The sequence below is a fragment of the Onychomys torridus genome, chromosome 19 (genome assembly GCF_903995425.1).
Source record: "Onychomys torridus chromosome 19, mOncTor1.1, whole genome shotgun sequence".
NCBI lineage: Eukaryota > Metazoa > Chordata > Mammalia > Rodentia > Cricetidae > Onychomys > Onychomys torridus.
This window is the reverse complement of record NC_050461.1, coordinates 16,876,970-17,021,148: the sequence shown is the minus strand read 5'-3', so window position 1 is coordinate 17,021,148 and position 144,179 is coordinate 16,876,970. Positions and strand designations below refer to the sequence as shown.

The 144,179-nt window shown below is 41.9% G+C and overlaps 1 protein-coding gene and 1 pseudogene across 3 annotated transcripts; both read left to right on the top strand.

The window, feature by feature from the left end:
* Positions 1-22,858: 22,858 nt before the first annotated feature.
* Ros1 (ROS proto-oncogene 1, receptor tyrosine kinase) lies at positions 22,859-142,070 on the top strand. Of its 3 annotated transcripts, none has more exons than XM_036169097.1 (45): positions 22,859-22,981; positions 33,101-33,145; positions 39,265-39,324; positions 45,091-45,151; positions 47,065-47,213; positions 48,600-48,738; positions 54,112-54,313; positions 54,946-55,022; positions 56,596-56,718; positions 58,013-58,197; positions 59,534-59,631; positions 63,467-63,963; positions 64,971-65,005; positions 65,578-65,797; positions 66,891-67,001; positions 68,430-68,608; positions 69,419-69,610; positions 72,012-72,112; positions 73,268-73,485; positions 74,176-74,336; positions 74,697-74,841; positions 77,787-78,049; positions 80,660-80,723; positions 80,992-81,194; positions 81,856-82,061; positions 83,425-83,708; positions 84,065-84,067; positions 90,110-90,286; positions 95,460-95,659; positions 96,980-97,124; positions 97,856-98,088; positions 98,182-98,358; positions 103,415-103,583; positions 104,938-105,055; positions 108,615-108,805; positions 112,468-112,551; positions 116,556-116,691; positions 118,035-118,197; positions 121,887-121,951; positions 122,834-122,963; positions 128,379-128,476; positions 129,028-129,228; positions 130,215-130,349; positions 136,620-136,783; positions 141,757-142,070. In XM_036169097.1, the coding sequence occupies exons 1-45, from the start codon at positions 22,859-22,861 to the stop codon at positions 142,068-142,070; spliced, it is 7,044 nt and encodes a 2,347-aa protein (XP_036024990.1). The 3 variants fall into 3 exon arrangements, with proteins under 3 accessions (XP_036024990.1, XP_036024991.1, XP_036024992.1); XM_036169098.1 differs by lacking the exon at positions 64,971-65,005 and adding an exon at positions 40,549-40,575 and having other exon boundaries at positions 65,585-65,797; XM_036169099.1 differs by lacking the exons at positions 64,971-65,005; positions 84,065-84,067 and adding an exon at positions 40,549-40,575 and having other exon boundaries at positions 65,585-65,797.
* Positions 123,041-124,052, top strand: LOC118570638 (annotated as a pseudogene).
* Positions 142,071-144,179: the final 2,109 nt, after the last annotated feature.

Genomic DNA, 144,179 nt, shown 5'->3' with positions numbered 1-144,179 from the left:
AACTTTGGCCAGGTGAACAGAAGGGTTGTTTCAAGGTCAGTTTCTGTTTAACATATCTCCTAAAGTAGGTCCCTGTTTCCTAGGGATCACCCTTAATCCTACAAGAACCTCCCCTAACCTTCTTCCAAAGGTCAACTCCCTCCACAAGGGTGTCTAGTTTCCAGTCAGTCTGTAAGAGCAGCCTAAGGGAACTTTGTATCGAGGTGTTCTGTCTTGAGTGCTACAACGTCAGTATCTTGACTGTGATTGTATTGTTCAATGTATTATTTCACTGTGTGAGAACTCTAGAATTACATTAAATTAAAATGGCCCTGAAAGGGAGTGGCACTATTAGGAGGTGTGGCCTTGTTGGAGGAAGTGTGTCACTGTGGGGGTGGACTTTGAGGTCTGTTTTGCTCAAGCTTCCCTCAGTGTGACAGTCAGTCAACTTCCTGCAAGATCTAGCGCTCTCAGCTCCAGTACCACATCCGCCTGCAGGCTGTCATGTTCTCCATCCTGATGACAATGTATTGAATCTCTGAAACGGTAGGTGAGCCACCCCAATTAAATGTTTTCTTTATAAGAGTTCCGGGGTTGGGTATTTAGCTCAGTGGTAGAGCGCTTGCCTAGCAAGCCCAAGGCCCTGGGTTCGATCCTCAGCTAAAAAAAAAAAAAAAAAAAAAGGAGTCATCTCTTATGACCGGCGGTGGTGGCACATGCCTTCTTTATGCCTTTAATCCCAGCACTTGGAGACAGAGGCAGGCGGATCTTTGTGAGTTCAAGGCCAGCCTGGTCTACAGAGCCAGATCCAGGAAAGGCGCAAAAGCCACACAGAGAAACCCTGTCTCAAAAAACAAAAACAAAACACAAACAAAAAAAACAAACAAACAAACAAAAAAGAGTTCCCATGATCATGGTGTCTCGTTAGGGTAATGAAAAGTTGTTGTGTTTGTATTTTATACCCAAAGGTCCACAACAAGATACAACTCAATGAAGACCCTGTAATGTTCATGTCAGCCTACAGAAGCTGAATTAATTTTGATGTCTGCCTTCAAGATTTGGCCTTGGCTTGAGTTGTGAGAAATATGCTCTTCCTTCTCGGTTTTTAAAGTCTATTGTCTAGAGCGATGTGGTTCATACTCACTAAAAGAGGCAAACAAACATTTCTTGTTCAAGGACCCATTATGTAGTCCATTTACTTCTATAGCCTCCAAACCAAGATAAAACAAGACTTTTCCAATAAAGGGGAACAATATTATTTTCAGATATTATTTCAGTATTTCATATGACAGGTCATATAAATTTTTTATCTTTACTGAAAAATTCATTGTACAACTTGATTGTGAAAGAAAAAAACAAATGAAGAGGCGTCTGGGAGAATCTAGAGTAAGGAGTGGAAGTAGTGGACTAGACATGGCCAACAGACTGGACCTGGCCATGAGAAGAGAGAAAGAGGAAGAGCAGAGGGAGCAAAGGAGACCGAGAGAGAGAGAGAGAGAGAGAGAGAGAGAGAGAGAGAGAGAGAGAGAGAGAGAGAGATGTGGTTGATATATTGTACACCCTAATAAACTTATCTGGGAGTCAGAGAACAGAACAGCCACTATATTAAACATAGAGGTTAGGGTTAGGCAGTGGTAGCACACACCTTTAATCCTAGCATTCTGGAGGCAGAGATCCATCCAGATCTCTGTGAGTTCAAGGCCACACGGGAAACAGTCAGTCATGGTGCCTCACACCTTTAATCCCAGGAAGTGATGGCAGGAAGCTGAAAGGTATATAAGGCATGAAGACCAAGAACTAGAGCTGGTTAAGCTTTGAGGCTTTTAACAGCAGTTCAGTTGAGATCCATTCCGATGAGGACACAGAGGCTTCCAGTCTGAGGAAACAAGATCAGCTCAAAAGTTGGCAAGGTGAGGTTGGATGTGGCTTGTTCTGCTTCTTTGATCTTTCAGCATTCACTCCAATACCTGGCTCTGTGGTGTTTTTTTTTTTTTTTTTTTTTTTTTTGTTTTTTTTATTGATAAGACCGTTTAAGATTTGTGTTACAGAGGAAAGAGAGAGGGGGGTCAAGTGGACAAAGAGGGTGCATGGCCGAAATGTAGCGTTACATAGGAATGAGAAGCTAGGGACAGGGAAGCTGGTGAGCTGGAGAAGTTTAGGGTAGGGGGTGGGGTGAGAAGAAAGGAGCTGAGAGGAGCCTCAAGTACTTAAGGAGCCTAGAGGCCAGCGTGTGCTTTGGGATGCAAACAGGCACCACAACCATTTATCCCTCAGTTCTTTAGAATCAGCAGTTCAAGGTCATCTCTGGCTGTATACCACGTTTGAGGCCAGCCTGCATCAAATGAGACCTATTTGAAAATAAAACAAAAACCAAAACACCAAAAAGGCATCATATATAAACATCCAAGGAAGCATATCAACCATGTTGCTGTTGCTGTCTCTGTGGGAAGGAGAGGGTGGAAAGGACCTGGAGAGTGAACAAGTCACTCAAGAGGGGCCTCATGTTGGATACTGATTGTATGCCGTTGAATGAGTGTGGTTAACTTAGCCTTGGCACCAAAGGTGATTAAAGGGGGAAGGGAAGTAAGCAGAAGCTGCTTACAAGGAATGGAAAGCTGGGCAGACCGTGTAAATAACAGATGAGAAGCAGTGGTGTGTGAGAAAGGCACTTGACACAGGCACAGCTTCCCACTCACCCTCGCTTGCAAACAAGCCCTCCGTGCATGGGGCTGCTTCCACCCAGAGCTGCCTAGAAATGGGAGGGCAAATCATCCTCTGTAGTTTAGCAAGTAACCCCTTTGGGTACCATGTTTCAGGCAGAGAGTCACTGTCGCCAGCAGCTTTCTGGAAGAAACACTCTGACACCATTGCCAGTGGAAGAGAGTCGATGTCACTGAGGGTTCGAAGCCAAGATAGCCCCTGAGAGGCTTCAACCCCTGGTCTGGTTTCTAGTCTCGTTTTATGTTTGAAAACCACAAGGTGGGTGGGTGGGTAAGCAAGCAAGATGGTCCAGAAGTTTACACGGCAGTCAGCAGGTTGTTAAGGGCAGTGCCACATTGTTTCAGCTGTTTCTCCAGGTCATTCTGCTTCAGGAAGCGAGAGAAGTCATGCTTGGCAAATAGGCAGGACAAGCAATGCTCTAAGTAGATCACTGAACAAATCAATACATCAGAATTTAATGATCGGTCTTTTCTACTTTTTTTCTACTTCATCACTAGGAAGAGCTTCATTCTCTGACAGGGTCTCGGGTTTCCCAGGCAGGCCTCAAACTTACTAGGTAGTAGAGAGTGACCTTGAACTTCTGACCCTCCTCACTCTGCTTCCTGAGTGTTGTGATGTCAGAGGTAAGCTATTACTCGAAGCCATTATTAGTCAAATTGCTTAGCACTGGGTGAGTAAGATAAGAACTACGTATTAGGATCGTCAAATTCATTGGTGTGCAGAGCGGAAATAACCTGAAGGGAGTTCATGTCGTCACTGACAGCGGGTTCCCCCACTGTCTTCCCTGCCTGGATCAGGGTACATCCTGGACTCAGCAGAAGGCATGACATCAGGTAAAAATCATGTTATCACTCCCCCAAAAGCAGGAAAGCAGTTGCTGCTGCCTTTCATCAGGGATGCTGATTGGGGTTTGTGGCTTATGTGTAAAACCCAGTTTGCAGATCGAACAAGCCAATTATCAGGGTTACCTAGCTGCTTTCAATTATTATGTGACTAGGGTATGTTATTCTAAACAAGTAAAAAGGGAACTGGGAGCATGTTGGGGACATGGGAACAAAGGCCAGTGGAAGAAATCAATAAAACCAGAGCTCTTAAAACCCATAGCAATTATGGAGGGTCTCCACAGCACAGGACTGATGACCCACAGGACAAAGGTGATTTCTACTCAGCATATTTAACTCATTATTTCTTCTTCTTCTTCTTCTTCTTCTTCTTCTTCTTCTTCTTCTTCTTCTTCTTCTTCTTCTTCTTCTTCTTCTTCTTCTTCTCTCCTCCTTCTCCTCCTCCTCCTCTTCCTCCTTCCCGAGACAGGGTTTCTCTGTGTACCCTTGGCTGTCATGGAACTCACTCTAGACCAGGCTGGCCTTGAACTCAGAGATCTGCATACCACTGCCTCCCAAATGTTGGGATAAAAGGTGTGTGCCACCACTGCCTGGCGACTCATTATATTCTTAATATACTGTCCCTGGCTGGTGTATTTGTTTGTTTATTGATTGACTGATTGAGACCGAGTCTCACATTTTCTACACTGGTTTCAAACTCACTCTACAGCCATGACTGACTATGAATTCTTGATTCTTATGCCTCTCCCTCTCATTGGCTGAGATTGCAGTTACACTTGATGATGCTCAGTTTCTGTGGTACTGGTCATTGAGCCCAGGGCTTCCTGCCTGCTGCTAAGAATACATCCCCAGCACTGTAGATGTAACCATCTTGTTAAATAAGAAACACAGAGCCAATTGCAGAGTTAAAAGCCAAGAGGTCAGAGCAATAGCTGAGAGCTGAAAACCTTACCCTTCACTGCTGCTGCTGTCTTGCCTCTCTGCAAGAGAGCTACTTCCTGTGTTTTTCTCCTTTTTATAGACTTTCTGTTCTGCCTTCTCATTGGTTGTAAACTCAACCACATGACCTCCTCTGTACAGACCTCCAGGTCTTCTATGGTTGGTATTGAGATTAAAGGTGTGTGTCTCCATGCTGGCTGTAGCCTTGAACACACAGAGATCCACCTAGCTCTGCCTCCCAAGTGCTGTGATTAAAGGCCTGCACCACCACCGCCCGGCTTCTGCTATGGCTTGCTCTGACCCCAAGGCAACTTTATTAACATACAAATAAAATCACATTTCAGTACAAATAAAATATCACCATACAGTACCAAAGACGATAATGAAATCAAGGTTTGCTCTTTTTGATGTTATTGTTCTCATTACTGGGTCTCAGAACTTTGAACATGCTAGGCAAGTATTCTACTACTGAGTTATATTCCAGCATATGTTCAATAACTGTTTTTTAAAATCAGATATAGGCAAACACCACCACACCCAGTTTATGCATTGCTGAAGTTGGAACGCAGGACCCTGTGCATGTTAGGGAAGCATTCTACCAACAGAGCTGCATCCCCAGGCAGATTTATTTGAAACAGGGTCTCATGTAAGCCTAACCTTGCATTTAACTTGCTATGTAGGTAAGGATTGTCTTGAATTCCTGATTCCCTTTCCTCCACCTCTCAAGTGCTGGGATTATAGACATAAGCCACGGTGCCAGCCTTAGGTCATCATCAAATGTTTTTTTTTTTTTTTTTTTTTTTTTTAATTTAAACTAAAATGACATTTGAAATCATTAACTTCAGGTATTTGAGAATTCACACATAATTCTTATCATGTTTAATAAGTGAGGTGTGACTTAATTTTATTTAAGATGTATCTCAACAATAAACCCAAGTTCATTTATTATGGTGGTGTTCTAGTTTGCTTTCTGTTTCTGAAGGAAAAACACTGACCAAAGTTAACTTGGGGAGGTGTCTTTGTCACTGTTCTATCGTTGTGAAGAGACACCATGACCACATCAACTCTCATAAAGGAAGGTATTTGTGGTGATAGTGTGTCCCCCAATATATTGTGCACCCTAATAAACTTATCTGGGGTCAGAGAACAGAACAGCCGCTAGATAGACATAGAGGCCAGAAAAGATAAAGGTGGTACACACACCTTTAATCCTAGCATTATGGAGGCAGAGATCCATTCAGATCTCTGTGAGTTCAAAGCCACACCAGAAACAGCCATGCATGGTGACACATGCCTTTAATCCCAGGGAGAGATGGCAGGAAGCAGAAAGGTATATAAGGTGTGAAGACCAGGAACTAGAGGCTTGTTAAGGTATTAGGCTTTTAGCAGCAGTTCAGCTGAGATCAATTCAGACTCAGAGTCTTCCAGTTTGAGGAAACAAATTCGGCTGAGGAACAAGATCAGCTGAGGAATTGGCAAGACCCTTTAAGATTCATGTTACAGGTGTTTAATTGGGGCTGGCTTCCAGATCCAGAGGTTTAATCCATTATTAGTATCAGGGCATGCATGGAGACAAGGTGCTACAGAAGAAGCTAAGAATTCTACATTTAGATACACAGGGAGCAGGAAGAAAGGGAGACACGGGGCCTGGCTGGATCATTTGGAACCCCAAAGCTGACCATTTGGAACTCCAAACCCTCAGTGACACACTTCCTACTCTAACAAGGCCACACCTCCCAATCCCTGTCAGGTGGCACCACTCCATAGTTACCAAACATTCACATCTCTGAGCCTATGGAGACCATCTGTATTCAAACCGCCACAGGGGTAAAGGGTTTATTTGGCTTACACTCCCATGGCACTGTTCATCAGTGAAGGATGTTAGGGCAGGGTAAACTCAAGCATGAAGTGAAGTAGAGATCCTGTGGAATGGAGAAATGCTGCCTCCTGGCTTGTTCCCTGTGGTTTGCTCAGCTTGCTTTCTTATACTGTCCAGGAGTGGTACTGCTCACAATGCGTTGGGCTCTTCCTCATCAATCATTAGTCAAGAAAATAGCCCACAGGCATTCCAGCAAGCTAGTCTGATGGAGGCAATTCATTAATTGAGGCTCTTTCTTTAAGTTATTCCAGTTTGTGTCAACCTGACAAAAAAAACTTAGCAGCTCAGGAATCTATTTTCAAGTTCACTATGCAGCCCAGACTGGCTTCAAACTTTCTGTCTTCTTGTGAGCACCCTAAGTGCAGGATATAGACATGCACCACCACACCTGGCTTCCAAAAAAAAAAAATTTTTTTTTTGAGACATGGTTTCTCTGTGTAACAGCCTTGGCTGTCCTGGAACTCGCTCTGTAGCCTAGGCTGGTCTCAAACTCACAGAGATCCACCTGCCTCTGCCTCCCAAGTGCTGGGATTAAAGGCCTACGCCACTGCTGCCTGGCCCAAGTTGCTTCTAAAATCACTTACTCACGTAGTTGATTCAAATAAAGACTTGCCTTGTTAAGCCAGGTAGCGGCACACCCTGTAATCATGCACTCTGCAGACTGAGGCAGGAGGATTGCATTGAGTTTGAGGCCCACCTGGGGCTACTTGGTGAGAGCCTGACTCAAACAACAAAGGAATGGCGGCTGCAGAGATGGCTCACAGTTAAGCACTTGTTGCTCTGAGAGAAGAAGACTTTAGCTGGTTCCCAGCGGTGTGTGAGGGCGTGCAGTGGAAAAGCTGCCCACGTGACTGCTCTGTTAGCTGGTAGGTTTTCACTGGGAACAGGAGAGAAAATATCCAGAGGCATCTGCAAGAGTCCAGAGCACAGGAAAAAGAAAGCAAACTGGACGTGGTCAAGGCCATCTCAGTAAGACTCAATAAGAGAAGGCAAAGAGCAGAGAATAGGGAATAGTGAGAGTACCTATATAGTGCGTGCGTGTACGTGTGTGTGTGTGTGTGTGTGTGTGTGTGTGTGTGTGTGTGTGTGAATGTGTCCTTGCCATTGTATAGAGAATCTAGTAGGAGCGAAGCCTGGGCAGCTGAGAAGAGGAGAAGAGCCAGGATACTAGCATGGGGGCTTTGAAATGAACTAGTGAGTAGGGACTGAGGGGGCCTGGGGGCTAGCACAGACTTCAGTACACAACCACATCAATGGAGGGATATATCTCTTCTGTCAGAGGCAGAAGCCTGTTACGCAAGTTCCTGAGGAATACTGGCTTTTACTTAGGTCCAGTTTGATCTCATTTCTGCTTATATGAACTGCCTAAGACCTGACACCAACCTCTAGTTTCAGGGGATCTGATGCCCTCTTCTGATCTCCAGGGGCACCAGATATGCACATTATATATATACATATATATGCAGACACAAAACTCACACATGTAAAATAAGATAAATAAATCTTAAAAATTAAAAAGAAATCTTCAGTGAAACCATTGCACTGAAGCTCTTATTGAACATGCAGAATGCTGTGAACTTGTGACTTATGTATTTTATTATTTTGTTTTGTTTTTCTGGGTCTCTCTTTTCTCTTTTTCCACTTGAGACAGGGGCATGCTATGTAGCCCTTGCTAGCTTGGAACTCTCTATGTAGACCAATCTGGCCTCAACCTTGTAGAGATCCGCCTGCCTCTGCCTCCAGAGTGCTGGGATGAAAAGTGTGTGCCACCACACCTGGCTTATACTAATGCTTTTGTTTTGTTTTGATTTTGACACAGGGTCTCTCACTATGTAGCTCAGGCTGATCTCAAGCTCATATGCTTGATTACATTATGTGAACGGTCACAGCACATTGCACACAGACAGGAATGAGAGGGCTCAGCTGGAAAAGGTGCTTCTTACCAAACCTGAGGATCTGCGCTTGATCCTGGGAACCTTCATGGAAGGAGAAAATGAACTCCTGTTCACCTGAAATTCGCATGGAGAAAGACCAGTTCCACAATTACCCAACTAAAGCAAGTTTTATTTTAGAGCTGCACCTGGTACTAACCAGCCAACTGTCTCCCTCTGAATCAGGATTTTAGAGAGCAGCTCCTGTAGGCCTTGTGGGGTCCCTTTTATGGGGGATAGGTAAAAGATTAACAGCTTTAGGAGTGTGTACAAGGTTGAGAGATTTGGCTGTTAGAGATTGTTAGAAAAATACAATGAAAGAAGATAAGGATGTACATTGTATAAATGGAGTCACATGTTTTGCAGAGTACATCAGATTCATGAAATAGAAACTTATTCTTAAATAGGAACCTATTTTTTTGGGCCAGGCAGCGGTGGTGCACACCTTGATCCCAGCACCCGGGAGACAGAGATGGGGGTGGGGTGGGGGTGGGGAGATGGGAGGGGATATCTCTTTGAGTTCCAGAACTGTCTTGAAAAAATAAATGAAAGAAAGAAAGAAAAAGAGAAAAGAAAAAGAGCCATTTTGTAAAGTATGGGGGCTTAACATAATGGGCTTCTTAATTTGCAAGTGTTAATCCCACTGCTCGAGAATAAGACCACCCACTTCAGGCTACTCCGTCTAGCTGCAGGAAATCCCATACACACACACACACACACACACACACACAACACACACACACACACCACACACACACACACACACACACACACAGAGAGACATGACATAGATCCACAAGACAAATACACACAAATATAAAAACAATGAAAACAAATCTTACAAAACAAAACAAAAATCATCTATACATAGACACACAATGACACACACAAAGAATGAAGAACTTCTTTCTACCCACCTCCCCTTTTTGAGACAGGGTAGCTCAAACTGGGATCACAGTGTGACCTATCACACCCAGACATATCTTTCTACTTCCTTTCCCTCAGATAACCATTTGGAGTGAGCTCTTCTAGTGATTCCAAAGCATAGCTTTGATTTTTGCTTTAGGAACATTGCTAGCTATGTGTAATTACTATATCATGAATGTGCTGACCATCACACAAATGAAAATTTAAATACAGATACAATTTAGTTTAAAATCTGTGATGAGCATGTACTTTGAGGAACTGTGTGATTAGACGCCTTGATTCCAGTCTTTTGCCCAGGAGAAGCTGGTTGGGCCAGTTTTTCTTGGTTTACAGAGCATTCCTGGCACAGTTCATCTTTCCCAAAATTCTTTCTTTCTGTTTTCAGTTTATTTATTTTGATTTTATATGCGTTGGTGTTTTGCCTGCAGGTACTTCTGTGTGAGTGCGTCAGCTCTTGGAGTTACAGACAGTGTTGAGCTGCCTGTGGTTGCTGGATTTGAACCCAGGTGGGATTCATATGAACCTAGGTGGAAGAACAGCCAGTGCCCTTAACTGCTGAACCATCTCTCCAGCCCTCCCACCACCAAATTCTTATCTACCTATCGAAAACCTTCTTTGTACTAGCTGTATATTTTTGCCCAGCAATGCTAGGGCAAATGACTTTCTTATATTTTTTTTTTCTTTGTAGGAAAAAAAGTCAACCCACGTTGGCCTCGAGTAGTTCTGATGGGGTGGAAACAAAGGTTGCCTCCTCCAGATCAAGAAATGCTTGTCATTTAAAAAAGAATTTTAGCCAGGTGTGATGTCGCACACCTTTAATCCCAGCACTTGGGAGGCAGAGGCAGGTAGATCTCTGAGTCTGAGGATTGCCTGGTCTAGGAGCTAGTTCTGGGACAGCCAGGACTACCCAGAGAAACCCTGTAACAAAACAAAAAAGTAATTTTCCTTTTTCCCCGAGATAAGGTCTCTCTGTGTAGCTTTGCGCCTTTCCTGGAATTCGCTTTGGAGACCAGGCTGGCCTCAAACTCAGAGATCCGCCTGACTCTGCCTCCTGAGTTCTGGGATTAAAGGCCTGTGCCACCACCGCCTGGCACAAAAACGGTAATTTAATGTGGCATACAAATGATGTTTTGATGTGTATACATCATTACATTTTGCACATCCTTCTTTACCCATTGCCCTCTCCCATCCCTCCTTGCCCCTCCTGGTACCCTTTCTTAACGGTCCTCCTCCTGTTCTCACACTGTGTGTACATACACATACTCCTATCTTCAGGTCTAGAGCTGCATGTGAGATAAAATATACATCAATCATCTTCTTTCTTACCCCCATGTCTGCTCATTTCCTCTGGCCCCCTTCTTCTCTCCACATGGCCCCCTTTGGTCTGCACGCCATGTTCGTTGGAATGCAGGAAATTTTACAAGTGGATATTTAGAATATCAAAACAAGTTTGGTGTGGTGGTTCACACATATAATCCCAGTACTCTGGAGGCTACGGCAGGAGCATTGCTGTGAGGTTGAGGCCATCCTGGAGATTTTAACCTGGCTCTGCTTCCTGAGTGAAAAGTGAACAGCTGGTTGGTTGTCTGTTTCTGTTGATGCCTCCAATGCCAGGGCCATATACGTCAGTGGTTCTCAATCTTCCCAATGCTTTGGCCCTTTAGTACAGTTCTTCTTGCTGTGGTGACCTCCCGCATCATAAAATTATTTTTGTTCCCACTTCATAACTGTAATTTTGTTACTGTTATGAATGGTATTGGGGGTTGTGACCCACAGGTTGAGAACTATTGGTATATATGTGGGGTTCACAGCTGAAGATGTTACCTGGGGTCTCAGAAGAAACTTGGGAATTTTGAAAAACTGTGTTTGGGAAGGTTGTGAAAGCCGGAGGAAGTGGATGGGCGGAGGCCTCGAGGTCTCATAGCCTAGCCTTGCTTCTTGGTCACGCTGCTCTCTGACTTCGGATGCAGTGTGACCAGTTGGCCTCTGGATTCTTTAGCTGTGTCTTTCCCCGCCATGCTGAGATGCAGCCGCATTCCCTCCCCACACACAGATGTAAGCCAGCAGAAGCCCCTCCTCGCTTACATTGCCTTTTATCAGATGTTTAGGTACCGCATCCGGAAAGGGATGTAATGAAGTGCCTTCAGAGAAGATGCAAGCTGTCCTGGCAAATAAAAAACTCCGAGTTGCCAGGCGGTGGTGGCGCATGCCTGTAATCTCAGCACTCGGGAGGCAGAGGCAGGCAGATCTCTATGAGTTCGAGGCTAGCCTGGTCTACAGAGCTAGTCCAGGACAGCCTCCAAAGCTACAGAGAAACCCTGTCTTGAAAAAACAAACAAACAAACAAACCCCAAAACTCCGAGCATATTTCTTCACAACAATAAAATAAAAGAACTTGAACCTGTAAGCCAAATGGGGTGATACAAATCTGTAATCCCAGTCCCCGAGAGGTCGGCGTGAAAAGATCACAAGTTCAAGGCCTGCATCGAGCACAGAGTGAGTTCTAGGTTGGTCTGAGAAAAAGTGAGTCTTGTCTCAAAAAAGCCAAACCAAACCAATCAGAAGAACAAACCCAACAAACAGAAAGTGTGTATTTGCTCCTGGTTTCCTAGATTAGCCCGACACCGTCTCTGGGCTCGGATTTCAGCAATGCTGTGAGAGATGTCTGAGCCTGTGTAGGCAAACACGAAGTGCTCAGAGGAAAACAGGTGCATCATAGGGAACCCTCAGAGGAGAGGCCAGCTGTCTTCTATTCCACAGCCATTGTGGTCCACAGGGAACAGAAAACAGCACAAGCCTTTGCTACTAGCAAACTGGGTCTGTGAGGAAGGCGAGGCTGACCTTAAGTTCTGTGCAGAAACTATGGCAGAGCGTTGGCCCTCAAAGGCCGCACTTGTCTCTTCAATCAGGAAAGGAAAGAAGCTTCTGAGCTCCTCACCCCTCTCTTTTAGCAACATAGACAAACCAAAATCGTTTTAACTCCTAACTCCAAAGCCCGGTGAGATGCCACAAGCCGATAATCCCAGCACTTGGGTGCCAGAGGCTGGCAGATCTCTGAGTTTGAGGGCAGCCTGATCTACACAGTGAGTTCCAGGACAGCCAGAGCAAAAAACAAAATGAATTCCAAAATGAATTCCAGCTCCAACTGTTGGCAGGAAAAAAAAAATCATACATTGTTTCTAGACTTTTTTTCTTTCTTTTTTTGAGAGAATAAAGTCTCTTTCTCTCTCTCTCTCTCTCTCTCTCTCTCTCTCTCTCTCTCTCTCTCTCTCATACACTCATGCACACACATACAAATAAATGTAAAGAAGTTCCTTTTTCATAGGAGCCTGTGGGGGGGGCTAAAAAGACATCTCATCTTCCCTGGAACTAGAGTTACAAAGGGTTGTAGGCCATGGTGTCAATGCTGGGAACTGAACCCTGGTCCTCTGACAGAGTACTAGTCACTCTTAATCACGGAGCCATTTCTCCAGCCCCAAATAAACATAATTAAAAAAAATGTTTTTCTATTTTTTTGAGATAGGGTCTTATGTAGCCCAAATTGGTCTCAAACTTAGTATGTAGCCAGGAGTGCCCTTCAATTTCCCAGCCTCCTGCCTCTACCTCCCCAGTGCTACCGTTATAGGCACGTGGCATTATACCCAGTTTATATGGTGCTGGGAATGGAACCCAGGATTTCCTGCATCCTGGACAAACTACCAACTGGCTAGGTCCCCAGGCCTTTTATTCTTTTGAAGTCAGGATCACATGCTGGGATGTATAGGTATTCAGCACCTACATTTCCTACTTTGGGATGTATAGGTATGCACAACTTAAATATCCTGTCTGGGGATGTACACACATGCACTTCCATGCCTGTCTTCAATGAAAGGAGAAGCAAGGGCCATTCCATTCCATAAAATATCACATGTATGTGCAATACCAAACACGTGAATATTTTTGTGACAAAAGGCTGAAAACTTTTAATTTTGTGATTCTTTTTTTTTGAGCTGAGGATCAAACCCAGGGCCTTGTGCTTGCTAGGCAAGCGCTTTCTCTGAGCAAAATCTCCAACCCCTAATTTTGTGATTTTTAAGGCTTCCAAGATTCTATAATTTTGTCAGAAAAAATTTTAATATGTTTTGTGAAGGGCCTGAACCAATTGGACGGTTTGGTCAAACTTCCCTGTCGTGTCTTGAGCAGGTTGGAGATATGGCAGTAGTTCTGGGTGGCTGTTACTGGAGTAGGAAGAGTCCCTGCTCTCATTGATGATAAGAATCACTGCTCTCATTGATGAGAGTCACTGCTCTCATTGATAAGAGTCCCTGCTGTCATTGATGAGAGTCACTGCTCTCATTGATGAGAGTCACTGCTCTCATTGACAGCTGGCTAGTGTGGTCATCTCCTCTAAGCACACAGCTGAGCAGATGGATTTTCTTTCCTCCCCCCTCATTTATTTAACATCCCAACCACAGTTCCCCTTCCTCCTCTCCTCCTGTTCCCTCCCCCACTCCTTTCTTTCTACCCCTCCCCTGCCCACAGACCGTTTTTATTAGTTGTGTTTCTCCTGTTCCTGGGTCTGTGGGATGCTACACTGCCACCCTGTGGAGCCTCGGCCTTCAGTGTTAGCAAGGCCCGCTCCTGCACAGCTAGTACCCCTGGAAATCACACACTCAAACATACTCTAAAGCGAGTATGTACGGAAATCCCACATACTGCTGATTATGTAAGAATTAAGATAACGATTGCTTTCTGTGAAATGAGGGTATTATAAAATGATAGTTACCATGGGAGCCAGTTTCTTAGAGCATTTGTTTGAACAGAGACCACAGAACTCATGGAAGAAAAAAGTGGGTTTTCTATTTCCTTCTGAGGTAAGTCCCAATACAGGATGACCCCATGTCTCATTATGTCTGGAATTAGTGTTTTCCCAGGACTCCACATGTGCAAACCAGGAGAACTCCCAGCAATCTGAGTCCTGTCAATCTGGAGAAAAAAAAAAAAAAAAAAAAAGAAAAAGAAAAGAAAAGAAAAAAATACTTCAACAATAAAATGGAATGAGGGACAGTTATGGGCACTCTGTGAAAGAACCTTACAGGCTTTATACTCGTGGCTGGAGACAGCTCAGTGGCTATGAGCACCCACTGGCTGCTCTTCCAGAAGACTTGGGTTTGATTTCCAGCATCCTCATGGTGGCTCACAAACATCCACACCTCCAGTTCCAGGGAATCTGACACCGTCTTCCAGCCTCCTTGGGCATAGGTATGCAAATGGTACACAAATGCATATGTGGTCAAAATACCCAAACACACAGAATAAATTAAAATAAGAATTTAAAAAGACACGACACTCAGTCAAAGAAGCCCGGCACACAAAAGCACATGTTATATAGTTTATTTGTATGGCGTGTCTACAGTAGATGCATCCATACTGTTTACTGAGGACTGGCAGGATGGGGAAATGAAATGTGATGTGAATGGGAATCCATTTCTGTTTGGATGATAGAAATATTCCAGAATTTGGTGGTAGTGCTTGTTGAACAACTCTGAATATACTAAAAGCCACGAGACAGCACACATTCAATAGAAGTGTATGGCATGTGAATTCTATCACCACGTAACTTTCCGGAAGTGAATAAATCTAGGGCATCATGCTCTCCCTGCAGCCAGCTGCGAGCGAGCGAGAAGGATGCTGAGGAGGAGGCAGAATATAAGAATGCAATTTATGGGGCTGGGAATTTAGCTCAGTGGTAGAGCGCTTGCCTAGCAAGCGCAAGGCCCTGGGTTTGGTCCTCAGCTCTGGAAGAAAAAAAAAAAAAAGACAAAAGAATGCAACTTACATGTCAAAGTTTCCATGACTGACTTTCAGTTCCGAAAACTGTAGAACTCATTAACGTGGAGACAACTGGAGAGAGAAGAGAAGCCTGCACTTTCAGACGCAACCTTGGTTTGCATAGAACTGGAGATTTATGGTAGGGTCTCAGTTTGACTTCTGGCTTGGTCACTTTGCTGCCCAAGGCCCCATTTCCTCCCTTGTAGTGGCTTTGAGACTGGTGTTCACTGAGTTGAGCTGGATGGAGTGATAAAGGAAGCGTGGACTCGTAGGGTAATGGTGGACGTTCACACTTATTTCTCCCATTGCCAGGCACTGACCGAGCTCTGAGTCCAAGTGAAGGAGGGAGAGATGCTCTTCTCAAGCTACTCAGAGATACTGTGCTGGTAGGCTGTTACTGGGAGAGTTCGAGTCCTCAGACTCTCCAGAAGAGGTCTGGGTTTTGTGAGCCCAGACCGTCAGTGTTTCTAAGGTCAGACTATAGACATGCTGTGACGGCCTCAATAAGTTGTTTTTGTCTTGTTCCTTCTCTCTCTTTCTTTTTTAATTTAAAAAACTCCATTTATTGAGTCTAGAACAGTGTCTCAGTGGTTAGGACCACAGGCTGGTCTTCCGGGGGGACCTGGGTTCATATCCCAGCACCCACACGATGGCTCACAACCGTCTGTTACTTCAGGCCCTGCGTGCATGGTGGTGCACAGAGCATGAGTCGATTCAGGCAAACACTCATACACATAAGACAAAAATAAGTAAAAATCTCAAAAATTAATAAAAAAATTATTTATTAATTTATCCATGTGTGTTCACATGGCATGTGTATGGAGGCCAAGGAGAACAACTTCTGAGTGATTCTTTGCCCACCACGTTCTGGGTATAGAACTCAGGCTGATGTGCTTGGCAACAGGGTTTCTCTGTGTAGTTTTGGAGCCTGTCCTGGATCACACTCTGTAGCCCAGGCTGGCCTCGAACTCACAGAGATCCGCCTGGCTCTGCCTCCCGAGTGCTGAGATTAAAGGCGTGCGCCACCACCGCCCGGCTCTCTGAGCCATCTTGATGTACTGTTTCATTTTTCTTATGCTATTTGTTCTGCAGTTATCTTTGTTTGTTCTCTTCTGACCACCCCTCTGGGCATGATTATTATGGTTTTTTATTCATAGCACTAGATTATGCCCTCTATTTAAAACATGATTATTTTTCTAATCCTCCACAGAGTGTGCAATTAGCAGAAGCTTTACATCTCAGTGCTGGTTTCTACCTCCTACTTCTCTTCTTTATCAAGTCGCCCTTTGCTTTCCTGAGCTTCATAGAGCAGGTGCTCATCACTCTTAGGTCCCGGTTATCACAGGGTGGTGCATGGGGCTTGCGCACAGAACACTGGCTTCAAGTGAGCAAACTAATTCATAGCAAGGGACCTTTCTACTTAGTATTTATCATGTTCCCTGACTTTGCCTTTCCTCACTCTTTCTCAGTGTTCCCCCCACCTAAAGTGTCCACAGCAGAGAATCTATAAGAACATTAGGGAGTCCAGCATTGCCTGGACCCAGACCCCTGGACTTGGTGTCCCTGTACCTCTGCTTGCTACTGTACTTGAATCTGAGGGGTGCTGAGGGGATGCTAGGGGAGTTTGCTCATTTCTGGGTAGGTGCTCTTGCCGGAGAGAACCAGCCACAGTCCTAAGTGGTTGAGTCAGTTTCAGGAGGGGAAAATGAAGAGTGTCTGCTGCCACCACAGAATCTAGACCCGGTCAGGGAAATCATGCAGAACCCACCCACAAGGCATTCTGAGACCTCAGGAGGCGGCTGAACTCCCTAACAGGAGAATGAGGAAGGAAGAGAGAGGCCGAGAGAACCTGGTGGGCTTGAATTTCCCTTTAGATCCACTTTGGGAATTTGCTATTGTACGCAGCCTGGAAAATGTCTATTGAACCCCCTGAGTCAGAAGTAGAATGAACATACCTCAGGTGTGGTGGTGCATGCCTGTAACTCTGGCACTTGGGAGGTACAGACAGGGGGTTTGGGAGTTCAAGGTTATCCTCAACTATACAATGAGTTCAAGATTTACCTCTACTACATGGGTCATGAGACCTTGTCTCAAAACGAACCAAACAATATAATATAAAGAGTGTAAAGAGGTTGTCTTTTTTTTTTTTTTCCCCAGAGACAGGGTTTCTCCATGCAGCTCTGGCTGTTTTGGAACTTGCTCTATAGACCAGGCTAGCCTTTGAAATCAGAGAGCCACATGCCTCTGCCTCTCAAGTGCAGGGATTATAGGCGTGTGTCACCATAGCCTGGTGTAAAGAGATTCTATAACTAGCCATGCCTCTATTGCCTAAAATTATAATGATTTATTTATCTATTTACTTAAAACATATGTCTGAGTTTAGGAGAGAAATCCCTCAAAGAACCAAAGAAAGGAAAAAGAGAAAGCAGAAAAGAAGAAAGGGAAGAAGAAAGAAAAAAGGAAGTTCAAATAAAAATGAACCGATCAGACAAGCAAATAATGGAACAAGGCTTCTGAGTGAATGTTTCTGTGAATGCAGATATAAAACCAACTGAAAAGATATATCAGTGACTAGGGCCGCTGGTGTGCTATGTGTTATATCACACTATACATATGAAGCACAAAATCATAGTGAGGTCAGGGCACAGTGGTTAAGTTAGAGTATTTAATATGTGGGCTAACGCTCACCAGAAAATAAGGGTTCTGTGCACGTATCCCTGGCTGACCTGGCACTTGCTATGTAGGTAGACCAGGCTGGCCTGGGAGTCACAGAGATTCACCTGCCTCTGCCTTAAGTGCTGAGATGAAAGGCTGGGACTACCACACCAGCCGTGTGTGTATTCATTCGTATGTATGTGTGCGAAGGTCTCATGGAGCCCAGGCTGGAAGCTGGTCTTAAATTTGATCTGTAGCCGAGGATGACCTTTAACTCTTGATCCTTTTGCTTGCTTCCCAAAGGCTGGGATTATACTCAAATACCTCCACATCTGGCTTATTTGTTTATTTGATATTTTAAGAGACTTATGAAAATGAGATTTTATTACATTGTGGAATATCTGAAGAATACGTAGTAAAGCACAGAAGCTTCGGTTTAATCCCTGATTCAAAGACTGACACTTGTAGGTTTATAAAATGTGCTCATTGGATGAGCCACATTTCTTTCCACTTTGATTCCAGAGATTAACAAATTGCCACATCAAACTCCATGGTCCTCTGTGATCCTAGGATTATAAACTCCACTCAACCAACCTCCTCCACTCTCATTTCTCACCAGTTCTGCCTAGGAAACTGTTCTGTTCAGGAGAGGACAGAGTTTCAAAAATTATCTCTCAAAAGAATAAAGTATGTACAATAGAAAAAAAAAATCTCCTTTGGGTTGGCAGATATGGCTCAGCAGGTAGTGTGCCTGCCTGATACGCACAAAGCCCTTGGTTCAACCTGCAGCACCATGTGAACTGGGTATGATGGAGCACATCCCTAATCCCAGAACTAGGAGGTAGGGACAGGAGGGTCAGAGGTTCAAGGTCATCTTAGCTACAAAAAGAATCAGCATGGGCTATGTGAGGTCTTGAGAGAGAGAGAGAAACTCTTTGCTGAATGGAAACTAAGTACTGAACGTAAGCTCTAAGCAATAAGTCCAAGTATCTTAAATATATATATATATATTATATATTAAATATATATACATATATGTGTGTGTGTATTTATATATTAAATATATATACATATATACACAGAACTTTTAAGTAGTGTGTGTGTGTGTGTGTGTGTACACATATCACATCCAGTCTATATGATCCTGTGTACATAGAACCCAGGGCCCCATGTATATCAGACATTCTACCATAACCTATATCCCTCATACGTCCAAAATTAACTTTTCACTTACACCATTTACACTAAAAGTCAGGCTGTGGTAGCCTTGGCTGGCTTGGAACTTGTTGTGTAAACCTCCATCTAAACTTGTGGCCCGGGTTACCTGAGACCCTGGCTCGAAACAGCCAACCAAAAGCTCTTCATCAACCCAGAAGTCACAGAAGCCCTTAGAGCCACCCTGAGCTGTATGTGGATTTCAAAAGAAGGGAATTCAACTTTGAAATATAAAAGTGAAGAAGTCGGATCTTTGCGAAAGCTCCATGGCAGACCCCCCCCCTCCCCATAACTGTAAAAACAGGAACCTTGATAGAGGCCCCAGGCAGTTCACTTCCAGCCCCAGCCCCAGGTAGGCTAGCCAGCTTTCTTTCTTTTCTGTTTTGTTTTGTTTTGCAGAAGCGGAGGACCGAACCCAGGGCCTTGTGCTTGCTAAGCGCGCGCTCTACCACTGAGCTAAATCCCCAGCCCCCTAGCCAGCTTTTTTAACCTTGGTGTGACCCGAGCCCAGCTCCCCTTGCTTTGCTCTCTCCTGTCCTTTCTGTAGCCTGTGACCTAATCCACAAGAAGAGTCTTTGGATGGGAAAGTAAACAACACATTGTTCTAAGGTGGAAGGGTTTTGAAACCATTTTGTGTTGTGAAATTTCCTCGTTCCTACAAAGACTGACGTCTTGTCTCAAATACTCATGGCAATGGTCACAAATTCAGATAAAGGGACTGAAGAGAGACATGGAGTATTTTCTAAATCTGGTCAGTTTCCTCGCTCTTCCGTGAGCAAACTGGACTTCTGGCAATGGCATTAAGACTCTAAGATACAGCGCTGTGTTTTAGAGGCATTTGCTGGCTCAGTTTATATCCATGTGGTCCAAGGGCTCTCATGAAAGTATGTGAGTATTGAGATCCCTTCACTAAATATAAATGGCTAAAGAAAGCAGCTTCAAGTCTTTATTCAGGCAGTAGAAAAGGCGAAGGACTGGCAACAGAGGACAAGAGGAATAAAGTACACGATACCACCTGATCTAATCTTCTGTCACCCTTATTTGGAGGTCAAGAACCATCTCTGGATTCATCAAGAATCGAATATTACTACTACAGCATTTTATTTTTTTTTAGAAAGAAGAACTATAATAGGGGTACTTCTTCCTCAATTTTAACAGATATGTTAACACATATATAAACGTCACGTGGGTGGGCCTCACAAAAAGATGAATAGATGAATTAAGAATATTCATGGCCAAGCTTGGTGGCATGTTCCTTTAATCCCAGCACTCAGGAAATAGGGGCAGGTGCAACCCCTACCTAAAATTGAAGAATATTCTCTGCAACAGCCAAAACTAGGGTAGGTTGACGTACTTACAAGGAATCATGTATTATGGGTTTTATAGGAATGTATGTCCAAAGCATGTTAGAAAAATAAGTAAATAAATAAATAAATATTTACACAGACTGTGAACATACAGGTTCAATAATTTTTTTGTTTCTTTGTTTTCTTAGAGACAGGGTTTCTCTATGTAACAGCTCTAGTTGTCCTGGAACATGCTTTATAGAACAGGCTGGCCTGGAACTCACAGAGATCTGCCTGCCTCTGCCTCCTGAGTGCTGGAGTTAAAGGTGTGTACCATCACCACCACCAGGCTGTCAGATGCAATCATTGTTAAGAACAGAAATCTGAAATATTCTTATTTTTCTTATTTCTAGATAAAATTTAGTGTACACTTGGAAGGAATTTGTTGTTTTGAGACAAGATTTTACATAGCTCAGGGTAGCCTCAAAGTCACTATGGAGCTGAGAATATCCTTGACCTTCTGATTGTCCTGTCTCTACCTCCCAAGTACTGGCAATGGAGGCATGCACTAACACACCTGTATTGCAAATCATTACTTTTTAGTTTAGTTTTTGAGTCTGTAATAAATGTTCATGGTATAAAATTCAACAATTATGAATGACTAGGGAGTGAAGAATAAATATTTCTCTCCTTCACAGAGAGAGTCTAAACTCCCTGTAAACCAAGACCCTCCACTTCTGTTTGGATTATGATACAGACAATCTTTGCTTTGTATCAACAGGTCATAAATCAACTGGTAGGCTGGACATGGTGGTTTAGGCTGTAATCACAGCACTCTGGAAGGTGAGGCTGGAGGATTGTTTTGAGTTTGAGGCCAGCCTGAGTTACATAGTTCGTTCTAGGTCAGCCTGGACCACAAAGTGAGAGATGGACTTAAAAAAAAATTAGTTCCATGGCTTTCAGGAGCCCACTCCCTGTGGTGGGATGCCTTGCTCAGCCTTGATGCAGTGGGGAGGGGCTTGGTCCTGCCTCCACTTGATGTGCCAGACTTTGTTGACTCCCCATGGGAGGTCTTACTCTCTCTGAGGAGTGGATGGGGGATGGGTGGGATGGAAAGGTGTGTGTGGGGGGGAGTGGGAGGAGGGAAGGGAGGGGAACTCTGGTTGGTATGTAAAATAAGAAAATTAGAATAAAAAAAGAAAAAATAGTTCCATGTAAATACAATATGCAGAAATAATCCTGAATGGAAAAATCACAATGATTTCTGATCTTTCCACTCTACAGTCAACTCAGAGTGCCTCTTTTCCATGTTTTGGCAAATTGTCAAAATCCTTCCTAAGTTTTCATCAGAGTTCAGCATTTACCATTGCATTTTCAGTGTCTGAATATCTCCACGAAAGATGTTTCATGTCTCTCGGAGTCCAGGCTGACCTGTATGGTAAGGTGATATAGTAAGACCCTGTCTCAAAGAAACAAACAGATAAACAACAACAACAACAAAAAATAATTCAAGGTTAGGACTGAGGATATAAATTGTTAAAGTGATTGCCTAGCATGTTCCAGGCTCAGGGTTTGATCCTCAGCACACTAAGAACTGGATATGGTGATACACAACACCTGTAACCCTAGCATTCCAGGGGTAGAGGCAGAAGGATCAGAAGTTCAAAGTTATCCTCAACTGCGTAGTGAGTTGAAGGCTAACCTAGGCTACAGAAGGAAGATTCTGGAGAGAGGGAGAGAGAGAGAGAGAGAGAGAGAGAGAGAGAGAGAGAGAGAGAATGAATAATGAATATCTGGTCTAGAGAACCCTGTGGTAATCTACCCAGAATGACTGAATCCTGCAGCTTGCAGATTTCAAATTCTTTTTTGTAGCTTCACATGAACTTTGTCTGGGTGATAGTCTCACCGAGACTCTGTTCGGTATTTCCTTCCCAAGGTGCTACACTTGTAAGTATCTTAGGTCTATGGTGGTTGCTTTCTGTCTCAATAGACCTGATAAGGCAGTATTTTAGTTAATATGTAGTAAACTTGTGAGAGGTCGTTAGCAAACTTCCTTGTCTTGAACTCACCCTCAGAGAACTTGTCTATTGGTTTTCTGCTTTGCTTGCTCTTAGGAAATTAGGAAAAAAAAAATATGTGTTTGGTTTCAAAGCATTCCTATTTTCTCCTCTATCTCATTGCTTACTATTGAAGCTTCCAATTTTTAAGGTATTTGTTATAAGCTATGGTTTGGCAAGTATGCCCAGTCAAAACCCAGTTTCCTGTATAGCTCAGCCAACATCAAAGAAGTACAGTGGCTGACCAACCTGAGCCTTCTGGGTCAAGTTTGTGTGGCCGGACTCGCCTGAATGCAATCTGCAATTCCACTGTTTGCTTTGCGTGTGGAGAGCTCTCCTAAGACCTAACCTTTAGCCAGCAAATGCCTTTCATTACGGGCATTAAACTAAACTATAAAGTAGCCACGCTGTGATGTTCTGAGCTATCTAAGATCCAAAGGTCTAAACTAACTGGTCTCAATATTCTTTTAAGAGGGAAAGATATTCTAACATTGCCAAAGGAAACAGATAACCCACTAGTCACTCTTGCAACAGAAGTGATGAAGCCCAAAGAATCCCTATAGCAAGATGGAGACGTGAGGACAGCAGCCGTGTAGGAAGCCAGCCCGGATGAGGGATGAAGAGCCTCCACTGGGTCACCCCGACACCTGTCAGTGCCGTGATCCTTGGCTGCGTATGGATTTCTGTGGTGCAGTGTGCAGTCTTGAGCAGCTGCCTACTGTCCTGCGGAACTAACCTGGTAAGTTTCACCCACCCGATGTTTGTGTTTGCAGGAACTAGAATAGAATTAGGTTTTGCAAACTGTAAAATATTCAACGTAGTAATCTAGTATAAAATCATGAATATTTGTTTAAAATATCAACTATGCCTTTGGCACACTGTAAACGTTCCAGTTCCCAGTTAGCAGGGGTGGTACTGTGGATGGATTACTGACAGGGGCAGAAGCTGGGTACAAAGTTTTGTGTCAAGAGACCAGGTTATGTGAGTCTCTTTATTTCTACCTATGCATTTGTCAGGGTTGACTTATCAGTTTTGACATGAAAACCTTTTTCTTTCATATTGGTGTCCCTTTCCATGTATTATATGATATCATTTCAATAGTGGCCTTGTTGTGCTTAAAATAGCCACTAGCTTTCTTTAAAGTTAACTTTTGTATTTATAAGTTAACTGGAAAAACCAAATGCTGTAGCTGGAAAGAGATGCATTCTTCCTCTCTAAAGATTAAATAATATAGCCAGATGCTGGTGGCACACCCCTTTAATCCCAGCACTCAGGGGGCAGAAGCAGCTGGATTTCTGTGAGTTTGAGGTCAGCCTAGTCTACAAAGTGAGTTTGAGGATAGTCAGGGCTATATGGAGAAACTGTCTCAAAAAACAAAAAATGAACAAACAAAAAAAATCAAGAAACAAAAAATTAAATAAAAAATAGCATGATTGCTTAATGACAGGCTAGGTATGGCATTTTGTAGCTTCATTATAAGTAACCAAGTGTTAAACACTGAACTCATTCTTACGCTAGCACATTGGAAGTAGAGTTCTCTGGTAGATTAGAAAAGGGTGTGTTACACACTTACGTTTGAATTCACGTAGAGCAGTAAATCATTGCTTAGGCAAAGTGTAGACAGGAGCCTTTCAAAAATAGTTTACAGAAGTCTTTGCCAAGACCTTCCTGCCTCTGATGCAGAAATGTTTGTTTTAGCTTCTGTGGTTATAATACAAACTTAGAAATAGCGTGGATGTCAGGGATTGTGAGGGAGAGCAAGGTAGGAGGACCAGGAGTGAGCCAGCCTGGGAGATGTAGGAGACTGTAGTTTCCTGCCCTAAAAGAGATTTCTTTTGTTTTTTTCTGGTAAGTATATGGAGATGTTGCAGCTTATGTTTATATCTGTACAAATCACATTGTGTATATGATAAAGAGAAAAGAATGAAGATTCCACTGTTAACCATGATTATTTTTCTTTCGGTATTTTTCTCAAATAAATCTTGGTATATGTATGTGTGTGTGCGCACACACGTGTACATATATTGAGTTGATGTTGACCTCACCCTCATGGCAATCCTCCTGTCTCAGTTCCTCTAGGTTAGAATTATGGGAGAAAGCCACTATGACTGGCTTAAACATGTGTGTGTGTGTGTGTGTGTGTCTAATTTTACACACAATCGTTTCGCTTCACATTATATTATAGATTTCCCTTTATATCCTGAGATTCTTCGGCAACAAGCTTTTTACCATCTTTAAAAGTTGTTCACATCCTTCCTTTTGAACCCGATGTTTGTTGTTTTCCAAACTACAGCCTTCATTTGGTGTCCAGCTCTCCTTACTGTTCTCCGTGTGTGTGGGCTCCATGCCCTCAGGGTTTGGCAGCTCACTCAGACGACAGTCGGGTCCTTTGTTGAGCTGCCTTCCGTTCACCACCTACAGAGGAGGGTACAGCCCCAGAGGTGGCAACTGCAAGAGACACAGTCTGCTGGTTTGACCAGGAAGTGCAATAAAAGTGTTCTCAGCTGGGCCTCCCACACTGGTTTGGGAGGGGCGGCCGCAGGTGGATGGGCAACTGAATGCGGCCACTGCGATGTGGGATACCCACCTTGTCATTCCCTACTGTCCTTTTGAATGTGGACGTTTGCTAAGATGCACAGCTTTGATTTCAAGATTTGGATGGGTGGTTGATATCAAGGCATTTTCTTTTTCATTGAAGCATGAAAGACATTCTTGAATAAAAGAACGTTAGTATTAAGTCAAGCGTGGCGATTCATGCCTATAACCCCAGCAGACACAGAATCGGTACAGGTTTGAAGCCAGCCTGGGCTACAGAGTGAGCTCTGGGATATCCTGGGCCATGGAGTGAGACAGACAGGGAGGACAGCAAGTAAACCACAGAAGAGAATGTTAGAATTGCTGGGGGAAAGCACAAGCTTGGGTTCTGGCGTTTCACATCGACTGAGGGAGTCTATGTGTGAGCTCAGTATACTAATGGCCTTGTGCTTGAATCCTAGAAGCCTTGTGCTGCAGAAAACAAAACAAAACAAAACTGAATGCTCTCATATTATTAGTATTGTGAGATGGTGTGTATAACACAAACAAACAAACAAAACCCCAAGGATTCATAACGAATAATTTGTGGAAGTACATTTTGCTGTAGATCCTGAGGGTACAGCAGCAAACTAAAGACTCAGTTTCATCACAATTCCCCAGCTTCAGCAACGATGTAACAACTGAGGACTACATCCAGAAGTGCTCACTTAGCAGTGTCAGATCTGTTCAGTAGAGTCCCTGGGGATCTGTCCGTCTGCAATCCTGCAGTGGCTGGGGTTGGAAACTCCAGGAAGTCAATTATGTCACCAGTGGCCTCACAGAAGTTGCATTTTGCTGAAGCGACAAAGTTTTGATCACTAGACGTTAAAAGTTACTCAAGTATTGTATCATAGTTTCATCGTTTTGACAAATTAGAGAATAATGACAATGGAGTTTAAAATGTACTTATAAGGTTCCAAAGGAACCAACTCAAAAATGAGTAGAAAAGACAGGGCTCAGGAGGCTGTCCTGTTTAAAAAAGTCATATACAAATATCAGCACCTTTTTTTGTATGTCAACATATGATATTAACAGCAGCAGCAGCAGCAACAACAACAACAACAGATGACTGGGTCAGGTGGGTGCTAGAGGGACCCCTGAATGGTTAAGAGTGTGTACTGTTCTTGCCGAGGTCCCAAACTTGTTTCCTAGTCCCCAGATTGGGTGGCTCACAACCACATGTAACTCCAGCTCCCAAGATCCAACGCCTCTAGCCTCTGAGGCGCCTGAACTCAAGTGCACACTCCAATTCCCCCCACCTCATAATTTAAAATGATAAAGACAAATCCTAATGAGATATTGGAGTAAAACCCCAATCTGCCAATTCTATGCAAACATCTAGAAATTTGCATAGTCTATTTTCTTGTAGAAACAGACTGGTCATAAAATGGAAAATAATCCAGATCTAAAACTATGTACACAGGGAGTAAGTTAAGATTCCATTAAGATGGAAGTCCATTCTTTGTTGCTTTTGAGACAAGGTCTTTAAGCATTTTTAAAAGACAATGTATTTATCTACCTATGTATGTATGCATGTATGTATGTATGTATGTATGTATGTATGTATCTATCTATCTATCTATCTACCTACCTACCTACTTATTATCTATCTATCTACCTACCTACCTATTATCTATCTATCTGTCTGTCTATCTATCTATCTACCTATTATCTATCATCTATCTATCATCCATCCATCCATCCATCATCTATCTATCTATCTATCTATCTACCTACCTACCTACCTATCTATTATCTATCTATCTGTCTGTCTATCTATCTATCTACCTACCTATTATCTGTCTATCTATCTATCTATCTATCTATCTATCATCTATCATCTATCTATCTATCTATCTATCTATCTATCTATCTATCTATCTATGAGACATAAGGTACCATGCACTTAGAAAAATTCCTCCATTACCATCAGGTTGAAATAATTTCTAGGAGCTATGAACAAAGGGTATGTTTGAAATACAAGCAGTCAAATAACAAAAACCAAAGCACATTAAAAAAAAATCCAAACCCAAACCAAATAACCCATGACTTTGTCTCATTAAAATAGGAGCCAAATTTACAGGGGAATATGCCAAAAACCCAGGAATGGAAATGCCTTGAAAAGCCTAAACTAGGGGCTAGAGAGGCGGCTTGAGGTTAAGAGCACCTGTTTCTGCAGAGGACCCCAGTTCACAACCATCTGTAGTACTAGATCTAGGGCATGCACACGGTACACATACTCACATGCAGGCAAAACATTCATATGCACACAATAAAATAAATCTTAAAAAAGAAAAGCCTGGGTCAGGTGGTGGGGGTGCACACTTTTAATCCCTGCACTTGGGAGGCAGAGGCAGGTAGATCTCTGTGTTTGAGGTCAGCCTGGTCTACAGAGCTAGTTCTAGGACAGCCAGGGCTACACAGAGAAACCCTGTCTTGAAAAAAAAAAAAAAAAAAAGCTAAAATAAACCCAGACTCCCTAACAATTTCACTATTTAAAACTTCAATTATTCTGTTTATTAGGAAAATAAACATAAATGATACAAAGAGAGTTTCAATGTGGGAAAAAGATATTATAAGCAATACATTAAATTAATTAACTTAGACATAAATAAAAGCACTTAAAATAAGAATATGAATAACAACAAAAAAGAACATTAGGGCTAGTGTGATGGCTCAGTGGGTAAAGATACACTCAGCCAGGCCTAGTGACCTGGGTTCAGTCCCTAGGTTCAGTTCACTGGTAGGAGAGAACCTCCTCTTGTGAGTTGTTCTCTGACCTGGACATGCTCAACCCCCTCCAATAAATGTAATAAAATTAAAGAAAATTAAAGAAAAAAAATTTATAAACTGCTAAAATGCATGTGATGATAGTCGACCTCAGACCAAGCACAGAACTGGGAAGGAAAACCAATCATTTATTTCTGCTATCAGCTTGGTAAAGATATGAATATTTATGAAAAAAAAGTTCATGGTTAATAAAGGTGCGGGTAAGCTGGGGTTAGCATTCATTATAGATTACGATGTAATTGGTAACTTTCTAGAAAAAATTACTAATAAATACCATATTTGTTAGCTCTGCACATCAAGAAATTTACTTGATATTATTGCATAACTAATCATGAGTCTGTGAAAGGCTGCATATAGCAAGTTTGCACATGTCAAGGAGAGATTCCTAAGAGCTTGCATTGAATTGTAACTTTTTCTGTTTGTTTGTTTTTGTTTTTGTTTTCAAGACAGGGTTTCTCTGTGTAGTTGAGGATGTTCTGGAACTCACTTTGTAGACCAGGCTGGCTTCAAACTCACAGAGACACACCTGCCTCTCCATCCAAATGCTGGGATTAAAGACATGAACCACCACACCTGTGTGTGTGTGTGTGTGTGTGTGTGTGTGTGTGTGTGTGTGTGTGTGTGTGTGTGTGTGTATTATGTGCATGCTTGGTGCTCTGGGACAGCAGAGGAGGGTGTCAGACCCCATGAACTGGAGTTACAGATTTTTGTGACCCACCATGTGAATGCTGAGAATTGAACCCAGGTCTTCTGCAAGAGTAATAAATGCTCTAAACCACTGACCCATCTTTCCAGCCCTTTAAAATTCTTAAAAATTTAAATTTATGTGCTTTTATTTGGCAGTGCTGGGGTTGAACCTAGAACCTTGCATATGGCAGGCTAGTGCTGTACCACTGAGTCACACCCCATCCTTATTTTTTAATTAATATGTAAAAACATAAAAATTGTATTATACAAGTACATTATTTGAATCTTCTCAGAATGTTATGAGTTGAATCTTTTTTGGTTATTTCTTCCTTCCTTTTTTGTGGAAGGAGAGGGGTTGGTTTAACTTCTTTTTTTTTTTTTTTTTTTTGAGTCAGGGTCTCCTTCTCTGGCCTGGAATTTCAGGCAATCCCCCTGTCTTAGATACCTGAATGCCAGGGTTACGGGTATGAAGCAATATACTGGCTTTTGGATTAAGCGTTTTTCTTCTTTTATGTGAAATGAGAAATAGTAAGTCAAGCATTTCTCTTAAGGAGCTAATCTATGTTAGAATGAGTTAAAATGCAGACCATTCCTTGGTTCCGCTTATGAGGGAGGAAGTTAAGAATTTGATTAGTTCCAGCTCCGGTGCTGGGATAGACAAGGCTTGTGCCAAGGAGTAGGTGTTGGGTTAAGAGTGTCTGTGATGTGGGACCAGATTTGTGTGTTGGAGGTAGATGGCTCACTGGAGCTTTGCAGGGAGTGCTGAAGGTCCCAAGTGCAGAGAGCACTTTCGTGTGTTCACAAAGATCACAACTTCCTTGCTCCTTGGAACTGGAACCCAAGCAGTTTATTGAACTTCTTTGGGCCTTGGCTACAGAATTGTTAAGAGAGTTCCTTGAGGTTTAGCAGAAAACAGAGTAATGCTGGCCCTTTATCAGTCAAGGTTCTCTAGGGGAAAAAACTCAGTAGACTGTGTATGTATGTATATATGCATATATCTATGCATGTATGCATATATTATGCACTGGCTTATCTATTATAAACTGAGTAGCCCAAAGTAGCCATCTGCATGACAGAGAGCTTGAGAACCGGGTAACTGCTGAGTCTGGGAGCTGGATGCCTCAGTCATTCCAACCTAGCAACGACAGCCTGGAGGCTCTGGAACCTCTTTGTATCTGGGCCTCCACCTGAAGGCACCATGAACCCTGTGGGAAGATCACCCCAACAGATTGTCTTTCCTGGAAACGCCCACAAAGATCCACCTAGAAGCTCCAGATACAATCAAGTTGGCAAACAAGGTTAACCATGATGCCCCTATCAAAGTTAGGAGATGCCTCTCTTCCGTGTCTGGAAGCCTGTGAGGAGGGTCTGGGAAACAACTATAGAGATTTGTAGAGACTGTCAGAGACATCAGGACTGGGGGTCAATTTTCTCAAGTTCTTTGAACATTTTTATTAGTGACCCAATATTCTTCCTTGTTCTATATAGGTCCATCCAGATTTCTTTCTTCCTGTGCTTCAGTCTTGATAGTTTGTGTTTCTAGGAATGTGTCCATTTTATCAGTTATCCAGCTTGTTTATGTAGGATGGTTCACGACGCTCTCTCGGAATCACTGGTGTTTCTGTACAAGTGGCCATGGTGGATCTACATTCATTTCTGATCTCAGTACGGTGTCTTCTCTCTCTGCTTCTAGCAACACACCTAAAGGCTGTATCAGGATTCTTAAAAGTTCTTAGTAATAAAATCAAACCTGAGACCAGTTATTGGGGTGAATGCTGGAAGATCAGAGAGACAGAACAAGTCACAGCTATCTCACCTCGACAGTTCCTCAGCTGATTCTGTTTCCTCAGACTGCAAGCTTCTGAGTCCTCATCCACATGAATCTCAGCTGAACTGTTGCTCCAAAGCCTGAATGCTTAACCAGCCAAATGCTTCTAGTTTCTGGTCTTCATGCCTTATATATCTTTCTACTTTCTGCCATCACTCCCTGGGATAAAAGGCTGGATTCCTGGGATTAAAGGCGTGTGTCACCATGCCTGGCTGTTTCCAATGTGTCCTTGAACTCAGAGATCCAGAGGTATTTCTGTCTTTGGAATGCTCGGATTAAAGGCATGTGCTACCACTGCCTATCCTCATGTTTAATATTGTGGCCATCCTGTTCTCTGACCCCAGATAAGTTTATTAGTCTGTACAATATTTTGGGGAACACAATATCACCACAAAAGACTGTCAGTATTGCACCACCACCGCCCGGCTTTGTTTTGATTTTTGAGATAGGGTTTCACTATAGTCTTGGCTGGCCTGGAACCTACTATGTAGACCAGGCTGGCCTCAGACTCATAGAGATCCACCTGCCACTGCCTCCTGAGTGTTGGTATCAAGGGTATTTGTAACCATGCCCAGCTTAGAAAACTCCATATTCTTTATAAATATTTTTAAAAAATTGTTTTGAGGTTATAATATAATTACATCATTTTCCTCTTCCCTTCTCTCCTCCAAAGCTTCCCAAGTACCCTATCTTTTGTTCTCTTTCAAATATATGTTCATTTCCCCCTGTTATCATTGATGTGTATATGTATATATACATATATAAATATTATGTATATTCATAAATACTGAGATATAGTTCTAGTCAATTCATACAATGTTACTTGTATTCATATGTTCTCAAGGCTGACCATTTGGTATTGGATAACAAATGGTGTGCTCTTTCCTGGGGAAGAGACTGTTTCTTTCCACTCTCAGCATTCCTGTAGTTATTTGTTTTGGATTGAGGCCTTGTGAGCTTAATCCTTCAGCAAACTCTTAAGAAGAGGGTCTGAGCAGACAAGATGTTGCAAACCCGTATCTCCGGACTCAGGTGGTGAGGCAGTCGGATTGAAGGGTCTAGGCCAGCCTAGGGTACATGGAGAATTACTGTTTCACTAGACCAGACAAAACCAAGTCAAACCAAATCATGGAGGTTCTGATCAGGACCAACCAGTGCTAGAAATTCACATGTAGGTTGCCTCTGCCTATGGTTTTAATCAGTCAGCAGAGCAGAGCATGAATGATAGCAACTCATAACCATGTGATACTACTGACCTGAGCATCATGGGCCCAGTCCTGCCATTCTTTATTTTCTTCCTGTAGATGAAGGACTCCGTTCAAACAATGACCAGAGAAATGAGAAATGTATAGACTCTCCCTCTGATTTCTTTTATTTTTCTTAAAACAGCACCACCATCAAAACAAAGAAACAAAAAACCCAACCCCTAACTCCACCCACCCACCCACCCACCCACCCAACCAACCACAGAAAACGTTAAGTGCTTGCCTAGCATACAGGACCCTCTGGATCTGATTCTCAGTACTGGGAAAAACAAAACAGAACAAGACAAAAACAAAGACCACTAACTGAGTCACGCTCTGAGCCACTGCACTCCTGCGTCATCCTAGATTACATGGCAAGTCGGAGGGACATCCTGTGCAACATGAGACCCCATTTCCAACACCACAATGACAAAACAAAAGGAAACAAAACTATTAAAAATGTATTTGTCATTTAAAAGTATTTGCATGTGTGTGAAAGTCTCGGTGTGGGAATCTGCATGTGCGTGCAGGTATCTGTGGAGGCCAGGAGGTATTAGATATCTGAGGATGGAGTTTCAGGTGGTAGTGAGAAGCGTGATGTGGGTGCTGGGAACTAGCCGCAGGTCCTCTGCATAGGTGGCACTCCCAATCACCAAGTTGTCTCTCGAGCCACAACAAATGCTTTCTTTCCAATTTTTTAAAAAACTTTTTAATCTTATTTTTATTTTATTTTTTCTGCCTACATAGCTTTGCACCGTGTTCACACCTAGTGCCTGCAGTGGCCAGAAGTGGGTGTCAGATTCCCAGGAACTGGACTCACAGATGGCTGTGAGTTGCCACATGGATACTCAGAGTAGAACACCATGTCTTCTGGAAGAGCGCTAATGCTCTTAACTGTGGAGCCATCTCTCTAGTCCAGTGGTTCTAATCTTCCTAATGCTGAAACCCTTTAATACAGTTCCTCATGTGGTGATCCCCAACTATAAAATTATTTTTGCCAGGCGGTGGTGGCACATGCCTGTAATCCCAGCACTCGGGAGGCAGAGGCAGGTGGATTTCTGTGAGTTCAAGGCCAGCCTGGTCCACAAAGATAGTCAGGACAAGCTCCAAAGCTACAGAGAAACCCTGCCTTAAAAAACCAAAAAAAAAAAAAAAAAATTTGTTGCTATTTCATAACTGCATTTTGCTACTGTTGTGAATTGTAATGTAAGTATCTGATATGCAGGACAAGTCTTGCTCAATCCCTCCATAATTGCCATCTTAAAAAATTTCAAATATGTGAGAACTAAAGAAAGAATTTATATTTTATTAAATATAATAGTCCAAATTTGAGTGTTTCCCCTTAGTTATTACCGAGTAATTGGAAAGAAAAGGAAAAAAATTGAAAATAGTTCTTTTCTAATTCAGGAGACCATTGTGTGGATTAGTTGCCTCATGCACAGGTCCATTTAATATGCCATGAGGTGATGTGAGGTGACCCTTCTACAGTCACACTGTTACCCCACCCTTGTAGATGCTGCAGAATTCCCAGGCCCAGCATACATTATTTGCATCAGCCTTTTGTCCAGCCTCATGACAGAATAAATGACTTCCAAACACTTGGCAAGTCAGTTTACAATCAGCAAGCAACGAGGAAGAATTCAATTCCAGGAAGTTTACAAAACAAAGGTGTAATGGTCCACTACTGGGGTACTGATGGGATTGATGATGCATTATTGTTCCTTCTTCATTTCAGGGCCGACAGCTTGACACGGGCACCCCATACAATCTGAGTGAGGCGGTGAGTAATTATTTATATTGTCAAGAACTCTACAGTTTGTGTGGATTTTTTTTTTTAAAGAATATTTGTCTGTTTTATTACAATAAGAGTAATTTTTAAATAAAATCTCATCTACTCATCTTTGGTGAAAGAAGGTCTTTTGAAAATAGTGAGAAGTCTGAATAATAGAATTACTAAAAATCAAGTGTTTTAAAGTGGAAAAAGCAAAAGGACTAATATAAACCCATGATTTTGCCTACACAGCTGGGTGGCTTGGGATTATGACTTAGTATTTTATACTGTGTTGTCTGAGAAGGTTGGGCTATATAATTTTGTTGTTTCTTTCAGCAATTATGTTTTGTGGTTTTTATTGCTTTTCCACATGTATATTCAATTATTCAACAAATGTTTTACTGCCTTAACATACATGTGTGGCAGGCACTGAGCTAGGCAGCTGTCTTCGTTATGGTTTCTATCGCTGTGAAGAGACACCATGCCCACAGCAACTCTTATAAAGGAAAACATTTAATTAGGACTAGCTCACGGTTTCAGAGGTTTAGTATGCTATTGTCACGGTGGGTGGCATGCAGGCAGACAGGGTGTTGGAAAAAGGGGTGAGAGTTCTACATCTGGACCCACAGGCACCAGAAGCAACTGTGTCACATTGAGCATAGCTTGAGCAAAGGAGACCTCGAAGCCCATCCCCATCGTGACACAGCTTCCTCTTTCAGGGCCACACCCAACTCTGACAAAACCACACCTCCTAATAGTGCCACTCCCTATGGGGGCCATTTTCTTTCCAACAACTACAGCAGAAGAGGTTTGCAACCAAGGCCTGTGTTTGAAGGAACCGTATACTTTTGAGACACATACATAAAACAACGGAGAGAAAACACAATAATGTTGTTATGGGGGGACATTTAAGGGGACACACAGAGTCAAAGGTCACCTCCTTTCCCTGCAAGGCCTTCAGACTGAAAGAGGAAGAGATTTCTATGTCCACTTGAGGCCCCTTTTCCTCTGAGGAGCGTTCACACAGTCTCAGGTGTCTGTGGGACAATGATGTAAGCCTGAACTGGAGATGGCTGAGTGGGAAAAGGTGCTGGCCACTAGCCTGACCACCTGAGTTAAATTCCCAAGACTAGTATGGTGGAAGTAAAAAAAGTAACTTCTGTAAGAGGGTGCTGGGAACTAAGCCCCTGCCTTCAGCAAGAGCAGCAAATGCTCTCAAACATTGAACCATTTCTCTGGCCCTTGAGCTAAATATTTGGTACTACACCTTTAATGTTTTCCAGAGTTGACAGGTATTTTAATTTTATAATTGTTTATGCTCAAACACTTCTTTGCATAAATATGTAATATAAAACAGTAGAAATATATTTAAGGCCTTTTCAGAAATGGTTGGAAATTCTCTCTTAATCCCAAGTCAGAATTTAAAGACCAAATTTAGAAAAAATTTGTTTTTTGACAATTACATACATGTGTACAATGCATCTGCTTATTTCCTCCTTTCCTTTTTCATTCCCTCTCATCTTTATAAATCTCCACTTAGTCCTAACAATTTCTTTTTATAGATTCATGACTTTTAGTTTGGTTTTGTGACCCATTTAGTATAAATAAGACCATATATATGTGACTATTGGATTGGAACTACCCATTAAAGACTGGTGGAGTCTCAGATGGGGAAAAAAACTGAAGGCAATGATTCGCTTCTCCGTGAATCTCATTAGCAAATAATCCAGCAGTGAGAGAGCCCTCCTCTATTCACGTCTGTTAGTGTCTGTTAGTGGACCCATTCTTGTGTAAATTTAGGATTAGGATCTTTTAACCTCTGTGAGTTCATGATTCCAATGGCTTTGTGTCTTACTCAGACATAGGGTGTTTTGAAGACCTCTTTCCTGTCTTCTGGCCCTTACATTCCTTCCACAAGTGTTCTACAATGTTTCCTGGGCCTTAGAGGAGATGGTATAAAGGTCTTGTTCAGGGCTGAGCAGTCAACTGTCATGTATTCTTAGCCTATTGGTCAGTCAGGAATCCCTATATTCACTGTTCACTGGAAAAAGAATCTTCTGCAGTTAAGGCTGAGAGCCACTTTTGCCTGTGGATATAAACACAGATATTTATAAAGGCAGTTTGAAATTATGTCAATTTAGCTAAGCAACAGTATTCAGTTCCCTTATAAGGCCTGTCATCTCTCCCACCATGGGTTTTTGACCAGGTTTACAATTATAGATTCCTCTAGAGTGAACCTTAAATCCAATTAGAAAACAGTTGGTTACCTCCACAATAGCAGTACCACTACTGCACAAGTGCTCAAACATCAACTTTTAAAATCAAGAATTTTAACACAATGTCATCCAAAGATATACCAATTTGTTACTTCTATGTTGGAGTATTGTTTTAGTGATTTTCTATTGCTGTGATAAAATACCACAACCAATGCAAACTTATAGAAGGAAGAGTTTATTGGAAAATTACAAATTTAGATGGCTAGACTCCATGACCATCATGCTGGGGAGCATGGCAGCAGGCATGACCTTGGATCAATAGCTGAGAGCTCACATCTTGAAACACAAACACAAGGCAGAGAGAGCTAACCTTCTCCAGCAAGGTCACACTTCCTAGTCTTTCCCAAATAGTTCCATCAACTGGGGACCAAGTATTCAAGTATATGAACTATGATATCCCTTTTCTTTTCTCTTTTCTTTATGTCCTTCCTTCTCTTCCTTCCTTCCTTCCTTCCTTCCTTCCTTCCTTCCTTCCTTCCTTCCTTCTTTGTTTCTTTGTTTGTTTCTTTCTTCCTTCCTTCCTTCCTTCCTTCCTTCCTTCTTTCTTTCTTTCTTTCTTTCTTTCTTTCTTTCTTTCTTTCTTTCTTTCTTTCTTTCTGTTCTATTTCATGACCACAGTTTCCCCTCCCTTCTCTCCTCCCATTCCTCCCCACTACCTCCCTTCTGCCCCCCATTCCAATCCACTTCTCGGTTTCTGTTCGGAGAGGGGCAGGCCTCCCATGTGTATCAACAAAGTAGTAAGACTTGTAGTAAGACTGAACCCCTCCCCTTGTATTAAAGCAATATAGTATGAGGAATAGGTTCTCAAGAGCCAGCCAAAGCATTAGGGACAGCCTGTGCTCCCATTGTTAGGAGTCCCACAACTAGACCAAGCTACGCAACTGTCACATCAATGTAGAGGGCTTAGGTCAGTCCCATGCAGGTTCCCTGGCTGTTTGTTCATACTCTGTGAGCTCCTAGAAGCCCAGGTTAGTTGTCTCTGTGGGTTTTCTTGTGATGTCCTTGACCCCTCTGGCTCCTATAATCCTTCCCCTCTTCAGCAGGATTTCCTGAGCTCAGCCTAATGTTTGGCTGTGGGTCTCTGCTACTGTTTCCATCAGTTACCAGATGAAGGCTCTCTGATGACAGTTGGGGTAGTCACCGGTCTGATCCTAGGAGATGGTCAGTTCAGGCTGTGTATCCACTGTTGCTAGGAGTCTTAGCTGGGGTCATCTTTGTAGATTCCTGGGAGTTTTCCTTGCATCACGTTTCTACTTCACCCTGGAAAATACTCCCTACTTTCTAATCATCTTTCCCAGTATTCTCCCCCTCTATCCACCCTCTAGCCCAATTCTTCATGTTCCCATTCCCACCCACCCCCAGTCTACCTAGGAGATCTCTTTTATTTACCCTTCCTCGGGAGATTTTTTTTTTTTTTATGCCAGAGCTGAAGATCGAACCCAGGGCCTTGTGCTTGCTAGGCAAGCGCTCTACTGCTGAGCTAAGTCCCCAACCCCGAGATTTTTTTTTTTGAGACAGGGTTTCTCTGTGTAGCCCTGGCTATCCTGGAATTTACTCTATAGACCAGGCTGGCCTTGAACTCACAGAGATCTGCCTGCCTCTGCCTCCTGAGTCCTGGGATTAAAGGCATGTGCCACCACTGACTGACTAGCCCTTTTCATTCAGGCAGGAATGATAGAAAATAATAAAAGTTACTTTTTAAAAACTAAATTATTATGTTTCTATGAGAACAGAGAACTTTACATATATAACTGAAAGAACAACAGTGCTATTCATACTGTAATATCTCCAAATCTGGGCTGAGTTGTGTCAGGGAGCATTCACTGATGTTGTGTGATGTCTCCTCACACACACTGTAAAGTGTACATGTCAGGAGCTTAGAACTGAGGCTACAGTGAAATCATGAAATGCAACATAGGTAATGTTCTAGAAACATCTCAGATTTATTACACATATGTTTCTGGATTAATTTTTGAGCATTTAGAAATCTTTCACTATTACCATTTTTTCATGACCCCCACCCCAGTCAGGGGAGATTATGACCCATAGTTTAAGAAGCTGTTCAAGCTGGGAGGTGGTGGCACATCCCTTTAGTCCCAGCACTCGGGAGGGAGAGGCAGGTGGATCTCTGAGTTCGAGGCCAGTCTGGTCTACAAAGTGAGTTCCAGGACAGCCAGGGCTACACAGAGAAACCCTGCCTTGAAAAACAAAACAAAACAAAGACAATAATAACAACAACAAAACCTAAAAGAAAAAAGAAGCTATGTTCAGGCAGGAGAGATGGAGCCACAGGTAAAGCCTGATGACCTGAGTTTGATACCCAGGACCCACATGGAAGAAGCAGTCCTCTGGCCTCCACATCACAAACACACACACACACACACACACACACATACACACACACACACACACACAAATGTAATAAAAATGAAGCTGTTTTATAGAAGGACCAGAAGCTGAAAGCATAAATCAGATAGCAGTAAGCTTGTGTCAAATGTTAGAATAACTTGCCCAGGAAATGAGGTGCTGGGCGCCATGCTTGGTAACTTGGTGTTGATGCACAAGACAATGGAGAGAGGTGAGTCAGAAGGGAAAGAATGATGTGTTCAGGTGATGGTGATGTGAGCTTTTAATCCCAGAACTTGGGAGGCAGGAGGCAGGGGGATCTTTGTGAGTTTGAGACCAGCCTGGTCTACAAATTGAGTTTCTAGGATAGCCAAGGATACACAGTGAAGTTCTTCCTCCAAAAATAAAACAAAAACAAATAAACAAAAATGATGTGACCAGGTATTTTTGTTTTTAAGATAGGGTCTAACTATGTAGCCCTGGCTGGCTCGGAACTTGATATGTAGACCAGGCTGGCCTCCAAGTCATAATGATCTACTGGCCTCTGCCTCCTGAGTGCTGGGATTAAAGTCCTATGTTACCATGCCGGGCCCACATTTTAAAAAGAACTTTCCAAAGAGGTAAATGAGCATTTGGCAAGTTGTGAAGGGCATATCAGACAGCTGAGAGCATGAGCAGGGAGCCAGAGAGAACTTGGCTAATGACCAGGTGGGTCAGTAGGACTTGGGGATGCTTTGTTTATGGGATGAGGGGAAGAGTTAGAGAAAGAAAATGTTCCTGGGCTCTTGGCTTAGGCCACTCAAGTGTACAGACGGGAGAATATGCTGGTATGAGGGATTCGGTGTGTCACATGCTGAACCTGTAGTGACTCAGGTGCCCATGTCTGAGGCGGGAGTGCATGTTCATGTGGAGCTTGTTAGCAAGCTAGGCACAGTCATGGGCATTATCAGCATGTGGCCTGAGAAGGAATGGTCAAGATAGTGACAGGCACGGATGAGGCAGGAGCCACGGGCCATGGTCCAGCCGGATACCCGGACAGCTGTGGGAGGACATTTGAGGGCAGTTTTGGGGTAAATGCAGCCAGAAGTCAGCAGATTCCAGACTGGTTTACCTGCTAGTTTTGCCATTCTATCTGGTTGTAGACCCTGGTTGTGAGTCTTGCTGGTTGTATGAGGACAGCTGGAGACCCATGATACGCTTGGCGTCTTGCTGTCCTGGACTTCACTGACTGACATCTTTCCAGCAGACAGGGTATTGGGTGCTCTTGGGGAGTCATCTTTCCACTTTGCCATCCTGCCAGCATGCAGTGAGCCACACTGTGCCCTAGTCTGTCTGTAAGAGGTGCAGCTCTGATTAGAAGCCCCACTCTGATATCTCAGGGGGCTTATCTTTCTCAATAGATTCATATTTCTAACACAAGGTGCTACTTTTTGTCAGTATGCATTTTCAAGTAACAGAATCCTTCACATTTCTCCATTCACAGCTGTGTCTCATTATCTCTTGCAGTGCATGCAAGGATGTCAGTTTTGGAATTCTGTAGATCAGGAAAGCTGTGCTTTAAAGTGTGTAAGTATCAATTATTGTTACATATCTTTGAGATGGGGCCTAATGTAGCCTAGGCTGGCCTCCAACTCATATGCAGCTGAGGATGACCTTGAGTTTCTGATCTTCCTGTTCTGCCTGAAGTGCTGAGATTGCAGTCATGAACCACCTCATCAGTTTATGTGGAACTGGGGGTCGAACCTGGGCTAACAATCTATCAACTGAACCACCACCTACCTCCCTAATATCTTTTTCTGCCAACGAGCTAAATTATAACAATGACATTAATTTGAGGATGCTAAAGTTGGGCTTGGCAACCCATAATTATGATCCAGTCACTCCAGAGGCAGATGCAGGGGTGACTTAGTGTATGAACCCAGCTTGGGGTACAAACGTCATGAGTTTCTATAAAAAACAGCTAATTCTTCATATATTCACCTTCATAATTTTTCTTGCCTTGTAGACCTCAGTTGCAAAAGTTGTTTATGCTCATTCTCCCTTGTGGCTGTGTGCATTATAGAGTGGCATTCCGCAAAAGAAGGAGTGTTTGTCATCTGGACGGATTTATTCTTACATACCATTACAAGCTGAACTTAATTATTTGTCTAGTTATGGATTTATATCATTAGTGCCACTATGTAGGTTCCTACAGGGCATGAAGCGCTCCAGCTTTTCTAAACCATGTCTCCTCCACTGACCAGGGTCAGGCACAAAGCAGGTACTAATTCTTGCTGAGTGCATGAGTGGGAAGACCATTTGTTGCCAGGCCACCATACAGGAAGCGACCAACGTGGGCAGAGGAAATTGCTGGCCTTTGCTAGTTAGAGCTCCTAGTGGCTTTCATTTCAGTTTGTCTCCCTTGAGCTTTGGTGAAATTCCCTGGCCTTGTCCATTACAGGCTGCCTCCCAGTTCACTGAGGTTTTCCATAGACAACCCACTTTACTATTGTCCTCGTGATGTAAATATCATAATTTTTAAGCTATTCATACAATGGATATGTATGGATTTAACTCTTCATTTATTTAGAGGCAGAGTCTCTATATGCTCTTGAATTTGAGGCCCTCCTGCATCAGATTCTGAGTGCTGAAATTACAGGCATAAGCCGCCATGCCCACATGAGCATGTTTGTCTTATTATTGATTATCAGTAGTGGAAAAAATTCAGTTGGAGAAAATGCACAGCTGAATCACTAAAGTTATTTGCAACTCTCAAGATGTTAAGTAATTTTCCTTTTGTTTTCTGTGCAGAATGATACGTACGCCACAATTTGTGAGGTGAGTTCATAGTCACTTGCAAAAAAGATATAATCAAGCCCACGTGTGTATTCTTAGACTTCAAAAGGCTGTTAAAGGAAGATGAAGAAATTGTCAGTCATAAGTGAGGGTCTAATCTCATTTGGGGACAGATATTTGCTGTTTGATGTATCTATGTGTATATGTAAGTCTTTATTAATATGTGTGTACATACATACAAATTCACATATATACATAAACATCCCTCAGTATCCAAGGAGGATAGGTTTTAGGAACACCTACAATTCACAAACTCTTGCATATTCAAATCTTTCATTGAAAATGCAGTAGTATATGCATATGACCTAACCTATGCACAGCCTTACATCCTTCATACTTTATTTCATTAGTAGTTAATACAATGTAAGTGTTCTAGAAATTTCTCACTTCCCCTCTTCTTCTTCTCCTTCTTTTTGCGACAATATCTCGTGTAACTAGACTGGACTTGAACACTCTATAGTTAAGGATAACTTTGAACTCCTGGTCTTCCTGCCTCTACTGCCAAGTGCTGTTACAGGCCTGTGCCACAATGTTTAGTTTAAATAGCTTTAAAGGTATATTTCTTATGAAAAAAAGACAAAACAAGTGTAGATATCTATACATTTAGTTAAGATGCAATTACAAATATTCTTGCTTCTCAGTTGTCTGAATATGCAAAATCTACAGAAATGTATAACCAGAGTACAAGGTCAGTCTAGAAGATAGTAATTTCCTGTCCTGGGAGGGTGAGTCTGACAGGGAGGAAAGGAGAGAAGGGTGCATTCTGGGATATCCCTGCTGACAGCATTTTCTTTGTTCTTAAGTTCACTTATTTACTTTTCGGTTGTGTTGGGTAGGTGGAGGTGCTCACGCACATGTGTGGAAGTCAGAAACAAAAGTAATTTGGCAAAAGTAATTTCTCTCCTTCTACCAAGTGGGATCTGGGGACAGAACTCAACTTGTCAGCTTGGCCACAAGCTCCTCAAGTCAGCCATCTTGCTGGGATTGCTGTTTTCTTTCTCCAAACACAGAGTGCTCTGCCATTTACATTACATCACATGAGAGGTGTGGTGGTGAACATTCCAAACACGTAGGAGGGAGAGGCAGGGGGATCGCAAGTTTGAGGCCAGCCTGGACTACAGAGATCTAAAAATAAAACTGGACCAGAACAAAACCAACCCGCAAAGAGAACCCTTTTATCCACGAAAATCTTTTGCCAACACTCTGAATTGCATCTCTCCCTGCTTATTTGTGAAGAAATGTTATTATCTTTCAGTTTTAAAACCTGGCTATGAGATGGCAAGATGGCTCAGTAAGTAAATGAACCTGCTGCCAGACCTGATGATCCGAGTTTGATACTAGGCAGCCCTGTGGTAAAAGGACCGACGACTCCTGAAGCTGTTCTCTGATGTTCATCGTGGAGCCGTGGCATGAGCCTCCTCACCCAGTAAACAAACAAACAAAACAATAACAAGCTTGGCTATGCTCTATTTCGATGCCTTGAAACCAGAATTGGAACTATGTTATGTGGCCTGGGGCAGGATGTGCGTGATCATCCATGAACAAAGCTTAAAGATTTCCCCCTTGAACAGGAAGCAAAACTGTGCATTAGAGCATTAAATACTTGATAGTCTGCGGCTATGATGCATTGCAAGGATTTTCCCTGCTGGTGGGTAGAGGCAAGGTTTGGTTGACATGAAACAGTGAAAAATTTGCCCCAAAGGTGAACAATTGAGAATCTCCCCTGATGACATGGAAAAACTAAATCTCAGAACCCCATTATATGAGTAAAGCAAAGGTTTCTTTTAAATCACCATCCAAAAAAAGGACTGTGCCAGTCAGGAAAAACAAGGAGAGTCTTGCTTGTCAATCATCGTGCAGCCTGGTGGTCTGTGCTTACATAATGTGATTCTCTCTGTGAGAGTTTGAACTCAGTTACCCATACCTTTCAGGAATCAAGCTCCTTCACCATGGATGTTCCCACCCATGGGTACCTGGGAGCTCTGTACTCTGTAGTCTTTGGAGGAGGGGCTTAGAAATGATAGCTTGGTAAAACAGAACCTAGGAAATGATGGTGCCAAGTGAGCTGCAACATTCCTGGTCATTTAAGACACGAACTTATCTAGCATAGCATCTTAACCTTTTGATGGAGGGTAAATGCAGACTCTCCTATTTCTGGAAGCCTTTTTGTGGCTTCTTATTGCTGTTGAAGATGATGGCATTCTGTAGGAGCCTGACAGACTCACTGCTGTCTTACATGACTCCCTTTCCCCGTGTTCTCTGTGTCAGACACAGTGGCTTCAACTCTTACAACCATAGGTGGCTCTTCCTGCATCCAGGCATCTATCCTCCCTGCAAACACTCTCACAAGCCCTGCTCCTTCTAATTGCTCAAGTCCTGACTGGCGTCACCTCTGTACTGTTCCAGCTGATCACACTAAAGGAAGTCTCCTAGCCACACCTCACGACTTTGACCCTCTTGCCACAGACTGGCACCACCACACTCAGTCACACACTCCTCATTATGTGAAGTGTTTGTTTTAAACTTGTCACTAATTTATTTTACATCCCCTTCTAAGACAATTTAAATTCCACAAAGGTGAGGAACTTACCTATTGTGTTTGCTACCATGTTCCTACAGCTGAGAACAAGACTTAGGACAAAAATGAGATTTAATAAATAATTTCCTTTTTTTTTTTTTTTTCCTTCTTGAGACAGGGTTTCTCTATGTAGCTTTGGAGCCTGTCCTGGAACTCGCTCTATAGACCAGGCTGTCCTCCAACTCATAGAGATCTGCCTGCCTCTGCCTCCTGAGTGCTGGGATTAAAGGCATGCACTACCACTGCCCAGCCCAATAAATATTCTTGAATGGATGAAAGATCTTCTAGGAAAGATGTTGTGATTCATATGGAGGTTGGAGGGTGTTTCTTTCTTGTGTTAAGAAAATTAAGAAAGATACAGGCAGCCCATGAGCCAGTCTGGAAAGCCAAGAGATAATAAAGATGGTCTTAGTACTGTGGGAAAGTGGTAGTGAGGATCGATTCAAAGATGACAGATGGATAAAGGCCCTGGGCAGAGAAGTGTTGGCAGTCAGGTGTCCTGGAATAAACAATATAAATGTTTCATCTAGAAGCTTCTGGTTCAGTTTCTGCTTTGATAGACTGATAGAAAGTTTATTTTGTATTTGGGGTGGGGGCAAACCAGGAAAAACAGGGCCACAATTTTTTTTCTTCTTTTTCCAGAATGGCCTATATTTCCAAGTAATATATATTTCTAAACAAAGTCTTTGTTTCTTGGAAGAAACATCTTCATTTATGCCATGCTTTTGTTGCCTCTTCTCCTCAGGGGGTTGAGAAGCTAAATGAGCTTTACTCAAGTTTCCAAAGAGGATGTGACATGTTCCTGAACCTTTAAGTTAAACAATCCCAAGCCCAAACCATGGTACTGGAATTAATCCTTAACTAAGCATACCCAGGCTTATCAGGCTCTACTTCCTCTCAGGGCACAGCTCAAACATCTCAAAGTTAATATTTGCACGGTACAGCTCTTATTTCCCAGGCAGATGCATTGTGCCATGGTTCCTGCCATCATCCTGAGACTGACAGCAGGCTGTTCCTGGGATTGCAATCATAAACTCAAGGACATCAGGGAGAAACGAGCTCAGGCTCTCGGGAGTTTTACGATGTGTGCTCTCTCCCCAGGGTTTTCTTTTCTCTGTAGCTAAGGGTGATGCACCTGTTCAGAGCTGTGGGCAGTTTGGGTTTCCGTCCTCAAATATGTACTCTGTTTCTTGCTTTAATGAGAAAAGGTGTCTATTGTGATTAGGCTGTTGTAGATCTCAAAAGTCAGCATTGGTATGAAGATATTTATTAGAATGCTTGGCTCTTGTATAATTTGTGGTCAGTTTTTAATTCTAAGGAAAGCAGGGAAAAACACAACAAATAATCAAATGCATTTATCTTGGGCTGGAATTTTAGGTTTCCAGCTCATCAAAATTTTAACCAAGATGGTAAAAGTAAGGTGAAGTCTTTAGGTCTCCACATTTTTTCAGACTATAGTATGACAAGACCGTGGAATGAATTCAGTAAATCAAGTCACTTTAAGCAAAATGAAATGGAAGAAATTGAAATGTATAAGGACACCCTGCAGGGTTTCTTCATGGTGTGAGGAAATATTTATACTATTTCTCACTCTCCAGTTTTCTGAGACAGTTTTGTTTCTTTTGTTTGGTTTGGTTTTTCTAGACAGTTTTTCTGTGTATAACCCTGACTGGGCTGAAACTGGCTCTGTAGGCCAGGCTGGAGAGACAGGTTCTTACGTAGCTCAGGCTGCCCCCCAACTTTTAAGGATGGCCTTGAATTCCTGCTTCTACCTGGAAAGGGCTAGGATGACAGGCAGGTGCTACCGTGCCCCACTTATAAAGATAGACAAGGTATTTAGGTTCCAGATTGGAGTTCTGAAGCTTATCAGCAAAAACAGCTTCAAGGCCGCACTGACTCATGCCCCTTGTCTTCCACAGAGGGAGTCCTGTGAGGTCGGCTGCAGTACTGCAGAGGTTACCTACGAGGAGGAAGTGCTGGGTAAGAAAACACGGCTCAGTCATCAAGGAATCGCTGCCCCCCCCCCCCCCCCCCGCCGGGACTTATGAAAAGATAAGGCAGCCCCTCTCACAGCACCCACACTCCTGTATCTCATTAGCATTGAAAATATTTATGCATGACACTAGTGTGGCTCTCGCAGTGAGTTCGAGGTCAGCCTGTACTGCAGAGTGACATCCTGTCTCAAAAACCAAAAACTACTTCTGCTAACATTTGTGTCTGTCTGTCTGTCTGTCTATCTATCTATCTATCATCTATCTATCTATCTATCTATCTATCTATCTATCTATCTATCTATCATATATCTATCTACCTATCTATTTATCATCTATCTATTGCCTATCTATCTATTTATCATCATCATCATTTATCTATCATCCATCTATCAATCAATCTATCACATATCTATCTATCATCTATCACCTATCTATCTATCTATCTATCTATCATCTATCTATCTATCTATATATCTATCTATCATCTATCTATCTATCTATCATCTATCTATCTATCTATCATATATCTATCTATCACCTATCTATCTATCTATCATATATCTATCTACCTATCTATCATCTATCTATTGCCTATCTATCATCATCATCTATCTATCATCTATCTATCATCCATCTATCAATCAATCTATCACATATCTATCACCTATCATCTATCTATCTATCACCTATCTATCTATCTATCTATCTATCATCTATCTATCTATCATCTACCTATCTATCATCTATCTATCTATCTATCTATCTATCATATATCTATCTATCTATCTATCTATCTATCTATCTATCATCTATCTATCTAGCTTCAAATACTAAGGCCATGCTGATGAAGAGCCACTAGACTCTAGATAAAACACAGGAAATGTGAAGCATGATTGACATTTTGTCTTCAAGGTCAGAAGGTATATATTTTTTTTAAGACAGGCTCTTACCAGCTCAAAATCTTGAATTTGATATATAACCGGGGAAGACCTTGAACTCTTGATCCTCCTGTTTCTACTTCTATTCTCCTGGGAGTACTAGGATGAGCCATTGTGTTCAGTTTTATGTGGTTCTTGGGATCAAATCCCAGCATCTCAGCTTGCTAGGCAAACACTCTACCGATTGGCTACATGCCTGACCCAATCCCTGTTAACCCAATGACTGCGGGGGGGGGGGGGGGGGGGGGGGGGGAGCACTACATCCTGAACAGACTTGATGTCGAGAAGGGCTGCAGTTTTGGTGAGCTGAGGGTATCAGAATAATTTATTCTATGTGACGTACATTGTTCAGCGAATAGTTGTTCAGTAAAGAACTTACTGTGTACATGGCAGCTTAGAAAAGGGCGGTCAGGATTTGTGAGTGTTTAGAAGCTATGCCTCCCAGGGTTGGATTTGGAATGGGTGGGAAACGTCTGTGTGTGGCAGCTCCCTTGGCCAAACTGGAGACTAGGCTGGGTGTGTTTGAGTGGGTGGCCTTATCCTAGTGCACTGATTCTCCAGTGATGTCTGAAGGGCCAGCACTTTGACCAGCCTGGATGTTAGTGGCCGCCTCCAGCAGATTTCCCAGAATCTCCTCCCACTGGGGTTTTTTGGCAGACTGAGTTTCCAGGCGCCTCTATAAGCTGCCATTCTTCTCTCAGAGGCTGGCTCCTTACTCCCAGTGGAAATTGGGAGGAGAGTGTTGCTTGCTGTCCTAACACGCCCTTCACTTAAGTGTCTCACAAACAAGAGAAACAGAAAACAATACTCTGCATTTCAGTCTCAGAATACTGTGCTGTCCCCCTGTGATAAAAATAAATATAATTTTGCTCAGGTGTGTTATGTAGCCGGGGAGGCCTAGACAAAGCAGCCACACCCACCTGGGGAGTGAATAGTGACTGAAATGTGGTTTCCTCTCCAGAAAGAACAGAACTCCCCACAGCGCCCTTTGCATCTTCCATTGGGAGTCACAGCGTGACATTACGGTGGAAACCTGCCAACATCTCTGGAGTAAAATACATCATCCAGTGGAAATATGACCGGCTTCCAGGAAGCTGGACTTATACAGAGGTATGCTAAGCAACTTTCTTGTCTAAACAAAGATAGTTTCTCCCCAAATTATTCAAAACTCCAAGATATCCTGCTCCTCTTACCTGTGGTTTTGGTTTCCCAAGTTTCAGTCACCTGTGCTCAAATATTATTTACAATTTTCAGATGGAAAAGTCTTTAAAAAATAAAAGATTAAAGCCAGTTGTGGCAGCACAGGGCTGTGATCTCATTACTAGGTGGGCTGAGGCAGGAGGATTATGAGTTTGAGGCCAGTGTGGGCTATATAAAAAGCTCCATGCTAGCATGAACTATAAAATAAACCCTGCCTGAAAAACCAAACCAAACCAAACCAAAGGTAACCCATCAAAGCCACCGCCACCACTAAAGGAAATGGAAGTTTTAAATGACATGATTCTGAGGAACGTGATGAAGTATCAGGTCATCTTGCTCTAGCTCATTAGAAAGTCAATCATCCTTCAGTTTAGTGTATCCACACGGTATACACCAATCATCTATTAGACAGCCTCTATTAATGCTATTGAATTGACTGTCACAGGATTGGTATTGTGGTGCTTATATGCAGGGTTTGGTACTAGCTAGAGTTTCAAGCTTCCACTGGGTGTTTGGGGAATATCTCTCCTGTGGATAGAGAAAATGACTTGACATTAATGCATTCTAGCAATGCTCGAGCACAGTGGCTGGATTAAGTGAACCTTAATCTCTGCTACTCTGGAAACCCTTTATGAAGAAAAAGTATCCGTGTCACATACATAATTCTGTCAGCACAGCATCTTTGAACCATTAAGCTCTGTATCTGCACCATCCTCCAATGCGATTCTAACTAGGGTAAAGGGCAAGAAGGAGGTTTTTGAAGGAGCTTGCTCTAATTTAGAAGAGCAAGTTATAGTAGCCATTCAGGATGGTCCCTTTCAGGAAAGCATTAACAAGCTCAGAAAAAAAAAAAAAAAAAAAAGCCTAGCTGGGCGGTGGTGGCTCACGCCTTTAATCCCAGCACTCGGGAGGCAGAGGCAGGCAGATCTCTGTGAATTCGAGGCCAGCCTGGTCTCCAAAGCAAGTTCTAGGAAAGGTGCAAAGCTACACAGAGAAACCCTGTCTCGAAAAACCATATATATATGTATCTATATATATATCCTAGTGTACCAAGTGTAGTGACATGGGAAAATTCAAATAAATCCTTGAAGTAAGTGCCAAGTAATCCTTAGCTTTCCCTGAAGAAGAGAATGGTGTGACTAATGCAGCCTGGAGTCTGGAAGCTCAATTCCTGGTCTACTGCACATGCAGTGGGATCTGGGCAGCCCCATCTCCAAAGGCACACCCATATTAATCTGTGTCTCAATGGGTCATGGTAACTGGATGAATGCTGGTTTCTCTCTCTCCTGGATCTAGACTGTGTCCAAGCTCTCCTATGTGGTGGAGCCCCTGCATCCATTCACTGAGTATGTTTTTCGAGTGGTTTGGATCTTCACAGCCCAGCTGCATCTTTATTCCCCGCCAAGTTCAAGTTATAGGACGCATCCTTATGGAGGTAGGCACACATATGTCACGTGTGAAGTAAGGACGGTATTTTGAAGTTTTGGTTTCTTTTGTTTTTATTTTAAAGCAATGGAAGAAATGGATTCCTTTGGTATTCCCTTTAGTCTTTGAGCCCTTCACTGTGCCAGGTAATGTTCATAGTTCCTCAGTGGTCAAAACAGTGACCTCTGCTCTTGCCAAACCTACATTTGGTGGAGGGGAAACATGGTCGCTAGTGAACACGTAAATAAGGGGTGCTGGCTAGTTACTGTTAACTTGACATAAACTAAAGTCACTAGGAAGAGGGAACCTCAATTGAAGAATTGGTTACATTAGATTGACCCATGGAAGAATTTTCTTGATTAATGATTGATGTGGGAGGGCCCAGCCTACCGTGGGAGATGCCATCCCTGGGCAGGTTGCTCTGGGCTGTGTAAGAAAGCAGATTGAGCAAGCCAAGGGGAGCAAGTCAGTAAGCAGCATTCCTTCATGCTCCGTGCTTTAGTTCATGCCTCAGCTTTCTGCCCTGACTCTTTGCTGATGGACTGCAACTGTAAGCCAGAATAAAGCCTTTCTTCCCCCAAATGCTTTTGTTCACAGTGTTTTTTTTTTTTTTTTTTTTTTTTTTTAATCACAGCAATAGAAACCCTAACTAGGACAGAAATTGGTACTAGAGAGTGGACTATTGCTGTGACAGATCTGGCCATGCTGTTGTTTTCGGAAAGATTGTGGACAGAGTTGGAACTTTGGGCTAGAAAAGCTATTGAGTGTTCAGAGCTCAGTGGGCTGTTCCGTGGGAGCTTGGAATTCTGTGGGAGCTTGGAAGATAAGAATGTTGAGGGTGATACAGACAAAGGAGGTCTGGCTTGTGAAATTTCAGAGGGAAGCAAAGACTCTGTCAGAGCTGTTTATGTGATATTCTCAATGGAGAAATTGTGGCCCAGGTCAGCCGGAGCCCAAGAATTGGTTGTGACTAACAGGAAACTAGAGAGAAACCTTCGAATCTGGGACCATTGATTCTGGTCCCCAGGAGCTGAGATGTCAGTGGTGATTAGGAAGAGATCATCATCACTAAGGTGAAATCTTCTGGGGAGTGTTTCTCCAGGGTCAGCACAAAGAAGCTGTGGTACAGAGAGATAGCCAAGGTTGTACCTCATCCTGGCAGCCAAACTTGGAAATGTGTAAGAGTATCCCAGGTGATGACACGATGAAGGTTATGGAGGGCAACTGAGGCTTGGCGCTTTGTAAGGCCAGGAGACACCTTTAGTGAGGGTCAAACCTTAGTTGCAGTAGAAGCCCTAGGTTTGAAGGGGTCATGGAGAGAAGTTGAGGGTTGGCTTCATGTGGCATGATCAGAGTCCCTGCAGAGAGCCCAGGATATTAGTGAAAGCTCAGCCCAGTTGCAGCTGATCCCTAACATTTTGAGGATGCCAGTGCCATGGGAAGATCATTGAGGGCAGCAGCACCTGGAGAGTAGACTAGGCCTGAGACTAGAAGACCAGCTGTGTGTATCGCAGAGGGCAGAGATGGAGAAGTGATGCAGGTTCTGAGGAACCCAGCGTGTTGTGAGACCCAGACACTAAGCACACGATGTTTTAGTGTCAAAGTGTGGTTTTGCTTTGATTTGTGACTATGCCTTGATGCTTCCTTCTTGGTGTAAGAAAATATCTATCTATCTATCTATCTATCTACCTACCTACCTACCTACCTACCTATTGGTTTTCCAGGAACCCACAGTTATGAGATACTGGATATTTTAGAAAGACTTTAAACATTTAAAGATGCTCTTTTGTTTGTTTGTTGTTTTGTTGTTTTTTTTTTTTTTGAGATAAGGATCTCTCTCTATAGCACTTCCTGGACCTCTCTAAGTACATGAGGTTGGCCTTGATCTTATAGAGATCCACCTGCCTCATCCTACTATGTGCTAGAATTGAATAATTAACCCACTTAAGGGAAAGCTTGAATTTGCAGAGCAGACATGCTTCCTCTTGTTAAGTTTGTTAGCCAGGAAAACATAGGGAGACCACACTGTTTCCTTCAGGGTCAGAATTATTACCTCTGTCTGGCTGAGCACCACAGTGAAATGGCTATTACCAAGGAACGGGCCCACATCTTTTTGCAGAGGAAGGAAGGGTTTGAGATGCGGTTATTTGTTAGTGATTCCTGGGAAGTTGATATGGAAGGAGAAAACTGGGCAGTTGTACATAGGAATAAATGCAAAGAAGAAAAAGTAGCACAGGCCGAAGGAATGCCTGAGGGTAGAACCCACTTTTGGATGGCTGGGTGGTCAGGAAAGGACTCTCTGAGAAGCCTTTGAATGATGTGAGACAAAAATCTATGCAAATATTCAGGAGTGAGTTTTCCAGGTAGCAGGGAGAGTAGAGACAAAGGACCAATATCAGCAGCGAATTGGGTATGTCTGAGAAGGGGCTGACGTGGTTGGAAGGCATGGAGCTCTATGAAGAGGAGATTAGATATGGCAGGTATCCAGAGGCCGGGTCACACAGGAACGTGCAATCTAAACTTGATTAGAAACATTTTAATCAGAGGCACTGACAATACTTATGGGAGGTCTGAGCAGGGAGATATTTTTTCTAGAATGAAATTCCAAAGGCATTTCTCTGAAGGAGTTTCTTTCTTTTTGATTTGGACAAGAGGTGAGGAGAGGAATGGCCAGGGCTGGTACCTGCAGGAACAGAGTAAGAGACTAAGTCCTAAGGCAAGAAAGGGATGTGAGCATTTTGTCTGCTGGAAGCATGTGATGCAGGGAGAGAAAGAGGGAAGACAGGATGGGTCCAGAGTGCCAAGGATTTTGAATGTCAGGCTCCAGCACTCAGAATTTTTGAAAAGCAGTTAGGGTGAGGAAGCGTCTGAAGCAGAGGAGAAATTGCTTCACAATTTAAAAAAAGTGTCAGATGTGGGGCACACTCAGGGAGGGTGTCAGATGTGGGGCACACTCAGGGAGAATGTCAGATGTGGGGCACACTCAGGGAGAGTGTCAGATGTGGGGCACACTCAGGGAGAATGTCAGATGTGGGGCACACTCAGGGAGGTGTCAGATGTGGGGCACACTCAGGGAGAGTGTCAGATGTGGGGGCACACTCAGGGAGGTGTCAAATGTGGGGGCACACTCAGGGAGGTGTCAGATGTGGGGGCACAGCCAGGGAGGGTATCAGATGTTGGGCACACTCAGGGAGGGTGTCAGATGTGGGGGCACACTCAGGGAGGTGTCAGATGTGGGGGCACAGCCAGGGAGAGTATCAGATGTTGGGCACACTCAGGGAGGATGTCAGATGTTGGGGCACACTCAGGTAGGTGTCAGATGTGGGGGCACACTCAGGGAGAGTTGTCTGGAGCCATCATTCCCAGACTTAATTGAGGCAACTTGGGGAGACTTGCTCCAGGTCAGATGGATTGCATGTTGTGGTCATGTAGATTTACAGCCGTGTTCTCAGGTTGAACTTGATTTTGGGTCTAAGTGGAGCCTGCAAACTGATGAAATTTGTCGGGGGCATTTCCCCTCCTTGATGAGTGTCCTTTCTTTGATAATTAGGTCTCAGAGATTGTATGCCCACCTCTGCTGATCATTCTCTGACCATTTCCTCCTAGAACCCAAGGTCAGACACTGGCTTGGGGCACCCTTGACATGGTCCAGACTGACGTAAAACACACAGATCTCCTTTGCCCCAGCAGTGCTTCATTCACTTCCAACACGCCTGCATATTTTCTGGTACCAGAGAAATACAGTGGGCAAGACCCATGGCTAGTCAGATCAAATTAATAAAAAGAGAAATGATTTGTGTCATCTTTTGGACCTTCTGATGATGGGGAAGCTCAGTTCTTCTCCAGTCTTCCAGACCCAGTTCTGGTGTCCTTTCCATGGACAGCATCTAGTTTTTCAGATTTTTCCTCACTTCTCTGGCCACAGTGATCTTCACATACTTATGTTCATGCCCATTGCCTTACAGTTATATTCTCTTTGGCCATAAGAATGATATGATTTCAGTTGGTATTAGTGCCTTTTTCCTGGGGCTGTTCCAAAGTTAGACCTAGCCCCAACCATGAGGAGTGTTTATAAGGCAAATTATTACTTTCTAAAGAGGAAGTATGTGTGTGTGTGTGTGTGTGTGTGTGTGTGTGTGTGTGTGTGTGACATTTGGATAATCATATCTTGCTGTGCAAGTGACTTTTAAGTCTTGCTTGAAGTGGAGCAGATCATATCCAGATGTTGACCCTAATGAGTTGCTGTTGACATCCTGATTCTAATTCAGTGGGAGATTCTTTCTTTTTTCTCCACTTCGCACAGGTGACTGAGTAAGTACATAGAGGCAAGGAGACACACAAAGATGTTTGTTCTCATTAATGATTAGTCCGAGAGTTTGGGAGGGAGTGTATCTGAGGAAGGCCAGTAGACCCATGTAAAAGCCTTCAAAAGACAGCCCGGTCTGAGGGCTGAACTGCCTCACATCTGCTACCTCTTGTCCACCAGGGTGAGCAGCCTGGTCTGAGGGCTGAACTGCCTCACATCTGCTACCTCTTGTCCACCAGGGTGAGAGGAACATTTGTCAAAAGTGTTCAGAAGGAGAGAGGTCTACTCAAGAGCAGAGATGTCAAAGCACACCGCTCTGTGGGAAGAGTAGATGCAAGAGTATTTCATGGGGCTAAGGTATGATAAGTAGGTGGAGACATGTCTGGAAGCTGGGCGGGCAAATCACTTGTTGGTGTTTCTGCTAGTACCATGTAGAGGCTGTGAGTAAATAATCATTTAATCCATGCTCCCCTCATCCACAGCAAGGGTGGGGTGCTACTGAGGTTGTCAGCCTGGGCTTTCAGAGACTTTGGAGGGCTGTAAAGGAGGAATCATCTGGATTGTCAGGGCAGATAGTAGTGTAGGGGAAGTAGATCATTCTAATTCCTATTTACCAAAAGCCATGTCTTCATCTGAAACCGGTTAGGCCATCGCCCAGGGAGTAAAGAGCTCCAGGACCTGCCTTGGTCACCTTGTGTTAGTCACGGATTCTCTTGCTCATTCTCTCATCTTCTCATGTGCTTCCTCCCCACCGATCACTTAGGTCTCCAGGAGTTTTTGACAGCCCTTTGTCTAGAACATAGGTCCTGGTCACGCCTCCAGTATTCCGTTATTTCCTAAGTTCAAAAGGAGGAAGACGCAAGAGTCTTGGCAGGGTACTTTGCTGGTACGATTTGGAGATGAGGAATTGCAGGTCAAAATTTCTAACTACCGTCCCTCTGTCTCAATTTCAGTGTTAATGAAAAGATTTTTATTTATGTCAGCCGTTGAAAACATGTTTCCCTATTATCCTATTCTAAGAGCACAGAAATGTACACTTTTTACCCCCACCTCACCATGACATCTTTCTCTCTCTAGTTCCAGAAACTGCGCCTTTCATCTTGAAAATTGAAAGCTCAAGCCCAGACACTGTGGAAGTCAGTTGGGCTCCACCCCACTTCCCAGGTGGACCTATTTTGGGTTATAATTTAAGGCTGATCAGTAAAAGTCAAAAGTTAGATTCAGGGACACAGAGAACCAGTTTCCAGTTTTATTCCACTCTTCCAAACACCACGTACAGGTAAGAGCTAAATGGGACAGATAAAAATGACACCAGCATCAATGCAGGCATGGTGATTATTTCAGAAATCTGCCTAAAAATTAGTTAAGTCTATTTAGAGACGTGCCACTCACTCCATTCCATTGTGTTGAAGTTGTACTTTTTCTCGAATTTGTATGTGTATTATATATCACACCATCCTAAGCAGAAGTATTTTCAATGTATTAAAGGATCCTTATAACTATGAGGCAATAATAACATAAATAGCATGGCTATAATTTGTTTATTTAATCAAACATGCAAAAAATTAAGGAGGTAAAATTCTGTTAGTGCTATTTTTTAATTAACCACCAAGGATTATTTTATTATGGTTAGCTTCGCTGGCATTTACTAAGAGTTCTTTACATAAGGGGGGAAATGGTCATGCTGATAACAGAGTTCAGCTTTTGACCTCAGTGACCCTGAACTGTGCTGTGGGGAATGCAAACAAGGAGGTGATTGATGGTCATCTCAGTGTTGAGCAGAGACACTGAGTAACTGGATCTAAGGGCCACCACACCATCCTTTAAATAGACTCTCTGTTGCGCCTATATTTATCTCCTGTTCACAACATGCCATGGGAAACACATCTCTCCAAATTGTTTTTGGAATAGGTTTTCTATTGCAGCAGTAAACGAAGTTGGTGAGGGGCCAGAAGCAGAATCTTTAATTTCCACTCCATCTCCATCAGGTATGGTCTAGCCTTCTCCTCTTGTTACACAGTCTTAAAGGTTGACTGCAGGAAAGGTCAGAGTTCAGTGATTGTCTGGTAGACCTCAAGATCCCTCCTCTTTATGCATTTTTTTGGTACCTACTAATTTTAATTTTTAAGTTCCTCTACATATTTGACAAATATAAGGTTAGATAGACAGTTGATACTAGAATTTTGAGACTTAAAAAATAGAAAAACTTAAGCATTTTAAGAAAGCTGGCTTCAGACAAATTCTTGGTTTGAGTTCCAATCACTTAGGTATGGTAATTTGCATTTACAAATTTAGGAGTTACATATAAACTTTCCTATCCCAACATAGTTTCCCAGTCTGCCTTCATGTTTCTATATGAACACTAAGAATTTAAATATCAACTTTTTGAAAATTCAGTCTGTGTATTTATCTTATTTTTTGTAAGAACTCTTTTTTGGTTGTTTTTAAAATTATTACCTTAAGGCTCTGAAGTCTACTGGTATTTGTAGGAGCAAATGCTTTCTAAGAAGCACTAGATTTTTTTTTTTTTTTTTTTTTTTTGTGTGTGTGTGTGTGTGTGTGTGTGTGTGCATGTGTGTGTGAAATGAGTTAGAGTCTTGACTAACTCAGGGACTCAAAATTCCTTTGGTCTGTCCTCCACTTTAAGGAGAACTCCATCTCCCGATTTGACCACTATTTGCTCCAATCTTCATACAACTGTGCCTGTAGTATTGGAGGTCATCCATCTATCATCAGCCTATATTTTTTTTTGGCTCTTCCTAGACTCTAGGAAAAGAGAGGTATTATTATTATTATTATTATTATTATTATTATTATTATTATTATTTTGGTTTTTTCGAGACAGGGTTTCTCTGTGTAGCTTTGCGCCTTTCCTGGAACTCACTTGGTAGCCCAGGCTGGCCTTGAACTCACAGAGATCCGCCTGGCTCTGCCTCCCGAGTCCTGAGATTAAAGGCGTGCGCCACCACCGCCCAGCGAGAGGTATTATTATCAGGCATGTAACATACCCAAGGGGAAAGTTAAATATAGAGCAGGGTTAAGGTTGCTGTGTGATTATTGCATACCATTTATTAATTGTCCTGAAAGTGTCCATCACTCACAGACCTTGCATCTGTTTTCAGCTGAACAGGATACCAATCAGAGTTCTGTAGCCTTCAAATTTTATTTAAGAACTGTTCTCGTGCTTGAAAGGGAGAGAAGTTGGAGGCAACACCATCAACTTACCTTGTGTTATGTAACAACCCGCTTTGGTTGAGGCTGGATTACATCTATGAAGGAAAATATCCCGACTGGGGATAATGGTTTTGCTTCAATTGGAAAAGGTGTTACGACGCTGTAATACATCACATGATATGTTCATATAGTCCTACTTGATTGTCATCCTATTTCCTACCCCCAATCATAGACTTATGGAGATTATGCCACAGATTCAATACCTCTAAGTAACTCCAGAAAATTTAGTTAGTCTTTTTTTTTTTAAAGTGCCATCTCCCTTGTGTTGAAGTACTAAAACTTTTTGTGTTGCTATATCTCAGCCTGCCTATAATTTATGTTTTTCAGTTCAAGAAGAAGAACAATGGCTCTTTTTATCCAGAAAAACTTCTCTAAGAAAGAGGTCCTTAAAATATTTAGTAGATGAAGCACATTGCCTTTGGTCAGATACTATTCATCAGAATATTACAGGTCAGTCTAACAGAAGCATGTATCCTCACCATAAAAGGAAATATTTGGAATTTCTGCATGGAAACCTATAGAATAGAGGAATATTAAAAATTGCTCTTGGATGCCAGTGCTAGCTATGGGGATCCCATAGGTCCCCCAAACATTACAGGATATTGCTAATGCTCTTGGTTACCCTCCAGAGCTTGATGGAAGATGCTGTTTCTGAAGACACCCATCCTTCTAGTCATAGAACATGGAGAAATCAGACTGGACAATGACCTGGCAGCTTTATCTTTTCTTGATAGCTTTTATAGTGCTTAAATGTGCTATGCACACTACAGAGGGAATGCAGTGAAAGTATGTTCTTGATAAGACTAAGCAGTTGCACATATGAACTCATAGTGGCTGTGACCAAATGCACAAGACCTGTGCAAGATCAAGCCAGACAAATCCAGCATGAATTAGGGAGGGCACATGAACTCCTGTATCTGACTGAGGCTGGCAACTGATGGTGGCTGGGACATGGAGAGTCAGTTTACTTCAGTGACCCCGACAGGCTGCCCATATTCCTCAAGGGCACCATACCCATGCATGTACTCATACCACTATGTGGAATCAGAGGGCTTGAAAAAAGAGAATACAGTCAGGCATGGTGGCACATGCCTTTAATCCCAGCACTCGGGAGGCAGAGGCAGGTGGATCTCTGTGAGGCCAAGGCCAGCCTGGGCTACAAAGTGAGTTCCAGGACTGTTACACAGAGAAACCATGTCTCAAAAAATGAATTAAAAAAAAGAAAGAAAGAAAGAAAGAAAAAGAGATTACATGAAATTAGGAGGGAATAGTGGTTGGAGTTGAGAAGGAATTGGAAGGGAGGACATGGGGAATGGATTTGATCAAAAAATTTATGAAACTTTCAAATGATAAAAAGATATTCAAAAGTGCTTTTGTGTTTGGGGGTGTAGCTCGGTGATAGGGCACATGCTTAAACATACTCGAGGCTTTGGAATCTCTCAGCACTAAACAAACAACCCCACAACAAACCCACTTTACCCCAAATGTTTCCAATGTTTCTAGAATTTACTATCTTGAATATTTGTAGAATATATTATTCTAAAATTCTTCTAGTATTTTATGTACATTATGAAAATACCTAGCATATTTGCACATATAAGTTATATGTACTAGAAGGATTCAGAAGAATACTTTCAAAGTATGAGAACTTTTATTTGACTTTAACAAACATTAACGACAAATTCACTTCCATCTGAGTTTTTCTATCGCTGTGGACATTCAACTATTCTCTTGGCTCTTCCAGGGATAGCAGTCAACGTCCAGCAGCAAGTGGTTTATTTCTCAGAAGGAACTTTCATATGGATGAAGGAGGCAACCAACATGTCTGATACGTCTGATCTGAGAATTTTTTATAGAGGCTCAGGTGTAATCTCCTCCATCTCCATAGACTGGCTTTACCAGAGGATGTATTTCATCATGGATGAACTGGTTAGTCTGAGTGCATATAACTACTTATCAATACTAACATGCATGTTTGGTGGCAAACACAATTTTGTCTCACTGACTACTTACTTCAGATACTAGATCAGCAATAAATCATGGACCTAGTTTATAAGAAGGTCCAGCTGTGACCTAGTGCGAGCTAGTTCTGATCTACCATGAAGTCAACGTTATTTTTATATTTTCATGTTTGTAAGTTTTTGTTAATGATAATTTATCTGCTTTAAGAAAGTGGGCATCACTGTGTAAGACTGTCTATCATGAGAAAAGTCTGCTGCAAGCATCTTTAACTATATAGTAACTTGGGTTTATTTTACTTAGATCTCTGAAAATATGTTAGTACTGGAATCTTTGAGAAGATACAGTCTTTCTGTGTTTCAAGTTTTCATTTCATAAGTGCATGTTCATTACAATGGACAAAGGCTACTACCTGTTGTAGAATATTATTTTCAGGTGTATTACTTTTGCTTATGTTGTATTTGTTTAACTCTGTGAAGCTGTAATACTTTGCCTATCTAAGACACCTGATGGTCTAATAAAGAACTGAATGGCCAATAGCAAGGCAGGAGAAAGGATAGGTGGGTCTGGCAGGCAGAGAGAATACATAGAAGGAGAAATCTGGGAGGAAAGAAGAAAGAGACCGAGAAGGAGGACTCCAGGCACCAGCCACCCAGCTACACATCCAGCAACAGAGTAAGAAATAACAAAAAATGTACAGAAATGCAGAAAGGGAAAATCCCAGAGGCAAAAGGTAGATGGGATAATTCAAGTTAAGGAAAACTGGAAAGAAATATCCAAGCTAAGGCTGGGCATTTATAATTAAGAATAAGCCTCCATGTGTGATTTATTTGGGAGCTTTGTGGAAGGCCCCCCCAAAAGAGCAAAAACAAACAACAATAACCACTCTACCTGAAGCCCAGAAGCTTGAATATAACACAAGTTTTGAAAATAATTGTATACCTCCATAAACAAACAAACAAATAAAAAACAGACAAATACAAACAAGAACATGCTTACATCATAATGGTACTAATAGAATATAAACTTATTAGGACATAAAATATAAAGTTCCTTTTCTTTTCATACTGAGTATTTCTGTATAGCTCAGGCTGGCCTGTTATTCATTATCTTCCTACCTCAGACTCCTCAGATCTGGGATTATAGCTGTGCACCAGTTAAATTACCCTTTAAATGCTTTTCTTGTGTGTTTTGTAAAGTCCATAGTGATTGTCACAATTCTAAGTACCGAACTGCAGAGCAAATATTGGTGCCAAGATGAATGCAGACAGACATTAATCCTATTGGTATATTTTTTATTTTCTAGGTATATGTTTGTGACTTAGAAAACTGTTCAAATTTTGAGGAAATTACTCCACTATCTGTTATTGCACCTCAAAAAGTTGTGGTTGATTCCTATAATGGGTAAGTGTTAGCCTTGTAAATATGGGTTCTCTTCCATTGGCAAAAATCTCTGAGAAGCTTGCTTATCATTGCAACACTGTAACACTATGTAAGTTCATCTGAGCGTGTCATTTCAGGTCAATTTAATTAAAATTGCTTTCAAACTTGATTGTTTCCTCTTCTACAGCAAGCTATAGTTACATGGAAATGACCTTTTGTTAGAGACCTTGGGAACATGGTTCTAGCCCAAGACTTAACACTATTTTGTCATGGGAATCAATCTTATTGTTCTCTTCAACAGTCACTGTGAGATGCTGTTTCATCATGTGCCTCTGTGGCTGAGCCATTCAGCTCCATTTCCTCTTCTGGCCTGGCTGTTATACCTGTCAAGAGTGTAACTGAACATGCTTATTCGTGAAGTATATAGCTTATATAGCATATGCATTCATCACGCACACACACACACACACACACACACACACATGCGAAATTTCTAAATTTTTAAAGAATACAAATAGAAAATTTTGGCTTCAAATAACAATGAGTAATCTAAGAATTTCATCATGAGAAAATATATGCTCTATTTTCTTATTAGCTAAATAAGCACTTATTTAGCAAGTAGACTGCCACCATCCACCCTTATGGGATAAGATTTGGTGATTAGGAACAAGTACCCATCTCAATTGTAAGACTCCTTCTCCCTGATGGGAAAGATGAAAAACGAACAAAAAGGACCACATCTGGGCTCAGCTGGGCTGTACAGTGCCAGTGGGATCCCTGGCAAGCAAGTCTGTCTCATTGCTTTAGACAACAAGATGTAGAATGAAGTGAACTCTGAGAATGTGTAGGTCAAATGTTCATGAGTGTGTTTTGGCAAAAACATAGAAAGTTATTTGGGGGCTTATTTGGGCTTAAATATGACCAAATAACAATAAATTCTTCACGAATAAGCATGTCCAGTATGGGTAAGATTAAACATTTTTCTTTGTTGTAGGGATAAGTATGATTTCATTTTTGAAAGAAAAAATAGAGCATATATTTTCTCATGCTAACATTCTTAGAAAAAGATTACTCACTGATATTTGAAGCCAAAATTTTATATTTGTATTCTTTAAAATTTTAGAAATTTCGTGTGTGGTGTGTGGTGTGTGGTGTGTGTGTGTGTGTGTGTGTGTGTGTGTGTGTGTGTGTGTGTGTGTGTGATGAATGCATGTCACAACAAGCATGTAGAAGTTAGAGGCACATGTGTGGTCAGAGGATAACCTCCAGAGTTAGTCCTTACCCTCTACAGTATGTTTGAGACATGTATCCTTTTTACCATTCACCAGCTTAGCAGGCCTCTGAGCTTCCAGGGAGTCTCAAGGCTCTCTCTCTCTCTCTCTCTCTCTCTCATCTTGCCTGAGGAGCACTGGCGTGCTCTTGCACCCGGCTTTACGTGGGTTCTGGTCATTCAAACAAAGGTCCTTGTGCAGAAAGCATGTTTACTCACTGAACAATCTCTAGCCCCAGAAATTTATAATTCAATAGAATTTTTTTGAGCTCAGGCTGGTCTCAAACTCACTAAGTAGATGAAGATGACCTTGAACTTATTCTTCTGCCTCCATTTTCCAAGTTTTGAGATTATATAAGTGTTCCATGATGCCTAGTTTTATAAAGTCCTGGGAAACCTAGGCCTTTCTGCATGCCAGGCAAGCAATTTACAAACTGAGCCACATCTCTAACCCAAACTATAGATCTATAAAACTAAATGAAACAAAACTAACAACTGAAAACCCAAACCTTGCAATATAGGGTAAGTCCTGTGGACTTCCTGGATCTTTTTAAATAAAAATTTTTGAGACAGGTTCTCAATGTGGTCTTGACTGGGGTTGGTACTCACTGTATAGACTAGGCTGGCCTTGAACTCATGGAAGTCTGCCCCCATCTTCCTCTAGAGTGGTGGATTTTAATGCATGCCCCTGTATAACCAACATCCTAATTTTTAAGACAGATCACTTTATTGTAATAAATTTACATATGAAAACATCACACAGGCTAGACAGTGGTGGCGCACGCCTTTAATCCCAGCACTTGGGAGGCAGAGGCAGAGGCAGGTGGATCTCTGTGAGTTTGAGGCCAGCCTGGTCTACAAAGCAAGTTCCAGGACAGCTAAGACTGTTACACAGAGAAACCCTGTCTAAAAAAAAAAAAAAAACAACAACAACAAAAAACCCCAAATCAGACAGCTAGATCAAGGTAATCAAGGTAACCACTGAAACGCTTGCCCAGTTCCACCCAGGCTCTATTCTGTTCTGAACTTTTATACAGTTGGGATGACCACTGTGAAGTAGTGGAGCTGTACTCAGGCTTTTGTACTTTCTCTGTCAATTACATTTTTATTTGCTTGTCCACCAAAAAGAAAACTACGACAGAGTTGAAACTATTAATCTACATTCTGCAACATTGCTTTTTACCTCTATCCTATTTTGTGTGTCTGGCTCATTCTGTGTCTGGCTGGTGACTCCTCTGACTCCACCCTTCTTCTTCCCAGGCTCTTCTATGTCTGGCTGTCTCGCCTATACTTCCTGCCTGGCTGCTGGCCTATTAGCTTTTTATTAAACCAATTTGAGTGATAAATCTTTACAGTATACAAAAGGATTATTCCACAGCACCTCTGGATTTACAGGCTTTGTGAGCTACCTGATATCGGTACCAGGAATAGAAATCCTGTCCTCTGGAAGAGCTAGAAAGTGCTTTTAACCGCTGAGCCACCTCCCAGCCCCTTAGACATCATTAATTCTTCTATTGGCTCCCTCTTCTCCTGATAGTTGGGTAGTCACTTGTTGGATATTCTCCATTGTTTACAAAATGAAACATTTGTAATTGTCTGACTTACTTATAGGCAGATATTGTTAAAAGTTTAGATGACTCGAGATACAAAGTAGTTGGGTTAATTGTAGCAAAATACAATGTTTTGTTTCTTCTGTTTATCATTCTCAATGCAAGATAAAATTCACTGACAGGTTTTGACTTAAGAATTTGTATATTCTAGAGGAAACTTGTTTAGAAATCCATGTGGTGTATGTGTGTGTGTGTACATGTGTGTGCATGTGCCCTTGTCTGTTCCTGTACAAGTTGTGACTAGAGGTTGAAGCTGGGTGTGCTTCTCTACCATACTCTGTGTTTTTTGAGACAGGGTCTCTCAGTGAACCCAAAGCTCAGTATTTTCTGATAGACTCGCTTGCCAATGAGCCTCCAGGATTTGCATTCCCAGTTCCACGGGAGTTACAGGTGTGCATAGCTGTGCTTGGCTTTTACATGGGTTGTGGGATCCACACTCAGATCCTCATGGTTATCTGGCAAGTAGTTTCCTCACTTGGCCATCTCCCCAGCCCTAACTGTGTGTGTGGTTTGTCTATAATACGCTTGCCTCTAAAATTTTTAAAGATCCTTTTGAGTCCTAACTCTGATTCTTCAAAAAGCCCCTTAGAAGAATTAAAAGACTGTGCGTCATAATACAAGATGGAGTTTCCAGCCTTCTAACTTCTCACTGTAATCAGCAAGGCACAGTGCCAGCTTGGACCTTTTGTAGCTGGAGACCTTCTCTCCAGGCCCCGCCAAGCCCTGTCAGTCCGACAACCCACTTATAAAATAAACATATAGACATTTATATTATTTAAACTGCTTGGCCATTAGTTTAGGCCTACCATTGTCTAGCTCTTACTCTATGGTCTTCAGCTACAACCTCTATTGTTTTACACTTCGGGAAGTCCTGGGATACATGGTACTGAGTGTGTAACAGGCTGAAGTGATTAGCCCAGTAGGTTCCACAGGCACCCTTGCGCTGAATCACACCAGCCTTCTTTTGTCCCATCAGGTATGTCTTCTATCTCCTGAGAGACGGCATTTACAGAATCAATCTCCCTTTGCCGACAGGCAGGCACACAGAAGCTGTGCGCATCGTGGAGAGCAGCACGTTAAAGGACTTCGCGGTGAAGCCGCAGTCCAAGCGAATCATTTACTTCAACGACACCATGCAAGTCTTCATGTCCACATTTCTGGACGGCTCGGCTTTCCATCGGGTGCTGCCTTGGGTCCCCCTGAAGGAGGTGTGGAGCTTTGCTTGTGAAAACAATGACTTCCTCATCACAAACGGCAAGGCCATTTTCCAGCAGGACTCTCTGTCCTTCAATGAGTTCATCGTGGGATGTGACCTGAGTCACATAGAAGAATTTGGGTTTGGCAACTTGGTCATCTCTGGCTCATCCATCCAGTCGTACCCTCTGCCAGACCATCCACAGGAACTGTCGGTGCTGTTTGGTTCTCGAGAGGCCCTCGTTCAGTGGAAGCCTCCTGCTCTCGCCATAGGAGCCAGTAAGTGTGCCATGTTCAGGGTGAATACTGGCCACTTGGAAGGAAGAGAGGCTTCAACTGATCAGCATAGAGATTCAGTTTTGAGAGCCTGCATCTAGTCTTCAGCCAGGGGCAACTACTTAGTTCAAGTAGTGTTTTTACATTTGTCTTGCATTTACTACCAGCTTTGCAGTAGGAGGGTCTTTATATTCCATGGATAGATCCCAACAGAATAGCCCAGTCATTTTTGGACATCTATTATGAGATATACTGGCTTTCTAGTTGTAATGGCAGCTAGCCAGGGGGTTAACCCATTGGGATGAGGGGCTTGCAAGAATTTTAGCAATTCCCTGAAGCTTTCTGAACTCGACTCTTCATCTCTGGATAGACAGAATGCATGTGGTAGGAAGCACATGGGCTCCGGAGCTTTTTAATAAAAGAAGGGTAAAGGATTTCAGTCTGTGGACAGAGGTTCCCTGTCCCAGCAGCTTAACTCTTGAGTTGCTGTGAAAGCAGCTGTAGACCAGACATAAATGGATAGTGGAAGCTGTGTGTTAGTACAACTTTTCTAACAGAAATAGGCGATGAGCAGTTTTGCCCCATGGACCACTTTTGGCTAGTCGCTGATCCAATCATCAGGCAGCAATATTCAGTAAACTTGGACAATTTTTACTTTATGACAAGCTGTTTGTGCTTATTTGCTACATATCTCAAAGAATAATTGAGACTGAGGGCTGGGGATGCAGCTTAGTTGATGGAGTGCTTGCCTACCGTGCACCAAGTCCTGAGTTCAATCTCCAGCAATGCCTAAGTTGACATGGTGTTGCCCACCAGTAATCTCAGCACTCAAGAGGTAGAGGTAGGAGGATTAGAAGTTCAAGGTCATCCTCAGCTATGTAAGGAGTTGAGGCTAGCCTAGGCTACATGAGGATACCTTCCCCACCCGCTGTCTCGCATACACATTGAGAATGAATTGGCAGGTCTTTTTCCCCCTCAAGTTGATTTGACTTCTGGTAATTATGTTGGAGATATTATTATTATTATTATTATTATTATTATTATTATTGTTATTAAGAGCCTGGTTATATCTGGCAGTGTTATAGAGAACACTCCTCTAACATGACACAGAGTCGACCACATAGAAAGATTGACAGTCTTAGCTGGGCGTGGTGGCACATAAGCTCAGAGGGCTACATGGTGAAATTCCAATTAAATGTGGTTTTTTTTTTTTTTTTTTTGGCTTTTTGAGACAGGGTTTCTCTGTGTAGCTTTGGGGCCTGTCCTGGAACTCACTCTGTAGACCAGGCTGGCCTCAAACTCATGGCGATCCACCTGTCTCTGTTTCCCAAGGGCTGAGATTAAAGGTGTGTGTCACCACAGCCCAACCACCTAAAAAGATGTTCTTAAAAGTACACTCTCACATCTTTATTGTTGGAAATAAAGTCTCCTTTAATAGTGCTAAGTGAGTGTCACGGGAGGAATGGACACTGCTGCCTCCTTATCATTACACTGACCCTGTTAGTAGAGTAAGCATGACTGCTAATTACTCTTCATTTGAGATAGGTTACGGATGAGTTTTTGGGGAGTCCTTGGTCTTTCCCTATGGTGTCATCTAGGTCAATGACATTATTTAACCCTTTAGGCCCTTCCGCCTGGCAGAACTGGACTTATGAGGTGAAAGTTTCCACCCAAGACCTTCCTAAAGTCACTCAAGTTTTCTCTAACATAAGTGGGACCATGCTTAATGTACCCGAGCTGCAGAGTGCTACAAAATACTCAGTTTCTGTGAGAGCAAGTTCTCCTAAAGGCCCAGGTCCCTGGTCAGACCCTTCAGAGGGCACCACCCTGGTACCAGGTAAGAATATGATATGGTCTGGGGAGTAATTCTAAAAGGAAAGCCTTAGCCTGAGTGTCCTGTACAAGTTCTTGCTTCAGTGTTCTAAAGAGATGAGAATGAGCTCTGTTGACCTCTTGAGGATGAATTTTTAATCTGAGATTAGGCAGTCAAATAAATCATCATGGATATTTGTGTTACTTACCTGATACCTTATACACTTCAAGACACATTTGAAGAAATATAATTTTCTTCTTCATTGATTTCTTCTTAGTTTATTAAGACATAATTTTCCTCACCTCTGAAGGTCTTGGAGAGAGAGGTTGAGGGGTCTATGAGTTATAGCGAATTTCACCATCTTGGCTCAAAGAAATTGAAGGGCAATCGTATCATTTATATTGTCATTACATCAATGACTTCTGGGTTTTGAGAATAGGATTCTAGCAAACAGTAGCTGTGGGTAGCGAGGGTGGCTGTGGTGATGGATCAGTGGTTCTCAACCTGTGGGTCACAACCCCTTTGGGGTTGAACAACGTTTTCACAGGGGTCACATATCAGGTATTTACATTATGATTCATAGCAGTAGCAAAATTTCAGCTGTGAAAGAGCAACAAACATAATTTTATGGTTGGCAGTCAGCACAACGTGAGAAACTGTATTAAAGGATCACAGGATTGGGAAGGATGAGAACTGCTGAGATAGACTGCCGTGAGACCATGAGTGTCTGACTTGGCACAGTTAGACACTGTTACAGCAGCAGCGTGACTGTGCATCCTTCTTCACACTTTAATGTAAATGTTCTCAGAAGAACATTGAACAGGAGAGACGAGTTTACTAAACAGATATACTTGCTTACATTGCTCAATAATATTTTTCAAAATATTGATATTTTATTTAAAAAAAAATATGCATTAGTTGGGCATGTTGGCAACCAGGCTTTAATCCCAGCACTTGCGAAGCAGAGGCAAGCAGATCTCTATGAGTTTGATGCCAGCCTGGTCTATATAGAGAGTTCTAGGCCATTGAGTACTACATAGTGAGACATTGCCTTTAAAAAAAAAAAGTATGCTTTGTATAAGGTTTCTTACTAATTTCTTTCTATTTTACCATGTAGCTACTGAGCCACCATTCATCATGGCTGTGAAGGAAGATGGGCTTTGGAGCAAACCACTCAGTAGCTTTGGCCCAGGAGAGTTCCTGTCTTCTGATGTAGGAAATGTATCAGGTAGACACTCTCTCTCACCCGGGTGTAGGTTCCTATGTGGTGGCCCGGCCACGTGACTCAGCAGAAGGAAGGCACTGAGTTCTAGCTGCCGGGGCCACCAGGAAGGGAACGTTCTGCCAGTGCCGTTGTTAAGAAATTGTCTGCTCTTAGGCAGGGATGTTATTTATTACACAAAACGTGAGGTTATTTATTGCATCAACTTCAGGATATCGTCCTTCAATAGCAACCTGTCTTGTGCTAAGGCAGCTTTTCTTAGATGGTTTACTGTGGCCTTGACGTTAGACTGAAGCAGGAAGATGGCTGCACAGTGTTTTAAACAGAGTATCGGCGAGCACTGTTGACGAGGAGGACTGTGAGGTTTGTAATAGGGAACTACTGCTAGAAGTGTTCTTTCTAAAGTGGTGTGGCAGTGATCTTGCCTGAAGATGATCTGTGGACAATACATTTTATATTCCGATTTGGTCCTGAAGCCTACAACAGCATTTCCGCCCACCAAGGGAGCTGGGGTGAGAAGGCCAGCGTGGCACAGGTAGAAAGAGCGTGGCCTGGAGTTGGTTGGAAACTTGGCTCTCTCTCTCTTTGAACTTTAAGGCCTCAGACAGAATAGACAATCTGATGGACTCTAAGAAAATGATAATTCTATTTGCCATTACTGTATTAGGAGTTCAATTAGGTAGCAAAGCCCCTGGGACAATGTCAGGCAGATGCTCTGTGTAGATCTGTTCCGCTTCCTGGGTCCAGGGGTTGAGAGTTGGGTCTCACTTTACTGGAATATTATGTATGTGTGAGACAGAGTCTCACTATAAAGGCCTGGTTGGCCCAGATCTTACTATATAGACCAGGCTGGCCTCAAATGTGCAGACTGCCTCTGCCTCCCAAGTCCTGGGATTAAAGACCTGCACCACCACAACCAGCCCTTACTGAACTATGCTCGACAGTGTTAGTTATTTGGTGGTGCTCTTACCCTATGAGGAAATGTCACAGAACATGACAGAATGCACTAACAAGAGTTTTATTAAGATAGAAAAGAGAGACAGATGTGACAGGCCAGTGAAAAGACACGTGAATAAAGATGGAGTTGGAAACATGGCTCTGGATTATAAAGGCTGGGCTGCGCCTGTGCACACAGGCCCATGTGGCTATTCCACGCGTGTGTGTAGGTCACATTGTTGCACTGTGCACTTTATGCAAACTCATAAAGCCACGGGGTCCTGGTCACGCAAGAAGTTTTGTCCCGGAAATGGCTAGGCTGAAGTGACTAGGTCCACCGGGCATGTGCAATCATGCCTAACCATGGGGCGTATTGTGAATCCCTATCAGACAGACGCTTAAGTTCTCCAGAATAGCTATGTCAACAGTGTGATTGACTCATCCTGCTTCTGTTCTCACACATGAAGATAAGTGCTGTCTGTTTGTCTTTGTTTTGAGATATGGATTGGTATAACAACAGCCTCTACTACAGCGACACGAAAGGCAATGTTTATGTGCGGCCACTGAGTGGGATGGACATCTCGGAGAATCATCACATACCTAGCATCGCAGGAGCTGGTGCTTTGGCCTTTGAATGGCTGGGTCACTTTCTCTACTGGGCGGGGAAGACGTATGTGGTAAGTCAGAGCCTGGCATCCTGGAAGCTCTAAAGCAATGGCCGCCCACTTCAGTGACTTGCGTGACATGGAGCCATTTCTCTCTCCAACCAATGGGAACTAGTATTTTAAGAATAAAAAAGTACAGTGCCTAGCATGTAATAGGTACTTAATAATTGCAAGAATTAAAATATGAGAACTATTAAAATTAAATTAATATAAAAAAATAGGGAAATAACAGTAAAGAGGAGCAAGGGGAATGCTCATCCTCTATGAAGACAGTTTAAGAAGACTATCTCTTTTTTTTGGTAAGCCATGGGGATGAAAAGAGCCTTATGCATGTTGGGCAATGCTCTTTCATTGAGATGCATTCCTAGCTCCCAATCAAAAACTAAGACTATCACTAAGAATGATGGTACATATCTTAATCTCAGCCCAGACACCATCCTAGAGGCAGATGGATCTCTGAGTTCAAGGGCAGTCTGGTCTGAGATCTAGGAATAGCCATGGCTATCTAGAGAGACCCTGAAAAAAGATAAGGCATTCCTGGGTATTTTGATTGAATATATAATTAGGAATACTGGATATTTTAACTCAGTTTACTTCTCTTAGACATGAAAAGACTATGGAAGTTCTTTTGAGGCAGGTGCCATATCTGTTTGTTATTTTCCCAGGCTTAGTCCACTACCCAGCAATGATAAATATTCGCGGTTAAAAGAGTAAATGTACATATAAACAAATGAAAGAACTTACTAATGATTGTAATACACCATTCAGAAATAATTATGTCATTTGAAAATAACTGTCTGGCAATCCTGTCGTGTTTTCTAGATCCAAAGGCAGTCTGTGTTGACGGGACACACAGACATTGTGGCTCACGTGAAGTTGTTGGTGAATGATATGGCTGTGGATTCAGTTGGTGGCTATCTGTACTGGACTACACTCTACTCAGTTGAAAGCACCAGACTAAATGGAGAAAGTTCTCTCGTACTGCAGGCTCAGCCCTGGCTGTCTGGAAAAAAGGTGACAAAATTAAAATTTAGGATGTAATTATTATTATTATTATTATTATTATTATTATTATTATTTTGTTTTTTGAGTCAGGGTTTCTCTGTGTAGCTTAACGCCCTTCCTGGAACTTGGAGGTGTGCAGCTGTAACCCCAGCCCTGGTGGAGGGCACAGACGGGAGGATCCTGGGGCTTGTTGGCCAGCCAGTACAGCTAGCGGGTGAGCTCTGAGTGCAGTGAGAGACCCTGTTTGAAAAATTAAGGTGGAGAAACCCCGGGCAGTGGTGACACACACCTTTAATCCCAGCACTTGGGAGGCAGAGGCAGGCAGACCTCTGTGAGTTCGAGGCCAGCCTGGTTTATAGTGTGTGTTCCAGGACAGCTGGGGCTATGCAGAGAAACCAAACCAAACAAAAACAAAAAGGTGAAGAGAGACCGAAGTAGGCACCCAACATTGGCATCTCACCAACACACATACCTGTGCACACATACATGTACCACACACACAAGACAGAATAAATAACTGAATAAATTTGACCTGATTTCATGTTAACTGAAAAAAAAAGATCAATATATCTCAAAGCATCAAGAAGTAAAAGCAAGATTTAATTTTTAAAACCTGGAAAGGACTTTTCACCTAGTGAAGGAATCAATAGAATTCCCTGGAGGACAGAGTCTGTCTGTGATCGCACGGCCAGTACAAGGTCTTATAGTGAACTACTTTATGATGGTTGCTTTGTAGTAGGGCAAACTGCCAGGAAGTAGGTTGTTTTTGTTTGTTTGTTTGTTTTTTGAGACAAGGTTTCTCTGTGTGGGCCTGGCTGTCCTGGATCTTGCTCAATAGGCCAGGCTGGCCTTGAACTCACAGAGATCCACTTGGCTCTGCCTCCCGAGTGCTGGGATTAAAGGTGTGTGCCACCACCGCCCGGCACTAACCATGTTCTTTGCACATCAGTTCTTTCACAAGAGAGAGCCAGGATGTAGTTTTTCATGCTTGGAGTTCTTATTGCATTCTTTTAAAATTTTCAGTGACTCATAATTTCCCTTTTTATTTTCCAATTTCTTCTGCCCCCCCATCCTTGCTACTTTGTATCCTCCCTCCCTCCTTTTTATTTCCTTTCTGAGAAGGAAGGCCTTCTCTCCTGGTCATCCTACCTCCACTTCCGGAGTGCTGGGTCCCCAGATGTGTCCCAGCACACCTGGCGCTCATCATTCTTCGGTACCGCTGCAGCATGTTAAGGATGGTGTCACCACTTTAATCCTTTACAACGCCCCTGGACATCTAGGTACGCTGGATGCAACTCCATTATTCCCAGCTATTTGAGAATATATAACGTTTATAAAGCCAAAGAAAGCAGCAAACAACAGAAAAGGTCCCATCAACAAGCTCCTTGTATCTCATACACTCTGGTTCCTAGAACAGTCTTTCCTCAGGACCCACCTAGACAAACAGATATGAAACTAAGATATGGGTTTCAATAAGAAGACAATGAAAGAGTCATAAAGGTTGGTTTTTAAATTTTACCTGAAAATGAGACTTTATATATACTTGATTGTCCAATTATAATATATGAACACTCTTTATTTATCTTTATAAGCTATGCCAGAATGCTTTGGATTCCGTCAACAGAAAATACATTATTTATTCTTTTGGGCCTGGGTAGAGTCTCATAAAGCCTAGGCTAGCCTTCAGTTCTCTATGTAGCTGAGGCTGGCCTTGAACTTCTGGTCTTCTGATGAAGATCTCCACTTCCTAAATGCTGGACTTACAGCCTTGGGTGACCAGGTGGCACACTGGAATTATATGTGGAGTTTTAAAGTATCCTGGAGATTCATTTTTACCCCCAGGGATCATAATATGATAGGGTGCAGCCTAATTACCAGGACAAAAACTCTATTGTTCAGTATTCTCTGAGAACAACTGGTTTAAGCAAACAGAAGTCATTCCTCTGTGTGACTACAGGGCCAAAGTTACAGCTAGTTTTAGGCGAGGCTTCATACAAAGCCCATTTCAAACTAAGCATCTCTGGCGTGGGTTGGGAATTGTATTCTTTGAAAGTTTTGGGGTGCTGCTAAGCTGAAAACCCCATTTTGATAATCATCAGAGCTAAGCATATAAAATTGAATAACTGGGATGTCTACTTTTTGAAGAATTTCAGGAAATCTGTGCACATTTCCATAAATTATAGGTACATGATTTTGATATTTTGTGAAGGAAAAAATCCTTGAAGAGAAATCTATAGTTGGAGTCTGACCGACTCACAGAGGTAGGTTTTGGATCTGTGTTTGATTCACTTTCTTTTTATTTTTGCAGCATGGAGGATTGAACGTGTGTTTTCAAGCGTGCTAAGGAAGGACTCCACAACTCACTGTTTCTTCAGGCCTGGCTCATTTTCTGACCTTATTTTCTGTTTAGGTTATCGCTCTAACATTAGACCTCAGTGATGGGCTCCTGTACTGGCTGGTGCAGGGCAATCAGTGTATTCATCTGTACACAGCGGTTCTTCGAGGATGGAGGTAAAGACGATCCTTCACATGTCTTTTTATGTCCTGAGAAATCCCTGGTGCAAGGAGATAGGCTTCACCTAGACATGGGATTTTTGGTATTGTTATGCTCATATTTTATAGTTGGGAGATAGGCTTCACCTAGACATGGAACTTTTGGTATTGTTATGCTCATATTTTATAGATGGTTAAATGAGAAGTTAAATTATTGGTATGGAGACCTACCTATCGCTGAAGTATCAATCTATATCGCTAGCAAATGCATTCATCTGCAGAGGGATATGGACATAATTGGGTGGGCATGGAGGCTCTTCTTGATGGTTCATGTGAACTGATTTCAGTTGAGAAGGCTGAGTGAAGTTATTAGGTAGACTGGAAGGATACCTTCCCTGGCCAGTGACAAAGTTTATGGTACCTATGCCAATAACGAAGTGATTGTGTGTCTCTGTGGATTGTGGGGTTTTGTGGCTTCTATACTGGGGGTAAGCGGAGCCTTCTGTCCTAGGTAAATGTCCATACAATCTTTGGTCTTTGGCTATCTGTTTTTCATGTCTCCTCAAACATGTTTTCTTTTTTTTTAAAGTTACAATTATGCTAGAACCCTAACTCACATCTCCAGTGTTGTGTGACTGTGTGTCCTTGGCGGCCCCAAGTCTTTCTGCCTCCAACTATACACCCTCTTTGAGCCTTTTTGCACAGATGGCAAATCTATACCATTTTTGTGGCTTCCTTTCTGGGCGGCAGCTTTTTGGGTAAGGCCCGGAAGAACCTGGTGCTAGGTTTCCCACAACTTTGAGTGTTATGGAAGCACAGGTGAAACCAGATAGGAGCTCTCTGCTAGTGAAGGGGTGAGCGAGAATTCAGGCTGTGACATCAGTGTTCCCCAAAGCACAAGGATTTGTCCAAACCTCAAACTGACGTATACTCTTGCAATTGCTGTATTATGTTAATGAGAATTTGGTTGAAGTTTGGTAACTTAAGAAAAATTAAAAAAATCAATTTAATATGAAAGAAAAAACATTGGAAATTGTTGTTGCAAATATTTTTTCTTATTTGCATGTTCATAGACATACATGTACTTATTTAGGAGCACATAATTTCATGACTGCTTGTACCTACCAGACTTCCCCAAACTCCCAATGCACATTCTTTGGCTTTATGTTTTAGCAATGCTGGGGATGCTACTATTACCGAGTTTGCTGCCTGGAGTACTTCTGAAATTTCTCAGAATGCACTGATGTACTACAGTGGTCGACTCTTCTGGATCAATGGCTTTAGGATTATTACAGCGCAGGAAATAGGTCAGAGAACCAGTGTGTCTGTTTCGGAGCAAGCAAAATTTAATCAGTTCACAATTATACAGACATCCCTCAAGCCTCTTCCAGGTACAACATTTTATCCACACCAATTCACTTTTGTATTTCATATATATATGTATTTCATATATACACACACATATATGCAAGCACACACAAATATATTGGTTATATATGTGTGTGTATGTGAAACACATATACACATATATTGGTTTTTCAAGACAAGTTTTCTCTATTTAGCCCTGGCCGTCCTGGAAATCACTCACCAGGCTGGCCTCTAACTCAGAGATTTGCCTGCCTCTGTCTCCTGAGTGCTGGAATTAAAGGCCTGCACTATCACCACCCAGCCCTAAATAGTTGTTTTGATACTTTCTTTTAACATACTTCTTAAGAAAAAAAATAGTGTTTTTTAATTTGTTTACAGCAAATTTAATCTTTGGGAATATATTTACAGCCTGCAAAATTTACAGTCTGCAAAAGTTAAAGATAATTTTCAAGATATTTTAAAAGGAAAGGAAAAAAATTGACATTTGTTTGTTTGGAGACAAGTTCTCATGTAGTCAAGATTAACCTATGAATCATTTTGTAGATGAGACTGCCCTTAAACTTCTGGTCTCTCTGCCGCCACCTTCTGGTGGGATTGTAAGTGTGCACCACCACACCTCATTTTAATTCTAATTACTAGTAATTTCTGCTGGGTTTCCATGAATTTATCCTTAGCTTTCTTAATGTTTCTTTTCCTTCTTTCTCATTCCACAGGAAACTTTTCCTCTACTCCCAAGGTGATCCCAGATTCTGTTCAGGAGTCTTCATTTCGGATCGAAGGACACACTTCAAGTTTCCAAATCCTGTGGAATGAGCCCCCTGCAGTGGACTGGGGCATAGTTTTCTACAGCGTGGAATTTAGCGCTCATTCTAAGGTATGTTGCTGGTTCAAAAACCATTTCCCAAAGGCACTTCCTCATCATGCCCGCAGTGTGTGTTCGTGTGATTTGTACACTTAGCCAAACACAAGTCTTTGATGGTTTTTCCATAGCATTTGGTTATTAAGCGTATGCCGGAGAACACTCACACCTGTTTCTGCTCTGTGCTAATTGTGGTGTGGCCTACAGTTTAACTGGTTGATCTCAAAGCCATATCAAAAACAATTATCAAAGTTTGCAACTTCAAGATTTCAAGTCTTGGTTTTAGAAGCGAACCCAAATGCAGAAATTTTATTTAGTTATAAGTGCAAAAGTTAATAATTTTTCCTCTAAACGTGTTTTGTGCTTATATTTTAGTTCCTGGCTATTGAACAACAGTCTTTACCTATGTTTACTGTGGAAGGACTGGAACCCTACGCCTTATTTAATCTTTCTGTCACTCCATATACCTACTGGGGAAAAGGCCAAAAAACAACTCTATCACTTCGTGCACCTGAATCAGGTAAAAGAAAATCTGTTTTTAAACAATAATAAGATGCAGACTCCTACTTTACTTGGTCTGAGATGGACAATCAATACTAGTTAAAGTAACTTTCAGTTTTATAGATGTGTACAGGTTGAATAACCTTTCAATGAATTTTTGAAGATTTGAATAGTATCATCAAAATAGGCCTGTAAATATATTCCCAAAGATGACTATTTGAAAAGCTATGAACTGTTTTTGCTCCACTGTAGTGATCTTTAAAAGGCAGAAACTTGTTTCAGGAAGTCTGTGAAATATCTCATTGGGTGATTGGGCTCTGCAGAGCAGCAGGTATTAACAATGTTGGTAACACAGTGTTCTGAGCATGAGTAATTGGTGTCCATATTTCACGATTCTTGGAAATATATTTGAAAAAGAACACCAGGCTTATCCTCACAGGTGTACATGCTCACAGGCTTCACACTTTAATATTAAACATTTATTATCTACCTGTGCAGGATCCCCACACAGATCTGAGGTACAGGACAGGTCGTTATAGTCCTAGCTACAGAAGTGGGAAAGGAAGTCCAGAGTGACTCAGGGGAACTCATTGCTAAGTGGCAACAACACTATCCAGAGTTTTTACCGGAGTTTCAGCGATCTCATTTGGGTCATTTTTGCAAATATTGGTAAATAATAGCACTGTATCAATTTCACTTCTATAAATTTCCAATAGAGCAGGCAGTTTAGGAAACACAGAGATTCACTCAGAAGCGCACTTCTTACAGTATGATTTATTCAATAATGTTTATACACGAGGCTCATGGCAGGAACATAGTGGAACCTGGGCATGTTCTGCCTCAGGTAACATTTGGATCCAGGTACACTCTAAAATTGTCTTGGGCTTCCAGCTTTGATGGTGCAATTCTCTGGAAATGAATTACAACTGTACCCCTCAGGAGATCCCCTAGGGGCCTATGGTAAACATCTGATAGACATTTGGAGCATTATGGAAAATAATGGGATTTGGCCTATACCTCAGAATCTTTGTAACATATCAAACAATTATCCAGGCTCACCAATTTTTATTAAACACTTATTATATACCACTTCAATACTAGACTTGGGGAGGTCTTTTTAAAAAATAATTTATTTATTTTTATTTTATGAGCATTGATTGGTGTTTTGCCTGCATGTATATTTATTTATGTGAGTGTGTCAGATACTCTGGAACTGGAGTTATAGACAGTTTTGAGTTGCCATGTGGGTGCTGGAAATTGAACCCAGGTCCTCTGGAGGAGCAGCCAGTGCTTTTTTTTTTTTTTTTTTGGTTTTTTGAGATAGGGTTTCTCTGTGGAGCTTTGCGCCTTTCCTGGAACTTGCTTTGTAGACCAGGCTGGCCTGGAATTCACAGAGATCCGCCTGGCTCTGCCTCCCGAGTGCTGGGATTAAAGGCGTGCGCCACCACCGCCCGGCGCAGCCAGTGTTCTTAACTGCTGAGCCATCTCTCCAACCCTGGGCAGGTCTTCAGTAAGGAATAAGAATAGATTTTTTTGATGGAGTCCATAAAACAGTTCGGAAATGAACACATTTGTTTCTAGTATAATAGAAATGAGGCTATGACTGAATTGAGTAGTGTGACCATAGCAGTCAGATAATGCCATAAAGTCTTCAGCTTTGTCAAGATACCGCAAGTATTTCTAGACAACAGAGATGTACGTGAATTGATATGGTACAAGGCCTTTTGGTGCAGAAACTTGGGCTGGATTTTAAGAGATGGACTAAGAAGAGATAGATAGGTCCTCATCACTGTTAGTTCATTGTTATAGCAGGAGTATGGTGGCATACAGACAGGCGTGACCCTGAAGCTGAGAAGTTTTTTAAAATTTATTTTTCATTTATCTATCTATCTATTTATTTATTTATTTTTGTTTTTTTGAGACAGGGTTTCTCCATGTAGTTTTGGTGCCTGTTCTGGATCTCATTCTGTAGACCAGGCTGGCCTCGAACTCACAGAGATCCACCTGGCTCTGTTCACAAGTGCTGGGATTAAAGGTGTGTTGCCCCTCACCCCCCGCCCCCGAGAGTTTTATATCCTGGTCCACAGGCAGCAGGGAGAAAGTAAGACACTTGGCCTGGCACAGGCTTTTGAAACCTCAAAGCCCACCCCCCAGTGACATACCTCCTCCAACAAGGCCACAGCTCCTAATTCTACCAAGCATTCAGATGTAGGAGCCTATGGGGGCCATTCCTGTTCAAACCACCACAAGGTTTTCTATCATAAGAGCTGTACAGTGTAAGAAGGACTGGAGATGGAGTAGAGGTGTAAGCGAGGAACATTAGGAAGCAATAGGACCGGAAATGGGGACGGTGTGAGGCTGAGACCTTGCAGAGGACTTTCAAGACAGAAGAGAAATGTATAGGATAGCGTGACCTGGGATTGCATGGCTTAGTTCAGCTCTAGCATAGCTGGAGATGCCCCAAGCCATACTCTTGGGATATCTGTCAGCCAGCTCCACCACTTTCTGCCTCCTTGAGGGTTAGCGTTAAGAGAACCAAGTCCCTACATGCTGTATTTCACCTCCTGAACTGAGTGAAGGGCGGTTACAGTCATTGCTCCTCTCCTTAATGACCAACATCAGCTAAACCACTGCACCAGGAGGAGAGTGAAGGTTACATTTTCTTAGGGACAACCAGCCCACCTTTCATTTGTCTGGGCCACAGAGATGAGGAAGATGAGCTGAGTAGTGGTTAGAGGACACTGGATGGGTTGAAAGGACATCATGGAGACTTGCTGAAATACCCAGAAGAGCTTCTGAATAAACCTGGGGATAATTCTTCTAAACAGCCTTAAGAATGAGAGTAATGTACTTTGATGGTTTAGAATGAGAAATACTTTTTGCCAAGATGTCCACACCATGATCAGAGGTGGTAAAAGTCAGACTTATACTATATCCCACCCTGTCTGTGCATCTACTTTTCAGTTCCATCAGCACCAGAGAACCCCAGAATATTTGTATTGTCGAGTGGAAGATATGTCAACAAGAACGAAGTTGTGGTGGAGTTTAGGTGGGATAAACCTAAGCATGAAAACGGAGTGCTAACCAAATTTGAAATCTCCTATCGTTTATCTAAACAAAATGGTGCAAATAAAACATCTGAAGACTGGATTTCCGTCAGTGTCACGCCCCCAGTGATGTCTTTTCAGCTCAAGGCCATGAGTCCTGGGTATATTGTTGCCTTCCAGGTATGAGGAGAGAAACAGGGATATGTGTTTTTGTTTTTAGAATTTATTTATTTTTATTGTTTTGAATTATGTTCTCACACATCTGCATATGAATATGTACATGTATGTGTGGGTGCCCATGGAGGCCAGAGATGTTGGATCCCTGGAGTGGGAGTTACAGGCAGTTGTGAGCCCCAATTGTGGGTCCTGGGAGCTGAATCTAGGTCCCTTGAAAGAGCAGTAAGTGCTCTTGACTGCTGAGCTGTCCCTGCACCTCCTGGGTGATAAATCTTGATAGTTTGGTTGTGAGCCAAGAATTTAATGGCTGAGCTATCCTTCCAGCCCTGGGATGTGAATTTTAATAGTGTAATGGACGGTTAATTAAAAGATCGAGTTAAGATATTCCTACTTCATTAATAACTTAATTTCTCTGTGACCAGAGCAATCAAGTGGTCAGCAGAAGGGCACAGGCCAGACAGCTTGGGTAAAGGATGTTTTGACAATTGTCTTGCATATAGAGTATTGTTTATGGTAAAGCATTATGTATTCATGCACTCATCAGCTACCTTCCACAAGCAGTTATTTTGTACTCACTATTACAGTCGATCCCTGGATCTGTCAGCTAATTCCCAAGGTTGTGGTCCTTTGCAACATGTGGCAACATCTCTGTGAATTACCCAAATGCCCAGACTAGGCACTGTATGTGTAAATAGAAGTTGAGGACCCACGTAGCTGATATCTCACAATAATTATCTTTCCACTAATAGAGCAGAAAGAGATGAGGAGTCAGGAAAATTATCTATTGCCATGCCACTCTAATATTTTAAATTTATGAAATAATTTTTTTTACTTAAAATAGATGGCTTGATAATTTTCATTTCCTCACCAATTACTGTATTCTTGATAACAGTATATATTTACGTTGATTTTCCACATCTTCTGGGGAGAAATGTTTAGATTACTTTGGAAGTTTTAGTTTCTTATGGATCTTTCTTAAAATGTAAATTTAATATTTATATTAATAATTTATTAGGTCTCTTTCTATATATATATATATACTAATCAAGATTTGCACATAAAAATTTAAAATGATACTAATTTCTAATTGTTGAGACCAGTAAATACTCCAGTTAGATAAATATTCTAATTTTGACTGTCAATATTTATATGTAGCTTCAAATTTCAGTTAGTATAGAGTCAAACAAAGTGATATATCTGGGTACATGTAGCCCAGTCTCATTCAGAAGTGAAGACTGCTTGAATTGATAAATGTACACATAGACATTAATATGTAATATAGAAAAATACATTTAACGCTAGAAATATAAAAAAAAACAATCTGTTGTGGGACTGGAGAGATGGCTCCAAAGTTAAAAGCATTTGTTGCTCTTGCAGAGGCCCCACATTCAATTCCTACCACCCACAAGGTGATTTCACGAGATCCAATGCCCGCTTCAGATCTCCAAGGGCACAACGTATGCATATGGCACATATACATACACACAACTAAAACACACACAAAATGAAATAAATAAAATTTAAAAATGCCGGGCAGTGGTGGTGCACACCTTTAATCCCAGCACTTAGAAGGCACAGGCATGTGGATTTCTGAGTTTGAGGCCAGCCTGGTCTACAGATTGAGTTCTAGGACAGCCAGGGCTACAAAGAGAAACCCTATCTCAGAAAAACAACAACAACAAAACATATAAAAATACAAAAAACCCCAAACAAACAGACACTCCAAACAAAACAAAACACCAGTCTGGTGCTTTCCTGACAGAGCATTTTGGCTCCTGTACGCTGAGGCCATCATCCTTTGTAGGCTATTTTACATATACAGGGTTTGGAAATGGAAATGATGTATTACACAATAAAATCTATTTAAATTTTTAAATAAAAAACTTTCCTGTTAGGATGTAGCATGACACAGTGAAAGAGAAAATAGACTAGTCTCAGAGGGAATGCTGTCCTGCAGTGTGTATGTGCCATAGATGAGCTTACACATAATTCTGGTCCGGTTTCTACTCCTAAGTAGCTGTGAGGATCCAAAGAGAAGGGATGTGAAATGCGTACTTCTTTATACTTTTAAACATAAGGAAGCTTGATTGTTTTCTCCTTCTGAACCTCCTTTTAGAAAGTAAAGTAAATTTAGCTTATCATAATTTGTACAGTTTTATATCTGTTAACTATTTTATACTACCTGATCTTGGAAATAGTTGAAGACCTTTATTTATTTAAAATATTTAATTGATGAGCAAAGATTGCTTGTGTTCCAGGTGTGATGATGATTAGTGATTAGTTGTACATATATTGGGTAATGATCGACATAATCAAATTAATCCCCACATTCATCATATCTGTGTTACATAATAAGTCCCCAGACCTTTCCCAGGCAATGGAGAGATTTATCTTCATACTTTTCTAGGTCAGAAAACCAACTGTGGGTACAGGTCAATATTTTCCCCTTTAGTTACTTATTTCAATAGACTTAGATGTAAACAATGATTTTAAACTATCCATAATGCATATTAGGTGTGTACAATGAATACTGCATAATTTATCAGTCTCTGAATTTACTGCTAAGGAGGATACCTATGCATACATTTAAAAATGTTCCTTCCTATTCTTTAGGTTCGTGTCTTTACATCCAAAGGGCCAGGGCCATTTTCTGATACAGTGATGTCTGAAACATCAGGTATTTGTTATGTAAAAATCTGTAAGTAATTATTTGGAAGTATACATTTTTGTTGGTATGTTTAGGAAAAGGAATGGCAATTCTGGATTAAATGGTAAGGTCAGAGAAAATATGTATATGTTTTCCCACATCTCAGAGGGCCTGCGAGTCTTCATGGTACCTGGCGCGTTAGACGAGTCTGAAGTGGCCCATGGATTTCACCACGGATGGGCTCTCAGACCTGACGCTTGTTTCTCATGTGTACTGTCTACTGATTTTTCATTTGCAGAAAGCAAACCATTTCCATATCTCATATCTCTTGTTGGCAATAAGATCGTGTTTCTAGACATGGATCGAAATCAAGTTGTGTGGACGTTTTCCACAGAGAGAGACATCAGCACAGTGGGGTACACGGCAGATGATGAAATGGGGTATTTTGTGCAGGGAGACTCAATGTTCCTTCTAAATTTGCACAATCGTTCCAGCTCCAAGGTATTTCCCTTTGAGATTCTTTTGATGTGAAAGATGTAATTAAGATGATTGGCCAGTGGGTGAGCCTTTATGATTAAAATGATTGAAATAGTAAGTAAATATGTGATCATTTAGCCACGCATAAATACAGACTGGATTTGTGTATGTGTCAGTCAAAACTGGTTGCTGGACTAAGGTACCGTATTTACTCCTGAGGCTACTGAGAGTTAGTGGTGTCTGTCAGAACAAGGATCTGAGAGAATCAACCTAAAGAGAAAAGAGAAAAGGTCTGTTTTGACTCACGGTTTTGGAGCCTTTGGACATAGTTCTTTGGCTTTGTTGCTTTTAAGCCTGTGGTGAGGATGCACTTTATGGTAGGTAGTACAACTCTTACTCAAGAGAGGACAGGCAGAAAAAGACCAGAGTTCACAGATCGTCTTGTCTGAAGATGAGGAGTTTTAGCCCTGGTCTGCAGATTGGAGCTGAACCTAAGTGGCTAAAATAATCTAGGTTGGATTTACAGTGTGAGAAGAAGGCTTGAGTTATAGGTGTCACAGTACGGAAGGATCGAGGCTTGAGGTGACAGAGGCGTTCAGTGCGTAGTGATATGAGCGGTCAGAGAAGTCTCCAAACGGAAAAGAATCAACACTCTTCTTAGTTGTGCTCTCTCCCCTGTGGTAAGCTCTTCCAGGATGCACTGGTTCCTAATGTTGCAGCTGTTGCAGTGGACTGGATTGCAAGGCACCTCTACTTTGCACTGAAAACATCACAAGATGGAACGCAGCTATTTGATGTTGATCTTGAACACAAGGTGAAATCTCCTAGGGAGTTGGAGATTTGTAAAAGCCATTCAGCAATAATTTCTCTCTCTATATATCCCCTTTTAAGGTACTAGCATCTTTATTGTGATTTATATATATATAATATCTTTGTTTAATATTAGAAGCTAATAATGGGGAAATAAGATGCTCAACGCCTCATGGACAACTTGATTTTTTGTTTTGTGAGAGGGTGCTATATAACTCATACTGACATCCAGCTGGCCATGTAGCCACTGATGACCTCAACTCCATCCTATTGGTCCTATCTCAGCTCCCAGGTGCTGGATGACATGGTTGGAGCTATATTGAATTACAATAATTAATTCTGAGCCAGGTTTTGTGGTCCATATATGTCATCCCAATTACTCAGGAATCAGAGGCGGGAACATTGTGGGTTGAAGGCCAACCACAGTGATTTAGCGAGACCCCGCCCCCGCAACTCAAAATCTAGAAAGTCAGTGTAAGAAGTAAAGTTCAGAGATAGAATTCTCATTCAGGCTCCAGGTTCATTCTATCACGTAAACTTTTATCCCACAACCAACAATTAAGATTGAAATCTTAACACGTGTTGAAAATTTGGCTAGCCCAGAGATAGGCTAATTGCCAGAGGAAAGCCATAGCAAATTTTTATATCAGTGAATTTTATAACAGCTGCAGTTGGTAAAGCCAAGAAGTAGATGGAGACGTGATGGGGTGGGCAGCACAGATGGCCAGCAGCTGTGGCCCAGCAAACACTCTTCCGGCTTCCTCCGTCTTGTTAATTTCATATCTTTATAATGTTGTCTTAGGACCTCCATTCAGCAACTAAGTGTCCATTTCCCAGACCGGAAAGGATGTTTTTCTTTGTACCGTAAACAAGGACATAAACAGTTCTGAAACTCGGTTGTTGATTGGTCTTAAGAAACAGAAATAGGAAGAGAGTGGAGAAGGGCATACTGAAAAATGTAAAAACATATTTAGAATTTACAGCCATTGATGGGTACTAAAGGTGCTCAGACTAGGAGTCCAAGGTCACCAGAGTCCAGGACTTTGGCTGTAACACATTATTTAAAAACGCCACCGGTGTTGGTGACGCACACCTTTAATCCCAGCACTCGGGAGGCAGAGCCAGGCAGATCTCTGTGAATTTGAGGCCAGCCTGGTCTACAAAGCAAGTTCCAGGAAAGGCGCAAAGCTACACAGAGAAACCCTGTCTCGAAAAACAAAACAAAACAAAACAAAAAAACCCGCCATTGGGCAACACTGAGTTGAACTTCTTGTAACCTCCTCCATCTCAGAAGGAAGTTATTTGCTGTTTGGACATGCTTCTTCCCAAGGCTGCATTTGTCCTCTTATTATTATACATGGCTAATCTTCGTTAGAAACTAATATTTGAAGTGACATACTTTCCTCATTAAATTGAAGGGATTTTCCCTTCCCCTTCCCTATAGCCGCTTGTATTGGACAGAAGTTTCAGATCTGGGCCATCAGATGTTCTACTGCAGTATTAGCAATCACACCTTGCACCATGTTCTACGACCCAAGGCCTCAAACCAGCGTGGAATGAGCCAATGTTCTTGTAATGTGATGGAATCCGAGTTAGGTGGGGCAATGGCTGTTGATACCTCAGACCCAAAGAGACCATGGATATACTTCACCAAAGCACATGAGATCTGGGCCATGGATCTGGAAGGATGTCAATGCTGGGAAGTCACCACGGAGCCTGCCATCCTTGGTAATGTGCTGACGTGTACATATATCTTTTCTTCTTCTTTTTTGTAGGTTTCATGTAACTCAAGGGTGGCCACAAATCCATTCTATATAGTCCAGGATACCCTTGAACTCCTGATCTTCTTTCTTCTTCCTCCAAGTGCTTGGATTTACAGATGTGTATCACCAGGTTTCGTTTTATGAAGTGCTGGCTATCAAACCCAGTGGTGTGTGCTAGGCCAACTCCACTGAGCTGTATTCCCAGCGCATATATCCTCATTTATAACAGCAGTCTGTCCATGAGAAGGAATGTTCCAGGGAAGAGGAGACAGTTCAGTTAGTAAAATGCTTGCTGTACAATAATGAGGACCCACATAAAAGCAGGTGTTGAGGTGCACTTACAATCCAAATAGTGGGGAGGCAGAGACAGGAAGATCTCTGTGAGTTGCTGCCTGCCAGTCTAGCAGAACTGATAAACTCTGGGTATATAAATTTTGATCCCACAACTACCAACTACCAATTAAAATTATAATCTTAGCTTGGCATGGTGGCACACGCTTGGGAGGCAGAGGCTGGCAGATCTCTGTGAGTTCAAGGCCAGCCTGGTCTACAGTGTGAGTTCCAGAATAGCCAGGGCTACACAGAAAATACCACGACCACCACCAAGCCAAACCAAAGCAAACCAAAAGAAAAAACAAATTATAATTTTGATCCTCATTGAAAATTTGACCAAACTAAAGATTGGCTAGTTACTAGAAGGAAATCCACAGTGAATTGACTTCTGGCTTCCACATATACACAGAATTGCGCATGAGCATGTACATGTATATACACCATAAGACATATACACAAAGGAAATAAAAAGAATTATTGCAGGTTTGGATAGATTGATCAATTGGTAAAACACTTTTCTTGAAATTGTGAGGACCTGAGTTTGGGTCTCTAGTGCCTAGTGACATCTGTAATCTCATGATGGCATAATAGGAGGCAGAAACCAGTGAGTCCCTGGAAACTCACTAGTCAGCTAGTATAACCTATTTGGTCAGGTTACAGACCCATGAACTCTATCTCAAAGCTGAAAGGCACCTGAAGAATGAATGACACTTGAAATTTTCAACCCCCACATGAGCAAATTCACATTTACCTACATGTACACACATGTGAGCACACACACCAGCTCATGTGTGCTGTAGCAAGCGGTCTCCAGGAAACTGTAGAGTGATTCGCCTACCTTTCTCAGTATGTTTAAGATATTTAAATTAACAGTGAAATGGGGCCGAGAGTGGTGGCACCCATCTTTAATCCCAGCACTCGGGAGGCAGAGGCAGGTGAATCTCAGTGCGTTTGAGGCCAGCCTGGTCTACAGAGTGAGTTCCAGGGTTGTTGTTACACAGAGAAAACTGTCACAAAGCAACAACAACAAAACCCCAAAACAACCCTGTGGTGGTATTGTGTTCCCCAAAGTATTGTGCACCCTAATAAACTTATCTGGGGTCAGAGAACAGAACAGCCACTAGATACAGAGGCCAGAAAAATGGTGGCACACTCGCCTTTAATCCTAGCATTTCAGAGGCAGAAATCCCTCTGGATCTCTGTGAGTTCAAGGCCACATTTGAAACAGCCAGGCATGGTGACTCATGCCTTTAATCCCAGGGAGTGATGGCAGAAAGCAGAAAGATATATAAGGCATGAAGACCAGGAACTAGAAGCATTTGGCTGGTTAAGCTTTTAGGTTTTTGAGCAGCAGTTCAGCTGAGATCCATTCTGAATGAGGACACAGAGGCTTCCAATCTGAGGAAACAGGATCGACTGAGGAATTAGCAAGGTGAGGAAGCTGTGGCTTGTTCTACTTCTCTGGTCTTCCAACGTTCCCCCCCCATAACTGGCCTCAGGTTTGATTTTATTAATACGACCATCTAAGATTCGTGCTACACAACTTAAAAACCAGATCAACCAAAACAAACCTAAATAACCCCCAGAATAACAATAAAACAAACAAGCAAGCAAACAGAAACACCAAAAGAAGCAGCTATGAAGTTAGCTGTGTAATCTAACATGGTAACAGATTAGATGCATTTAAGTTTTAACAGTATCCAAGGGAGGCAGGTACTAGTATATTCATCTTAAAAATCCTAGAAAACTGAGGCTAAGGAAGGTAGTAACTCATCTGAAGGACTGCAGTTTCAGGAGTTGGAACTAGGTCTAACTAGCTGCACCCTTACCAGCACAGTTTATTTCCTCTTTGACTCCATTGTCAGTATTCATTGGCCTTGGCAACTGAAATCCACAAGCTTACAGAACCATTTGAAGGGCTAAGGTGATTTGGAAGCTAATTAGGAGAAAGTCCAATAGGAAAACACCTCGAATGTTCTGTCTACTCTTACTCTCCACTCCTCACTGTCTACAGGTCAATTTGGAGTATTTAAATGAGTTAAAAATAAATGCATATAAGTATTTAATTCTTCTGCCATGCTACGTTCAAGTACACAAAAGCCACAAGTGCTAATGGATTGAAAAATAAGGTTAAAGGGGCCATCACCCCTGGAAGTATTCTCCTGGGCAATGTCGGACAACAAAGTTCCAGAGGAAGCATGGCAACAGGCAGGCACTTGGGGCTGGAAAAGTAGCCAAGAGTTTATTTGGATCCATGAGCATGAGAGAGAGGGAGAGAGAGAGGGAGAGAGAAGGAGAGAGAGGGAGAGAGAGGGAGAGAGAGGGAGAGAGAGGGAGAGAGAGGGAGAGAGAGGGAGAGAGAGGGAGAGAGAGGGAGAGAGGGGGAGGGGGTCTGGAGGGAGGAAGGAAAGGAAGGAGAAAGAGACAGCTTTTGAAATCTCAAAGCCCACATCCCTGACTCATCTCCTTGAGCAAAGCCACACCTCCTAATCCTGCCCAAATAGTTCCACCCATCAGGAGACCAGGCACTGGGGCATGTTAGCCCCTAGGGGCCATTCTCAATTCAAACCAGCACATTTTCTTCTCTTTTTGTAGTAGCTAAGCCATTGTTTTGAGGAGCAGTGAGAATGGATGGATACCCTTGTTTCATTCTTGAATGTAGAGCAAATGCTTAGTTTTGCCTCAATGATGGTGTTGGTTCTCTGTCTGTTACTCATAGACTTCATTATATTGAGGGATATCCCCTGTATTCAGAGATTTTATTGTAAAGGCACACTGAACTTTGTTATGAATCCTTTCCTGGGTCTATGGAGATGATTATGTAACACACTGACTAATTTGTATATGTTGAACCAAACTTCATCTCTGTGATGAAACCTTGTCCATGCCGTGTGATCAATTTATGTGTTCCTGAGTTCAAGTTGCAAGTACGTTCTGCATCGACGTTCATTAGGGAAATTAGTCTAAGGTTTTCTTTTTTTATGTGTTATCCACTTTTGGTATCTTCTCTCTTTCACTGTGTGGAATAGCTTGAGGAACGTTAGTTTGGAAGAATTCAACAGTGAGTCCATTCAATTCTGGGCTTTTCTCTGGGGAGACTCTTTATTACTGCTTCAGTACTGTTGCTTGTGATGCATCTGTTCATTTTTATTCCCTCGATTTAATTTTGGCAGGTCAGTGGAGAAATGGAATTTACCCACTTCTAGATTTTTTCCCCAGTTTTCTTGGAACATAAATTTTCAAGTTATTTCTTAGTGATTCTCTGGGTTTTGTTGTAATCCTTTAAAAGTCCTCATTTTCACTTCTAATTTTATCAATTCGAGGCTTCCTGCTCTTTCTTCAGGTTGTTTTGTACTGTGGTTTGAATGTGAAATGCTCACCCTAGGCTCTGGTGTTTGAATTCCTGGTCTCCAGCTGGTCTCTAGCGCTGATTTGGAAGGTTGAAGCTTTATGAGAGGGAGGCTCACTCAGTGAAGTGGGTCACAGAGGGCAGGTTTTAATTTTTTAAAGATTTATATGTACCTATAAAATGTTCTGATCAAATTTACCCTCCATTCTTTCTCTAAATCCTCCTCTATCCTCCTTCCACTTTACCCTTCTGACTTTGTATCTTCTTCCTCCTTAACATTAAACATTTCCCATGATAGTCATTCAACCATGTAGAGGTCAGCATGATAGACTATTGGAGTCATTATATTTAGTGAAGAATCCGAGTCATCTGTAGCTAATTCTCAAGTGATATGATCACTAGGTCTTTCTTTGTTTTGGTCACTTATTTGCCATTTCACTACAGCTACTTCAGGTTTTCTTAAGTGTTACCTCATGATGCCACACCGTACTCTGACTGGGTTCTGAGCAGTGCAGAAGGATGGTTACTTCATGCATCTTCTCACTGTAGCTGGAACTAGCATCCAGATTCGCAGTGCTCACCACACCAAAAGCCCTCAGTTTGTTCTGCACACAGAGCTAAGCCGGCTGTCTTTCGTTTGTTGGTTTGTAGAATTGACTTCTAAATTTGAATTTAAAATTTTGTTTGCTTCTATTATATGACCATCTTTTTTCTTGGTTTGATTGTGCTGGTTTTGAATTTCAAGCCTATATCCAATCCCATTAGTGAAAGTGAAAATCATATATGATCTATAATGGGATGCGGACATGCACTGTGAATTATCTATCTATCTATCTATCTATCTATCTATCTATCTATCTATCTATTTTGTTATTCAAGACAGGGTTTCTTTGTGTAGCTTTGCACCTTTCCTGGAATTCGCTTTGTAGACCAGGCTGGCTTCAAACTCACAGAGATCCGCCTGCCTCTTCCTTCTAAGTTCTGGGATTAAAGGCGTGTGCCACCATCACCCGACATGCACTGTGCATTTATTTCAAGTCATTGCTGCAAATATTGAGCAAGGCCATGAATCCTATATGTGCCATCTGTTGTTGATGGCTTTATGTTATTTAATTTGGAGTCATAGGGACATATATTCTTTTGCTATTTATTACAATTTGTATGTGTAAACAACATTTTTTGATCATATCCCCCTTCAACTCCCTCTTCCCACTCCTCCAAAGGTTTCCCAAAATATCCTCCTTCCCCTGTGATGCCCCCCCCCCCCCTGCCTCCTGTAACTACTGTGTCCAGTTAGTACTGCTTGTTGGAAGGCCTGGTCTTGTGTAGTCAACCACAGCTTCAGTGACGGCATGAATGAAGTGGCCATGCCATGTCCACAAGACTGCATTTCATAACACTCCTCATCCTCCAGCTTGTATGTTCCTTTTACCTATCTTTCTTGATGTTCCCTTGACCTAAGTGTGTGTGTGTTTGTGTGTGTGTGTGTGTGTGTGTGTGTGTGTGTGTGTGTGTTAGAGGTGCTGCAGTGGATGTCCCAATTAGACCTAAGCATTCAATAATGACTCATTCTTAATGCTTTGACAGTTAAGTCTCTGCATTACCTGCTGCCCACTGCATATAGACACTTCTCAGGACAAGGTTGAGGGAAGCAATAATCTATGGCCATAAACATAGAGATTTATTTAGAAGCAGTTTGACAACATGTCTATTTAGCAAGACAGTGGAAGAAGTTTCCTCACAGAGGCCTAAGACTCCCTGGGCTGCAGGCTTTTGACCAGTACCAGGTACGAATTCCCTCCTTTGGAGCAGCCCTCAGATCCAATCAGAAAGCAGTCGATTACCCCCATAACCTTTGTGCCACTGATATATCAGTGGGCATGCCTAGATGTAGGTCAGTATTAGAGCATTCAGGGTTCCCTCCTGGGAGATACCATGGAAGGCTTCCACCTTCCCAGTGGCCTGCATAGCACCTTCGAGTACTATGAAAGCTAGCCAGCAGCAGGGATGTTTTTAGGTCAGTGTTAGCTTGATTTCTCTAACCTAAGTGTGTGGCGTCTTCAACAATAGGATCTTACTATCTGGTTCTGGTGTACAGTTAAGAGCAATGGCAATCACCTGTGTTAATTTGGGGGGTGTCTAGGACCTTCCTGACCAATAACTTGTAGGAAGGTATCCCATGTTGGAGGCAGGTTTTTAGACTGGCTCTCCTCTTTTTTTTTTTTTTTCAAGACAGGGTTTCTCTGTGTAGCTTTGTGCTTGTCCTGGAACTCGATTTGTGGACCAGGCTGGCCTCGAACTCACAGAGATCCACCTTGCTCTGCCGCCTGAGTGCTGGGATTAAAGGTGTGTGCGGCCACCGCCCAGCTGGCTCTCCTCTTAATTAGCCCTGTGGCTGTGAGCAGTGTATAATGCCTCCATGACTTGGCTTTTATTTTCACAAAATGGAACTGATAATGACTGTTTGCCTTGACTGGGTCCAGAAACAAAATGAGGAACATTATTGAGTCAAATGGCATAAAATAAGCTTTTTAAAAATATTGTAATATTTAAAATGTAGCAGTTTTCTTGCAGAAAAATAACTTTATGTATCATTTAGAGCAGAAAACTTAAGATGTCTAATTTTATGTTATTTTGCTTGTTTCTTTATCCTTTGATTTTTTTTCTTTGTTTTGAATCAACAGGAAAAAGAATTGTTAGCTTAACAGTGGACAGAGACTTTGTGTATTGGATCATCACAACAAAGGACAACACACAGATTTATCAAGCAAAGAAGGGAGGCGGGGCTGTGGTCTCCCAGGTGAAGGCCCCAGGGAGCAAGCATCTCCTGGCTTACAGTTCGGCTCTGCAGCCTTTTCCAGGTAACAGGTCGTCCTCACAACCGGCTCATTTCCTTCTCCAAGGCTGTCTGTCCCTTCAGTCTCTCTGTTAGGCCCCTGCTTCTGCTCCACACTCTGTCAGGCATGCCGGCTCTTTACCCCGGGGCTCACAAATGCACACAGCGTGGACCACAATAGTCAACATTAGGTGTGGGAGCCTGTGACCTGGTCTCTCCTCCTGCCTCCATCTTGTCTGCCTGTTTTAGGCCTTTAGTGGTGTCAAAAGCCTTTCGGAAAACCTCCCACTATCTTTCAAGGTTAAGTGCTCTGTTTTTGAACTCTCCTGTATTATGCATTCATTGTGTTAAGTAGATCTGCCTTGTAAGTCATAGTCAAAGAAGTTGTTTAGAGAGAAGGCAAATGGTGTGGATTGGAAACTCAGATCTAGGTAACGAAGGAGGAGTGTCAGAGAAGCAAGTGGTTGAGGGAAAACAAGAATGAATATTTCTCTTGGTTCACAATAACAGCAACAGTGAGTTTCGTTACTGATGCTTGTGTGTGTGTGTGTGTGTGTGTGTGTGTGTGTGTATCTACTTCACTTGTCTTTCCTCTTGTATAGAAAATAAAGAGCACATGGATTGGGGAGGGAGAAATAGCAATGCGTTCACCTCCAGTCGAAGTGATCACTGATAAAGAGAATCTGGAAGAACTGGCAACACCCCCCCACCCCCCCAAAAAAACTACCAAGTCTGCAGAATGTTGCAAAATCAATTTTTCAGCAACAAACAAGTCAAATTTGCAATAAAAAGATAAGACTATTTGTGTTATCATCTCCCCAAATGAAATACTTGTGTATAAGTCTAACAAAATATATACAAGACCTATACGATAAATCCCACAAAATTCTGGTGGGAGTACTTGAAGGAAAGTGAAATAAATGTCCAGACAGTCCACATCATGGATATAAAGTTGAGATGCCACTTATCCCCAATTTGATCCATAGATTCAGTACGGTCTCCTCAGAATCCAGAAAAGAATCTTGTGGACATTGACAAGCAAATTGTAATGTTTATATGGAGATCAAAAGAGAAACTAACATTATATCAAAGGGAAAGAAGTTATAAGGATGAGCGATCTAAAGACTTTTCATAAAGTTGCTGTAATCTAGACCGGTTGGCATTGGAAGTCAGAAAAGCATTACCACAACGGGAGACCTTGGAAACAGACCCTCATACATGTAGTCAAGTATTTGACAGAGAGGCAAAAGTCATACATTGGTGACAGCAGGATATGTCTAACAAATAATGTTGGGGAAAATACCTTATAATCATCGTAAAAATGAGCTAACAATGGACTACAAACCTGAAGGGAAATGATTTGAAAAAGAAAAAAAAAGAAAAGAAAGGCGCTGTGATGTTGTGAAAAGATGTCGAAAACACACAAGCATAGAAGGCAAAGAAACCAGACTGAAAAAGTCCTCTATTACACACAATTCCACCTGCATGGCACTCTGCCAATGTAGAAACCACAATCACGCCAACTTAACACAAACTGGAGTCACCGGGAAGAGAGAGCCTTCACTGAGGAATTATGTCCACAGGCTGGCCTGTGGTTCATTTCTTATTTTTTCTCCTTTTATTGAAAAGAGTCCCATCTCCTCCCTAGCCTCTATCCTGATTACTATTTCCGCTCCTCCCAGCTCCTCCCCACACCAGCTCCCATCTGGATCCACCCCTTGCTGTCTGTCAGCATTTTCTTAGCTGCCATTTGATGTAGGAGGGCCCACTAGGTGGTGCCATCCCTAGGCACGTGGGTCTTGACAATAAAGAAAGCAGGAGCAAGCCAGAGGAAGGAAGGCAGTAAGCACCGTCTCCTGTCAGTCTTTTGCTTCAGTTCCTGCCTTGGCTTCCCCAAATAATGCACTGTAGCCTCGAAGCTGAATAAACCATTTCTTTCCCAAGTTGGTTCTGGTCAGGGTTTCTCACAACAGTTGAGAAACAGATGAGGACAGGCAGAAATGAAATCAGTGGTCACTAGGGCGGAGGGGAGCGGGATGATAGCTGGAGCACAGAATGCATTCAAGGCAGTGAAATGCTCTGTATGATACTGTAAGAGTGGGGGATACCATAAGACATTTTCTATCTCATCAAATCTATGGCACAGCAGAGAAGCCAGATGGAAACTATGGCCTTTAGGTAATAATATGTTCCAGTAGGCTCATTGATTGTAAAACACGTGGTGCTTTGATGAGTTATTGGTAATAGGGGAATCTATACATGTATTGGGACATTTCCAATTTCCAATTTCATACCAGTTTTACTGTGCATCCCAAACTGCATTAGAAACTAATGTTCATTAGGAAAACTCAATGAAATCTGTTTGATGTTCAGTAACAGTGCCAACACATACCTAACATCAGAGGTCCTAAGATTAGCATGAGTTTTTGTTACAGAAACTCATTACAGTATAATAAGATACTATTGTTAGCTGGGAAAGAAGCATCCTCTTTACCACGCTGTAGGTCCATTTCGGAAGAGTACTTTACCTCCATCTGCTGGAGATTTAAGGAAATTACCATTTTCTTTGCTCCTGAGGTATTTAACTGTTTCAAAACGTATGGGATTTGAAAAAAAGGGAAGAATGGGAGGGAGGAGGGGAAGAAGGGAGGAAAAGAGGGAGGGAATCTTTCCATCTGAACAAAGTTACATTTCCAACATTTCAACATGCCTACCATATTAGCTGAATAAAAATAAATAACAAAAATCTTTGAGTCAGTTTTTGCTCAATTTTTCCAAATATGGATATCCCATTTTTCATTTAGACCAGAAGTCAGCACAAATGAATAGCACCATGTAGCTGAACAGTGGCACGTTCTGTAGTACTGGTGAAACTGTCCTTCTCCAAATCCTTACCAGTGTCCTCAAAGTTAGACTCACAAGTTCTCTGTACACTCCCTCTTTCCAGGGATCAAGGCTGTCTGTCTAGTTGAGCATTCTTTGCTATGCCCTGGAATTCATATCTGGAATCGACACAATGGTATCATTTTCCATAAGCATTCCCAACAGCTTATGATCAATGATATGTAACATTTATTTGAAATGTGGAGTGTGAGGAGATAGAGTGGTATGTAAATATTTGTGAACTAGATAAATGTCTCTGTAAAAGAACTGGAAGTTCTTCCGGAAGTCCCAAGGCAGTGAAGGACTGGTCTTGATCAAATATTCGGTGCTTAGACATTTCTTACCTAGGTTTCTTACATGTAGAGGATGCATTTATAGTTTGAAAATACCAATTAGTAAGGATTACAGCTGATATGTATCACTCTTCCTTCTGGAACAATGGGGCAAGCCCAGTTTGAATCAGAAGATTCACATTCTATTGGTGGATAAGAAATAAAGCATTAAATCCAAACCAAATGTGTCTAATGCCATGGTGGAAGAAAACAGGTGTATGGTGGGGACACAGAGGTAATGCCCTCACTTGCATTAGGGCATAAGCAGGGCTTCCCAGGAGATGGGATGCACGAGGAAGGTCATTCAAGACTGTGGAAGATGCCTACATCAGAGAACAGACAGGTGGAAACCTAGCATAGCTTGTGGACAGTGCAATGTGACCAGAGTGAAGTATAACTTTGCAGAGTCAAGAGACAAGATAGAACAGTAGACAGGAGATGTATTGCAAACTCCAATAGACAGTGGGCCATGGAGTTGGTGTAAGGTTGTTCCCCAAATCATATTTGCCATGCTTAGCACTTTGCATAACGATGCTGTATTTTAGACGGCAATTTACATAGTGCCTGTTAGGTGAACAGACCAGAATTTACAGCCAGATACATATGACAGAAACATGATTTTAGAGGGCTCAAAGATATGCTGGTTAGTTTATGTCAACTTGATACAGACTCACCTGGGAAGAGGGAACTTCAAATCCTGAGGAATCGCCTCTGCCAGACTGGCGTGTGGATTTGTCTATGGGAGTATTTTCTTGATCGATGATTGATATGCCATGGCCCAACCCACTATGGGTGATACCTCCCTTGGGGGAGTGGTCCTGGACTGTATGAGAAAGCAGGCTGAGCAAGCCATGAGGACCAAGCCACTAAGCAGCATTCTTCTGTGGCCTCTTCCCAAGTTCCTGGTTCCAGGTTCCTGTTTCCAGTTCCTGCTCTGGCTTCCCTCAGTGATAGACCACAAAGTAGGAACAGAAAAAAATCCCCTTTGCCTCCAGATTGGTTCTGATCAGTATTTTATCACAGCAACAGAGAGGCAAACTAACACAGAAATCGGCAGCAGAGAGTGAGATGTGTTGAACCTCACCATGTTTTTCTTTTTTTGAGGGGACTGTTGGGGCATTTTGGAAGTTTGGCTAGAAAAGGCTATTGAATACTCTTCTCTCACTGTAGTATTATGGCAGAGAGGTGCAGGTAATGGAGGCCCACCTTGGAAAGTTTCAAAGGGAAGCAAAGTCTCGATCATGTGATATACTTGAGTTAAGAATCTGGAACCGATACATTTGCTTTCCTAGGGTAATATACGCTAGTCAGTTGGGGCTGAATGTGCAGTTGGGATTAACAAGAGGCTACAACTATAGTGAGTTTAAGGGTGCAATAAATAGCATGTCATACACAGACCCTTGACCCTCTGTGCCTTAGTCTCCTGAGTGCTAACATTGCAAACATGTGCCATCATGCCAGCCAGCCTCAAACTTCGCTAGCATGTCTTCCAATAAGTTTTTACTAGATTGCTTCTGCTCCCAGTGACATGGTGGCTGCATCTTATGCAGGGAGAAGAAGAGGGACAGGGATGTCTTACAGCAAATTTACCCTTCATTATCAGTGAGACACATGCCACTTTGGAAGTTCACAGAGCAGATACCTACCAAGATTGTGCTTCATAATTGTCCCATCTGCAACTGAACTTCAGAAAATGAGTTTTTCCTCTGGGTGTGCTATCCTAAACAGCATCAGACACGTGAATGTGGAGAAAAGGAGGAGGACACCTGGGAAGATCCAGGATAGTTTGCCACAGACAGGGACAGGAGACAAGCCATTCCTGCTTTCTCAAAGTGGATATGATATCAAAAGCATTTCATATTTATCATTTCAAGTAAAAGTTCTGTATACTTACCAATTTGTTTCTAACACTTTTTATTAACATTGTTAGATAAGAACTATTATTTTTTCTGTACATATTTGTCTATTTTCTTATTATTTTAGATAAAGCATATCTGTCTCTAGCTTCAGAAATGGTAGAGGCAACTATATTGAATTCCACCAACACCAGCCTCACACTCAGATTACCTCCAGCCAAGACAAACCTTACATGGCATGGCATGACCAGGCCCACACCAACATACCTGGTCTACTACACAGAAGCTAATGGGACAAACAGCTACAGCAAGAAACATAGAATGCTGGTAAGTTTGGAGCTGGCTGCCTTTGTTTTTATAAAATGCACTTTCTTGATGTAAACCTTTCAACCGTGTGTTCTGACAGAGATGCCTATTTTAAAACTTCTTCCATCCAATGACTGATCAAAGCATGTTGGTATCTACCCTTCTGGCCTGGAAGTAAGTTAAACATAGGGAAATTTACTAATGCTAGCTATGGGTTGTATATCACACACACACGCACATCAGGCAGAGAGAACATGACTATTACATGTCCTTTCATAACACTTATCTAATATAGAGTGTGTATAATATTTTTGTCTATTTGTTCTGTGGGTTGCGACATCTACCCTAGGGACACCATCTGCTGGTTATATGTCTTTGTTTCCTTAGTTATCATGGAATAGTAGGCATGCACTAGATCTCTCTCATTATCCCTGTTTCTCTTTGTCTCTCTGAGACACCATCTTACTGTATAGTCCTAGCTGGTGAGGAAACTAGCCCCATAACTCCAAGCCCAAGGCTGGCCTTGAATTTGTCACAGAATTCCTTGCCTCTGGAGTCATGGCATTACAGGCATATATCACTGTGCCTGGATCTACCTATTTCTTGGATGGATGAATTGTCACTATTCACTTCAGTACTGGTGTTGGTATTTGGTTATCCAAGTAATGGAATAATCTGTGCCCAATAGTTTGCTTTGTTCTTCCTTTATTGCACCAATTCAAGGAGGGGAAACTGGTCATCAGCTTAGGCATTAGATACTGTGAGTTGCCATAAAGCATACATTATTCTTTGGGTCATGTGGCTGTGACGCTGGACATTTCTATTAGTAGACGTACTCTAGTTTCCTGGTAGTAAGTTGATTAAGATGGGTGTAAGTCAGTGAATCCCAGCCTTGACTTTACCCAAGACAACTCGGTCGGAATTGCTCAGGGTGTCACTAAGGGGTTGTGCAGCAACCTTCTCGGAGGATTCTAAAGCACAGCCAAGTGTTGAGAGACAGTGCTCCAGGGATGTCGTTTGCCCACCAGACTTCATTTCTGAGGGCTTTAACAGTCCTTTTGATCTTTTGCTGTGTTCACATACGTTTGCAAACTCACGTTCCCACATTCTGATGCCATGAGAAGGAAACACTGTCCCCTTTATCTCATGCCCATGTGAAGTGAGTCGTTTCACGCTGGCCGAGTTACGCCTGCCAATCATTTGTCACTTATTCTTGGAGACAGTAAACCAGTTAAGTCTGTTATATTAAGACAGTAGTGTCACGAATGAGCCAGGACAATGTTTTTAGTCATTTGTGTGAGATGCAAGAATTAGATACTTATTTAAAAAAATCAATTGCAGGAATCACAGGAGAATGTCGCCTGTATTGAAGGCTTGCAGCCATTTTCAACGTATGTGATTCAGGTAGCAGTGAAGAATTATTATTCAGATCCTTTCGAACATTTACCTCTGGGAAAAGAGATTCAGGGAAAAACTAAAAGCGGAGGTGAGTTATTGGCTGGTGTGGGTTTCTAGTACGGATTTTTACAATGTGTGTGATGTGCATGTCTTTGTTTGTTTTTTTTTTTTTTAACCTGAATACTAAGTAATAATCATCATGGGAGTGTTTAAAGTTTAATAAGAACAGTTAACTCGGGGAAAAACACTTTAGCGACTTGACCCTGGCTCTTGACAGGGCTGAGTAATATCCAAGGAAAGCGCAAAGCTATTGGGAGATGAAACATCACACAGCAGTGTGATCAAGAAACACATTCTTCCGTCTCGCCACACAGTGTCACTCTCTTGCCATCATTGGTCTCTGCACACGTGGCGAGACAGGAATACCAAGATATAATGTGAAATGTGCTCAGCATCCCGAGGCGTAGGGTAATACGACTTCACAGACTTAAAAATAGTAGGTTGAAAATCTGAAGGGCGGAGATCATTTCTTCCAGCTGTTTTTGATGATTGTCACAAGGCGCTCCCGAATTTTGTCATTCCTCACTGGCTGTAGACTTGAGCTGGGGTCAGAGAATGATTTGGTCATGAGGCAAAAATAGACGGCATCTTTTCAGGCAGCCTGCTGGCTTCCCATTATGTAAGAGGCCAACTTTCCTCTGGACCTCTGTAGCTCATTCAGCTCCCATGACGGCACCGTTCCTCAACTGACTCTCTCGCTTTTTTCCACCACCTGGTGCGGCTGCCCTGTCCCTGAGCCTTTGCTGCTATTTATTTCAGTGCCTGGGGCCGTTTGTCACATCAATGCCACTGTGCTGTCAGATACCAGTCTCCACGTGTTCTGGACGGAATCGCACAGGCCCAACGGCCCCAGAGAGTCAGTTCGCTATCAGCTGGTTATTTCACACCTGGCTCCGATGCCTGAGACTCCTCTCAGACAGGGAGAATTTCCAAGTGCCAGGCTGGCCCTCCTCGTCACGAAACTGTCTGGTGGACAACTGTATGTGTTGAAGGTATTGAGGGTCCTGGGCACTTCTAAATTGCCATATTTGAGCACATGTTCTGAGAAGACTAAGCTCTTTTTTTTTTTTTTTTTAAACGGAAAGGTCCTGGCCTGCCACTCGGAGGAAATGTGGTGTACTGAGAGTCATCTTGTCACTGTTAACATGTTTGACACACCGGAGAAACCTTCTGCCTTGGTTCCAGGGAACACTAGTCTGCAATTAGACTGGAAAGCTCCGTCTAATGTTAACCTCAGCAGATTTTGGTTTGAACTCCAGAAGGTAGACTTTTGATGCAAATCCTTATTGTATGATGTGCAATAAGCTGGGAAGATGGTTTATTTTTTCATGACTAGAATGTTCTGTTGTATAAATCAACAACACTTTCTGACATTCATTGCCTCAGATTGGCATGAGAAGCATTATGTTATCCAGGTAAAGTTCTATCCAAAACAGTGTCCAAAGTTCAGTTGCTCTTAAGGGATGGCAAAGCGGCTCAAAGGGAAAGGTGGTTATTGGCAAGCCTGAGGACTTGGGTTTGATCCATGGGACCCACAGAGTAGAAGAGAGAACCTGTTCCCACAAAGTGCCCCCTAATCTCCTCATCCATGTCTGGGCACGTTTGTATCTTCCCCCTCTCCTCCCACACTAAATAAGTATAATTAAAAAAATGTCTTTAAGAAGACTCATATATTCCAGGACAGTCAAGGCTACACAGAGAAACCTGTCTCAAAAAAACCCAAAAACCAAAAACCAAAAACCAAAAACCAAACAGAAAAACCAAACCAAACCAACCAACAAAAAACCAAAAACCAAACAAACAAAAGACTCATCTAGGGGCTGGAGAGATAGCTCATCAGTTAGGAGCACTGGCTGCTATTTCAGAGGAACTAGGTTCAATTCCCAGCATCCACATGGCTAATCACAACTGTCTCAGGGGATCCGACTCCCTCTTCTGACCTCCGAAGAGCATTAGGCACACACATGGTACATAGATACAGATACAGGCAAAGCATTCATACACATAAAAGTACAAGAACCCATGCAAAACTATGTAAGTTTTCTTACTAATTTTATATTAAATACCAATTAAAATAGTTTTAATGAAGTAAACTTGATTTATATGTTTTCAGGGTTAAAAATCCATAATGGTTTTGGTATTTTCTATGAAAAACATAACAAATCAAGGAGCTAAAAAGCCGAAGTGTTGTTTGGAAGTGTGCCTTCAACCTTTAAGCAGAATGCAGTGACAGAAGGGAAATAGCATATAAAGCTGCTTCATTCCCAAACTAGTCTGTCGTTAATTCGTCAAGTTTAAATGTTTTGCTTATTCAAAATTCTCCATGCTTTGCTAAATCAATACCCAAATTGACTTGTAAGATGTCAGTTAATTGGACACTGTTAAGGAGAGTCATGCTGCCTTTCACAATGTTGCACCAAGTATATATTATTAAGATTTTTGTGAATGCTATTTGTCATTTTTACTGTTATCTAGTGTGTGCATGCCTGCATATATATGTACACACACACACACACACACACACACACACACACACACATCACACACACATATAGGCTTACACTGACACATTTGTAAAGACCGGTTTAAAATACCTTGTTTTGGAGTTACTTAAAGCAAATTAGTACTGTCACGTTTTTCACTATTTCTTTAAAAGTGAAATTGCTCTCTCATAGTTTATTTACATTTATTTTTAAAAATAAATTTAGCATTTATTCTTTGAGGATTTCATCCATGAATGTCACGTATTTTAATCGCATTCTCCCACTGTTCTTCTCTCTTAGCCACACCCCATCCCCTTCCTAACATCTACCCGCTCCTTTTACATTTATGTTAGTAACCCACCAAGTTTAATCAGAGCTGCTTGCATGTGCAGGGTGTGGAGTTATTTACTGGATTGCAGTCAACTTACCTGTGCCTCTGCACTTGGAGAAAAAGGCTGTCTTTCCTCCAGCAGCCATTGATTAGCACTAGCTCCTCAGCGAGGGGAGGGACCTCTGTGCTGAGATATTGACAGTATGATCTTGTTCATATCCATCCCCTCTACTGCCCTTCTGCTCTGACCTTCTTTTGTCCCCTTTCTCTCCCCAACAGGAACCCCTTCTACTTACATGTTGCATGCATTCCACTGTTTTCTTAGAGTCCACCGTTTTCTTGAAGTCCCTCTCTCCAAATCTTTGGAGGTTTTGAAATTTTACCATCTAAGATATGTTTGTGTGATTTTGGTACTTTTTGTAATAAGACTAGAAAATGGAGCATTGAGTATTGAGTTGGTCAAATGGAAGATCATAGTTCGAAGCTTTTCTTTTTTGAATCTGTTTTAATGTTTTGTTACCTACTTAAAATGGCAACCTTATAACAATAAGGCTAAACTGGAGACATTGGAGGATAGTTTGCTTTAGACTTACTTAAGTAAGCTTAATGGAGTTCAGTGTAAAGTCAAGGGGAGTGTGGCTTCCCAGACTGGGAAGATGCAACGGGTAATAATGTGCTGGCACCTCACTCTGCTGATGAGGAGACAGAAGCTGAGATAGACACTATGAGTTGTATGCCACCAGTTGGGCACAGAAGAGCCCCAGAACTGACACATCCCCAGAACAGTCCCACTTGGGTGTTGTCCATAGTAGGAGCATGAGTCATTACGTCAGCTGTCCCGATCCTTAAAGTCTGGGGAGGGCAGCAGACAGGCCCTCCTGGTCCAGTCCTCGTGACTTCCAGGAGGTACTTTCATTGTACATTCCCGCTGTCCCCCCACTTTTTCAACACGGGTTCCTCATAGGCCACTTAGAAAGCCATGCAGCTACGGGGTATGTGGTAATACATGCTTTGAATCCCAGCATGTAGAAGGAGGAGGTAGGAGGATCATGAGTTTGAGACTGTCCTGGGCTGTCCACAGCAAGAGACCACTTTTAAAAAAGTATACTATGAAGCTGAACGTGGTCCTTTCTGCTTGTGACCGTCTGCAGTACAGATGCTTGAGCAGAACAGAGGGATCTGGTTCTGGACAGTAGACAGATGACCTCCAGCTGGAAGCTCCATCTCTTTTGAGCAACTTCAACTTGTAATGACAAGATTGCTGGCAGTGACCCTATAAATCCACATTGAGACACCTGGAGGGTGAACAGTGAGGGGACATAGGTATTCCTTCTAATTAATTGTTTTCATAATAAATGAAAGAACAACATGGTACAATTTGTTGTTCTGACCCAATTTCCTTGCCTGGAAAATAAAGACGCCAGAACATAAGCTAAGAATTTATTTATTTGCTTTTTTGTTTTGAGACAAGGTCTTTCTTATATAGCCCAGGCTGGTCTTGAATTCTTTATAGAGCTGAAGATAACCCATGACCTTGAACTTCTGGTTCTTCTCTCTTACCTTCTACATGCTAGGACTAAGATGTGCACCACCATATCTAGATTATGATGCTGATAATCAAACACAGGGCTTTGAGTATAATAGGTAGGCACTTTACCAACTTAGCTACATCCCCAGCCTGCAAGCTAATTTTTTAAATTTATATCTCAAATTACATAGATTTTTAAAATACCTCAAAAGTATATATAAACAGAACACATTCAACTTAAAATCAGGAGGAAATAATTTTACTTTGGCTTATTCTCATAGAAGCCCATTAAACTGTATTTTCCCTTCATTTTTGTTCTATCCTGGAACTATGTATTCCTGAAGTTCTGATCTGTAAAATACTGTAGACTAGACACTCTCCAAAACTGTGCAAATAACTAGACAATCTCTCTGGGGTAGCCTGCACCCCTGCACTTGTTAACTTCTGACAAGTGGAAGGTTCCGACTCTGTGATTTTTCTGGGATAGCCCACTATAGCTGCCAAGTTGGTGGTCTGCCCGGAACATTCACTACTGCAGGGAGGCCGATATGCTGCCAGTTTTCCAGCAAGGACTCTTGGTAAACATCTCCCCTGCACTTTAGGAGCTCTGCTGATTTCTAGATGCTGTAGAATGCAGAGTCCACTCTTCTAGTCACTAAAAGTAAATTACATACCATATCACTAAGAAGGCAGGGACCTGACTGGCTAAAGTTTGTAGCTGGGAATAATCTCTCTTTCTCTCCCCTCCTTCGCTCCTTCTCTCTCTCTTCCCTCTCTCCCTCTTACACACACACACACACACACACACACACACACACACACTCAGTTTGAGTACATCATGCACATTGAATCACCTGTTTTGTTAAGCCATTTCATTACATTTCATTATGTCTCAGTGGGGTCGGCATATTCATGAGTTTAGTGCAGCCATTGCCTTGAATAACAGTTCTCCTCCTTACTGTTTCATTCCCTCTGTCCTTCCCATCCCCCCTCATTGTCCTTTGCAACATGAGGTCTGCTCCCTGAAATTCCAATAGAAGACATTCCTAACCTAATAGAAACTAATGTGAAGTGCCTCTCTGATGACATCACGCGACCTCACGAGGGCTGAATGAAAAGGGAGATGCAGAGGAAAGTTTATTTATGGAAACTGACCTTCTTAGGAAACTCTACCAAGGAAAAGACATGAACTCTTGACAAAACGCCACATCCTTTGTCTTTTCTATTTGTATAAAACAAAACAAAACAAAACAAAACAAACAAAAAACACTTGCCATGCACAAGTAATAATTTTTAAGGCCCTAAATAGAAATATTTTTAAAAAATAATTCCACAGAGTAAAAAGCTTCACATAGCTGAACTTAAAGACTCTCTGATGTCTAAAGTGGGATGGAAGCGGGATTTCCTGTATCTAACTAACATCCAATGTTGCTGCAGAGGATCTGTGCAATGGTGGGTGGGAGTTTCCCTCCTTGGAGGACTTAGGGTTCCCAGGAATGAGTGCAAAGCATGGCTGGTACATATCTGCAGATGGCAGTAGAAGAAAATTCCAAATGTTTTTGGTTTGTTTGTGGATTTCAACTAAGAATCAAAACACACAAGGTTATGGTTTTAAAGTCCCTGGAAGTGAGACTCTCCTCACTTTCGTCCATCCTTGTTCCTCCTTGTGACTTCCATTCTTAGCCATCTGCCTTAGGTTTCCTGTCTGCATTCTGGGAGAGCAGCATGTCTCAGCTCTGAATCGTCCCTGTTGTACGGAGTCAGGGAGGCTCCACCTTGTTAAAAGGGGCCCTTCATCTAATTATAACCGGACATTAACAACAGTGGTGCTGTGTTTTGAGAGGAGTGTTTGGAACTAAACAGACATAAAGAGTTTCTTACGTTTAACATAAATAAAGTTTGAAAAGTTTTAATCAAGTTCTATGTCCACAATTTTCTGAAAAGAATAAAAATCTTGGTTATACTTCTTTTTCTAGTGGAAATACAATGAGTTTTACCACGCTGAAGCTTCATGCAGCCAAGGTCCAGTTTATGTCTGTAACATCGCAGACCTACAGCCTTATACTCCCTACAACGTCCGAGTGGTGGTGGTCTATATGACGGGAGAAAATAGCTCCTCAAGTCCAGAGAGCTTCAAGACAAAAGGTGGGTTTAGCATCCTGCTCAGGCAATGCAGACATCTCTGCTCTTTTCTCATCTCCTAATTCCACCAGTCCAATTCTAGAAGCACAAATGCTTTCTTTAAAAAAGGTTATATCTACTTTTAGTTTATGTATGTTAGTGTTTTGTCAGAGTGTACATATGTACCCTGCCTGTGTACCTGGTGCAGTTACCAAGTACCAAAGTTAGCAGAAGATGATGTTGGCTCTCCTGGATCTGTAACTGGAGTTACAGGTGACCATGAGTTACCACGTGGGTGCTGGGAACAGAACCTGGGTCCTCTGCATGAGTAGCAAATGTTCTTAACCTCTGGGTCATCTCAAATGTCTTCCTGAAAGAGTCATTATGGCTGTGTCTGTTGCATAGGTGAATGCACTGGAGAGTCAGGAGTTGATACAGAGAAAAGCGAGAACCTATTGGTTTGGGTTTGCAGAATCCTGAGATGGGCAAAAGGATTTCTTCTTGCAGTTTTCTGATATCCTGTCTAGCTATATTGTGTTTTGCAAGAAGAACTATATAAGATGGGGTAGCTGAATGCTCAAGAAACATTTAGAAAATAACTTTATAAACAGTCCAAATGCTACAATGGAAACCCAAGCAGAATCAAAGCCTACATGTCTCTTCAGCTACATGTTTGGCACCACAACTCCAGGTTGATTCCTGGAAGGATGAAAGGCAGAATGCTCCAAAACCATGATGGCTTTACATGTGTACTTATCAGTTATTCTGTAACAAGATGAAATATGTGATTCATCTTTCCACTACCTACCCAACCCATCACTAATGAAAGCGTCAAATACTCACTTAAAAAGATATGTGCCTCAGGGCTATGTAAGTCCCCAAACCTGAGTTCAACATACACCAAAAATCTGGATGTGGCAGAGCATTTGTGATCCCAGTGCTATGCAGGTGGAGACTGGTGGTTCTCTGGGACTCCTTGGTCAGCCAGCCTAGCCAATGAATGAGCACCAGACCAAGGAAAGACCCTCTTTAATCTGGGTGATGCCTGAAAACCAAAACTTAAGGTTGATCTCTGGCATCCATATACAGAAGCACATGTACACACACACACACACACACACACACACACACACACACACACACACGAGAGAGAGAGAGAGAGAGAGAGAGAGAGAGAGAGAGAGAGAGAGAGAGAGAGAGAGAGAGAGACAGAGACAGAGAGAGACAGAGAGAGACAGAGAGACAGAGAGAAAACTTTGTATAAGAACATTTCTTTAAGACATTTCTCTTTCTTCAGCATATCCCAGAGAAAGATAGCCAATGCCAAACATTTCATACTTCTAATATGTCAGTCAATTTTCTCTTTATCCCCATGAAGCTGGAGTCCCAAGCGAACCAGGCATTCCTAAATTACTAGAAGGGAGTAAAAATTCAATCCAGTGGGAAAAAGCTGAAGATAATGGAAGCAGACTGATGTACTATATCCTTGAGATCAGGTACGTATTGAGTGATGCTTAATGTAGCACAAAGAGATAAATAAGCAGGTGATTACAAGGTGGTCAAAAGTGATAACTTTGTGTTAAGTACATTTATATAGAAAAACGAATCTTTAGGGACTTTTATGTTTCACTATGTTCTTTGCTCATTTCCCATCATCAGCTTTGACCTTCTAAAGATAAAACACACCATATCATTCTCAGAAATCTGCACTGCTCATTCCAACTTCACAGAAACCACTCTATCTCAGAGTTCATGCCGCTGATATTTACTTAATATCTACTCTGCTTAAGAAGCTGAGCCAATGTCTGGTGTCAGAAGATAAATGCATGTAAATTAGTAAAGTTAAATGTTCTCAGATGAGAACTGGCAAAAAGCTATTTATTTATTTTTTTCAGAATCTAAATCTAGGGAGAGGGCTGAAATGATGAGAAGTCAATAGGTATGTGGGCTTCTCTATCTCTCTGAGGTTAACAGTTTGAGTGTGTTTCCAGAGACCGAGAACATGCTGTTGACTAAAACCAGCAGCTGAGAAGCACGGGTACCCTCAGACCCAGCCAGTTTGAGGACCTCAGTGAGGGAACTGGCCCAAAAGGAGTGACTTTATGCCAGGTGGAGGGAAGAATTCCAAAGACACGCCCGCCCCTCACAGGACGATGAAGCCGTCTTTTAAGAGGTTCCAAGGACAAAAGTCATTTCCATAATTATAGTCCTGGCAACTAGAGCTTTACATCTATTTTTGCCTCGTCTCACTCTGGCATCCCCAGAACCTCGGAAAATTTCCTGCTCACATTAGAAAATTCTCTTGGCTAGCCTTTCCTGTTGAAACCTTCAGGAAATATTTTGTCACTGTTTTTCATGCACAGTAAAGTATGTTCTCTGTAGAACCTTCCTGGTGGCCTTTGATTATAATGGTGTATGACATCCAGGTTGCAGAATTATTCTTACTAGGACCCCTTAGTGTTCTCCTCTGAGTAAGACCTTAAGTGTGTAATTTCCCCTAAATCCCTTTGCCCTGGATCTCTAATATTGGTACTGAAATATCAACACTATAGAACAGGAAGAAGTATAATCACTAAGTCAACTCTTGGGGAAGGTAGACTAGTTAGTCTAATTAGTTAGTCTAATTCTAGTTAAATACTATTCTTTATTTTAAGCACCCCCCTCCAGTACTGGAGACTGAACCCAGAGCACGCTAATCAAGAACTCTACCACTGAATTACATGACAAGCCTCTCTAACTTCTTGAGATCAGGCCCCACTAAGTTGTCCAGACTGGCCTTGACCTTGCTCTCTAGTCTGGTTATGGTGTGAACTTGTGATCTTTTTGCCTTAGCTTCTAGAGTAGTAGGAAAAGTACACCAACTTGGCAATTTAAAGCCACAGAAATTTCCTCTTACAGTTCAGTGGGCTAGAAATCTGATCTCAGGCTGGGTGGTGGCGGCTCACACCTTTAATCCCAGCACTGGGGAGGCAGAGGCAGGCAGATCTCTGAGTTTGAGGTCAACCTGCTCTATAGAGTGAGTTCCAGGACAGCCAGGGCTACACAGAGAAACCCTGTCTCGAAAACAAAACAAAACAAGACATGCTTAAAAAAAAATCTGACATAAGGGTTTAAGGAGGACCACATTCCCTTCTAACTTTTAGGGAAGACTTCTTTTCCATCTTGTCTTAGCTTTGAGTACTAGGCCTGATACCCTCGGTGTTGTTTGACTTCTATATGTATCTCAGCTCCAGCATCACATGATCTCTTTTATGTATCTGGGGCCCCCTTTCTCTTTCTGAAAGGGCACCAGGCATTGGACTATGACATGCCTTCATTTAGTACGTTTTCATCCTAATGTGACATGAGCCATGACCTTATTTCTAGTCAAGGTCACATGCATAGGTTGAGTGGGTATAGATTTCCAGTGTAGGGGAACGATACTCATTCCAGTTACCAACCATGCTTAGATCCTCACTAGTTTGCTTCTCCTGAAGCTTAAGTTTTCTTCCCTGTGAAATTGGGTTGTTGTGACGACACCATGAAAGGAAAGACGTGATGAACTCCACTCTGTTGCATTGTAATGTCTGATGTTTCCTTTGCCTGTGTCCTTCAGTGGCTGTGGAGAACCACTCCCCTCATTCCTAGGGGCCTCAATGGTTTAAAATCAAAGTTACAATGAAATTGCCAACACTTATCCTGAGGCTTCTCAAAATATAAAAAGAGAATATCATAATGATTTGATCAGGGTGGCCCCTGGAGATACCTTGTTCATGGGAACAGTTGTGACTAATACTGCTGCCCCATGGCATTCCCTGGCCTCCTGGGGCTCAGCTCTCGTTCCCTAGTTGTTTCTCAAGGACAGTTCTCCAGTTAGTGGGAGCATAGTCAGCTTCTACGCTGTACCCCTAGAACGGCTGTGACCTGAGAAGTTACAGACCCACAGTGTTCCTCCTTGCCAGAGAAGACACAATTGGAAGACCTTGAACTTGCCTTTGGTCAAAGATGCTCTTAAAAGCCATTCCAGCTTCATCTTTTGAACTCAGTTATTGTACTGCTTCCATGTTTCATACAGAAGTCAGTGTGGGCTGGCTTTGAGGGGAGCGTAGGCCAATGTAAAAGGAAGTGATGAATCTTAAAATCTCATATATACTGATAACTTTGATGGCCAAACTATCTGTCTATAATCAACTTATTGAAGTATTACAATATCATCCTTTCTATTTTAAATCTATATTTTATCTATATATGACATAAATCAATTATAAGTGACACAGGAGACTGAAAAATTAAAAAAAATATAAGCCAAGAATGGTACTGATATCTGCAATCCAAGAACTTAGGAGGCCAAAGGAGTGGCGGATCATATGTTCAAGACCATCCTGGATGCATTAATAGCTCTGTTTTAAAACCCAGCCAACCAAACAAACAAATAAAAAGACTAGGGAGATGGCTCAGGGGGTAAGAGTACGTACTGTGCAATCATGAGGACCTGAGTTTGAACCCCCAGAACCCATATAAAAAGCCAGGCGTGGCTGTGTGCATGTCCATAGCAGCAGTACTGTGATGGGTGGAGATGGGAAGATCTCTGGGGCTTGCTGGCCACTAGTGTGCCTTCAGGTTACGTGAGAGACCCTGTTGCAAGGGAGTGCTAAATCAGGATGCCCAATGTTTTCCTATCACCTCTGCAACACATGCAGGGCTGTGTACACACATGTACATATACACCACACATACATGCAGAAAAGAAAAGATTAAAAAAAAAGGAAAAAAGTACAAACTTTCTAGTTAGAGAAAATGTGAATTAATTATGTGTTTGAAGCTCAGTAACTTCCTGCATTTTAGACAGTAGGAACAGGGTCATCAGCTTTCTCTCTGCCATTGATTATTCCTTACTCTTTTGATGGATTGGCTTGGTTTGCTCATTAATCGCTAAGACTTTGATAAATATGCTTTGTTCTGTGGCAAATCATACAACAGAAATAAGGTCAAGTGTGTGGTAAGCATTGAGAGACTAGAAATAACATATTGTTGTATGTACTGTAGGTGACTATTATCTACTGTTTTCTTTTGCAGAAAGGGTACTTCCAATGATTCACAGAACCGGAGTTTAAGGTGGAAGATGGTGTTCAATGGGACCTGCAGTAGCATTTGCACATGGAAGTCCAAAAACCTGAAAGGAACATTTCAGTTCAGAGCAGTAGCTGTAAATAATATTGGGTTTGGAGAATATAGTGGAATCAGTGAGGATATTACATTAGTGGAAGGTATGCTAACATACCTGTCTACATATTAGTTTGTCACATAAACATTTAGTGCCGAAGATAGATATATTCTTTTTTTCTTTTTTTTTTTGAGACAGGGTTTCTCTGTGTAGCTTTGGAGCCTTTCCTGGAACTTGCTTTGTAGCCCAGGCTGGACTTGAACTCACAGAGATTCCCCTGGCTATGCCTTCCAAGTGCTGGGATGAAAGGTGTGCTCCACCACTACCTAGCAATATATTCTTTTATTTTGGTTTTTTGAGACAGGGTTTCTTTGTGTAGCTTTACGCCTTTCCTGGAACTTACTCTGTAGACCAGGCTGGCCTTGAACTCATAGAGCTCTGCCTGCCTCTGCCTCCCGAGTGCTGGGATTAAAGGCATGTGCCACCAATGCCCGGCTAATATATTCTTAATATTAGCCACACATATGATTGCTGAATAGCCTATCATACAAACAATTGAAGGGTTCAGCTTATTTGGTATATTCTTTTTTTTTTTTTTTTGGTTTTTCAAGACAGGGTCTCTCTGTGTAGCTTTGCTCCTTTCCTGGAACTCACTCTGTAGCCCAGGCTGGCCTCACAGAGATTGGCCTCTGCCTCCTGAGTTCTGGGATTAAAGGTGTGCACCATCACTGCCCAGCTATCTGGTGTATTCTTAATGCATCATTCTTATCTTGTTACTTTGCTTCTCAGTAGTAAGCAGCCACTCTGAGTGTCTATGACCCCAATTCCATGCTCTTTCATGGACTTCCGAGACTGCCCATAATATGGCCTTTAGTCTGTTCAGCCATAGTATCTACTTCCTAGTGCTCTCTCTTACATAAGAGGCTTAGGATACTGTGTCTTCCTTCTTATCTAGTTGTTCCACTGTGCATCCTACTTTACCTTATGCATTATCTTTCTAAACATCCAGTGCTCCAATTTGCTTCCTGTTGCCATGGCAAAACACTGACCAGAATTGACTCGAGGATGAAAGGGTTTACTTGACTTATAGGTTAGAGCACAGTGTCAAGGGAGGCCAAGGCAGGAACTCAAGATGGGAACCTAGAGGTGGGAACTAAAACCAAAATCACAGCTTGCTGCCTTGATTTTGGCTCATTTCCACATGGCTGTCTTGCTTATGCATCCTGGGCCAAGCTGCCTGGGGTTGATACCACCAGTGGGCGAGGCCACCCTAAATATTAACCAGAAATCAAAAGATGCCCCACAGACATATTCATAGGCATTTGATAGAGGCAATTATTCAACCATGAATGCCTCTTCCCACTCTTCAGTGGATTTTGAAGAGAAACATATCAATTTCTCTTTTTTAAAAAATGACATTTATTTCTTTGTGTATGTGCGTGTATGGGCATTTGCCTTCCACGGTAATGCATATGCAGTAGAGAATAACTTTTAAGAGTTGGTTCTCTCCTACCACATGCATGGGTCACAGGGATCAAATTCAAACTGCCAGGCTTGGTGGCAAACACCTTTACCCAATGAGCCGTCTTGCTGGCCCACCATCTTAATTTCTCACGGAGGAGTTCCCACATTTCTGTTTCCACACTGGCTTTCTTGATTCAAGGTATCTTTTCTTGTCTGTGCTCTCAGCTTGACCACACTGCCAACAATTCAGCTGAAGACAAGCTTGATCCTTCGCCCCTCACCGAACGATGTGAGATGGCTCCATTGACCGATTTCACTGCAGCATGTGAAGCCTCCTGGGACTTGCCCACAGTGGTTCATTGTCCTAGCATTTTCCCCTGTGATATAGCTTTTGTAATTATGTCTTGGATTTGTATTTCCTGCAACCTAAAGGCCCGGCCTGCACCATCTCCCATGTATCCCTTACCTGGGGTTGCCTTTTTTGCCATTGGTATTGTTTTAATGATTTTTTTTTCCTGAGTAGATTGCATCTTGGACTTTATTCCTGTACAATATCCACTAGAACCTTTAGGTCTTTGCTTTCTTATTGCATTTGTTCTAAGTGTTACTTTTCATACATGAACTGTAGTGATTATTTATAGTAGGTTTGAGTCTCAATTTGTATCAAGTATGTAGGAAGTAGCACCTTGATTTATGTTCTTCAACAAAAGCAGATTCTAATTATGTTGTTTGTTCTCATCTGACTTCTGGAAGTTTTTTCTTATTCTTTTCCTTTGTGTGTGTGTAAAATTAAATCCTGGACTTAGCACATGCAAAGTAAGTGCTCTGTCACTGAGTTACATCTTCAGCAATGGCAGGGAATTTAATCTCACTCATTTCTTTTATTTCTAGATTCTCATTAGCATATGTTAATTATAAATACTAATAGGCTTCATTGTGACATTTTTACACAAATATGTAATATGTTTTGATCATAGTCACCCTATTACCCTCTCTCATCCCCTTCCTGCCCACTAGCCTTTCATTTGAAGGCCTGACTTAAATGAACCCATTGCTGTGCATAATTGATATACCTTAGGCAAAAATGAATTATTTGCATTTTATACATACATTCACATAAACCATCAGTCATTCTAGGTCATCAAGATGGCGCTTGCTGCCAAGTCTGATGACCTGAGTTTGTTCCCTGGAATCCCCACAATAGAAGAAAACCATTTCCCATAAGCTGTTTCCTGTCCTCCAAATTTGTGCCCAGGCAGGCAAATACATGCACATACACAAACATGGAACACACACACACACACACACACACACACACACACACACACACAAATACATACGTAAAAAAATGCAATAAAAAGAGTCCAGGAGAGCTAGCTCAGCAGTTCAGAGCATTTATTCTTGTAGAGGACCTTGATTTGATTCCGAGCACCCACATGGACGCTCACAGCTATCTGTAACTCCAGATTCCCCAGGGATTTGGTGTCCTCTTCTGGCTTCCACAGAAACTTCATGACATGGTGCACAGATATACATGAGGACAAAACACTCATCCACATAAAATTAAACACAGAACTGCCATCATTCTTATTTATGTTGTAGTCAGTTAGTTAGTGCTTGCCTAGATATTTTCTGAGAAGAGCCAAGAAGGAAATGGTTTAGGTATTGCAAGTTATGTCTGCTCTCTGAAGCTACCCCTTCTTCTTCGTCCCCCTCTTCCTCCTCTTTTTCACTCCTTCCCTTTTCTTTTTTCTCAAATATTTTAAAAATGTAAAAATTATTCTTAGCTCATGGGAAGTTTTAAAATGCTGCATCCAGGTTTGTCCCACCGGCTGGGGTTTGCCACACTGTGATCTGTTTCCTCTGCAAACAGCATACCAAAGACATTCCACCACACTTTCATGTTGGTAGTCCTTAGATGAATGTCTGTGGAATTAAATGGGTATGGAGATATAATGGGAAATAATAAACCTCAGTTATCTTTTTAGTATGTGAAGATAAAGACCCCTTTGTCCTGAATTCCTTAAAAAGAAGCACACAGGTTTTCTTAGTCATCTTAAAATAGGTTGGGTGGGTTGTTTCAGTGAAATGATGGGAAAGTAACAAAAGGAATAGCAACTTTCTGCTGGGTCCAAACTCTCAACATGGTTGATTTCCAAACTGCCCTCCTCAACAACTGGCTTGTAGAAACCTCAAAGGAGCAGGCTCCTGCTAACCAGTGTGTTCATGCTTGGGAAGAAATGGGACAATTTAGCTTTTTTATGTATGCGAATTAATTTCTTTTTCCATTTATATCCTTAGATGGTTTTTGGATAACAGAAACAAGTTTTATACTTACTATCATAGTTGGGATATTTCTGGTTGCTGCACTCCCACTGACCTTTGGTGAGTATTATAGATTTTACAAGCAGGTAATAAATTGTTTATTAGATCATACTGACTGATTTATCTTTCAGTTTATCTCATTTCCTACATGAAACACAACCTGATGAAATAAGTTAATAAAGTTCATAGCATTGCCCTTGGCTGTATTTTCATAGCTACTAACGTCTATGATTTTTTTAAATCATGAGATACATTAGTTTTCTTTCATGTAAAGGTTTATTTTGACTCATAGTTTTGAAGATGTTGGTTCAGGATCAAGTGGCCCTGTTGCTCTTGGTGTTAGCAGTCCTTCATGGCAGGGGTATGATGTAGTAATGTTGTCAGTTCACAGCTAGGAACAGCAGAGAAAGAGAAAGGAGCTTGGGTCCTACCATCATCTTCAAGAATATGTCCCCAGTGACTTCCCATTAGGCCCTGACCTCTGCATTCCAAAAATTTCAAGCTAGAGAAGAGACTAAGGCTTTACACCTTTGAAGAATATATATTCTGGACACAAACCACAGCATGGGGCAGCAACCCCGTGGCAGATACATTTGATGGTGTGTGAGGACTCTCTATTTTAGCTTTCTGTAAAATAGCACTTGTTTCTAATAGGCTACTGCAAGTGTTCTGTGGCTTGTAGGCTAGAATATAAATAAAAGAGAAGTAACCAAAGACACAAAAACAGTGTGGGATTAATGGGAGGCCAATGACAGTCACTAGTTGGGATAGCTCTGGTCCCCGGGCAGACAGCTCAGTTTGGAATGAGTGGGGCCTCTCACAGGAGACCCATTTCTGGCCTGGGAAACTCAAAATCCCTGATCATTTACAAAGGATCGAAAAGCAGCAGAATTACACCAGGTAGCCACTTCCCATTATTTATTTTATATTAATACGGTAGTCCTTTTAAATGCCCCCTTTTTTTTAAAGTTGTACTTTTAATGTAATTGCCGACTCTTTTTTTTTTTTGAGCCAAGGATTGAACCCAGGGCCTTGTGCTTGCTAGGCAAGCTCTCTGCCACTGAGCTAAATCCCCAACCCGTAATACGTAGTCCTTAAAGTGCTACCCCTTTTTTAATGTTTATTTTAATTACAATTAGAAACACAGAAACCCCAAAATAGACGAGAAGAAGTTGGGCCTGGAGGATTACTACCATGATCACACATTCTGGCTTGTTACTGTTGTGTAATACACGTCAACATCACATTTGTCCAGTTTGCAGGTGACTTGGTTTGTGTTATAAGATGTATGAGCTTCACAGCTACCATGGATACTGAGAGTGCTGTGCCCCCAGGATCATAAGGGCATGATACCAGAAAAGAAATTCCATCGCATACATATTCAGGAAGCTGTGACTTGCGTTTATAACTAAGAAAAAGTTACAAGGGAAAGGCAAGGAAGAACTATGAATAGAATACAAGGGCTGAATCCCTCTGGAAAATAAAGCTACCACTTAATTGAGTTTTCCCAATCTTATTCTTTCTCCAGAGTGACTGGAGATAAAAGGTCTCAGACAACACTTTGAACTTGAACTGAGGTTTCACTTAAAAAACTGCCACCCGATAACACATGCAACTCCTCTAGCTAAGTGGGGAAGCTAAACGTTTCAGTGGAGCCTGCTAGGATTTTAACCTGTGGTTCCAGGGAGTCTGTGTATTGCACAGCTGATGTTTGTACCACTAAAGCCAGTCCCTCCAGAGTGACTCGTCTGACTGCGGTATATTTGGCAGTTGGCATATAGGCTTGACTGCTTGTCTGCTTCCTGCTGGGAGGCGTGTTCCACGAGGGCCCCTTCACCTCACCTCTGCTTGCCTACTTTCTCCACCACCACTGCTCGAACCCGTGACTCTGGCTGATGGAAATGAGAACATTTCAATGTTTTGTGCGCTTTCGAGACCTCCTGTGGATATCTGAACTTTGTCAGGACTGCAAGGTCTTTATTGTGTTTGGAATTTGTGGATTTGGGGGAGTCGCTAAGCTAATTCAGTTTTTGCCTCTGTTAGTAGTGCATGCGGTTCTATCAGAGGAATGTGTGAGTCCATGAGAAAAGACTGAAGTTATTAAAATAATGAAAAGTAGCAATTCCTTAGAAATTGCATTGTCATGAGGGCTCTGTAAAATCAAAACAAAGGCTTAAAAACAAATACTGGCAGCCTCTGGGTTGGTGAGAGGCTGTATTTGATATGAACCTCATGCCAGGGAAAGAGGGGAAGAAGTTGTAGACTGTAATCAGTGGCCTCATGAGACTGTCCTTTAATAATGGAGGTAAGACATATCTGTGTGAGAAGATGAAATAGGATGTTATAAGTGACATGAAATGTAGGTGAGAGCAGCATGGAAGAGCACCGGCAGCCACAGTTGGCCTTATAGGGTCACTGGGAGAGATGAGCAGGGTGTGCAGAAGAATGAGGTGATGTCTGTCGCTGCGGATGCAGGGATGCAAACAAGCGAGGCCTAGGGAAAAGTGCTCTGGTAAGGGTGCTGGCAATGCTCCTGCATGGCCCCTCGGATGGAATGTCACTTGAGCGAAACTAATGTCTTAGATAAGCAAGGAACTACAAAAGCACGTTACTTTTTGTTGATTGTTTTCGTTTTGAGACAGAGCAGACTATTTGTAGGACAGGCTGATCTAGAGTTACTGCTCCTGCTCCCTCAGCCTCCAAAGTACACAAAATGTAAGTGCGTACCACGATGCAAAGGCTCAAATCCCAGTAATCATTTGCAAAGCAGTTTTTGATGATTTTGACCCCTGCATCAATATACGACACAAATAGGTGATCTTCCTGACATAATTGTATTTTGATTTTTATCAGAGAATGTTTTCTTAACATTATAAAGACTGAGCATAACGTGAAAAGGGAGAATACAAATCACTCATGATTCTACAAGAAGACAGGACCAATGCTGTTGTTTATCACAGCAATTTTTCTACAGACATATATGAACAACAGATGTACATTATTTTATATGTATCTCTGTCTCTGTATCACAGTGAAAAGGTATCAGAGTGCACAGAACAAAGCTGAGCTTTCATTTCAAGGCATCCACACAGGTAGCATGTGGGACTCCTTCAACTCTGGGGAAGCTAAACATTTCAGAGGAGCTCTAGGATTTTAACCAGTGGTTCCAGAATCTAAGTATTGCAGAGCTCTCTCTCTCTCTCTCTCTCTCTCTCTCTCTCTCTCTCTCTCTCTCTCTCTCTCTCTCTCTCTCTCTCTCTCGTGTGCATGACTGTGTGAGTGCATGTGTGCATATGAGTGCATGTGTATATGTGAGAGAGCATGTGTATTTATGGAGGCCAGTGGTCAATGTCAGAAGCCTTTTTCTATCCCAATCCACTTGAATTTTTTGAGACAATCTGTCACTGAACCTGGAGCTCACTGATCAGCTGGGCTGGCTGGCTGGCAGGTCTTCAAGATCTGCCTGTCACTGACCTCCACCTCCAACACTGGGGTTACATGTATGTGCTGCTACACCCAACTGTTACATGGATGCTGGGGGTCTGAACCCAGGTCCTCATGCTTGTACTTTTTCCACTGAGTCATCTTCCCAGCTCAGATCTACACATTTGTGCCATATTCATCATACTGAAAAGGCTGGGCAGAGCTCAACTGAAAACATTTTAAATGTGCCATTGTATCAGAAGCGTTCCTTCTGGTCTACTGGAGTATGATGGAATGTCTGGATGCAGAAGAAAGTTTGCTTCATTAAAAATTATTTTGCAAGCTTTTGAACTTAGTTTGATTCTAGCTTACAGTTAATTGTGCATTTTAATAAGATACTTCAAAATTTATTTGTAGTAGTAGGACATCTAGTGAATTTTATGATTTAAAGTGTATGAATTGTGTGGGTTTTGTATGGAATTTTACCAAGATTAGTTAAAAAATTGTTATAGGAATATTTTTAAATCATGTTATTCTGTCTGTAGGGTTCACATACACATGTGTGTTTAAAACACACTAACATCTTTTTAAGGGGAAAAAAAGCAATAATTTACTTAGTAAACTGTTTGTTTTCTTTATAGTCTGGCATAGGAGCCTGAAAAATCGCAAAGCTTCCAAGGAAGAGCTCTCAGTTCTCAACGAAGACGACAAAGAGCTAGCGGATCTGCGAGGTCTGGCGGCTGGAGTGGGCCTGGCTAATGCCTGCTATGCAGTACAGTATGTGACCCATGCCATCTTCTCGGATCACGTAGGCCGGGTGGACCCAGTAACGGGGTCTCCACACACCTCACGATTCCCAGGGACCTTCGGGCATCACTGTCAGCAGCATTTGTTTCTAGTCTCGTATGTGGCTGGGGACAAATGGTGGCTGGCCTATGTGGTTATCCTATAAGAGAAATACAAATCCATTGCCTTCCATTATTGAGTCAGTGATTAAAAAGACCAGCTTAAGAAGGATGTATCACTTTGAAAAGAGCGTATGACTGAGAAGGGAGAAATTCTGAAGGTCTTGCATGTACCTTCCCATTCTGTCACAGACACCATATGATGATCGCCCACAGTGTCTCTGTAAGACAGATGAGCTTTAAACTTTCGTCATGATTATAATTAAGGAAAATAAGTATTTCTTTGCATGAGACACTATGTCATGCTCTCTGTAAAAAGACTCTTAGGGGTCATAGGCCTTGCTCTGCAGAAATCTACAAATAGGAATTCAAATAGATACAGAAATTAAACCAAACCAGCTCTTCAGAGGAGATTTGTGTTTGTTTGTTTTTAGAAAACACTGTGTATCTGATAGTTTAGATTCTTGCTGGAGCCAGTGAGATGGCTCAGTGGTTAAGAGCATGGACTGCTCTTCCAGAGGACCCACGCTCAATTTCCAGCACCCACATGGCAACTTACAACCGTTTGTAACTCCAGTTCCAAGGGATCTGATGCTCTCTCTCACATACAAACAGACATGCAGGCGAAACACCAATCAATGCATGTAAAATAAAAATCAATAAATCATTTTAAGAAAGATTTTAGCTAAAAAAAAAAAAAACCCTCAAAGTGTACTTAATTTAGATTAAGCACCAATGCTGTAATATTCCAAGGTGAAGACTGGCCTTTTGAAGGTTTATGTGGTGGTGGAGGTGGTTTTTGCAGTCACAGTAAATCCTGTTTGTTGTGGAAGCAGGTACGTAAGTCAGGTGAAGGGAAAGAGCTCTGGGGCCCAGCTGCTTTTGTTGCTGTTTCCTTCATCTGCAGCAGTTTTTTCATGAATCTGCAACCCAGAGAATTTCACAACTACTCATTTTGATAGAGGCAGCTGCAACAGAAGCCTCGGGGAAGTCTTCACCTTTCACGCTCCTGTAGAAATCATGGTGTGCAGAAGTAAAGCGACACACTTTGTGTAAAAACTGATAGAATAGCAAAGTGTAGTGGCATAAAATTCCTCATTACCCTATTATTAGAACGCACAGTGCTGCCAGGTACTGAGGTTGCTCCATTTCTTTCAAACACAAACGCAGAAACCTGAGGTCCTCAGGGAGGACACACATACGGTTGTTTTACAGTACTCTTCCAACCCAAGAGGAGATTGAAAGGCTTCCCGCCTTCCCTCGGGAACAGCTGAGCCTGCGCCTGTTGCTGGGGAGCGGAGCGTTTGGAGAAGTGTACGAAGGCACAGCCGTGGACATCCTAGGAGTGGGCAGTGGCGAAATCAAAGTGGCAGTGAAGGTGATGTGCGTCTCTGAACCCCATCCTGCATATGACTGTAAAATCCAGAGCTAGCGATGGAGAAGAGGCCTTCTAGAGCCGTGAACATGATGCACTGTATGTCCCCAAGTGGAATTTCAGTCTGTTTAGTAACGAAGACATGATAAGAGTTAAACGTGATGAACAGGCTAGGATCCTGGATCTGCCCATTATCCAATGCATATATAAATCAAAGCATCACACTGTGTAGCAAAATCAGGTATAGATAGTATGTCAACTAAAAGATAAGATAAGTTTGGGGCTGGAGAGTTGGCTCAGTGGTTTAGAGTGCTTGTTGCTCTTGCAGAGGACTGCAGAAGTTTGGTTCCCAGCATCCACAGAGTGGTTCACAAGCATCCATCCATAACTCCAGTACCAAGGGATCCCAACTACCTCTTCTGACCTCCAATGGTACCAGGCACACATGTCATGCACATATATACATGCAAGCAAAAGCATTCACATAAGATAAAATAAATACACCTTTAAAAAGTAAAGTAAATTTAATAATGGCACAATGTAGAAGTCTGTCATTAGCTAAAAAGCCAGCCATTATTTTCACCATTTCTAACAGGCTTTTTAAAGGAGAATATATCCAGGGCTTATGTTACTACTAAAGCTATTAATTAGGTAAAACCCTAGTGGAGTTTTACTTCCCATTGAAAATACTCTAAGAAGGGGCTAGAGATAATAGCTCAATTTGTAGAGTCCTTGCCCAGTACTTCAAAGGGGGCTTGATCCTCAGCATAGCATAAAACAAGGGGTGATGTGCATACCTGTATTCCTAACACTGTGGAGGAAGAAGTAGGAGAATCAAGTTCAAAGCCATGCTTGGTTACATACAGATTCAGAGGCCAGCATGAGCTACAAGAGATACTGTCTCAAAACAACAATAACAATATACTTTACATGAACTAGAATCATACAATAAATTTCAGGAACTAGACTAGGACTTAGCATACGTTCTCATACTTATTGCCCATGTGGTCTCTGTTTTAACCTTTGAATTCTGCCTCTGAAGTTCCAACAGCTTAGTAAATATTTAAACAAGCAAGTATTTCCACTAAACTTGACTTACAAACATTGAAGTTTGAATTTTCTGTGTCTTGAAATACTATTCTCTTCCTGATTTCCCCACTATTTAGGAGCACAGAGGCTGGTTTCAGACTCTGTGATGTATAGACACAGGTGATGGAACACAGAGTCTGTATAGACACAGGTGATGGAACATAGAGTCTGTGTAGACACAGGTGATGGAACATAGAGTCTGTATAGACACAGGTGATGGAACATAGAGTCTGTATAGACACAGGTGATGGAACATAGAGTCTGTATAGACACAGGTGACAGAACTTAGAGGCTGTATAGACACAGGTGATGGAACATAGAGTCTGTGTAGACACAGGTGATGGAACATAGAGTCTGTATAGACACAGGTGATGGAACATAGAGTCTGTGTAGACACAGGTGATGGAACATAGAGTCTGTATAGACACAGGTGATGGAACATAGAGTCTGTATAGACACAGGTGATGGAACATAGAGTCTGTATAGACACAGGTGATGGAACATAGAGTCTGTATAGACACAGGTGATGGAACATAGTCTGTATAGACACAGGTGATGGAACATAGAGTCTGTGTAGGCACAGGTGATGGAACATAGAGTCTGTATAGACACAGGTGATAGAACATAGAGTCTGTGTAGACACAGGTGATGGAACATAGAGTCTGTATAGACACAGGTGATGGAACATAGAGTCTGTGTAGACACAGGTGATGGAACATAGAGTCTGTGTAGACACAGGTGATGGAACATAGAGTCTGTATAGACACAGGTGATGGAACATAGAGTCTGTACAGACACAGGTGATGGAACATAGAGTCTGTACAGACACAGGTGATGGAACATAGAGTCTGTATAGACACAGGTGATGGAACATAGAGTCTGTATAGACACAGGTGATAGAACATAGGGTCTGTATAGACATGGGTGACAGACTGCATCTGCTCACAGGCTTTGGTTGCCATTGTGCATTGATGCATTTTAAAGAAATACAGCATATGCTCTCATGATCTGGTAACATTTCTTTTTGATAGAGGGCTGAGCAATTTCATATACTTAAATAATATCTTGGTCAGTACTTAATGGAGATTTTTGCTTTAGGGATGGTCAATCTATGTTGCCAAAATTCTTTCCATTCCCAAATGAATAGACTTGAAAAGTTCTGTAACTTTCTCTAGTTTGGGCCCATTAAACATGTATCTATCTGTCTATCTATCTATCTATCTATCTATCTATCTATCTATCTATCTATCTATCTATCTTCTATTATCTATCTATCTATCTATCATCTATCTATCTATATATCTATCTTCTATCTATCATCTATCTATCTATATTCTATCTATCTACCTATCTATCTATCTCTCTATCTATCATCTTCTATCTATCTATCATCTATCTATTATCTATCTATCTATCTACCTACCTACCTATCTTCTATCTATCTATCTATCTATCTTCTATCTATCATCTATCTATTATCTATCTACCTACCTATCTTCTATCTATCTATCTATCTATCATCTATCTATCTACCTACCTACCTACCTACCTACCTACCTACCTATCTTCTATCTATCTTCTCACACGCTAAGATGACTGCTGGCCTAGGCGTACTTGTGGCAGGTGAGAGCTTCCATTCCTTTCTACTTGGTTCTTGCTCTTTGCCACATAACAGCAATGTGAGTGCCAAGAATTAGGTAGGCATCACCTCCTCATTCAGACCAGGGAGAGGAGGTAGGAAGGTCTACCTGTATGATTCAGGAAGGGGAGTTTCCTGTAAATCTCTCCACCACATCAGTTTTTCTCTTAGGTTTTATTAGCTGGAACTGAGACATGGGACTTAGGGCGAAGAGATTGGAGAGTTTTAGAATAGATTTTCATGGTTAATTTGCAACTATTGACTAGTAAAGGACAACATTCCTCCAAAAAAAAATGAACGAGGGAGTGATTGCAGGTAAAGTGGGAAAGTTGGTACTGAGAAGAAAATCTAAAAAGGTGCTGACTCATTGAGTGTCCAAATTAGTGTGCATTTAAATTTTTCTATATTTCTATATGTGGAAAGAGGGCTCAGCCAGTAAGAGCACTGGCTGCTCTTCTTGGAGATCCAGTTTTGATTCCCATAACTCATATGGCCATTCACATCCATCTGTAACTCTTATCCCAGGAGATCCAGCACTCTCTTCTGGCTTCTGCAGGCACTGTGAACACGTGATGTACCCACATAGATACAGGCAAAGAACCATACACATAAAATAAATAATACATTAATCAAAAAACACCAAATAAAACAAAACATTCCATATTTCAGAGGTACCTTACATGTTTGTTCCTCAATCCCTTATCTGGCAGACTGAGATATTTTTGATTAAACAGTAGCAATTATGGCAGTTTTAGAGACCACACGCCTCACCAGCAGGGGATTTACAGATCATATGCAATGCTGTAACTGTGATTTAGTTCCAGATATATATGTCCACCAAACAAATAAGACAACAAAGAAGACAAAAAAAATCAATAAAATATTGTCTCTATTAATCTGCTCAGCTCCCATAATCCACTGGGCTCCCAGTGTCTGATTGCTGACCTGCCTCCATTTCTCACAGACTTTAAAGAAGGGCTCGACAGACCGGGAGAAGATTGAGTTCTTGAAGGAGGCACACCTGATGAGGTATTAGCACAGTTCTTGTAGTCATTTTCTCTGACGGGTGTGGATAGAAAGCTTTTATTTCTCTGTGTTGGATTTTTAACATCTCAATGATCAGATCATTCTGAAAATAAGCGTGAACAAAACCTTTCGAAGAAAATAAGTCTTTCATATTAAGTATTCTTTAGAAGCCAATGTAAGGAGCCTGGGTAGGTAGTTCCCAGGAAAAGATCCCCCTATCTCTTATCTTTAGTTGGGAGTGTATTTTGCAAGCAATTTCTGAATCTCTTTTGCTTTTAAAATGTACCTATTCTTAATGAGGGATAATGAGTCAATCAGACCCAGGAAGAATGTTCTTTCATGAGTTCTGATGTTCTCAAGAATATCTCTTGCCCAGAAAACTTGTCATAAGAACTGCTCCAGGACATCTTAAGGAGAAGCGGGAGGCAGCGGCTCACAGGAAGTCAAGTTGGGTCCGCTGATTAGGCTGGGGCTTACTCACTCTAATGACTTCACAAACCAGTGAGGCTCAAACTTCAAGATCTGAGTTGTTTCCCTAAAAGGGAGAGGATATATGTCATAATATATATGCTTCCAAACATCTTTTGAAGAAGGCTGTTAGTCAAAATTGCTTTTTTTCCCAATCCCCATAATGAGAAACATTATTTCTTCGAAAACTCCTTCTGTTCTACTCAGATGCTCTGGCCACTAGGGGTTGCTATGTTCCCTTCTTAAGGCAAGCATACAGATGGGCTCTTAGGCAAGGAAGCTTTCCCTAGTCAGAGGAAGTCAGTGAGTGCTTGAAAAGGACACTTTGGGTAAAGAACTGCTCTGTTCCATGAGGATCCCTGCTGGGACTGCTGTCACTGTCAGGTCATCCAGCTTGTGTGTGTTTTCACCTTTCAGCAAGTTTAATCATCCCAACATTCTGAAGCAGCTGGGAGTCTGTCTGCTGAGTGAGCCCCAGTACATTATTCTGGAATTGATGGAAGGAGGAGACCTTCTGAGCTACCTGCGAAAAGCCCGGGGGACAACGGTAAGGTGGTGGGGTCTGCTGTATTGACTTTGTAAAGCATCCCTGCTAGGCTTGCCTGTTGCTTTTCTCCAAGTTCAATGTGCAGGAGCTCCGGCTGGTGGGAGAAGCTTCAAAGGTGGCTATGGAAAGAAAGTGTTTCTTCTTTTCATGTTAGATTAGGGTATTGGAACTCTGAGCTATTATTTGAACCTGGTTTTAGTACTGAATGAAAAAACAGACCTCTTATAAACAAAGGTACACCCTCCAGTAAGGATTGTGTGGAATTAGGAACGCATATCTCTTAATTTCATCTACTCTGTCTATCCAAAACATTATTTTTAGTCTTGAAGTATACTAAAGTTTGTAGTTGGGTGGATCTGCTGACCTTGATCATGCTAGGCTGAGCTATTCTCCAGGATGACAAAGCTATTTAGATTTTTAAAAATTTGTTCACTTTTCCCTTTTATTGAAAATAGATTTTTTTGGTCATATATGTCCTGATTATGGTTTCCCCTCCCTCTGTTCCTCCCAGTTCCTTCCCACCTTCCCTCCCATCCAGATCCACCCTGTCTGTCTCTCATTAGAAAACAAATAGACTTCTAAGGGGTAATTAAAATAAAATATAATATGATAAAATAAAAAAACTGACAGGTCAGAATTGGACAAAGCAAACAGAAGAAAAAGTCAAAATAAAGGTCCAAGAAACAAATATAGATGTAGAGACCTACTTGTTCACACACTCATGAATCCCACAAAAACACTATATATGCAAATGACCCGTAGGGTAAAAGAGAGGAAAATAAAGTAGATAAATTAAGAAAAGAATCCGGAAATCGGTCCAGGGCTCGCATTAGAGCTCCAGCCACAATTACTGAGGTGGTTTGCAACAACCATCTAGGAAAGAAAGTCCAAGTCAAGTGCAACACTGATGACACCATCGGGGACTTGAAGAAACTGATAGTGGCCTAAACTGGCACCTGTTGGAATAAGATCATTCTTAAAAAGTGGTACACAATTTTTAAGGACCACGTGTCTCTAGGAGATTATGAAATCCATGATGGGATGAACCTGGAGCTTTATTACCAATAGACAGGAATTCCTTCTCCTTGTCTACCCAGCCTTCCTCTCCCACCCTCGTTTGACACTGGTATAGATGCCCATTTTTAATGATTCACATGAATAAAAACTTTAATGCTGCTTTGTTGCTGTTAAAAAAAGAAAAGAAAAGAAAAGAATCCCTGAGATGATATTATAAGACAAGGAACCTCCAAAGATGCCGTTGAATTTTTCTGTTGGCCATCTATGCTGGGCATGTGGCCTTAGAGTAGTTTCGTTTCCCCAATGAGACTCCCTTGAAGAAAAGTCAACTTCCATTCTCAAGCAGTTATCCATTGGAGATAGCATCTCCATTAGGGGTGGGGGCATGTGTCTACCTCCCCTTTCAGCTCTAGGACCCCATCTGGTGCAGACCCTCGCAGGCCCTCTGACTGCTGTCTCAGCCTCTGTGAGTTCGCGTGTGCGTCAATCTGTTGACCTAGAGGCCTTATTTTCTTGGTGTCCTCCATTGGCATCACAAACTTATTTGGGCTGACACAAGACTCTTGACTTCATGTATCCTCTCTCATTCTGTCCACTCAGTGTCTGGTTTGCTCCCCTCACCCAGATAAACCCCGCTCTATAATCCAGCCTTCCCAGTGTGGTTCCAGTTTAGCCATCCTTCCGTTCCCAGTGCCTGGCACAGTGCTGATCCTGGAAATACTGGGCATGTTACACAGAGCCAGGAAGTGACCTTCCTGCAAGATCCTCCTTTATACCTCACACGAGAAGAGGCAACGCACTCAAGTTTAAAACCATAGATTTAAAACACTTTTTTTTTTCTTAATCTAATTAAGCCCCGCACGACTGAACAACGTGTATATCAAGGTGAATCGAGTGAAAGCCAGGAGACTGTGAGCTGTCTCACACATACTTTCAGGTCTGCACGCGTCTTTTGGTATTTACCTGTCTTCTCAAATACTCATCTTATTCTCAGGCACGCTGACTTCTCTTCTTGAAGGAAAATCTAGTCACTTCCTAAAGTGAAAGAAACTTTTATCAAGGATTTCTTCACGTCCCTGCCCCACGGCTCCAGGCATCACGCACAGGAGAACTTTCCCCATTCTCCAATGGGTACCGCATTTCCCCACTTAGCAGCATCGGGGTTTTCATTGGTATGACTTTTTGTCATGACATGCAGCCGAGTCGGCCAAGTCTTGCGATGGTGGCGTTTATTTTATTTTATCTTATTTTTTCCGATCTTGGACCATTTCATAAGAACTGTTGTCTTCATCCTCATCTGCTTTTTTCTGTTGACTTCCTGACAGGATGTGTCAGTCTTCTCAGAATGACAACTGAGCACCTCAGTTGTTTCTGGAATACTCCTCCCAGGAGCCAATGCAGGTGCTGTCCCAGGCTAGCCATATATTTGCTATGCTCAGGCTCTCCTTCCTGTTCATCTTGGTGGCTCCCTTCACGTTTGCCCATACTGAGTGAGCCCCTTTTCCGTCCACCAGAGGACTGCTCTTTCCTTACTTAGGAAAGCATGCACTTGTGGCAAAGATTTACTTTTTGTGTCTTTAACTTTTTGGGACAATGTTCTGATTCCTGCAGTCATTATCCACTGATCTGCTTTTTTTTCCCCCCTTACTAATTGTTGCTTTTCATATTTGAGATTAGGATATAATCCTATCATTTCCCCCTTCCTGCTTCTCCACATAAACTTTCCCATATATGTATGTCTCTTCTTTCTCTCTTTCTAACTCATGGCCTCCTTTTTCATTGATGATGTTACACACATGTATGTATATTTGTATGTATATGCATAATTCCTAAATATGTAAGTACAACCTGCTTGGTCTGTGTAATGTTACTTATATGTTTTTAGGGCCTCCTGAGGGCTGGGATTACAGGGTTGTGTCACCATGATCCGCTGTAATGACTGGTTTCAGGTGCACACCAGTCTTGCCCCTGCTTTTCTTTCTGGCTGAGCAGAACATCTTCCAGGGCCTTATCTTACTCTCAGCGTGGAAGACAAGACGCTCTTGGGTGCTTTGTCCCCTGACAACAATGCTACTATTGTTGCTCCATCATTTGTGTGAATTCCCTTGTGGCCAGTCACCTCCACCCAGGGATACTCAGAAGCTACAGCACCGCGCCAGAATATCGATAGAAAAATGCAAACAGATCACATAAAAGTCAACGGCTGCTTTCTAATTGCAATTGAACTGGTCAACATTTCATTGGGTAGCAATGATAGAACAGTGGATGGTGGCTTTTGCTCCAAAGGAACTGTTATATGGCATGTTGCTAACAGCATATGGAAAATTTCCAAGTTCCTGCATGGAGGCCACAGTTAGACATCCTGTGTGTCTTTCTATGCCATTCATGTAAGGGAGAAATCAGAAAGACCATTTAGAGTGGTTTAGAGGATTCATTGCTGGAGCATGGAGTAAGGAGAGTGATTTCCAGTTTGGAGAATGGGGAGGACTACCTGGAAGATGTTTAGGACAAAATCAAGGCAGGCGATTAACAGTAACAACTGTTTTTTCATTGAGTGATTAACATTTGCAGGGATAGACCTTGACCAAGGTTTAATATGACAGGAGTTTAGCAAGATACAACAAATGGCAGGTGATGGCAGCAGCATCTAATGTTACGGTGGCTACATAGGAGTGATAGGGGTGTCCCAATTTGTTACAAGGGATAAGAGACATGGCTAGGTATTCAGGCAGGCCAGTGGATAGGCAGCATCATGGAAACCTTATCAGAAGGGATGGGGTGTTAGTTCCCAGCGTGAAGTTTAAGAGAGTCATAAAGTGCTTACAAGTAAAGTGGAATTTTCCCATAGCAAAGTAGGGTTATGTTCACCCAGCAGCTAGCTAGCCAGTCAGGATGCCTGGAAGCATTCAGACATAGGCCACAACATAGGTATCTAGTGGACCTGAGTCCAACTTGTAAGGGGTGTGATTAAGTGCTTGTTATATATAAGTGGTGCTACACATCTTGAAAGATCAATTTGCTATGCTCATTTTATATATAAGAAAATTGCTTAAAATAAATTCAAAGAATTACAGCAGAACTATATTTCTCATCTACAGATATAATGTATCCTCATTTGTATTTGTATATTTTCCTCATAAGTTCTTATAATCTAAAGACTCCTTTAGAGCAGCAGGCCAGAACCTGGGTGAATCAGCCACAGATAGCGTTGCATGGAGCCTTGGTGGTATTCCGTCCCAGAATATGAAGACGACCTCCATTTCTATGATGTGAGCAAAGCAGTGGGGTAGCATGTGGCAGCACCTTTGCATGAGTAATTGACAGATTGTAAGGTAGTACGGGTTCAGGAGGCGTTTGAGATGCTCAGTGAAGGATGTGGGCGATACCAAGAATAAGGGTCCATTCTAGTGAGGGCAAAGCAGGAATAAATGAGGAGGGTTGAAAAACACAGAGCAGATCTAAGGAAGGACAAATAGTTCAGAAATACTGAAGTGCAGCTTCTGAGAGGAGAGGCGAAGGGGAAATTAATGGGCATAGAGAGAGTCTGATGCAGCCTGAGGCCGCCATGAGCCTGTGCCCAACCTCTGATAATGGGTTCTACAGGAAGTTAGGCACAACAAGGGAGCTAATGAAAAGACAAGAGGCTGGACACATGGGAAGTCTTTGACTACATCAGATTAGGGATGATAAAGGCCTGAACCAAGGTAATTGCAGGGATATGAAAAGGCTCAATGTATGACTATGGCCTCCAGGCAGGAACTTTGAATTTTCTCCATATGCTACTAATAAAAATTTTGACCGTCTTTTCTTCCCCACTAGAATTCCTTTCAATGAGTATAAGCTCATCTATATTTCTGTTTGCACTTATAGGTGAAAAAAAGAGAATATTCTGGAAAGATAGTTTTCCTAATAATTTACAGGGTGAGAGGTTCTATGTGGGACAAGCCCATTGTCCTGCCTAATATAATCAAAGCCATTGACTCAATAATTAATTTAGCTAGTACAGGTTATTTTAAATAGATTATTGCTACTACTGTGTGATCAGATACCATTTATTTATTAAGTGCTTATTGTATGTTGGCAATATTGTATATCTTATTTTGAATCTTGAAAAGTCTGTCATAATATGCCCATTTTACACTGCAAGAAAATTGCCTAATTAATGAGCAAATTCACAGAATGGACAGCAGAACTAGATTTCAAATTTACAAATATGGCTTGCTACCATGTATAGTTGTATGTTTTCCTCTTGAGTCCTTGGAACTATAATAAAATTCCTCTAGAACACCATATACAAGAATATACATTCATATATATGTATGTATTCATATATATTCAGACATATGTATTTTCTGCCAGGTGGGAAAGTACTTAGAATGTTTCCTTTATCTCTTACAGTTTCATGGCCCTTTACTCACCTTGGTTGACCTTGTAGAGCTGTGTGTAGATATTTCAAAAGGCTGTGTCTACTTGGAAGAGATGCGCTTCATTCATAGGTACTATGATATTTTGGATACAAGGTTATTGGGTGGTCACATGATAACCATGTGTAGTTTCCCACATTACAGAATTAAACAATTTCATTCCTTCGAAGGAACAGTATTACTGTAAAGAGTCTCTGTGTTAGTTACCTTTCTCATTATTGTGACAAAATGCCTGGTACCTGTAACCTAAAGAAGAAGGGAAGGGTTTATTTTGCTTATAGTTGGAGAGAACATCACAGTGGGGTGTCATTGTAGAAGGGGTGTACTCAGGAAGCAGAGGGAGAGGGATGCTGGTACTCAGCTGGGTTTCTCCCTTTTCTGTAATCTGGGACCCTACCTGGTAGCTCTTCACAATTAGGGCAGGTTTCTCCCACCTCAGCTAACCATATGGAAACTCTCTTACAGACATGCCCAGAGCTCTGTTTCCTGAGAGATTCTGAATCCTGTCAGATTGTGAACTGGCGTTCATCATCCGATGTCTCCCTTCTTTCCAGACTGTCTAGCATTGCTTGTACGATTTCTGGAATGCTGTTTACCATTATCAACTCTAACTTCTACTCTAGGGACCTGGCAGCTCGGAATTGCCTTGTGTCTGTGAAAGACTATTCCAGTCCTCGGACAGTCAAGATTGGTGACTTTGGACTGGCAAGGGAAATCTATAAAAATGACTATTATAGAAAGAGAGGAGAAGGCCTGCTTCCTGTTCGGTGGATGGCTCCAGAAAACTTGATGGATGGAATCTTCACTTCTCAGTCTGATGTGTGGTGAGCTAAACAGGACACAGAAAATGGGGGCAAAACTGCCAAATATCAGGATGTGTAATTTTGCTCTTAAAAAAATTAATTTATTCTACCCCCCACTGTGTATATGATATGCATGCAGGGATGTTAGTGATTCACCTGAGGCTGGTAGTTGAAGAGAACTATTATATGTCTCAAGTCCTTTACATCTCTCTCTCTCAATTTTCTATCATTTATCTTAAAATTGTACATGAAATGGATTCATTTATTTCCACATTTTGCTATATACCGAAGGTGTATATGTTTGCAACTAGTAGAAATGGTACTTATCAGCAATGTTCATGGAAGTGCCCCATATTGAATGGGGGGTGTTTCTTTACTAGTTTATAGATAGACTTGAAGTAATGGATCATTAAAAAAAAACATAGATTATTGAGGAAGTTTGGTCTCTTGATTATTTGAGTTTTGCTTATTGTTCCCAACTTTTGATTAGAGATCCTAAAAGTTTATAAATTTGTTCAGTGAATTTTAAGTTGTTTAAGCCATAGGAAAAAAATCACATAGGAGAAGAAACTTTGCCCTTAGCAATCCATTTTTACTCATAACTTTCTTCTCTGTGTTTATCATTATGCTATCCTCTTCAAATTCAGCATAGGGGGAGGAAATGGTGACCAGCTCTCTTGCTCACCTCCATGTACGTCTGCATGTATTCCCTTGTGCTTCTGTCTCTGTGTACATGTGTGCCTGTGCATGTCCCTGTGTGTAGGTCTGGGTCTTCATGTGTGTGCCCCTGACTAAGCCTCTCTGTCTTTGAAATGTGACTCATCACAGTATCTTGTTCTACTTTTTCTTAATATCAACCTTTTAAGTCTCCTAGTTGCTTTTTATAAGGCCAATAATGCCAATCACAAAGTAGGCCCTGGAGCCCCAGGAACAATGATGTTGGAGAAGCTACTGTGAACCTGATGTTTGTAATAAATATAATTAAAGAGAACCCTTTAACATCCTAGGTCTTTTGGAATTCTGGTTTGGGAGATTTTAACTCTTGGTCATCAACCTTATCCAGCACATTCCAACCTTGATGTTTTAAACTATGTGCAAGACGGAGGGAGACTGGAGCCACCAAGAAATTGTCCTGATGATCTGTAAGTTAATTATGTTAACATAAGCACCCCCAAAACAGAAACATGTGCACACATAGTCTTAGGGCTCGCTGGCATGGCCTGTTAAAAGAAAACCTGGGATTTATATATTTGTGCATCCCACATAAAATACAAACTGAGGATGGGATTTAATTTATGTATGGCTTTGTTTTTACATATGCATGTAAGTATTTTGCTTCAATACAAAATTTGGGGGAGTATAATATATTTGTAGCCATAGTAAGTAAATTCAAATAAATAAATATAAGATTCTCTCTCTTCTCTCTCTCTCTCTCCCTGTGCTTCATTTTACTTTGAGAGTCTTTATTTGGATACTATCTTGACCTGTGTCATAAAATATTCTACTAAATAGGAATATATTAGTTAAAAGTTGGATTATCTTTTTGATACAGCTTATACTGATTGATGGGATATAGTATTACTAATAATTGTACAGATTGATTTGTTTATACACTTAACCCAAAATTCCTGTGAGTGACTTGGTCAAATTGATTCTAGCTACTACTGAATTCTAATAGTTACCCACCCCCCAAGTATGAGTGATTTGAGCTTAATTGCAAAAGAAAAAAAACTCAGCTATGCTGAATACAAATTCCCTTCTCATGGACATTGTCTGTAGAAATATTGTCTTGGAACTTTTTCCAAGGGGTGTTTTACCTAAAAGGTTTGTAAAACAAACAAACAAACAAACAAACAAACAAAATAACAGGCAAGTATAAACATTGTATATATTGCCAGGCCAAACATCATGTGTACAGATGTCTTCATGCCAGGGCTGCAGCTCTTGTGCATCTTGGAATGTACTCTGAATGAGAAAATAGAGGCGGCAGTCAGATGGCCAGCCAGCACGTAATAAAGTGCTAAACTGTGTGGTACAGACAAATGCAAAAGGAATTAGCAGTATGCGGATGCACACCACGGTTGTACTGCCTTGCCGGTGCTGTGTTATTTCGAGGACTATTTAGACTTGAGCCAAAGAATGATTAAGAGCTGGGCACCTTGGTTGGATGTTGTACTGGTGAATGTTTCTGCATTATTTCAACCTTCTGGCTAGAAAATATGTTACCACATGTTTCTGATTCAGCCTTTAAACTTTTCTGGTGTATACACACTTGGCCACATTTGGTAGCAGCACCTTAAACTGATTCAATGAGTCTTTTGTGGGGAGACAGGAAAAAATCTTTAACTTAAAGAAATTAGATGAAACATTTAATGTAGTGCTATAGGGAAAAAAACAATAGGTACAAACACGAAATAAATTTTAACTCCATAGTTAGAAAACTCATCACTATTTTCTAGCTCCTATTCAACTCTCAAACACTCCCAAGTTCTTTCTAGAGTCTTAATTACATAAAAATAAGCTTTTATAATTTTGTCTTTCATGTTATTCCCTTCCAGCAGGGGTAGGCAACACGTGTCATCAAAATCATGCAGTATTTTTGAGTAGGCTTTTAAGGAATAGGTGGTTGAGTTACACAGTTTTACTGTGTTCATGTGTTTTGTTTTGGGGTGAGTATAAACTGATGTGTTGTGAGATAGAAAACATAAGCATCTCAGGTTTTGCTCTATTTCAAGGTATTAAAAACTCAAGGAGGAAGAAGTACTAGAATGTTTTTTATTAGGAGTGGGGGAAAGGATAACATTTTGTGTGCTTTTATCTTAAATTAGCTTCTCAGTTAAACATACTATTGACCTAATTGTTTTCCTTTTTGTAATTGAAAATGGAATTTTTTCCACATGATATATTCTGGTTATGGTTCCCCCTTCCCTATCTCCCTCCACCTCCTCACCAACCAAGATCCACATCCTTTCTTGGTTTCTCTCATTAGAAACAAACAGGTATCTATAGACTGTAATAATAAAGTAAGACAAAACAAAAGCAAACCAAGCAGAACAGGACCCAACAAACAAAGGAGCAGAAAAACAAAGTAAAGTACAAGAAACACACGTAGACGCAAAGACACACACACTGGCAAACACAGAAATTTCATAAAAACACAATGTTGGAGACCATTATATATAAGCAAAAGAAACAAACAAAACAAAATAACAACATAAAAAAAGCCTTTCAAAAATATTCATGAGTATTGACCTATTTTTTATAAAAATATACTTCCTTGAAACCAAGATTGCCCATTGATGGTTTTGAAATCCATTTGAACATTATAAAAAAACAAAAAACCAAAAAACCCAAGAAAACAAGCAGTACTGGCTGCATGACTGTGCAGAGCCCTGGAGAGAGTTAAGAGCCACCATGGAAGTGGACCTCTCATGCCATTCAATCTGGCCGAGGTGTTAAGTTGTCATGATAAAGATTAACTACTCTCCTTGGAGTCCACGGGGAGCTAAGTTTTATTTGAAGTGCTTCTCTGAGATCACAGGCCCAGCTTAGAAGTCTGTGCTGAGCCACGTTGCACCTCCACCCGCCCCCTAAATACTCTCTGCACCTGCATGCTTTATGGGTCAGGTGAGCTCAGGATGCCCTGCTTTCCTTAGCTGTTGCTGGAATGTGGAGTTCAGAGCATTCCTGGATTCTGTTCAAGGCTCAGGTGTACGGGGTGGAGGTTGGGGGGTGTGGGGGGAGGGGAGGGGAGGGGTGGTAGGGTGGAGAGCGCGGTTAACAGCATTCTCTCTGGCTTTTACTGTGCACGGCCACCATCACCACACCACTCCTGTGAAGAAACAGGATCAAAGGGAAACCTGCTGCTCCAAGAGCTTTCTGGGGCCCTGTGATGGGTGCATCACAGTGACAGACTTATTGGGGAGACTCTCAGATGTAGCAGGCAACAATGGCAGGCTGAGGAGTCATAACATATCATTTTTGATTCTTAAAAATGTTCAGCTCGGTTCTAAGTAAGTCTCTCTGGGATTGGACACAATGACAAGAGGGATTCTTGAAGTTTGTGTTTTATGTGTCTTATTTAAATAGTTACAGATACTTGCCCGCTTAAACGTAAAAGATGCTATGACCTTTTCCTCTGCCAAACTTCAATGGCTTCATGAATCCAAGGACTTTAATATGCATGAAGAGTAATACTGAACACAGCTAATGAGTCTCATGCTATTTTGAAAAAACAAAACAAAACCAAAGATGTAAAGAAGATCAAAGGGTCACATAGTGAGTGGAAGGATTTGAATCCCAATTCTTAGCCAAATGAATTACTCCAAGTAGAGTGAATACTTTCCTAGAATTCAAACAAGCATCCCCCACAGATTTAAATGAACCCAAGAAATAGAAAATGCAGCTAGATTTGAGTGTCCATTACTATGACTTTAGAGGTGTGTAATGTACAGTCCCAAACACTGATGTTGAGTGCTGGTAAGAAGCCGCCCCCTGAACCACAGCTGTAATTGTTAATTTACTTGAAAGACCTTAAGTAAAGCTTTCTTAGAATTATTAAGTTCTTAAAAGCCTCTTCATTTTATCCCATCGCCAGTTTATTGCTGTGCGAGGCTCTATTCTTTACTTTCAGCCCTTGTAGCTTGAAGTAGCTCCTCCCTCTCCCCTTAGTCTCCCCTGCCTCTGTATACTGGGACAAGCAGGTTTTGAACACTGTGTTTGGCCATCTAGAAGGTACAGAGTGATGCCTGGGTTCAATGTAAGGTAAAGCCTTCCTAGGTTAAAAACATTAAGCGGATCTGCGTAAACAAATTATACAGATAAAACACGAGGCTGCACGTTCCAAGGAGAGTAGGTGCGTGGGTCATGGGCTAAGTGTCAGCTGTGGGGGTGACTTCTCACCGACTGCCCTCCCTTTCTCCTCTCTGCTTCCTCCTGCTCCTGCAAGGACTGCCTACCAAGGGGTTCCAGGCAAGTTAACACTTGGTAACTGAAATGCGATGTCTTGACACATTTTTGTCAGTATCTAGACAACTATTTCCATGTTCAGAAACGCTGCCTTGAAGAATTACTCCATTTTCTCATTTTAATTCTTAAGAAGACTTCTACGTTAGCCATCCAGATTATGTTTTAATTATTGCCTCAAGATCCACAATCTGATATCAGTTATAATCTTATCTCTAATGGACATCAGGGAAATCTGTCAGTTGGCTTTGTTCCTACAAAACACAGATTATAAAAAAGGGGGTGGTGGTTATGGATTTGGTTATTGTTCAGTTCTTTCACAGATATGATTCTAACATAATGAAAATAAAGCTGTCTGGCATTCTGTAACCAGACTATAGATCCCTGGAAGGCATCAGAACAGTCTACAGGAAACATTCAGTGCTGTTTCTCATCTACCCCAGTATTCAGCACTAACGTGGACTTGAGTCACATGGCTAGAAATGAAATAAATGCAAGTGGAGTTTTTATTATAATGAATTCAAGACTGCATTATAGTTCCTAAAACAGATACTTAAATGCCTGTGATGACTTCCGGGTAATTGTCACCTAGTAATCGAATGTAATCTTGTTCCAGGGTCATTACCTTAGACATCACCATAATGTCTCTTAGTCTTTAGGCTCCTGTACAATCCAAAATCCATTTGTCAGCTGGAGTGATCTATTACAAATTCAGCGTGCGCACTTGAAGACCTCCAATAGCTCCTTGCCTGGTTTGTGGGACCTGGGTAATCCTACTCTCCCTTTTGATGCCATTGCCTTCTCTCCCCTCCACGACTTCATTTCAGCCATTCTGGCCTTTAGATTTTCAAATGTGCCAAGCTCTTTCCAAATTCAGGACTTTGCACATGCGTTCCCCTCTTCTGGTGCACTCCCTGACTTTGGTACACACCCTGCCTCAGTGACTAGCATCTTCTTTTTCTAAGCGTTCATGGACTTAAATGGCATCACACTAATACTTTTAAATACTTCCCAGTTTATGTTAATTATCTATTCCTTTGTTCATCCCTCGTCTGCTTCATAGCTCTGGAAAAAAAAAAAAGAAAGCAGGTGGTTGATTACAGCTAGTGTCTTCTAGACATGGCAGCGAAGCTATACCCATGGATCTTAACAAGATGGTTGCCTAAACAGGACCTGCAGAATGCAACACCAGTTGATTTGTGAACATGGACTAGAAAAATTTCCAAGGTCCGACCCCTAGACAAAGAGCTACAAGCAGCCAATGGCTACTGAGAGAGAAACATTTTTCCCTCCAGTGACGAGCTCTCCAGTCTCAGGTGGTCAGCCCTAAATACATGTACACATGAGCAATGCTAATATAACTCAGTAGCTCTGTGTGTGTGTGTGTGTGTGTGTGTGTGTGTGTGTGTGTGTGTGTGTGTTTGTGACAATAATAAATTTTTTGTTTGCTTTTTTTGAGACAGGGCCTCTATGCAGCCCTGGCTGTCCTAGAACTCACAGAGATCTGCCTACCTCTGCCTCCCAAGTGCTGGGGTGCAACACTATGCCTTGCTCAATAATAAATTAAAAAGAAAAGGTTATAAAATTGTTGAGAGGGAGTGAGGAGTATAGAAGAAGTTGGGGGAAAGGATGGAAATTGTCTATACATGGTACTCATATATGAAATTCTAAAAAAAAAAAAATTAAAAAGTTTGTCACTTAGAAAACCCATAATGAAGTAATGGAGCTACCTAGAGTCCGTTGGCTCCTTATTAGTTGTGGGTGTACACAGGGTGGATAAGAACTGTCACTCTGGATTAAATTCCAGATCAGCCCTGAAGATTAGGAAGGACCCCTCAAGGTCCTGATGTTCTGCTGGTGTAAACAAGTTTCTAACAAATCTCTAATGAGTCAATGGATATATGCTGTTACAAGTGCTGTATAGACATTTCTTAGGCAGTCTTCAGAAAAAGGCTAATCAGTCAACCTATCATGAATGTCTGGGGAACTGAGTGTCTGAATTAATCCTGGCAGTGTATGAGGAACAGTCCTGGACTCAAACCTGGTTTCCACCTCTCATTCTGCTACTGGATATCTCTGTAGACTGGAGTAAACCTTAGATTTTGTTATGTCTATCTATGAAGTTTAAAAAATAATCTCTGCTTCTTCAATAGTTTTTAAAGGTGTTATTTCCTTGATGAGCTAAGTAGACATTTCCAAGTATCCATTTACTCATCTGTCAACTTGGATTGATCACTACTGAGATAATGTCAACTTTTCAAAAGAAATGTCCCCCATATGATAGGCACTAGTATTGTAGCCACTCTTGAAAACCAATCTTCACTATGTTCATTTGGGTTAAATGTGGGAAAATGGAAACAACTTGGGCTCTCTAAAATGCCCTTCCCTGGATTATTAGTAATGACATCCTGGCATATGTACTTTCCTATCTTTTCTCCCATGTCCAGGTGGAATTTAATGTCCCAATGCTGGGCTCAAGAACCTGACCAAAGGCCCACTTTCCATAACATTCATGACAAGCTTCAGTTATTCAGAAATGTTTCCTTAAATAATGTTTCTCAGTGTGGAGAAGAAGCGCATGCCAGTGGAGTCGTCAATAAAGGCTTTGAAGGTAAGGTTGATTCTTCAGAATTTTCTCCTCAGTGTGGCTGAGCAAGGCTACAATGGAATGTACCCAGAAGGTACTTTAGGGTAGGTAAGGATAATAATATGCTGTTACCCTCATTTTCCTGTTTGTTGTGTACATCTTTGAAAAATACCTTGCATTGTATATTAGAATTTTAAAAAGATCATGTTTATCTAAGGTAGTAAAAAGAGTTTGCATGCTTGGCTGTTTCCCTGCAGTCTGCTCATGGCCTCCCTACCTTTCACCAGTTGTATTTCAAGTGCAGAGTTTAGTTTAGATAATTAGAGACTCTCTGTTTATGGCACATTATCATCATTGGCCTCTGCAGGGCTTCTCCGTTATTTTATTTGTTTAGTCCGTTTGTCTCCATATTCCTCTTTGGCTCAACTTCCTCTACTCCCCTGCCAATTACTAAGCATTCTAATTACTTTGATGAATATCTTTCTATTTGTATGTAGCTTGGCATGCATGGCTATGAGAGACTGGCCCAACAAGCTGGGGGACCTGAATAGGAGAAGACAGAAAAGGAAGAAGAAAACACCAAAGGAATGTTGTCATGGAAACCCAAAGTACAGTGAGCAGCTAGTGAAGGAAGGAGTGGGTGAATGCTTTGGAAATAGCCAGCCTTCCAGAGGGATACATGCATCTTATGGTTGACCTGAATTTTGTTATTTATTTAATTATTTGTTTTTTAAAAAAGTTTTAATTTGAGACAGGGCCTTTTGTAGCCCAAGCTGGCCTCACACTCCCTGTGTAACTGAGGAGGACTTTGAATTCCTGATGAGCCTCTTGCCTTACCTTGGGATAATTTACTTGTAATCTTACTGGACTTCACTTGCATTGTATTTGAAAAATTCTGGCTTTTGTTCATGGAACCGTTCTAGTGTATTAAGAATATTTCATAAAAGTCACAGAGGCTGGCCAGACGGCTGCCTCAGGTTAGCTCTTCCCAAGGCTCTACCAGAGGTTTCCTGTGAATGGTTCACTGTGAGGCTGAGAGAGGGAGCAAATGATGATGCTATCAAGGCATCCTCACATACTGGCTGAATTACACTACAGTAATGGGCTGTACAACCAGGCAGAGCAGAAGAACTTACCCCTGACTGCTGGCTAGAAATGATGCACCATTTTGGTCTGCTAAATGTTGATAGAGAGAACTGAAGTTCTAAGTATTAGCAATAAAGTCCAATGTTGTGACACATGCCTACCATCTCACACAGGGAGTTCCAGGAGAGCCAGGGATACATAGTGAGACTTTGTCCCAAGAAACAAAAAAGAAACAAATAAATATCATTAATAAAATCAGAGAAGTGGAGATCGGCATTTGGAATAATGGAGTAGGGTACTTTAGAGGGAAATAATTAAACTATGATGTTGTAGAGACTAATCTGGGCTGATAGAAGTCTAACTGTAGTAGGAGAGAAATCATCCTTCTGCTTTTTGAAGTTAAGGAAGGGAAAGAATTATGGGACCATTAAAGCTTTGACACCCAAGGTTGTCATTGAAGAAGAAAGGCAGGGAAGAGAGATGAAACAGAGCAAAGAGTGGGGTTTGCATATTTGCAAAAATGTAAATCCTAGAGCGGTTTCTGCAAGGCAAACCTGAAAGTAATTTTTTTAAAATACAAGGGAAATGCATTAATAGTTTTCTGCTTTGCAGACTGATGAGCACATTCAACACACCATTGAAGTCTCCCTCTTTGTTGTTAGTGTGGGAGGTGTATAAGAAACCAAGAAAGTCATTGGAAGGACTTCTTCCAGTTTTAAATGAAGCAATGTAGGATTGCAGCAATAATAGCAATAATGCTGTACCTATCTTCTGGTCCCACTGACCTAATAGGGGAGAAGGAGGTCCGAAGGGGGAGGGGGTAAGAGAGGAGGAGGGAGAGAGGGAGAGGGAAAGGGAGTGAGGGAGAGAAGGAGAGGGAGAGAGAGAGAGAGAGAGAGAGAGAGAGAGAGAGAGAGAGAGAGAGAGGAGATTAGTAACATATCTGGGCACCTAGTAAAAATATCCCAATGACTTCATCCCAACATTTGTGTAAACATCACCTCACCAGCCCAGAGAGTTCCACAGGAAAGAAATCTCAGGGCTTCTGTGCTGATCTAAACATAGCCAGTCAGCCGGCGTGCGTCTCGCCTCTAAATGCCCTGTCTTACTCGGAAGTCTTTATTTTAATATTTCCCCTCTAGAGAGGTTGCTGAATGCCTGCCACCTTTGCTCAGAATATCCACCTTAGCTCTGATCTGTACGTTTTATAGCGAATACTTTTTAAATGAAAGTCTCAACACAAGCTTCCCTATCACCACCATCTCTCCCAAGCTCTTTATGCAACAAGATGTATTAATTGCTAAAAGCTTGCCGGGGCCAAGTTACTAAATATTGCTGCCAGCCCTCTGAACCAATGAAGTCAGTTGGTTAATGGTTTTTCTTAGGCACACAGAAGTATAACTTGCAAAAAAGAAATGTATCTGTTTCATATAAATGATCATTTTTTCTCACATTCAGCAAAGCAAAAATAATTAAACTTATGCCTGGCGGCAGTGTTCCAATACACTATTGAAGCAGCTAACAAGGGTGGGAAGGTGGGAACTGTAGGTATAATTGTGTGATTTCTCCAAGCCTCCTAAAAGCATCTTAATGAAGAGCCGCTGCTCTTTGTTCCATTGGAGCCGCTGAACGACTTAATGTTAAATATCTTTTTTCCTCTATTTATTGATATTTCCTATTATTATAGATAGCAAGTTTTCCAACATCTGTAGTTCATATTGGTGATAGCCCCACAGTTAGTAGAAATTGGGTTGTCTCTGGGTATTCAGAACTTAGGGACTAGCCAAACGTGACATGTCATGAAGGGCATACTATCCTCTTTACTTCCCACACAGCATGGAAATTCAACCCACCCCTTAGAGAGACACATCAGGACACAACAAACTCATTCTAGCTGTATGGCCTTGAGCACACTATTGAGCCCCTTCCTGCCTCACCTCCCTGGCTCTTTCAGTGCAGATAACAGCAGCATCTAATGAATCGGAAAAACCGAGTCAACACATGACTATCCCTTTGAGTGCTGCTTAATGAATAATAAGGGCTCTATAAGAGTTAACTTAACAATAATCATAATAATATCATATACTTCATGTCATCCTTCTCCTCCTCCTTCAACCTTGCCACCCACCTTGGCCAGGTGTGCATCCTTTCCCTTGTATGCACTGCTCAAGATGACCAGCTGCACTGGCTTCCTGCTGTTACCTCATGGGGCGTGCCCCTGCCTCAGAAGCCTTGTTCTTCTCCCTCCTTCCAGTGCCCTTAGAGTAGCCACACAGCTGAGCCTACTGAGGGCCAAAGAGGGAGGCAGAGCTGGTGGCACAGTCCTGTTACCCCTGCACTTGGGAGGCTGAGGCAGAAGGGCTGTGAATTCAAGTCTTGCCTGGGAAACTCAGGGGAGTAACCCTGTCTCAAAAACGTACAAAAGGCCAGGGGATGTAGTTTGGTGGTCAATGACTTGGGTGGCATGATTGAGGCCCTAGGCTCAACCTCCTGTACTGTGTTGAACAAGAAAAAAACGGAAACAAATGAAAGAGATACATAGTAAATTCCCTTATTTAACCTGCATTTCTGCTAGCATTTTATCTCCTTCAGGGATACTTTGTGACTGCTATTTAAAAATGGCAGCTCTTGGCCTTTTGGAGCCCACTACCTATGGGGGGACACCTTGCACAGCCTAGGTGCAGGGGGGAGGCGCTTGGACCTGCCCCTACTGAATGTACCAGGCTCTGCTGACTCCACATGGGAGATCTTGACTTGGAGGGGGTGGAATGGGAGGTGGGCTGGGGCGGGGGGAAGGCTGAAGGGGCAGGAGGAGGGAAGAGGGGGATCTGTGGTTGGTATGTAAAATGAATAAAAAAATTCCTTAATAAAAAAATAAAAAATAAAATGGCAGCTCCTTTCCATATTGTTATTCTCTGAGCCAGCTGTTCCCAACCTGTGGGTTGTGACTCCTTTGGGGGTCGAACATCCCTTTCACAGGGGTCATTTGAGACCATCTGCATATCAGATATTATAATTTATAAAAGTAGCAAAATTACAGTTATGAAGTAGCAATAAAAATAATTTTATGGTTGGGAGTCACCACAGCATGAGGAACTGTATTAAACCGTCATAGCATTAGAAAGGTTGAGAACCACTACTCAGGGCCTTTACTCTGCCCATTGTTTTCCATGGTAACTACCATCATGTGATGTAGGGTCTAACAATTTACTGGCCATCTCTTTCCATCAGAATGTAAACCCCGAAGAGCAATGACTCTGTGTTATAGAGAAGCACCATGTGCCTTACTTCTGGTAGACTGTATATCTTTTACCTTAACAAGCAACCAGTAGCCTGCCCTGGCTGTATACACCTGCAAATCTCAGCACATGTGAAGCTGATGCAGGAGGATCACTTTCAGTTCATGGCTAATCTGGTCTACATAACAGGACCACATCTTTAAAAAAAAAAGAGAAAAGAAAAGTATATTTTGAAAACAAGTAGTTAAATTACTAAATATAAAGGAATAAACTTTTAAAGGTAGGTAGTAAATTGTATGATGTGATGAAAAGGTCAAAAAGGCTATTCTAGACAAGAGCTTCCTGGGGTTCCTGGAGTTGTCATAAAGGCAGTGGCCTGTTCTACACATTTAGAGCCTCTCACTTCTGGGGTGTCACGGTATTTTATACGGTCCTTTATATAATTGCACATCACCACCTACAGTGATATGTCTACTTCTTTTCTAGAGTGCCCTAGACTACAGGACTGGAAGCAGGCCCTATTTACTTGTCTTCCTAGCATTTAGCTGTCTGCATAAAAGTCTGCTAAGCAACAATATAAAGTTGAAGTTACCCCAGTTCTTATACAGCCTGTGTATAACAAAACAAAAGACATGAGATGGATACTGCAATAACGTCCATATTCATTCACAGGTGAAGATGATAAAAAAATGGTTGCATTGAATTCAGATGATGTGATGCCAGTTGCATTGATGGAAACCAAGAACCAAGAAGGATTAAGCTATATGGTACTTGCCACAAACTGTAGCCAAGGTGAGGCAAATCCCAAGGGTCCTCTAGGCTCTAAGGGATCTGGGTCTCGTGGTCTGAAGAAAGATGAGAAGCAACCATGTGCAGACAAATATTTCTGCCAAGAACCACAAGCGGCTGACTGCTCTCCTAGTGGGTCTGAAGGCTTGAACTATGCCTGTCTCACTCACAGTGGACATGGAGATGTGTCTGATTAATGGCATCTCACAGGGAATACAGCACTGAGGTAAAATTCCTTGCAGAAAAGAATAAAGGTGTGGTGGTTTATGACTCTGAATTGTCACAGTGAAGTCTCTGAGTTCTGATCTTGCTTCCAGGGGCCATTTGGTTTCCTTCACAGCATTTTCTTCACCAGTGACCCAGCCTTCAGTGGGTTATAAGAGGAACCTTCCTTCATGTGTTTGGAAATCCCAGGACAATTCTTCAGTCTGGGAAGAAACCACCACTGTCTCTCTCCTGTGCAGCCCTTTACTTTAGAGCATTGCTGCCTGCCCCCTGTCTGGGATACAGTAAAATCATCTTGACTAAATGGTTGGCAACAGGAATAGGTCCATTCAAGGACCTGAATGGAGGGGGGGTTGGGTGGGTGGGGGTCTGCTAATGACCACCTGTCCTGCAGATTACCTTAAAAAGGATGCAGGAAACAGAAGCACATACAGGAAGGGGCCACCCCTGTGCCATGCGAAATCATTTGGCACACTACGACACACTACTATTCCACTAAAATATTCTCTTTAGTCACCGCCGTAAAATATTCTATATTTTTGGAAACTTGGACGAGCAGCTTTAGGACCATAAAATCCTCTGAATCTCAAAGCTGAACATTCTGTGACCATTGGGTGGCATAAAAATTATCTTGTTATTTAAGAAAAAAAGATTTTATATATAGTTTTTATTTTGTGTGGATGAGTGTTGGCCTACCTGCATGCATGTATGTGCACCACGTGTGTGTTTGGTGCCTTCTGAGGCTGGAAGGGAATGGACCTGGGTCCTCTGGACCTTACTTAATAGCCCCTGTCTTGGGATTTTTATGCCACAATGAAAACTAATATAAGGATTGTTTGGAGGAAGTGACTGGGATATAGCTCAGCGGAGAGCACTTGACTAGTGTGAATGAAGTTCTCGGTTCTATACACACACACACACACACACACACACACACACACACACACACACACACATATGTTCCACACATTATTTTTTGTCAGACATGGTTTATATATAAAATCTAGAATAAATTATCCTTAAAACTAAACGTGGCTATACACTTTTACTTCCAGCTTGGTCATTTGTATCAACCACATGGAATGATAAACACCCTAGGAGAGAACAATTGAAATGATGTTCAGAAGACACTTTGCTTTTGCAGTTATACAGTTACACCTTATGCCTTAGGTGCTCCAGCAGCTACACTGATGTTGCTAGTCTGTATGTTCTTTGGTTGCTGTTTAGAGGCTGCTAACTGTAACATTTGCTAAAAACGACTGTGGCCGATCACACGTCTGCCTCCATCTTTGATAATCTTTCATTTGCCCGGTGCCTGAGAACCTGTGTAGGTGACTGGCAGAAGGTGAACACAGAGAGATGAATGCCCTCGCTTGGGGGTGGACTGCCTCGGAGTTTAGGGTCAGAATGTGTGTTCACTTTGCCACACACCCAGTTCTCCCGTGGCCAAGGCAGGATGCTTCCTCTCTGCTCATGGAAGCCCCTAGCGGGTAACTGTCATTTCTTCAGTTAGTTAGTCCAGGACATGAGAGCCTTCCCTGTATTGAAGAATTCTTCTCACTACTGTCGGAGTCGGGGCTGGCTCCCATTCGCTCCCTCAGAATCTTCTGCAGCGGGAAGGCAAATGTGCAGCCTCCCTTCCCCACTCAAACCCATGCATGCACGCAAGCAGGCTGCCTGCTCAGAGTTCATGGCGCCAGAGGAGGCAGCAGAGCAAGTCTGTCTTGGCAGCCGGGATAGCCAGACTGGACGGGTTCTGCTGGCTGCTCCTCATTGCTCCCTGCTCTGTGGCCTCTCTTTCTTCTTGGATTGCCTGCCACCTCCAAACGTTTCCAGTGAATGCTTCTAAATCGGAGTTATTTCTGCTACCTGTAACTTGGGATTCATCCTGCCTGCTCCACAGATCTCTGCTTTGGAAAATGCGTAGGTATCTGGGAGGCTAATAAGAATTAGATTTTGCAGTATAATATATTTTTGCTACAATTTGGACGTTAGAGAATCCACAGATATCTGAAGAGGAACAGGTAGTACAATTCTCATGCTTTAGCTAAGAAGTATGTTAGCAGTCTTAATATAATTCA

What these genes read in the sequence shown, in the direction of transcription:
- Ros1 (XM_036169097.1), top strand. Translation starts at nt 22,859, where the DNA reads ATGAAGAGCCTCCACTGGGTCACCCCGACACCTGTCAGTGCCGTGATC. An exon ending in TGATGTAGGAAATGTATCAG is followed by an intron (nt 67,002 to 68,429) that starts GTAGACACTCTC and finishes CTTTGTTTTGAG; the next exon opens with ATATGGATTGGTATAACAAC. An exon ending in ATCCCTCAAGCCTCTTCCAG is followed by an intron (nt 73,486 to 74,175) that starts GTACAACATTTT and finishes CTCATTCCACAG; the next exon opens with GAAACTTTTCCTCTACTCCC.